Here is a 144,179-nt window from a genome sequence, read left to right as displayed (position 1 = left end):
TGAAGTTGGCAATGCAGCTCCACCAAGCTGTTCAAGGTCTGTCCTCAAGTCGCCCACCCTGGCTGTTACATGCACGTTAAGTGTGGTTTCATCTCGCACACCTGGAATTCCGTTTGGGTTTTATAGGCCTGGAAACTCGAGCTCTCTGGGGCCCTGGGCCCCTCCATGCTCTGGAGCCGCCCTCGAACCCACTGCTCACCACAGCTTGGCTCTCATTCCTTCTGAAACCGTATGGATATGGCATTTGGATTAAGTGCACATTTTCCAGCCCCCCCTCCCCAGGGCTGCTGGTCAAGAAGCCAGACACCCCAGAGAGGAGACCCTGGGGGGAGGCGGAGCCTGGAGACCCACCGCTGCACGCAAGGGTCTTAGCAACCGGCTCTCCAGGGGCTCTTTCAATCCACAACATGCTTTCACTTTTGTGGAAAGACATCACTTGCCAGCATCTATGAAGCACCTACTGGAAGCCAGCCGTGTACGAGGGGCCAAGGACACACAGCCAATGAAGGGGCCGCCTCTTCAGAACAAAGGGCACTGGTTTCCCGAGAAAACCCCGGTTACTGTTCCAGCTCATTTCCCCCCACCTTAATCCCATTTGCAAAGTCCTTTCTGCCCCTCGCTGCTGGCTCAGATGGTAAAGAATCTGCCTGCAATGTAGGAGACCTGGGTTCAATCCCTGGGTCGGAAAAATCCCCTGGAGAAGGAAATGGCAACCCACTCCAGTACTCTTGCCTGGAGAATCCCATGGACAGAGGAGCCTGGCGGGCTGCAGTCCTTGGGATGGCAAGGAGTCAGACATGACTGACACACTAACACTTTTCTGCCCCTCAAGGTATCATATTCACAGGCTCCAGGGACGAGAGCACAGACATCTGAGGAAAGCCGTTATTCTGGCCGTCACAACATAATAGAGAGAATTCTCAATGAAAACTTCAACATAAACAGTAACTGGTAAACTACAAGAACTCTGAAGCCCAGACACACTGCACCCTGTTGCCACTGGCAGCCCTGGGAGGTAACACAACCTTGTTCTGCAGGCCTGTGAAGCCTGCAGGATGTGACCACTGAGCTCCCGAGAAGGTCTCCGAGAAGCCCACCGTCTATCACTCCCTTCAGACTGTGAAACGAATGCAATCAATGCCAGCTCCCTGGACTTTTTATGAACCTCTCCGGCGTGTTTCCTGAGGCTGCCAGGAGACCCAAGGGCACATGTTGAGAAACATCGTCCTGTGGGGCAAGACCTAAGCTCATCTCCACACATGCTCTCTGGGGCTCCATCCGCTTTCACTCCAGTGCCCCTGCCCCTGGGGGGCACCCCAGCCATTCTGGATCTGCAGAATCTCCTGACGGCCACCTCCCTCCTCCTGGGACACCAGGCCCTTCCCGTTGCCCCTGAACACACGCCAGCAGGCCTCCAGGCTCTGCCCAGGCCACGCTTCATCCCATGCACGACAGACCCTCATCCTGGGGTGCCAAGGGCATTTAGGGGCCTGTGTGGGCCATCTGAAGGTGTCAGGGGGTGGTCAGCATCAGGGGACTGTGGTATGCAGAGGGGCAGGGGTGCAAACAGCATGGGGGGCAGAGCGGGGTGGCGTGCCATGCCCAGGGGAGATGGCCTTTCTCTCCTCAGCTGTGATGGGCAGGAGATGGCGCTGGGGGCCGACATGGAGGGCTTGGCAACCACCCCCCAAACCAGAGCACCCACCAGGGGCTGCAGTCAGAGCTGGAGAAACGGCTTCACGGGAAACTTACGGGGCTTTTACTTTAAAGTAATTTGCAGTGTGTACTATCGCGGTCTTCTGATCAGGCACTGGCAGAGTTGTGTGGTTTATTTTTCTTCTTCTTGATGGAATACAATGTGTGTGGTTTTAACAGCCCTACTGTGAGATAAAGCGACACACAGTAAACCGCACACACTGAAAGTGCACCAATCCGTACCCTTTGGCCTCCACGTCCCCCTGGGCTGCCCTCACCAGGTTCAAGGCAGGGAACAGGGCCATACGCCCTGGGAGTGCCTCACGCCCCCTGGTGACCCCTCTTCTGCACCGCTTCACTGCCCCACACCAGGTGACGCTGGGCAGCTTTCCGTCACTATAGTTGGCGTTGTTTAAATTCTATCAAAGTGGAATCCTGGAATATGCAGCCTTTTGTGTCTGGCTCCTCTCACCAAGCACATTTCCAGGGTTCACGTCGCTGCAGTAGCGCTAGTCTGAGCCCCTTTAATCACGGGGCCATTCTCCTTCATATTTGTGCATCATGGTTTACCTCCTCTCAATAGATACTGGGATCTTACCAATTAGAGAAAGTCGCTCAGTCGTGTCCGACTCTTTACAACCCCATGGACTATACAGTCCATGGAATTCTCCAGGCCAGAATACTGGAGTGGGTAGCTTTTCCCTTCTCCAGGGGATCTTCCCAACCCAGGGATCGAAACCAGGTCTCCCACATTGCAGATGGATTCTTTACCAGCCAAGCCACAAGGGAAGCCTTTACTAATTAGAGATTTATAAATAAATATGAATATGTGAATACAAGTCTTTGTGTGGACAAATGTTTTCATCTCTTTGGGGCAAACCCCTGGGAATGGAATCGCTGGGTGCTATGGTCAGAGGATACCATAGGTAAGTTTACCTTTTTAGAAGCTGCTGCACTGTTTTGCAAAGTGCTAGGGCTAGTACTTGGACGCAATCTCAAAAACGACAGAATGATCTCTGTTCATTTCCAAGGGTTAGAACCGTGAACTTCCAGATGTTCAAGCTGGTTTTGGAAAAGGCAGAGGAACCAGAGATCAAATTGCCAACATCCGCTAGATCATCAAAAAAGCAAGAGAGTTCCAGAAAAACATCTATTTCTGCTTTATTGACTATGCCAAAGCCTTTGAATGTTTGGATCACAAAAAACTGTGGAGAATTCTGAAAGAGATGGGAATACCAGACCACCTGACCTGCCTCTTGAGAAACCTGTATTAAGGTTAGGAAGCAACAGTTAGAACTGGACATGGAACAACAGACTGGTTCCAAATAGGAAAAGGAGTACATCAAGACTGTATACTATCACCCTGCTTATTCAACTTATATGCAGAGTACATCACGAGAAACACTGGGCTGGAGGAAGCACAAGTTGGAATCAAGATTGCCGGGAGAAATATCAATAACCTCAGATATGCAGATGACACCACCCTTATGGCAGAAAGTGAAGAAGAACTAAAGAGCCTCCTGATGAAAGTGAAAGAGGAGAGTGAAAAAGCTGGCTTAAAACTCAACATTCAGAAAACTAAGATAATGGCATCCGGTCCCATCACTTCATGGCAAATAGATGGAGAAACAGTGGAAACAGTGGCAGACTTTGTTTTTCTGGGCTCCAAAATCACTGTGGATGGTGATTGCAGCCATGAAATTAAAAGACGCTTGCTCCTTGGAAGGAAAGTTATGACCAACCTAGACAGCATATTAAAAACCAGAGACATTAATTTGCCAACAAAGGTCTGCCTAGTCAAGGCTATGGTTTTTCCAGTGGTCACGTATGGGTGTGAGAGTTGGACAGTGAAGAAAGCTGAGCACTAAAGAATTGATGCTTTTGAACTGTGATGTTGGAGGAGACTCTTGAGAGTCCCTTGGACTGCAAGGAATCCAACCAGTCCATCCTAAAGGAAAACAGTCCTGGGTGTTGATTGGAAGGACTGATGCTGAAGCTGAAACTCCAATACTTTGGCCACCTCATGCTAAGAGTTGACTCATTGGAAAAGACCCTGATGCTGGGAGGGATTGGGGGCAGGAGGAGAAGGGGATGACAGAGGATGAGATGGTTGGATGGCATCACTGACTCGATGGACATGGGTTTGGGTGGACTCAGGGAGTTGGTGATGGACAGGGAGGCCTGGCGTGCTGCGGTTCATGGGGTCACAAAGAGTCAGACACGACTGAGCAACTGAACTGACTGAGGGCCGTTTCACGTTCCCACCAACAGTGAGGGCTCTGTGCTTTCTGCCGACCGGTCAGGTGTGGGCTCCCACTGTGGTTTCCACCTGCATGTTTCCCTGATCACCACTGAAGGGGAACAGTCTTCATGTGTCCACTGGCCTTTTGCATTTCCTCTCGTATGAAGTTCCTGTTCAGATCTTTTCTATTTGGTTATCAGTCATTCCTTCTTATTGGTTTGTATAAATTATTTACTTATTCTAGATATAAGACCTTTGTCTCATCCCAAGTATATCCTCCCACTTACTGCTTTGTCTATCATTCAATTTATAGTGTCTTTTGAAGAACAGAAATTCATTTTAATGCAGATTAATTTGTCAGTCTCTTGCTCTGTGGTTTATAATTTGTGCCTTTTTTAAGACCCTGAGGTCATGAAGATTATCCTTTTTATTTGCATGTTTTAGCCTTTCTCCTATCTATCAATAATGCAACTGGAATTGACTTTTTAGTATGGTGAAACATGGAGATTCATTTGTGCATGTGTGTGTGTGAATATGGATCCCCATTGTTCCAACACTATCATTCAGTAGACCATCTCTCCCACTACTCTGCACTGTCCGTTTCACCGTAAATCAAGCACAAACATGTGTACGTTGATCCATCCCTGGGCTCTCTGATCTGGCCCAGTGGTCCTCTTGTCTCCCTGCCTACACAACTCCACTCTCTCTTCAGCTTGATGCTAAGTCTTGATATCTGGGAGAGCATGACCTCTCAGGAAGTCCTTTTCCTTCCAGAACCTGTTGACTTTTATGCTTCCTCCTTTTATGCTGCCGTGTGATTATCAGAACTGTCTTTCAAATTCAAAAAGAAACCACTAAGGATTTTCATTAGGATTGTGTAAATCTATATAGGTCAATGTGGAGAAATTTGACATACTTTATACTCTCTTTGTGTCTTCTCTGAATATTTCCCAAAGTTTTCTTACGTGTCTTGTTACACATATTCCTAGGTACTTGATTTCTATGCCATTGTAAATTGAACTTTTTAAGCCATTGTAAATTGAACTTTTTAAGTCTTAATTTCTAATTTTCTGGTTTTGGTGCACAGGATGCAATTGGCCTTCTAGTTGATTATGTATATTCAACAACCTTATAAGCTTTCTTATTAATCTAAAAATGTAACTGTAAATGTTTTTGGATTTGCTACACCTATTGTCAAATAACGAGTTCTGCTTTCACCTTTCCAATTCTATCATTTGTTTTCCTTTGTTTGACTGCTAATTGCCTCAGTGGACCCAATTCAAAAGCCCGGCTCCAGGTGCCTTCCTTCCTCTTGGTTCCCCAGGTGCTTAACAGGACCGCTGTAAACCCAGGAGCTCAACCCCGCAGTGAGCCTGAGATGGAGCTCAATGTGCCCCTGCAAGTAGCTTCTAGTGGGTTCAAGGGCACCCCCTAGAGGGTTTCTCAGCAGCTCTCCAGCAAGCCCAGTCATGCCCCAGAAGGCTCCTAAGCAAAGTGGACAGCACCTCCCTCCACCAGCTTGCCAGCTTCCAGATGAATCATGCAGGCATCCCAAGTTCGGGGAAAGGGAGTGCTGGCGATGGAAGTTCCCACCTTCTGACAGCTCAGAGCTCTGGCCTATCAGTCTTGGACCAACGAGCATGGGCCACGGCTGGTCTAGATCAACCCTGCCAACTTTTCTGCCATCTGTTGAGTTAAAACAATGCCGTCTCCAACAAAGTCTCGATCCAGCCTCAGGGAGGGCTCCCCCCCCCCCGCCCGCTTCCCTCTCTGTTCCGTCCTTGGGTGCTCTCCCGGGAGGTATCTTAGAATCTTCTTTCTTCCCCCTGGAAATAATTAATGATCCTTCCTGGCTCAAATCATTGTGTGGTTCCTGTCTGCTAGACTGGACCCTGATACAGAACTGGTGCCAGGAGTGGTGGCAGGAGATAGACTGGCAGAGACGAGACCTGCGGATTGACCTGCTGTGATTTTCAGCTCTAGCAGTGTTGAGCTCACTGTCAGTGGGAAACAGAATGCCCACAGGCACTGGCGCCAGTTAATCAAGCCGTGGTCTTGGGTTGTTCGTGAAGTACTGACAGAAGCAGGGGGCTCGGAGCCCCTGTGACAGCTGAAGCTCTCTTTTCTTCCTAAATGGTAGTAACGATGACTACAGGGGGTACAGTCTGGAACAGAGCCTCCAGGGCACAAGAGTGTACACGGAGAAAAATTAACAAGTCATGGAGACTCAACTTCCAGGACAAGCAACAGTGAGGACCAGAATACTTCAATTCTCAAAATGATCTCTTTTCTTGCAGTCACAGGGCTGATAACTCTAAAAATAATACAGAAAAGTTCATTATGTTGCTTGTGAACAACAGCTGGATTCAGTCTCACCAGTGTCTCAAGGGAAAATCAGACATTGACTGGGAAAGTGTGGGAGCATGAAGCTGGGAATGGGGACCTTTGGCTGGACCCAGGAAAACTGAACATCTTAAGCCCAACAGTTGTCCTTAGCCTCCCTCACCAGGAGAAGTCATTTGTCCATTACGTCTTAAAAGATTCTTCTTCCTTTGTTTGTAAAACCTTGCCAAGGGTAGATGCCTTGAAAGGGGCCTTGTGGGTCTCAAGACCCACAGCCACCGCTCTGTTGCCACCAGACACGTGACAGGTCAGATCACATGTTCCAGCGGGCCAGGAACACACCTGGTAACTCCAGGTAGAACAGCTTACACACCTAGAAAAGTGTTGTTGTTCAGTCACCCGGTCATGCCCGACTCTGCGACCCCATGGACTGTAGCACGCCAGGCTCCCCTGTCCTTCACCATCTCCCAGAGCTCACTCAAACTCATGTCCATTGAGTCAGTGATGCCATCTAACTGTCCCATTCTGTTGCCCCCTTCTCCTCTTGCCCTCAATCTTTCCCAGAATCAGTGTCTTTCCCAATGAGCAAGCCCTTTCTAATATACATCTTGGGAACATATATCAAAAACATGGGAAACATGTCAAGTGGACTCAGGATGTCAAACCACGGAGGGTGGAACATAACACTAGTTGAGGCCAAATTCATGGAGGATGGTGAAGTGACTAGAGTCCAGATTTAGGGCACTCGAGCAGCTGGAGGTGTTTCTAAACAACATGTCTGGTTGTCTGGCAAAGTTGCTACTCAGGAACAGTCTACATTTAGCAAGACTGAGATGCCAGAGCTGCCCTGGCACAGAAAAGGGAATCCAAACACCTAGAGACACAGGACGGTTGGACTGGATACAGCCTGTGTGACCCGCACACCCATCTCCCAGCTACAGCCTTCAGGAGATCCAGGAAGACTAAGGCGCTGAGAAACATGAGGAAGAGGAGCGCTCATATCCTTGGAAAGCTTCGCAGCTGCTCTCCTCAGCAGCAGATGGGATGGGGGGTTGCTGCACCGAGATGGGCTCCCCAATTTTAACAGAGATGATGAGATTCCAGACGAGTAGAGCCCAAATGGCAGGAATTGACCCTCAAAGGCCAGGGGCGGGGGGCGGGCGGGCATGTCTGCTAAGAAAGACAACAGATGTGCACCCATAATCAAAACAGCTTGATCCACAGGGATCTGACAGCAGTTACTTGAACATGGTACCCCAAGAATCAGCTTCCCAGATGGCTCAGCAGAGAACCCACCTGCCAAAACAAGGGACTCGGGTTTGATCCCTGGGTCGGGAAGATCCCCTGAAGGAGCCCATGGCAACCCACTCCAGTATTGTTACCTGGGAAATCCCATGAATGGAAGAGCCTGGTAGGCTATAGTCCATGGGGTCACAAAGAGTCAGATATGATTTAGTGACTAAACAATAAAAAAAAAAAACCCTCAGACTATGAGCACTGGCTAATCTATAAAACAGGAAACAGTCAAACACCCGACCTAAGTCACAACTGTAATAGAGACTACCTCTCACCCAGTGCCCGGACCTAATTCAACTCACAGGCCAGACTCCCTGACTGAAGGGGAGGCTGGGGCCCCTGGAGGAAGAAGCCTGCCACGTTGCCTCGAGAACACTACATGAATCCTCTTCCAAAGCTTCCCAAATCCAAGCTCCACTGCTCGGCTGTGAGCCTGGAGCATTGCTAACTTGCCAGCTGGAACAATGTGAAGCTTGTCAGGAGTGGCTGCTGGAGGGACGCTGGGAAGGAGGGCATTTCTCTTCGTGGTTCCACTGCACTTCACTTTCTCTGATTCCCTCGGTGCTTGGTTGCCATGAGACATCAGTGGAGTTCAACTCCCAGCAGCACCCAGCAGGCAGCTTCCTGATTGGGGTCTTTAGGAATCCTAACTGGCTTCCCACCAAGTTCAACTTCCCCACAGGCAGCTTCCCAGCTCTCCCCAGGAGTCTGGCCTGCTCCCACCAGCTTCCCAACAAGTTCAGCAGAAGCCCCTGCAAGCAGCTGCCTGGCGGATTTCTTGGGCACGCCCACAGGTGGCCTCCCGCCCACCAGCCTTGGCCCAGCGGCCCAGGACCGCCCAGTGAATCTCTCTGCCCTGAACTAGGCACTCAGCCACTGCAGAAACTTTATTTACTGACAGTGAGCTTGGTCGTAGGAGAGACATGCCATCTGGAGATCATGAGAACTGCTGTACACTCTCATTTTTCAGAGCCAAAGTTACCCAAACATTTGTGAATATCCATTTAAAAGGGGCACATGCCCTCCAACTTTGGCACTCTCCCCTACTCCCTACTATCATGCCTAGTGTTTCTGCACTAGTTATGGCTCCTACACAGCCCCGCAGGCCTTACGGCCAATGACATACACCTGTCGGTTTCTGAACTTCAGGGAACATGGCTCCTAGGCAAGCACTAGGAAAAAGCTTCCCGTCAGCAGTGCTGGGGAATGCGAGACACACCCTGCATTCAAGGGACCAAACTCAGGCAGCTTTGAGAGGCACTGGGGGTGTCATACCAACCATCCCAACTCGGGGTGACCTTTCTGTCCAAAAACAATCCTGGTTAAAGACCAAAGGACTAAGCCTCAAAGCTTCAGTCATTCCCAGGAGGTCTTGGGCAGCAATACAAACCAGGCCAAAAGCAGAGAGAGTTCTCTCATTTTCTTTCCCCTCCCTCACCTGCACCCTTAATGCTGACAGCCCCCAACTCTGTTCTAAGCTCACCCTACACAGTAAGCAGAAATTCCCAGGCTCAAGGTGGCTTAAACAACAATGCCTTTATTTCCACCCCAGCAGAATAATGGGAAGCGAGAGTTCCCAGGAAGTTTAAGTCAGAAGTTGGACAGATTTATCCAGTCACCTGAGGACAACAGTGTCCCTGAAAAAAAGGAAAACCATCCCGAGAGCCAGAGAGGCCGGCTGAGGTCCTCCTGGTCTACGCAGGTCACACCCATGCCTGAACTAGTCAGGAAGGGGATACAGCCCATCCATGTGCTCAAGCTGCTAATGGGGGCCTCCAAGGACCCGAAGGATCACAGGTAACAAGTCCCTCCCGACTAGCAGAGAGGTGGTATGGCTTCTGCCACAGACACTGACAGTGAGAGAACTCTGGCAAGAGCCCCAGCGAGGTGAGCAAGTCTGACTCTGCACCTCAAAGATCCCCATGCACACAGCACTCCTTAGGAATATCCTGTGTGGGCGTCTGACAACATGAAGCTCAACATCCAGCATCTTCACAAAGGCTTTCAAAGCTGTGGCTGACACACAGCCTCTTCCGCTGAAGGAGAAGACACGTTCCCTGCATACTTCAGGCCTTTCTCTGGCACGAACTTCCTGATGCTTCACAAGGTGAGGCCTTTTGTGGAAGGTTTTCTCACATCTGCTGCTGGTTGGCCTTAATCTACGGTGAGCCTGCCAGGGGTGAATGAGGTTGGACCTACAACTTCAAACTTCCTTCCACTGGTCATACCTACCAAGCTTTTGTGCAGCACAAGTTGGACATTTGGGCAGGAGGCTTTCCTACGTTTGCTGCACTCCTAGCGCTTTTCCAGGCTGTGAACTTTCCAGTGTAAATCGGGGCACACCTTTGGAAAAAAGCTTTCATTCCATGAACTCAAAGCGGTTTTCTCTGGTATACACTTCCTGCTGCTGAATGAGCTTAGACACGTGACTGAAGGTTCTCAGATAGTTACTGCATTCATCAGGCCTTTCTGCTGTGAAGCTTCTGATGGCAAAAAAGAACGTGTATCCTTCTCTGAACGCATCCTCCCCACAGTTTGCGCTCATAAGGCTCTTCTCCAGCCTGGCTTCTCTGGTGTCAAAAAGAGGCCGGAGCTACTGCACTCACACCTGCCTCCGGTGTGGCTGCCGTGGGCTTCCCCACACCTGCTGTTCTGTCCGGGGAGTGGGGGGTGGGGGTGGTGAACGGCCCCCCCGCCCGCGGCGATCCGGGGCCGTCCTCCCCGAGCACTAAGGGTTTCTCTGACACGTGGACCCCACAGCGCTTCGCCTCGAGGCCCTCCCCTGCCCGCGTCCGCTCAGGAGCCGGGGAGGCGGAGGCCGGACCGGAGCCTCTCCCACACGCCTCCCCGCCGTAGTTCCTGCCCACGGCGGCTTCCCGGCGCTCAGCCCAGGGGCAGCCGGTCTTTCCAGCCTGGGCCGCACTTCTCACAGGCCGGGCCTGAGCGGGCTACACGCGCGGGGCAGTCCAGACCTGAGACGCTCTTACAAAACCGCCCAGCGCGGGAGCGGCCTCCCGCTCTGCTCCACACCAACCATGCCGGGGACGCAAGAGCAAGTCCCCGCCGGCCCACCTCCCCGCAGGAGGGCCCGCAGCAGGAGAAGCACTGCCCACGTCCTCAGGGAGCACGCGCCCTACAACCAGGGAACACTTCAGAACGGCCCCACCCAACTCTCAGGAACCGGACCATGGCCGTACCAAGTGAGGGCCGCGTCACCAGAGGACGGCTCAGGAAGCCCCGCCCCTACGTAGCCGCACGCACGAAAACACGCCCCTCCTGGGTCCTTCCTGGCCCGGCCCAGTCGGAAAGTTACCGGAACAGCGCAGAGAAGTGTTTCCATATGGGGCGGGGCTTCACTTTCTCTTAAAGGAGACGCGCCGAGATTTCCGCGGTAAGGACTCCAATACCGCTTCCTTCCAGTGGTGGCCGCCCGGGTGGCTGTCCCAACATCTCCTTAAATTAGAAGAGTTCTATTTTTCTGGGAATGTGTCCGTTTCCTCTGCATTTTCACATTTACTATCATAAAGTTGTTTGTAATATATCCTGTCTTTTTACGTAATTTATAAAATTGCCCTTTAAATTGTAGCTCCGTCGGTAAAGAATCTGCCTACAGTGCAGCAGACCCAGGTTCGATCCCAGGGTCGGGAAGATCCCCTGGAGAAGGGAATGGCAACCCATGCCAGTATTCTTGCCTGAAAAATCTCATGGACACAGGAGCCTGGTGGGCTGCCAGTCCATGGGGTCGAAAGAGTCGGGCAGACTGAGCAACTGAATTGAATGCCCTTTTTGCCTTCTATGGAGGTGTATCAATTTTCTTTAGAAAGAAGCAACACTGGGCTTTGTTGCTGCCCGCCATTGGTTGTAATGAATTCTGCTCTTTTTTAGCTTTCATTCATACGCACGTCCCCACCCCTCCATCCCCACCCCCCCACCCAGAGCATTTATGGTCATAGGTGGATGTTGTATGACTACGTGAACACTAATCACAGCTGAGGTGTCTAGTATTACCATGGTAACTTTTTCTTTCTTCCCCAACCTTTTCTTTTCCTTAGAGTTATGTCCCCTGGTTTCTCAGGTATTTGTCAATAAGTCACTCCGAACTCCTATCTAAATATGTTCAGAAACGACAGGTATCCTAGTAATTAGGATGTCTTCTCTGGGGTCTCAGCCCCTTGCCTCTGGCCTAAACACACAGCTGCCATCCCCAAAGCTTTCACTATGCTCCTGGATTCACCTTCCTCTTTTGTGTTGGATCCACAGTTCCTGAATATTAGGTTTTCTCCTTTCTTCGTGTACTCTTTCGTCTAGAAGAGTACATCCTCCAAGTTTCTTAAGAAAGGGTGAGTGGAACAGACATTTTCAAAAAAACTACAAGTCTTTAGCATGACTTTTGTATGTATTTCCTTCCAAATTTTGAGGATTCTGAAGGGTCTGATTCCTGTTTTGTCCGATGTCATATTTGAGGGTTCCAAAGCTATTTGGATTCCTGATAACCTGTGTCCTGATAACCTCAGTGATCAATGCAAAGAAATAGAGAAAAACAATAGAATGGGAAAAACTAGAGATTTCTTCAAGAAAATTAAAGATACCAAGGGAATGTTTCATGCAAAGATGGGCTCAATAAAGGACAGCAATGGTATGGACCTAGCAGAAGAAATTAAGAAGAGGTGGCAAGAATACACAGAAGAACTATACCAAAAAGATCTTCACGACCCAGATAATCACAGTGGTGTGTGATCACTCACCTGGAGCCGGACAACCTGGAATGAGAAGTCAAGCGGACCTCTTAGGAAGCATCACTACCAACAAAGCTAGTGGAGGTGATGGAATTCCAGGTGAGCTATTTCAAATCCTAAAAGATGATGCTGTGTAAGTGCTGCACTCAACATGCCAGCAAATTTGGAAAACTCAGCAGTGGCCACAGGACCAGAAAAGGTCAGTTCTCATTCCAATCCCAAAGAAAGGCAATGCCAAAGAATGCTCAAACTACTGCACAATTTCACTCATCTCACATGATAGCAAAGTAATGCTCAAAATTCTCCAAGCCAGGCTTCGACCGTACGTGAACTGTGAAATTGTAGATATTCAAGCTGGATTTAGAAAAGGCAGAGGAACCAGAGATCAAATTGCCAACGTCCATCGGATCATCAAAAAGCGAGAGTTCCAAAAAAACATCTACTTCTGCTTTAGTGACTATGCCAAGGCCTTTGTGTGGATCACAACAAACTGTGGAAAATTATTTGAGAGGTGGGAATACCAGACCACATGACCTGCCTCTTGAGAAACCTGTAGGCAGGTTAGGAAGCAACAGTTAGAACTGGACATGGAACAGACTGGTTCCAAATCATGAAAGAAGTATGTCAAGGCTGTATATTGTCACCCTGCTTATTTAACTTATATGCAGAGTATATTATGAGAAGTGCTGGACTGGATGAAGCACAAGCTGGAGTCAAGATTGCAGGGAGAAATATCAATAACCTCAGATATGCAGATGATACCAAACTTATGGCAGAAAAGTGAAGAATTTTGATGAAAATAAAAGAGGAGAGTGAAAAGTTGGCTTAAAACTCAACATTCAGAAAACTAAGATCATGGCATCTGGTCCCATCACTTCATGGCAAATAGATGGGGAACAATGGAAACAGTGACAGACTTTATTTTGGGGGGCTCCAAAATCACTTCAGATGGTGACTGCAGCCATGAAATTAAAAGATGCTTGCTCCATGGAAGAAAAGCTATGACCAACCTAGACAGCATATTAAAAAGCAGAGACATTACTTTGCCAACAAAGGTCCATTTAGTCAATGCTATGGTTTTTCCAGTAGTCACGTATGGATGTGAGAGTTGGACCATAAAGAAGGCTGAACCCCAAAGAATTGATGTTTTTGAACTGTGGTGCTGGAGAAGATTCTTGAGAGTCCTTTGGACAGCAAGGAGATCCAACCAGTCCATCCTAAAGGAAATCAGTCCTGAATATTCATTGGAAGGACTGATGTTGAAGCTGAAACTCTAATACTTGGGCCCACCTGATGGAAAAAACTGACTTGTTGGAAAAGACCCTGATGCTGGGAAAGACTGAAGGCGGGAGGAGAAGGGGACAACATCGGATGAGATGGTTGGATGGCATCACCGACTCAATGGACATGAGTTTGAGTAAACTCTTGAGAGTTGGTAATGGACAGGGAGGCCTGGCGTGCTGCAGTCCATGGGGTTGCAGAGTTGGACACAACTGAGTGGCTGAACTCAACTCACTCAACCTGTGTACGTCCTGTTCTCTCCAGAAATTATAGCACCAGTCCCCAACATCTTTGGCACCAGAAACCGTTATGGAAAACAATTTTTCCACGGATGGTGGAACGCAGGATGGTGCACACAGGGGTGGTGAGCCTCCTGAGAAGTATGCAACCTAGATCCCTTGCGTGCACAGTTGACAGTAAGGTTTGAGCTCCTATGAGACTCTAATGCCTCTGCTAATCTTATAGCAGGTGGAGCTCAAGTGGAAATGCCAGTGATGGGGAGCAGCTGTAAATACAGGTGAAGCTTTGTTCGCGCACCTGCCGCTCACCTCCTGCTGTGCAGCTAGTTCCTAACAGGCCGCAGGCTAGTCCGGGAGGTTGGGGACCCCTGAGTTATAGAATCTTTTCTCCCCAGTGATTCGGAATCCCACAGTAATGTGTCAGGGCTGGTCACGTGCCATAGTTAGTACTAGCTGATCCTTGTAATCTGGAGACACAGCCTTCATTCTCAGGATTCTCTCGAATTCTTTTCCAGTATCCACTGTTTGAAGTGTATGTTTGTTTTTGGTCCCATTCAGTACTGGTATCTTTTGAGTGTTTCCTTTTAGGCTGGTAAGACTCCTTAAGAAGCCTCCTTCTCCTTTATTTCCTGCCTGGAGGACACGGCCTGTTTCCTGTGCTGAGGACTTTACGTACTGAAGGCTGATGTCTCAGCTCCCAATGGGCTAGGGCAGCAACAAGTGCCCGACTGTGTGCAGTGGAGACTTACAGCTGCTTCCAAACTGGCTTTTGGCCAGTCCTGCTGCTTTCACTCCTCACATCCACTTCTAGAGGTGCCTGGAACTGCCAACCCCATAGCTTCCCGGAGCTCTGCAGTAAAACCAGGTTCTCAACTGTTCTCGTTTCTTTCCTACGAAGTCGTTTTCTCAGGCACTTCTAAGTCACTTACCATTCATCTATTTTCTTGAGAGTTTCCAAAACTTTGTTGCCATTTATAGGCATCCTAGTGGATTGATGCTTTTTTAAAAAATTAAAATTCCCTGTAATTTTAATGGGATTTCAGGAAGGAACTATGATAAACAACCACATGTAGTTATAAGAAGTCTGGGAAGTGAAGACTTTATTCAGAGGATTCAAGTCTCCAGCTATAACTGTGCATTCTGTTATCACAGACACAGACAACAGATAGTGAAGGAGAACCAGCAATCCCTGCCACACAGGCAGCTGGTTTTTGAGACAAAGTGAGGCCATTTTTCAGTAGAGCAGGAGACGTGTACGTCTGCGGGTGGGCCTTGGGGACTGGTGTGAGGAACGAAGGAAATATCTGAAATATTAATAGCAAATACAGAGACGTGTCATGGAGAAATGAATAAATGCTTTATTTAGTTCATTCATTCCCGAAGCTTCACAACTCACCCTCCCACTGTCAAATAAGTCACATATAACACAGTCCCCACCACCTCCCCACCCAAGAGAGCACTGTAGGGACAGTGTCACCATGATGGAAAGTCATGTGTTTCAAACATTTTAGAGGCACTTTCTCTTCAGACTAAAAACCCACTAAATGAAACAGGCTCATCCCAGTTTAAACCTGTGCAACACTATGAGCGCCTCCCTGGAGCACAGGGGCCCCCAAGCAGTGGAGAGAAGCCGCTGAGACTCCCATTTACAGATGCCCCTCTCTGCAAATCATGAGCAGCTCTCCAGAGAGCCACTGCCTCTACCTGAAGTGCATATACAAAGATGTCACGTGATCAATTCTTCTCTCCAATGAGATAAACAGTACACAGAATTAAGGCATTTGGGGGGAGTCAACGGGGAGTAAAGCATTCATTACAGTTACAATAACCTACCAAAGATGTCCATCCCATTTCTGAAAGCGCCTAACCAGGCCCAAGTGCAGCAACAGCCATGGTCCCAGCTGCTGCAGATAAGTGTGGTCACTACCAAAGAGAAAGCAAAGACCCAGGGCTGATGCCAGCGCTCCCACAGCACGTGGGCATGTCACTCCGCACGTGCACAACACCAGACAGAAACCACGGGGGCTGTGCAAACAGTGCAGGGAGGAGCAGGGGTGCTGCTGGCTAAACCACAGCAGCAAACTGAGGTGATGACACACGGGAGAGCCACGCTCAGACACCACACAGACCTGGACATGTGCACACGCACACATCACATGGTAGAGGTCTGAGATCCATGCAACTTAATAAAGAAAGGATCCTCATGCCCTCCAGACACTGAGCAACTATGAGTTAAGGCAACAGAAGCCACCTCCACCCTCGCTCACTTCCCCATCCAACCGTCTCCCTACAACTTACGGCGTATATTCCACAGACCACTGCACTTTAGAACCTGCGTGTCCCTCCCGCGGAATTCTCCGAGGACAGGATCCCACTGACCACTCGTGTGCATTTCAGTCATTTTATTCCACATCAAAGGAGTCAGGTTGGAGGATGGGGAGCGTGAGAAGGGGAGTGAGGCCTAAGTGAGTGAGGGAGAGATGCCAGGCAGCCGAATCAGACACTTCCAGGAGGGAGAGCCGAGCTGGTGGGGCACCCAGACCCCTTTGGCCCGGCTGCTGAGTGCCTGGCAGGCAGCCCCAGGGGCAGGGGAATAGCCTGAGCCCTGGCACCCGAAGGCCCACCCCACCACCAGCGCCAAGCCTTGAGGTGCCTCAGGTGCCCAGGGTAAGCGGCAGCCCCACTGAGGAGCCACGCTAGCTTCCTGGGAGTGTCCTTCGGGGGTGGCCAGAGGCCCACCTCCCAGGGACAGTGCTGTCATTGGCAGACACAAGCACGTGCTCCTGACCCGCCTGGGGACTGCAGGGCCTGTGCCTGGACTACCAGGCAGTGGAGCCATGGGCTCTCCTTCAGCCACAGACAGGCCGCTAGAGACTCCAGGAGGAACTCCTCAGTCATGAACACAGGCTGTAGACAGACTGTGGGTCCCGACACTGGGTCTCAGAGCCTGACCAACTTATAAAAAAGAAGTTCTGGGATCTGAGGAAGGGCAGCCAACATTTTAATCTGCAACCAGGTGCTTATAAAAAAAAACAATGTTGCCCTTTATTATCACCTTCATTACATAAAAGGACATTTTATCACCCAAATTAGGAAGAACATAATCTCAGATTAAAAGACAACCCTCTAAATGGAGTAAACTTGACTTCCTATGTTATTTCACGCGTGTCCCTGCCCTTCTTACCAGTGCAGGAGGCCTGTGTCACGGTCACCATAACTCTCGCTGTCCCCGGGGCACAGAGCCCAGCTGACCAGCAAGGCCACAGGCCGTCAGCACCTCAAAGGCACACCCACTGAGGAGAGGGACCACGTGCACAAAGACAGCCGCTGCTACCTCACCAGGATGGCTCACGTGCCAGTGCTTTCACAGACATTCTCCCGCGTGTCCGCCTGTCCTGCCGTCAGAAGGCGGCCTCCCCAGGGCCGGGCCCGCTCAGGGCCAGGCAGCAGGCAGCTCAGCACAGAAGAGCCTTCTTCTCCAAGGCGGACTTTCCCTGGCTCGGTCCAACCTTGCCTGCAGGCTCCTCTCTTAGACTCCTGCATGACCCTTCCATTTGAAGAGTCAATTCACAGAAGAAAGGGGAAAAATGATGGCACGTAGGCCTGATAACAGAAACATATTCAACATGAGGAAGTTGTACTGAAAAAAAAAAATTGTCCTTTCTTTTTAAAACGTCCTGTTTAACAAGCGCATGTTGACTAAAACTTATCAAACGTCAAAAGAGAACATCAAAACTAAGCATGCCGACCTTGAACCCTTTCCTGGAATACGGCAGGGCATAAATAAATAAATACATAAATACCAGAAATAATATGAAAAGGCACGGATACATATGACATTGAAGGGTTTCGGAAATACATTCGGGAACTCCCACCAGGATGCCAAAGCGGAACCCTCTCCAAGGTCTCAGCGCCGCCCCACATCCCCAGCCCCACCCCCACCCATCCACTGCAGCCGAGGCCGTGAGCACAGGATTCCTTCGGCCCGATGGCCCTCAGGCGCCCCAGGGACAGTGAGGACACTTCTGAGCCAGGCTGGGGGCCCCGGCTCCTGCCCACCGGTCTGTTGTGCCCTGCCCCGTGGGCATGGTGCTCTGGGCCACAACCTCATCACCCAAGTCCACGTTTGCTGGCTACGTGGCAGTGGGCACCCCGGGGCTTGGAGCCTGGGCTTTATAAAGTGCTCTGTGGAGAGAATGACGCCTTCCTAGTCTGAACCCTACCTATCCCTGCCAACAACAGAAAAAGGGAGCTTTAGTAACATGAGGCTCAAAACAAGGAGGAATGGCCTTAAGTATCTAGCTATGCTGTTTTCAGAGTCTTGTCTGGCACGTATGGAATTTCTAACTAGAGGTTGAACCTCAGTTGCTGGGATTCTGAAAAAATTATCTAAAGGCTGGCTGAACACAGAAAGTCAACCTGCCTCTATAAAGGACGACTGGCCCTGAGCCCACCTCGCTCTGGGGTGGTGCGGGGGGGCCCCACTCCCTGGCTCAGTCCTTCCCCAGTCCCAGTCCTCCCCAGTCCCAGTCCTTCCCTGGCCAGGTCTGGGCCAGGCCCAACAATGAGGATCAACTCAGTCCAGTCCTTCTAGAGGACCCCAGAAACAAGTCCTACACTCATCACCCCGCACAGCAGCCTGACAGCCACCCCGCCAGGCCAGCAGGGGGCCCTTGCCTCCATGCAGCCCGACACTCCTGCCTGGCAGCGCCCCTGATGCTGCTTTCCAGGCCTGTGAACAGAGTCACCTCCTACCCCAGGGAGGCTCTGTCCCTAACAAACCCCTGCAGGAAATGCCCACCAGGGCACATAGGGTCCTGCGAGCCTGCAGCACGGCCCCCAGGAAGGGAATCCAGGCCAAAGGGCAGCTGCAGGAGCGTAAAGCGAGGTGAGTGACTGCTCCTGAGACTCCTCTAGCCAGACTGAGAAAGTGACATGACGTGCTGCCTTGCGCCCCAGGGACACTCCCTCCAGTGGTTCCGCCCCCTCTCTGGCGGCTCCGCCCCCTCCTGCGGCTCCAGCTATCCTACAACCCTCCTCTATACCAGGGAGAGCCCTCCCCCAACAGCTGCAATCGAAACCACTGCCCAGAGCTGGTGAGTCCCACCACGAGGGCCACGGGCACACTGTCGCTCTCCCGAACCAAATCCCCGCAGCGCTTGGATCTGGTGGCAAAGGCACCATCAGCCACCTGCTGGCGGCCCCTCCTCTCTCAGGACGCCTCTCCTGCTGCAGGTGGAACCCAGAACTCTGAACGCAACCCACCCAGCAGGTTCGAAGCCAAAAGTGGCAGCATACAGCCCGCTTTTGAGCCTCCAAGGCCGCAGCCTCAGCTTGCAATGAGCTCCAATGGCTGCATCTTCCCTTCTGAATCACTGATGACTTCTCTCCTCTCAGACCTCATTCCTGTGCACATGGGCCAGCCTGGCTTCCAACACACATCCATCCATGCCAGGAGGTGTACTCAGAATTCCTCAATCACGGAAGACCATGACCAGACACTGCCTGTCTGGTCAGTGAAGACACACAATAATGCTGATAATTAAATAAACCCATATCATTTGTTCAACTGTTACAGAAAATCTAAACACAGATGTGAAATCTGCCCATCTCTAAACACTTTCCATGGATCCACCCAATGGTCCTGAGGCCTCAACAAACAGATGTGATTTCCCTGCAAACAGCGGCACCTGGACGCTTCCAAGAGGCAGCCACCGGCCCACCTGTGCCGACATGACACACTCCCGGCCACGCAGCCCTGCCCACAGCTGAGCTGTTGGGTGATAACCCAGATCATCCCTCTCCCTTCCCCCAAACCCCGGCAGGCCACAGGAGACCTCTAACCTCACTGCTATCCCCATTTTCAGTTCTAGAAGCAATTACCAAGACATTAGGTCCAAACAAATGAAGCGCAATCAACCAAACACCAGATGTTCTGTCCACAGGACACCATAGAACTGAAAGCTCTGAACCACCCAGAAGATGAGTGAAGTTTCTATTTCGCAGTGCGTGCACAGACTTCTGTTAGAACTGGCAGTGGATGCTGTTGGACGGTCCTTGGTCCGAGTGGAGGCAGTGGGCCTCCTGAAATCAGTGGACTTCTGGAAGCTCCCCAGAGTGAAATGGCAGAGAACTCGTGAGACTGTTGGCATGATGCTAGGCACAGCTGGGTGTGGTGCTAGGTGTCGAGCTCTGAGCGTTACCTAAAGAGACTGTGAGCACTGCAGGTACTGACCTTGAGACATAAAGCCAACCCAAGTGATCAGGAAACCATCCTTGAATGAAGCCAATTGACACGATGCCCCCACCAGATGGAGAGAACACTGAGGTGGCAAGGAAAGCGTGTGTGTGTAAACATCACATGTTCAACAGAGGAGCTGGGAACACAAACTCACAAGTTCAGGAACTGCATTTCTGTACTCTACTTTTTACAAACTCCCTTTTCATCTGACTGCAGTCAAGCCACCAAGCTGAGAAGTGAACCCAGAAGCAGTCTGGAAGATGCCAGTCCTCTCCACTCAGGACATCAACAGGCCTCCAGCCTCGGCCCCAACTTGCTCACATTTCAAGGCCCACTGCACTAATTTCCAAACAGACTGAGGAAGCACAAAATCAAGTTGTGTAGGAGCCTCCTGGCTGATACTGATAATGACCCCAAGACTGTCCGATGCCCAAACACCTGAGATAGAACACAGTCCAGGGGAACAAAGCCAGTCCTGCTTCACCTGCAGCCAGGCGGGACTCGGCAGCACACGATGTGGTCACGCGGCGAGAGTCGGTGTCAACTTGCACTGCAGGTCACCGCCGCCTCTTCACTGCAATCAACGGCGCTCCAGAATTCTACTCGTAAAGCAGAAACTTTTTTATGGGGTCTGGCAGAGGCAGCGAGGGGATCAGATGGAGGCGGTATTTGCCGAGTGCTCTTCTCACAGCCACGCGGCACAGATTCAGCAGGGACCTGGGGACACCTGGAACGCGGGGGAGGAAAGGCAAAGACAGAGGAAGGGGGGGTTAATACCATTTCTCCCCTATCGCCTCAGACCAGAGGCTGGTGGGGACGGCAGGCAGGACACACCAGTGCTTGCTGCCAGCATCCCAATTTCAGAGGAGAGCTGGCTCTGGTGACAAAGGACTGTTACCTGCTCCTTCATCTGCACAAGGAGCAGAATCTTCACTATCCAAGCATCTGCTCACCTCTGCTGAGTTCCCTAGGCAGAGAAACTAGAGCTGACCACTGCGAGCCCTGACCCTTGCCCTCTGTCAGCCTCTGCTCTTGGTCCACCCCAAAGCTCCAAAGGGGTTTGAGGGGAACAGACCAAGCAACAGAGGAAGGTAGGCTGAGAATTTTACTCTGGGTGAAAAAAAGCCTCACTGTGTCCCTGCCTCGTCAAACAGGCATGAACACAGGCAGCCTAACTATCAGCATAGCTCCAACTGACCAGTAACCAACTCTCAACAGGAGCAAGTTTTAATGACTGGATTAGGGAAAGCCAGTAACAAGAACACAACACACAGAAGTTCTGAAGAGGTAAGGGACTGGGGAAAGGTGGTCAGTCAGATGCCCTCAAGACCCAGGTGGGAAAGAGGCCAGGTGTGGGCAGGTCAGAGGGAGCACCGAGGGTCAACTCCTGAGTCCCGGAGAATGATAACGAGACCAAGCCACGGATCAACCCCAAACTCCCTGTGCATCAACTTAATTCCCTGGCAAAGCCCTTCTTCATAAATAAGAAACCTCAGACTTAATTCTAGCAAAAATCAGGCTTAATTCACAATCCAGAATGATGGTATTTGAGTGGAATTGAAGAAGGGGGAGTGAGGCACCCTAGAGAAGGAAGAACTTGAAATCTATTGTAAAGCAAACACTTAAAAGCCATAAACGCATGAGTGAAAGAATTTCAGATCACAAAGTAGAGAAAAGGAGTAAAGAGAACATAATCCCAGGAACTCTGAGAACATGTATTATTACAGATTCCTTGCTATTAACCCCTGGTGTCCAGGAATTTAAAAAGAAACTAATCTGGAAGACCATTCTAAAAAATTCCTAGTCCTAGCTGAAGGTTCTGACCAAGTGCTAATTAGGAGGTTTTTTTTCACTGCTGCAACTTGGTTCATTCAACCAACTTAAAGAGACTGCCAGGCGGAGCTGAATTAAGGCCACTTACTTCTGGCTTCTTTAAAGACCTGCAGCGCCTCGGGGTCCACCTTCCTCCTGCCTCTCGACTCTGGGCCCAAGGACTCCCACTTGACCAGGTTCAGGTTGGCTCCAAACTCCACCAGCAGGCTGACGAAGGCCGCCTCACAGCCGTGACGCAGGACGGCGTCCATGACACAGCCGGGCGAGCCCCTGTAGAAACCCTGCGTGTTGACAGGGCCGTTGCAGTTGAAGTCCGGGTTCGCCCCCGCCTGCAGCAGCAGCTTGAAGCACTGCAGGTTGTGGTAGGCAGCGCTGATGTACAGCGGGCAGACCACCAAGGAGGTGAGCCGCCGTGAGAAAGGGGGCTGGGCGTCAGGAGTCAGGTGGTGGTTGACGTCGACGTCTGCCCCATACCTGCAGGAAGACACACGGACAGTCAGGCCAGCACCGTCAGCAGATCTCAGCCGCGCCTGCGGGGACAGCCCGATGCCCGAAGCACCGGAGAGTCCCCTGCTTGCAGTGGACCCGTGACTCCCAGCAGGCACCACGGCAGTTCAGAACCTTGGGATCCTCTCACACAAGAAAACTCGTAAGGGAATTCTTTCAAACCTGTGAAGACCCAACAATCCCAAGACTATTTTAACTATGTCAAGCAAAGATAAAGAAGGAAAATCCCCAAATTCATCTTATGCAATTAACAATAGAATAAACCCGAAACCAAACAAAGGTCATACCATAAAGAAAAATTACCAGTGACTTGCACTTAGGAGCATCAACTTACAACCTCCAATAAAATGTCAGCAAAGGGACTCCAAAAACATTAAGAAAGCAACACATGATGACCTCATGGGGGTTATTCCAAGGGTGGTTCGTATATTAGAAACTCTATTAACGTAATCCATCATATTCACAGAACTAAGGAAAAGTTGAGGGATGTGACTGGTGATGGAAGGAAGGTCCAGTGCTGTAAAGAGAAATATTGCATAGGAACCTGGAATGTTAGGTCCATGAATCAAGGCAAATTGGAAGTGGTCAAACAGGAGATGGCAAGAATGAACGCCAACATTTTAGGAATCAGCAAACTAAAATGAACTGGAGGGGGTGAATTTAACTCAGATGACCATTGTATCTACGGCTGTGGACAAGATTCCCTTAGAAAAAATGGAGTACCATCATAGTCAACAAAAGAGTTGGAATTTGCAGTACTTGGATGCAATCTTAAAAATGACAGAATGATCTCTGTTCGTTTCCAAGGCAAACCATGCAATATCACAGTAATCCAAGTCTATGCCCCGACCAGCAATGCTGAAGAAGCTGAAGATGAACAGTTCTATGAAGACCTACAAGACCACCTAGAACTAACACCCAAAAAAGATGTCCTTTTCATTGTAGGGGACTGGAGCAAAACCAGAAAGTCAAGAAACACCTGGAGTAACAGGGAAATTTGGTCTTGGAGTACAAAATGAAGCAGGGCAAAGGCTAATAAGAGTTTTGCCAAGAGAACACACTGGTCATAGCAAACACCCTCTTCCAACAACACAAGAAGACTCTACACATGGACATCACCAGATGGTCAATACCGAAATCAGATTGGTTATATTCTTTGCAGCCAAAGATGGAGAAGCTCTATACAGTCAGCAAAAACAAGACTGGGAACTGACTGTGGCTCAGATCAACTCCTTATTGCCAAATTCAGACTTAAATTGAAGAAAGTAGGGAAAACCACTAGACCATTCAGGTATGACTTAAATCAAATCCCTTACGATTATACAGTGGAAGTGAGAAATAGATTTAAGGGACTAGATCTGACAGAGTGCTGATGAACTATGGACGGAGGTTCATGACGTCGTACAAGAGACAGGGATCAAGACCATCCCCAAGAAAAAGAAATGCAAAAACGCAAAATGGCTGTCTGAGGAGGCTTTACAAATAGCTGTGAGAAGAAGAGAAGTAAAAAGCAAAGGAGAAAAGGAAAGATACACCCATGTGAATACATTAGTTCCAAAGAATAGCAAGGAGAAACAAGAAAGCCTTCCTTGGTGATCAGTGCAAATAGAGGAAAACAATAGAATGAGAAAGACTAGAGATCTCTTCAAGAAAATTAGAGATACCAAGGGAACATTTCATGCAAAGATGGGCTCAATAAAGGACAGAAATGGTATGGACCAAACAGAAGCAGAAGATACTAAGAGGTGGCAAGAATGCACAGAAGAACTGTACAAAATAGATCTTCACAACCCAGATAATCACGATGGTGTGATCACTCACCTAGAGCCAGACATCCTGGAATGTGAAGTCAAGTGGGCCTTAGGAAGCAGCACTATGAACAAAGCTAGTGGAGATGATGGAATTCCAGTTGAGCTATTTCACATCCTAAAAGATGATGCTGTGAAAGTGCTGCACTCAATAGGCCAGCAAATTTGGAAAACTTAGCAGTGGCCACAGGACTGAAAAAGGTCAGTTTTCATTCCACTCCCAAAGAAAGGCAATGCCAAAGAATGCTCAAACTATTGCACAACTGCACTCATCTCACACGCTAGTAAAGTAATGCTCAAAATTCTCCAAGCCAGGCTTCAACAATATGTTAACTGTGAACTTCCAGGTGTTCAAGCTGGATTTAGAAAAGGCAGAGGAACCAGAGATCAAATTGCCAACATCCGCGAGATCACTGAAAAAGCAAGAGTTCCAGAAAAATCTATTTCTGCCTTATTGACTATGCCAAAGCCTTTGACTGTGTGGATCACAACAAACTGTGGAGAATTCTCAAAGAGATGGGAATACCAGACCACCTGACCAGCCTCTTGAGAAATCTGCATGCAGGTCAGGAAGCAACAATTAGAACTTGACATGGAACAACAGACTAATTCCAAACAGGGAAAGGAGTACGTCAAGACTGTAAACTGTCACCCTGCTTATTTAACTTATATGCAGAGTACATCACAAGAAACGCCGTGCTGGAGGAAGCACAAGCTGGAATCAAGAAATCAAGATTGTCGGTAGAAATATCAATAACCTCAGATATGCAGGTGACACCACCCTTATGGCAGAAAGTGAAGAAGAACTAAAGAGCCTCCTGATGAAAGTGAAAAGAGGAGAGTGAAAAAGGTGGCTTAAAGCTCAACATTCAGAAAACTAAGATCATGGCATCCAGTCCCATCACTTCATGGCAAATAGATGGGGAAACAGTGGAAACAGTGGCAGACTTTGCTTTTCTGGGTTCCAAAAATCACTGCAGGTAGTGACTGCAGCCATGAAATTAAAAGACACTTACTCCTTGGCAGAAAGGTTATGACCAACCTAGACAGCATACTAAAAAACAAAGACATTACTTTGCCAACAAAGGTCTGTCCTGTCAAGGCTATGGTTTTTCCAGTAGTCATGTATGGATGTGAGAGTTGAACTATAAAGAAAGCTGAGCACCTATAAAAGCATCAAAATTGATCCTTTTGAACTGTGGTGTTGGAGAAGACTGTAGAGACTCCCTTGGACTGCAAGGAGATCCAACCAGTCCATCCTAAAGGAGATCAAGCCTGAATATTCATTGGAAGGACTAAGGTTGAAGCTGAAACTACAATACTTTGGCCACCTGATGTAAAAAACTGACTCACTGGAAAAGACCCTGATGCTGGGAAAGATTCAAGGTGAGAGGAGAAGGGGACGACAGAGGATAAGATTGTTGGATGGCATCACCAACTCAATGGACATGAGTTTGAGTAAACTTCGGGAGCTGGTGACGAACAGGGAGGCCTGGCGTGCTGCAGCCTATGGGGTCGCAAAGAGCCAGACACGACTGAGCGACTGAACTGAAGGGGAAAAGGCCATAATTCTCTCTCAAACTCAAAAGAGGCATATGACAAAATTCAACACTTAGACATGTTTAAAAACACTTGATAAAATAGAACATGAAGAATACTTCCTTAACATGATGAAAAATATTTCCTCATGCCAGAAGTCAGCATCTCACCTAACGGGCAAACATGAGCAGCAGCTCAGCCAGGAGCAAGACACACGGTCCCACTTTCTGGCCCACTATTTCTAAAGGCGTGTTTTTCTTTTAAAGTATTAGTGTAATTAGACAGAGAAAGCAAATAGCTGATTAAAATTGGAAAGGAAGAGGTATTTTTTCCTATTTACAGAGGACATGACTATGTCTGAAAAGCCCTAAATAATTAATGAAAATACAATTAAGAAGCAATGAAGTAGCAGGTTTTACACCAACAGTCTTTACATATTCAAACAAAAACAAGTTACAAGATAAAGTGACAAATATTTCATTTCTAACAGCAAAATAAACTTTAAAGTGAGATAGCTAAGCATAAATGTAACAGTAAATGTCCAAAGTTTGCATGAGAACTGTATTTTATAATTAGAAAAAAAACATTTTTTTTGAAAGTCACAAAAGCAGACACAAGCAAGAAAAACATACCACAATCTTGGATAACAACACCCAACCTCATTAAGAGATCAGTAAGTTTATTAATACAAATGAAAATACTCTTCCTAGACCTAAATAAGTTGATTATAAATATAAATACATAAAAATAACATCCCTGAAGCTAAATAAGTTGATTATAAAGTTCACTTGGAAGATCAAACAGGACAAGATATAAAAACAAAGTTTTTAACATGAAAATTAAAGAAAAACTTTTTCATGCCAAAAAAACAGCAATAAGTGAAAAAATTGGAGAAAAGGTAACGAACGGTTAACATCCTTACTCTATAAAGACCTTCTGAAAGGAGAAGATCAACAGTCCTACAGGTACATGAGCCAGAGACAGAGGAAAGGATGGTTAGCCTCGCTCATACAGAAACGCAAATTAAAACTACTCAGAGATATCACTTCTTACCTTTCGGACTGCAGAAAATCCAAAAGCTTACTGACCAGGCTTTAAAGAAAAAGGAAGTCCTATCCATTTCTGAGGGTCATACAAAATGGAGCAATCCCTGCAGAGAGAAATCTGTAACATCTGCAAAACTCTGAAAAGCCGTATACACAAGGCAGTTCATTAAAACAGCATCCACAGCAGCTGACAGCAGGTGACAACCCACAGGTTCATCAGGAGGGACTGAGTGATCGGTGGCCAACCCCAGGTGGACCGTCCGACAAGGGACAAGGGGTAGGGCAGGTGCTGCGCTGGGACGGTCTCCAGGTCACTGGCGAGCGAGGAACACAGGACAAGGAGCAAGCAGTGTGCTACCGCCCACCTTGGCATGAAGGCTCCACGATCAACGCGCACATGACACACACCTAGACACACAGGCAGGTCTGCTTAGTTTTCAGTGATGCAAGGATAAACCACAAAACTTCATAAGTGGCTCTGTACAGGGCAGGGATGAACCAGGTGAGGACAAAAGCTAGACTTCTTTTAATACACTTTGTTTTACAGATGTGACTTTGGAACCATGTAAATACACAATGTAAAAAACTAAACAGCAATTCCTAAAAACGGAAAGCAAAAGGAAACACCTTAACCCAACTGTGGGTCCAGCTGATGCCCGTCTGTCCTGCCCACCAAGCTGGCTCTTCTTTCAGGTCCATGGCACATTGAGAGCAGCCAGACTGTTCTGAGCACCAGATTCACCTGCAAGGCCTGCAGCTTCGAGCAGCCCCAGAGGTGGGAGCACTCTCCCCGGCCCTGAACTAACCTTTACAGCTGTCCAGGAACTCCTCTCCTGACTCTCAGAGGCAGCCTGGATGTGAGGGTGAACAGAACACAGGCAGACACAGGAGCCACCTGACCTGGAAACCTCATTATCCACCAGAGCCTTCATGATCCCCTCGAGGCACCTGCCCTTGTCACTGAGCTCAGAGACACCCGAATACATGGCTTTCTATCAGGCATGTAAAGTTCTCTCAGGCCAAGCGCAAACTACCTACTGGTCGTTTCACTCTAAGCAGAGGCCACTGACTACAGCAGGGAGGGTGGCCTGGCTCAGTGTCGGAGTCCAGGCCTAGTCAAGACGGTGCCTGCTAAGGATGCTGCCTGGTGCGGGTGGTGAGGAGCCATGTGTGGGAGGGGCAGGAGCACAGGAACTGGGTACACCGAGGAATAAGAAGCAAGCACATCAGAGGTAAGGGGAGGGCTTCCCCCACGGCCCAGTGGTTAAGACTGCTTCCACCGCAGGGGGTGCAGGTTCGATCCCTGGTTGGGGAAGTTCTACATGCCGTGATGTGTGGCCAAAGGAGGAGGAAAAAGAAAAAGTAAGGAGAACCAGGTCTCTCAATGTCAAAATCATAAATTTGGAGAGGGAGAAAAGCAGGATGACACGGAGCAGCTTCGAGCAGCCCCAGAGGTGGGAGTGCTCTCCCCAGCCCTGAACTAACCTTCATGGCTGTCCAGGTGCTGAACTGGACTAAGGCCTTGGGCTATACTCTTTAACCATTGGTGCATAATGGACACAGGAATGTAGATGGAAATGTGTCCAGTAAGAGGGCCTGCAAGCAGCAACACCGACAAGCAATAACCACTCCCAGTGTCCAGATCTTGGCTTTTCAACATCATTCTCCTTGGAGAAATGACAGAGCCCAGGGCTGAACCAGGCAAAGTACTTATGAGCCTAGGATAAGTTTAACTCCACAGGAAACCATGAGTCGAACATAAATAAATGGATTAAAAATTTGATGAGGAATAAGATACATACATGGTTGCAAAGTACCTATCCACGAAAGTATTTATTAATCACAGAGGGAAAAAGAGGAGCTTCACAACAGAGAAACCTGGCAGACACCGCCCTGGTCAAAGAACAAAAGGGAACGTCAGCAGTACTGGGACCAATGAAACCAGGCGCCACTTGATCGCATGCATGGAGAACAGAGCCTGGCTTCTGAGACCGCCGCCCTGGAGCAAACGCTGGACGGCAGCACTGCGCACGGAGCCCCACCGCCCTCCCAGCCCCAGGACGCCCCACAGATGCTGTCGGCACAGTCTGTCTCATCTGAGGGCAGGAGGGATGACGACGGGGTCCGCCGTGCGGTGCAGGGCTCCAGGGCTTGGTAAACACACAGGCCAACACTCACAGCCCAGCCGGCAAGCCTGTCTCATCATCAGTCTCTTCCCCAGAACCGACAGAGCTGAGGAAGAGCTGAGGCACGCGGACCCACGGGCTCACAGGACAGCCTGCTCCCCCACTGACGCCATGGAGCACCATCAGCCACTACAGATGCACATGTCACCCGTCCTACAAACTGTCCTAGGAGCGACTAGAGAACCATTCTGACACACAAACCAAACCAGGTAGAAACTGCTGCTTCATTTCATACAACCAATTAAGAGACCCAGATTTCAAGCACTGAAATCTTTTTCCTCCTTATTCTTAGGAAGATGTTTTCCAGAATGTTTGTCATTTTGGGCAACACGACAATCTGGTATTAGCTGAGCTGTGGGAAAGACAGCCTTCATCCGCTCATAAAAACGTACTGGCTGGGATCCAGTTAATTTTAATCCTGAGTATTTTCCAAAATTCCCGTACTGCTTTTAATATCGCTTGCCAGGAACCATGGGACAACTGCATAAATCAACATAACTTTTGCACACACAGAAATACCACTCCTTACCTTTATAAAACAAAACACCAAGGGAAATGAGAAGTAACAAAACGGAGGCTGCTTGCAAAGGGATATCAGACCACAACAGTGACAGAGAGCCCTGCCCATGAGGGACAGTGACATAGGGCAGGCAGGAGTTGCGTTTGGATTACACATAGGCTTTGTTCAGTAACTTAACTCCATTCTTCAGAAGTCAATTACCGGGTCACTTAGCACATAGGAAGCTTTACGACAGAACAGTACATGCTCTCGGCGCCTCACAGCACAAGTAACATCCCGTGCTCCGGCAGGGAACAAATGTCTGAATAACGTGTTATCAAGAAGAGCATCTGGGTATGTATCTCAGAGTCAAGCCTGAGGCTAATTCAAAGCAGCAGTGCATCATGAATTGACTCAAGTGCCCCACGGGATTTCTGGAACCAGGACGAAATTTCACGGATTGACCCTATGCCTGTGCTCAGTCGTCAGTTGTGTCTGACTCTTTGCGGATGGTATGTAGCCTGCCAGGCTCCTCTGCCCATGGGGTTTCCCAGGCAGGAATACTGGAGTGGGTTGCCATTTCCTCCTCCAGGAGATCTACCTGACCCATGGATCAAACTCACATCTACTGCACTGGCAGGCGGGTTCTTTATCACTGAAAGTGAAAGTCATTCAGTCGTGTCTGACTCTTTGCGACCCCATGGATATACAGTCCACGGAATTCTCCAGGCCAAAATACTGGAGTGGGTAGCCATTCCCGTCTCCAGGGGATTTTCCCAAATGAGGGCTCGAACCCAGGTCTCCCACAATGAAGACGGATTCTTTACCAGCTGAGCCACAAGGGAAGCCCAAGAATACTGGAGTGGGTAGCCTATCCCTTCTCCAGCGGATCTTCCTGACCCAGGAATCAAACTGGTGTCTCCTGAATTGTAAGCAGATTCTTCACCAGCTGAGCTACCAGCGAAGCCCTGGATTGACCCTACTGGATACATTTCCAAATTAATGACTTACATTCTCCAAGATGCAAAGACATGGGATTGAAGTGGCTTAGACTCTTGGGCTAGAAATCCTTAAAAAGAAAGGGGGCAAAAAGCATTGCATTCCTGTATCCCTCTAACATAACAACCATGTCACCCTCATTTATCTTTCAAAAAGCCAATTCCAGAGCCATGTGATACGTAAAACCTTCTGATATAATAAATCTATTCTCAATACCTATATTTAAAAACCATGTTTTGCACTGGGTTAGATGCCCTCAGAACCCCCCACTGTGGCCTGTAACAATGCTATAGTCCTCCTGCGCAGTCCTTCCTGACACAGACAACCGGCTATATAAACTCCACTCAGTCCAACCACAGAACAAACTGCCTCCAGAGCAAGGGAGGGGAAAGAAAGCATCCGTGGTAGAAAGAACTCACTGGAGCACAGGACTAAAGATGCAATCTCGTCCAAACTGATTAAACGACAATCATTAGTGCAATTAAAGTAAGACCATAAACCATCTAAAACAACAGAAAGGGAAAGCAAAGAAAACACATATCATGGAACACAGACATAAAATAAAGGTATAGTTAACACAGAAAGATAACAGAAACAGACCTAACATCAGCCATGGCAATAATGTTAACTGTATTAAAAAACAAAGAATCCCAGATGGTCAAATAGTAAAAGTGAGCACACAAAGAGTTACTTAAACCCACAAGATTCAAACTAAAAGTGACAGAATGCTATGTAAATGAGCCCTCAATGAAACCAGTGGTTTCCTCTTACTTTCATAAAGGGCATAATCCATAGGCAAGAATTTTTATGAGCCCAATTAGCATCAAAATACAGTAAGCAAAATTATGAGAAATACAAGAGGAAACTGACAAATCACAACAGTAATTAGATACTAACAGACTTCTCTGAATTTGGGGCAGATCCAACAGTTAAAACTGTAAAAAACAGAGACAGGGACTCTGAATAGCATTAACTGAGGCTACAATCTTGTACTATGAAACTACAACACCTGTGGTTTGTACTTTGTTACAAGGATCCACAACAAAGCAGTTTGATATTAAAAAATAATTTTTTAAAAAAAGAATCTTCAACATGAACATTCTATGGTCTGTATTATCTGGGCACAATACAATAAAGTTAAAAGTTCACAGAAGTTTTTATTAAACCAGTAAGAGCCTCAAAACCTATAAAAACAAAGAGGAAATCAACTTCAATTATACCTATTTTACAAGTTTAGCAAAAACAAAGCTCTAGGCAAAGGTAAGTTAATAACCTTAAAAGTTTACATTGTTAATCAAGAAAACAATGAATAAGCATGCAACTCAAAAAGTTAAAGAAAAAGTAAAGTAAGATCAAGGAAAACAGGGAAAAGATAGATAAAAATAGAAATTAACCAGTAAGAAAATAAGAGAACTGATAAAGCTAAGAAGCAACTTTAAAAAGACAAAACAAGATCACCAGCCCAGGATGGACACATGAGACAAGTGCTCGGGGCTGGTGCACTGGAAAGACCCAGAGGGATCGGGTGGAGAGGGAGGTGGGAGGGGGGATCAGGATGGGGAATACATGTAAATCCATAGCTGATTCATGTCAATGTATGGCAAAAACCACTACAATACTGTAAAGTAATTAGCCTCCAACTAATAAAAATAAATGGAAAAAAAATAAATAAAAAGACAAAACAGACAAATCCTGTCACAAGTCTACTTTGAGATCAGGAGAAAATAAGGAATGAGAAGGTGGCTGCAGGCACCGGCAGACAGCCTTGGCCCTGCAGTGGCCGCTATGGGCAGCGGGGCCCAGCCTCTCAGCACTGACCTGATGAGGGCCTTCAGGATGTCCGCCCGGCCCACCCGCGAGGCATGGTAGACAGGCGTGCTGCGGTGGTGTCGGCTTCCATTGGGGTCGGCGCCGGCCTCCAGGAGGATCTGGGCACTCTCCAGGTGCCCGTTCACCACAGCCACGTACAGGGCCGTCTGTCCCTTCACGTCCACCAGGTCCACCTCAGCCCCCTTGCGGATAAGGAAGTCCACGCAGTTCCCGTGGCCCGCGGTGGCGGCGATGCGCAGGGGCGTGCAGGGGAGCCAGCCGCAGCACCACACGGACTTCTCGTTGATGCGGCTGAGAGAGAGCACAGGGAACCAGGCTGGGAGGTGCGGGACAGGCCGGCCGCTCCGCCCTCTCCCGGGTGGCCTGCGAGGCTGGGAGCAGGGGGCAGCCTTCACTTTAAGAACGCCTCCAGGTGCTCCGCTGCAGAAGCCCCCATCCCACGGACAAGGAAACCTGAGGCACAGCTAGACAGCACCGGAGCTAAGAGCGCCAATTTCCGGACATGCCGTCAAAGCTCTGTGCTCTACAAAGAGAAGGGCCTGCCCAGGGAGGGGGCTGCAGGATGGAGGACAGGGCCCCAAGGCCCCTGGTCACCAGCTGCCACCTGGGACAAGGTACAGGTCGGACTGCTCCCCGGGACTCGATATCCCCCCTGGGGCTAGGTGACCACTGTGGTCCTTCCACCTAACACCGCACACATGACGGCCTGCGGGATTCACCACCCTTCCCAGCAGCAGCAGAGGGACATGGTCCAGGCTCAGCCCGCATGGGAAGTGTCACTCAGAGTGAGAGCCCCGTCAAGGAATGCCACGGCCGTGCAGTACACGGGACCCACCACATCACCAGCTGAGGCACACATCACCTCAAGCTCCCAGCTCTGAACAAAGCCCCAGGATCCAGATCACCGAAGCAGTGACCCAGAAACATGCAGCAGGTCAGGGTTCCTCCTTCAGCTGTGACTAGCTTCCACTGGCCAAGGAGGCCAAGGAATGCTCCAAGGACTCATCACCAAAGAAACACATCCCAAAAGAAAAATACCATCAAAACACCAGAGATTCACAGAACCCAATTATTAGAAGAAACAAAAACAGTCCTTGAAAAAGCAATATGAAACTACCTGGTCTAACTGCTAGCTTAACTCTCCTTTATTCTATTGTTATATCTGCAGTACCACAAAAATTTAATGTTTTCTTCGGACTTGAGTCATTGATATCAAATATTCAAGTGCAATCCATCTATTTGTTCTGTATGATGATCCTTTCTGGGTATTTGAAACTTTTTTATTTTTAATAAAATACCCGTTCTAATGAAATGATGCTAAGACATTAGGAGCAGAGGAAGAAACCTATTTCTGTGTTGTTAGAAATCCTCCTCTCAGGAATGACCCACAAAAAGGGTACAAATATCAGTATCAGTACACAAGCATTTCTCCCATCAAATCGCTGCCAGCCTAGGCCTGAAGGGGAAACAGACACACAGAAAAAGCCTGCAGTTTCCAGCTGCAGATGAGCTTCAAACCTATTTGAGACTCCAGCCTCAGACACACAGACAGCCCACAGTCTCTGTGCTCCCCCGGGTGTCTCGAGGAGGGAGATGTGATAGCAAGACTCTGATGCTATTAATCAAGGAAGGGCTTGCACTGGTCACAGGATATGGCAAGGCAACAGGCAGGGCACTATCAACCAAAGGAGCCAGAAGGTGGGCACCCAGATCTCCCTGGGCGATGAGACAGCGGGCCAGAGGCTGAGCCCTGGGCCCTGCAGGCCAATGCCTGAGGCCCTGAGAAGCCAGGGAGAGCATGTCAGGAGTGGGCCGTCAGGAAGGCTGGATACATGGTGGACCCGATGCAATACTTCAAGGAGACTTTCTGTACCCAACTTAGGATAAAAGCCAGACGAGGCTCGCAAAGGGGCAGGGCCGCTGCTGAAAAAGTAACGAGGCTGGCACCAGAGGTAACCTCAGGGAAGCGGACACCCGGACAGCACCAGACGGTCACTGACGGAGCTGGACCTGAACTGGGGTGTCCCCACCCTCCCTCTCTGACTACCGCCCCCAAGCCTGATGGTGCTTCCCTCAGTGCGCTCTGCCCCCACCCTCTGGAGCTGGAAAGCACCAGGGGCTCCGCACCTCGGCAGTGCTCACCTCCGGTAGCTCTCTTCCTGCAGCAGGCTCCGCAGGGTCTGCAGGTCCCCCACATAGGCGGCGTCGTGCAGCCTCGTGTCCTCGCAGTGCTCCAGCGGGTGGTCACAGAACTGCTCCCTCAGCCACTCCTTCAGATTAGGACCTGCACTGAAGAGAGGGGCGCCTGTCAGCTCCAGGCGGCCCTGCCCGGCCCACCAGCAGGGGGCGCCACCCACCCAGGAAAGGGTCAGCCTTCAGTGTGCCCCACTAGTGGCGACCCCACGGACTGCAGCCCGCCAGGCTCCCCTGTCCACAGAACGCTGCAGGCAAGAGTACTGGCGTGGGCTGCCACTCCCTTCTCCAGGGGATTTTCGGACCCAGGGACTGAACCCACGTCTCAGCACTGCAGGCGGTTTCTTTACTGCCTGAGCCACCAGGGGAGCTCTTCCCACCAAGAGGGTGCTCTCCAACTCTCAACAGTACATCATTCCCCTGCCTCCAGAAACTTCCAGAGCCAGAGAGAGGTAGAAAATCTCCCCGAATAAAGCTAGCATGTGCCCAACATCAAACCAGGCAAGAATATAATGTTTAAAACTTTGGCGGGGTGAGGCACCAAAAGAAAAGAGAAGATCCTAAATAATATATTAGCGAAGTGAACTTTAAAATATACATCAAAGTCACCACAGGACTTCCCTGGTGGTCCAGTGCTTAAGACTCCAAACTTCCACCGAAAGGGGCCTGGGTTCCACCTCTGGTCAGGGAACTAAGATCCCACATGCCTCAGTGTGGCCAAAAAATAAAAAATAAGTCACCATAAAATTATTTATTTATTATTCATTAATTATTTATTATTATTTATTTATTATTTATCTAATTTATTCCAAGAATGTCAGTATTGGGGGAAAAAAACATATAATCCTCTCCTACATTACAAAAAGATGCTTGAATTTAGCAAAATTCAATACCAAAAAAAGTACTGCTCCTTATAACACAAATGACTCTGCCATGCTGATCTAGGTAACAGCCTTGCCACATGGGAGTCCCCGTGAGTGACACACATTTTGGTACCTCAGATGGGTACACTTTATTGAATATAAGCTATACCTCAGTAAAAAGGAAAAAATTTTAAAATAAAACGATATAAATAGAAAGCCAGACCAATATAATGAAGACTATAAAACTGAGAAACAACAAAGGCTAGAATGAATGGTGAAAACCACACAGTGTATTTTGATGAGAGTCAATGCTAGGAAAATTTTAAGTGATACCAAATAAATTAAGGGGTTTAACAAATCTCTTTGGGGCCTTTAAACAAGATGTGACTAAAATATTCTAAAGGTTTATTTGGAAATAAAAATAAGAAACACTTTCAGCTTTTTCAGTATGTATGAGAAGACATCTACCCTACTAGACAGTAGAAATTACCTCTCATTAGAATATAAAGATAAATAAAACAATCAACTGCCCAGAAAAGAGCTTAGCATAAATAACATTATATGTAAGAAAGGGGCATCAAAGTAAGTGAGGAATGGGAAGAGTAGTTGCTATAAATGGAATGCTTGTGTCTCCCAAAATGTTCTGCCAAATAATACGCTGGAAGTCCTAACACCCAGGTGATTATTATGGGATAGGTAGGACCTTAGTGGTTAATTAGGTCATGAGGGTGGAGCTGTCATGAATGGGATTAGCACCTTTATAAAAGAGACCCTGAAGAGTTCCATGGCCCTTCTGCCACATGAGGACACAGCAATACGACGGCCATCTATGAACCAGGAAGCCCTCACCAGACACGAAATATGCCAATGCCTTGGTCCTGGACTTACTAGCCACCAGGGCTGTGAAAAATAAATTTCTGTTGTTTGTAAGCCATCCAGTCTATTCTGCTATCACATCCTGAATGGACTAGACCACAAGTACTGTTCACTCTTGAACAATGCAGGTTGGATCTGAAGGGGTCCACTTATACATGGATATTTTTAGCAGTAAATACCACAACACTGCACCGTGGTCGGTGCCTGGTGGAATCCCCAGATGTCCAGGAAACTCAGATGCAGAGGACCCCCAAGTTGTCCCAATGGTCAACTGTAGTCAACAAATTTTGTACAGTGACATACCTACAGCTAACCCTTGAATAGCATGGTCTGAACTACGTGGGTCCACCCACACACCAGTTTTTTTCACTAAAAACACACTATACGACATAATACATGGCTGGCTGAGTTCTCGGATGCAGAACCTCAAATATGGAGGGTCAGCTGTGAAGTCAGAGAAGGATTTCTGACTGTGGCAGAGCTCTGGCAACCCTCTGGGTTGTCAAAGGTCAACTGTAATTGAGCTCTTCACCTCACCGTGGAGCCCTAAATGTCTCCAGATAATTAAGAGTTCTATAAACTTAACTACGCAGACAGGAGGCCGAAGGAAAGAACATGAACTCAGACTGCTTCAACAAGTCCCCACAGTACCAGGTGGCCTAGCATGTGACCCCGCCACAGGTGGGCTCTCCAATCCTGAAGTTCCTTTTCATATCCAAATCAAATGTTTTGAGTACCTACTGTATACAAGGCTGGGCCACAGTACACTCCAGGATTTGACAGTTCATTAGCAGAGGTTAGACACAAAGGCCCCAGGTGGTTGGGCAGAGGAGGGAGGGTACCTCAAGCACCCGCCACGACCCGGCCTCAATAGATCAACAAGAAGGCATCGAGAAGCCCTTGGGCCCCCAGGCCAATCCTCCTCCAGAAGTTATTCTCCACTGAGTTATTCACCAACAGAGTGGAAAAGTTCGAAGGAGGAATAAGATTCAGAAGGTATAAGGAGACTGACACACTTTTGCTAAGTTCTCCTCCAAGCCTCCCTGCGTTGGCCTCTTCCAACCCACCACCTGCCCAGCTCCAGATCCAACATAACTTTAGGTTTGCATTTTTCTGATCAGCTTCTCCAGCGACAATACACCACTTAAGCATCAACCTTGACTCCTCTACTCCCAGGCCGGCAACACAGTAAATGCTAAAACAGCACCGCCTGGACATTAAAGAGTGCCTATGTGTAGGGCAGAGTCAGTCTGCCTTCCACCAGACCATCCTCCACACCAGGAAGCAGCAGGCAACCCTCTTCCTCCTACTTGACACCTCTCAGTCCTTCCCTCACTCTCACAGGAGATGATGTCCAGGACCCTAAGGTCTGGCTGTACCTGGGGCTACTCGATACCAACCAAAGCCTGGGATGGAAAGGGCTTTGTTTGTGTTTTTGTTCACTGGGGTATCAGGTCCTCAATGAACCGTTTATTGGATGAATGAATGGAGGGAACGATGAAAAGTTGCACCTGTCTCCAAATCAACATTATATCTTAAATTCTGGCACATTTAGGAGTAAGGGGTAAAAAAATTCTTAGTTTATTACTAACTAATGAACTCTGTGGAAGGGTGTCTCATTGAATGTGCGTGTACCGACCGCAGCACACAGAAGCGCTTGGTACCCAGAGCCAACTCAAAACAGGCAAGGAGGGGAACCGCCACCCACCCACCCCAGCCCACAGGTTAAGAGGAAGCCGCTCCCAAACGCGAGCAAATGCTCTCCCCCTGCAGATTCACACCTGCACAGCACGAAGATTTCAAGGTGGAGACCCCCAGTCCCGTGGCTATTCTGGGCAGTGGGCGTGAGCCTTTCTAGCCCTCTAAACTAAACTCTGTCGGGGCTGCCTCCCAGGAGGTGGGCAAGGGCCCCTGCAGCGGACCTGCTGTGTCACTGACAGCTCGCTGGGGGTAGCGTTATCGCGTTCCCTTGCCCGTGCTAGGGCTGGAGTCGGAGCAGCATGGAGAAAAGGTCACCCGCCCTCTCAGGGGCTGACCCCTGGGGCTTTCCACACCTCTGGGTGCGCTCAGAACTGGAGAATGACCTACGTCCTCTCTTTACGGTTGGGGGCGGGTTGGGGGTGTCCCCTCCAACCCCACAGGCCAGCGGGCAGTGACCAGGCAAGCTCCACAGGAGGGGAAGCCGAGCACCCGGGCCCCGGCGAGCCGCGCTGACCAGACCCCGGCGGCTCCGTGAGGCCCTGCCGGTCACGAGTCGACGCGGCTTGGGCGCGACGGCCTCGGCTCCCCCAACCCCGCCGCCCCCACCGCCCCCACCGCCCCCACCGCCCCCACCGCCCGGCAGCCGCGCGCGCACGTTACCTGCGGGCGCCGGCCCGGCCCGCCCGCCGCCCTCCGCCATCGGCTCCGGCCTCCGGCCCCTCCGCAGCCACCTCCCCCCTCGCGGCCCGCCTCCGAGCGCGCCCCGCCGGCCGGAACCACTTCCGGAGCCACAGCGCGCGCGACCGCTTCCGGCGCCGCCGGCAGTGGCCGTGCCGGGGACGAGCCCTCCGGCGGGCGCGCGCCTCCCTCAAAGGCTTTTGGAGCCTCCCGCTCCCGCTACGCACGCGACGTGAGGCCCAACGGGCGCCGGCGCCTGGGCGCGCGCTGCCGCGGACGAGCTCTGGGGAATGGGGGTGGGGCGGGGGGGTCGGGGCGAGCTGTCGGAGCCGCGCGCCGTCGGGCCTCGTCAGGGCTGTGTTGGTCCACAGAAGAAGCGGAGGAGTCTGGGAAAACATGCCCGCCTGGGGGCGGGGCCTAATTTGCATCTCCTGGGAACTCGGGTTAGTCGGGCCCGTCCCCGCCCCCACTGGGAGGGCGTGGCCTTCTGCACCGAGAATATGGGCGGGACCGAGGGAGGGTCTAGCTCCGGGTTCGAATCCCAGGGGAGCCAGTCTGATGGGTCAGTGTTCTGGGGTTGCTTCAGTCCTGTCCGACTCTGCGACCCCAAGGACTGTAGCCCGCCAGGCTCCTCTGTCCATGGGATTCTCCAGGCAAGAACACGAGTGGGTTGCCAGGCCCTCCTCCGGGGCATCTTCCCGACCCAGGGATCGAACCCACGTGTCTTAGGTCTCCTGCACTGGCAGGCGGGTTCTGTACCACTAGCCACCCGGGAAGCCTAATTCCTTCCTTGAAGTCAAGGATCTATCTATCAACGTATAGCCCAGTGCCTGACACAAAGTGCTTATTGAATAAATTAGTGAACAAGGTGATCATTTTCTTGCACACTCACTTATTGAAATATTGTCAGACCTGAGTTTTGGTTTGTAAGCATGGATTCCTTTGGCTCCTTCCATGCTTCCCACCCAGTGTGGAGAAGGTCTCCAGCAGAATGGGAGGGGGGAGGGGGAGGGGGGAGGGCAGATGGCTGAGGACAGGTGACACTGGAGACCCCCAGCAGTTGTGCTGTGACCCACTGGCCTGCCCTGCTTTGTGATTACTGGACCAGTTCGGTGTAAGGGGAGCCACAGCAGCGGGGCTGATGATCCCAGGGGGGTTACTCAAATGCACTAGGTGGTACCACCAGGCTGCAGGTCTGCAAGGGTGTTGGCTGGGGGGAAGGGAGCTGCCTCCAGCTCTGTTTGGACTTGATAACACCAGAGAGCACCAGTGTCAGGAGGGCTGGGCGTGGTGCCCACATGCCACGCTCCAGGGAGCCAGGGGCATGTCCAGACCCACCAGGCCTGCACCTCAGAACACCTGGGAGCTTGAAAGACAGGGAAACCTGGAAACAGTTCAAGTGTCCATCAGAGATGTTGAGTAAACAGTGTGGCCTCTCACAGGGTGGGTTATTACTAGCTTTAAAAGGGGAGGAAATCCAAACAGATAGGAGGCCATGCATGAACCTTGAGGACACGATGCTGAGTGAAAGAAGCCAGTCACCAAAGCTGAAGACTGCTGCTTGATTCCACTCACAAGAACTAGAGGAGTCAGTTCATGGAGACAGAAAGTGGATGGTGGAACCAGGGACTGGGGGAAGGGGGAGTTGTTTAATGGGCACAAGTTACAGGTTGGCAAGATGATGACGATCCAGACAGCAGTTGGCTGTACAGCAGTCTGAATGTACTCATTACAGAACTGTACGCTACAGTTAAAATGGTCAAAGGTCCGTCTATTCAAGGCTATGGTTTTCCCAGTAGTCATGTATGGATGTGAGAGCTGGACTATAAAGAAAGCTGAGCGCCGAAGAATTGGTGCTTTTGAACTGTGGTGTTGGAGAAGACTCTTGAGAGTCCCTTGGACTGCAAGGAGGTCAAACCAGTCCATCCTAAAGGATATCAGTTCTGAATATTCATTGAAAGGACTGATGTTGAAGCTGAAACTCCAGTACTTTGGCCACCTGGTGCGAAGAACTGACTCATTTGAAAAGACCCTGATGCTGGGAAAGATTCAAGGTGGGAGGAGAAGGGGACGACAGAAGATGAGATGGTTGTATGGCATCACCGACTCAATGGACATGAGTTTGAATAAACTCCAGGAGTTGGGCAGGGAGGCCTGGCATGCTGCAGTCCATGGGGTCACAAAGAGTCAGACATGACTGAGCAACTGAACTGAACTGAAAATGGTCAAGTTTTTTATGTATATCTTACCACAGTTATTTTTTTGAAAAAGCAGGCCTGGTACCACCCCACCCCAGAGATCCTGATGCAGGCAATGTCGGGTGTGGGCTGGGCATGGGGATTTTGGGGGCTTGCAGGTGATTCTCATGCAGCCAGGCTGCAACCTCTGTCCCCGTCAGCTTCAGCAACCCTGTCCCCCAGCCCCCTGTCCCCTCATGAGGGCCTGAGCTCCAAGGGGTTAAACGGCCTGAGCAGGTGTCACTTCCTCTGTGTGCCTGGCTCTGAGGCTGCCCTGGGGTTCTTGTCTGTTCTCTAGATAGACCTGAGATCCCTCTGGATCAGAGGCGTCCCACCCCTTCCCCTAACTGCCTGCTGGGCCTGGAGCTCTCGACACCAGCAGGGACTGGAGGTGGCACTGACCCTCACCCTGGTTGTCAGGGCCCTGAGGTCAGGGAGGCTCGGTGCTGTGCCCATAACACACAGCGGTCCAGCCGGGGCTCAAACCCAGGACTGTCCAGCTCTGCAGCTTCTCCTCAGGCCTCCCCTTCCCACTAGGGTCCAGAAAGCCCAAAACACCCACCAACACCAGGCTGCGGGTGGATCTACAGACAGAATCATCAGATCATGCAACCGCCCTGGGCACAGCTGTCCTGAGTGGACGCAGGGCCAGCGCTACCTCTGGCAGAGTGGGGGCTGTCCCTGCCCCGTCCAGGTCCCAGGGGCACGCTAGCTTTTTCCCACCCCCATCGCCTCCTGCTGCCATCTGGCAGCTCAGGGCTGCCCCACAGCCACCCACTCATCTGTGTCCCCAAAATAAAACACCCAGTGTCCCCAGATGACGCCTCCTTGAAGTCTGGCCCAATCTTTCTGGAAGGTAGCTTGGCATAAAATGTTCGTAATCCGTAACCAGAAATTGTCTGCGCACCCCGGGCGCCCCCTGTCTGCACCGTTGGCCGGGGGAACTGCCCACCAGCTCACCAGAGGCTCCCCCAGCCCCCACCCCACCAGCTGGGTGCCTGGGCTCCCTGCCAGCCTCCAACCGCACGTTCTGGGCCCCCATCTCTTCTCACCCTGACTTACAGCTCGGGAGGAGCCGTCTTATCTCTCCGGACAGAGACGTGGCTCCCTTGAAAGCTGTTTCTGTTCAGACAGATGTCTTAATTCCCTCACAAGAGCTCGTCAGGACTTGATATTGAACAAATTGGACTGCTAGGAGATCCAACCAGTCCATCCTAAAGGTGATCAGTCCTGGGTGTTCATTGGAAGGACTGATGCTGAAGCTGAAACTCCAATACTTTGGCCACCTGATGGGAAGAGCTGACTCATTAGAAAAGACCCTGAAGCTGGGAAAGATTGAGGGCAGGAGGAGAAGGGGACGACAGAGGATGAGATGGTTGGATGGCATCACCAACTCGATGGACATGGGTTTGGGTGGACTCTGGGAGTTGGTAATGGACAAGGAGGCCTGGCGTGCTGCGGTTCATGGGGTCTCACAGAGTCAGACATGACTGAGCGACTGAACTGAATTGAACTGAACTGAAATGGTCAGAAAGTGACAGCCACTCAGCCTGGTGCGGGTGAGCCAGAGTGGACGCTGACCACGGAGCCTGTGGTCCAGTGAGGGATTGAATAGGGTTCTCCAAAAAGATGAGGCCCCCCTCCTAACCCCTGGGACCTGTGAAAGGGACCTGATTGCAGGAAAGGGGGTTTGCAGATGTAGTTAACTTATTGATCTCAGTCATCCTGAATTTAAATCCAACAGGCCTTTGAGTCTGAAACGAAGAGGGAGATTTGAGACTCGGACATGGAGCAAGAAGGCCGTGTGAGCAGACAGAGCCTGGGGGGATGTGGGCCCAAGCTAAGGAAGCCGGGCCCACCAGGGGCTGGAAGAGACAGGAAGGGTCCTGCCCGAGAACCTCTACAGGGATCATGGCCCTGAGGACACCTTGAGTTCAGACCTCTGCCCCCAAACTGAGCAAGAACATGTTTCCGTTGGTTTCCGAGTGTGTAGTAATTGTCATGGCGGCCACAAGAAGTTCACACCCAGTCGTGGACCAGAATCACAAATCACCCTGGGAGTGAGGGCCAAGGATGGAGTGAGGCGGGGGAACAGGAGGCAAGGTGTAGGGAGTTAACCACAGAAAAAGGCCTCGAAATCAAGGGACCAGGCAGGCGGGAGAGGCCCTTCCTGAACCCAGGAGGGAGGCTCTGTGGGCCGGAGGATGCCCAGTCCTGTCCTGTGTCGCCGGGTTTTACCAAGCAGTGTTGTGATCTGACCCAGGTTTGGGCGAGCCACACTGACTGCTTGGGAAATCAAGGAAGAGCAGGGTGGGGGACTCCAGAGAGACCCAGGTGACCTTGCCAGCCACGCCACCCAAGGGAACAGAAGTTGAGGGCCTTCGTAGGGCCGCTGCCCCCACGTCCAACACTGGGTGGTTGCATGCATCCCTGTGAGCTAAGAGTTTGTCCTGCAAGAGACAGTCAGGTGACAAAACACAGAACAGACGTCCCCTAAAGCTGGTTCAAGTCCAAGGAGCCTTTGGTTTGGTCTGGGGATGCAGGGTGGCCAGGGCGTCTGGCCGAGCTGACCTCGGAAGCCTGGCTGCCTGGGACCCAGGAGCCTCTCTGATCATGTCTCTCTCCTTGACCTGCCGAGTCTGTGTCTCTCTGTGTCACCGGCTAACAAAGCCACAGCCTCAAACCACAATCAGCAGGTGTCACCACGTGTCACAGCACATGGGTCTGTGGACAGGAGTGTGGACAGGAACAGCAGGAGCGGCTTGTCTCTGCTTCATGACTGAGGCCTCGGCCGGCAGACCCCCAGGCTGGGGTGGGGTCGTCTGAAGGGACAGGGCTCACAGGCTGATGCTGGCTGTGGACTGTCCAGTCTCTTGGCTGCAAGGCCTCCTCTCTGTGGTTAACTTCGCACCTTCCCTGCCTCCCATGGAAGCCCCCTGCTCCCTGGCTCACTCCATCCTTCTCAGCCCTCCATCCCAGGGGATCAGTGATTCTGGGTGTGCGCTTCCTGTGGCCGCCATGATGATTACTACACACTCAGAAACCAACGGAAACATGTTCTTGCTCAGTTTGGGGGCAGAGGTCTGAACTCAAGGTGTCCTCAGGGCCATGATCCCTATGGAGGTTCTCGGGCAGGACCCTTCCCGTCTCTTCCAGCTCCTGGTGGTCCCGGCTTCCTTGGCTTGTGGCCACATCCCCCCAGGCTCTGTCTGCTCACACGGCCTTCTCACTCTGTCCAAGTCTCAAATCTGGGGCTGCACTAGGAACACCCACACTTGGGGCTCCTCACAGCATGGTTACTGGATCTCAATGGGAGGTCTGGGGCTGGGGAAGACAAAGAAGAGCAGGCAGGGGGAGAGAGGGAGAGAGTTGGGGGGACGCCTGTCTTATGACCCCTTGGAAGCTGCAAGCATCACTCCCGCCACATTCTGTTGGTCCAAGAAGTGACCGATGTCCACCCGAGGTCAGGGGGCCAGCACGGACCCCACCCATCTCTGTGTGCAGGAATGTCAGTGTCACTTCCAGAGCAAAGATGTGAGAGGGGATGTATTTTGCTGCAGCTGTTTGGGGTCATACAGTCTCGCCTTCTCTGTCTCTCTCTTTGTCTCTCACTGTTTCCCTGATGCTTGGGGTCTCGCTCTCTGTCTCTCCATCTCTCTATCTCTCCAGCACCCTCCCTGTCTCTCTGCTGGCTTGTGCCGGACACATGCCCACCCCCTTTCTGCAGATGGACTTCCCCAGGCTGGCCGTCTCTCAGCTTCTGCCCTGGCAGCCCTCAGTCTCACTGTGTGAGAAACTCCAGCCTGACCCTACATGGCCATCAGTTCAGGCATCCACCTCCCCTGTGTGTGGACATTCTGGGGACAGAGCCCCAGCCAGCCAGTTGGCCATGGTCAGCTTCTTGTGGCCGAGGAACCACTGCTCCAAGCCTGGACTCCAAAGGCTATGCTGCCCGGCAGAGTCTGGCCTCCTGAATAATTAAAAGCCTTTGGCATGGTCTATAGGTGAGGGTGAGGGCGTCCCTCATTCACAAAGGGAGTGTCAGAAGAGGCTCTGCTCAGACCAGTGAAGGGCAATAGACTCTGTTGGCCCGCTGTAGCCCACGGGCTCTGGAACGTCTGCAGCGGGAGAGAGAGGAGGCCCTGGGAGTGGCAGCCCTTATTAAGGCAGGGCAAACTCACTGTAGCTCACACCTCAGAGCCCCCAGGATCCAGCCAAAATCAGAATCCACCATTTCCACCCTTAATCACGTACACACAATCCTTGCCTCGGGGTCTGTCCTGGGGACAAGGAGTTTGCTGTGTGAAGGCTGGCAAGTCTGAAGTCTGGCTGGCAGGCAGAAACTCAGACAGGAGAGGGTGTTGAGTGCAGAGTCTGCAAAGGCAAACTGTTGCTGTTGCTCAGTCACTAAGTTTTGTCTGACTCTTTAGCAGGTTAGCAAGCTGGACACTCAGGGTTTCTGTGCTGCAGTCTTGGGGCAGGATTCCTTTTTCTCAAGGAAACCTGTTTTTGCTCTTAAGTCCTTTGACTGATTGCCTAAGACCCACCCAGATTATTCAGGGTGATCTTAATTTAAAGTCAAAGGGGAGGCTGACTCATGTCAATGTATGGCAAAAAACACTACAATATTGTCAAGTAATTAGCCTCCAACTAATAAAAATAAATGAAAAAAAAAAAACATAAAAACAAAATAAAATAAATTCAAAGGGGAACTTCCCTGGCCAGTCCAGTGTTTGGGAGTCTGTGCTTCCAATACAAAGGGCATGGATTTGATCCCTGGTTGGGGAGCTAAGATCCCACATGTTCATGGCACAGACAAAAGGTTTAAATAAATAAGTCAGTGGATTGTAGATGCTGATTCCATTTATAGTATACCTTCACAGAAACACCCAGGCGGGTGTTTGACCAAATAACTGGCATCATGACCTAGCCAAGACAACACACAGAACTGAATCATCACCCCTACCAAGACATCACTAGAATGGGAAGTTGAGGATGGGATGGTCTTCAGGCACAGCTGAATCCAGGAGCTCAGGGTCTGGCACTAGAGCTCATCCTTCTTCAGACTTGCTTTCCTCCATGTTTGTTCTGTTGCATCCCCACAGGCCTTCAAGCTCCTCACTCAGTGACTGCAGGAGAAACCTCTCGGCCTGCGTCACACATCCATCCCGGAGAACACTGACCGGCCTGCTGGGCCACACGCCCACCATAAGGCCTGGTGCACACCCGTGGCTGTGTCCCCCACCAGGGCACTGGGATGAAGAAGAATTCCCCAGCAAACTGGAAAAAGGAGCCCACACAGGGGCTTCTCTGGTGGTCCAGTGGTTGGGAACCTGCCTGTCAATGCAGGGGATATGGGTTTGATCCCCACAGGCCACGAAGCAACTGGGCCCCCAGAGCCACAACTTCTTAAGCCTAGAGCCTGTGCTCCATAGCCGGAGAAGCCTGCACACCGCAAATAGAGAGTAGCCCCCGCTCGCCGCAACTAGAGAAAGCCCTCACACAGCAAGGAAGACCCAGCACAACCAAAAATAAATAAATGAAAAAAATCTTTTAAACGGAGACAACACACCACGTAGCTCCCTAAGCCGCGTAGCTCAAGGCTTATGACTCTGGTCACTTCCTCCTTTAGAATTTATGATGTTTGAAGATAAGGTGAATGTATTTTATTTTGTCAAAGGTGGCAAGTCAGAAAACACAAGCCATTCAACCGTCCGTGGACCCTGAAACAGTCACCTTCATCCTAGTGACACCGCGCGGGCTGCTCTGCTTTTCCCGGCAGCAGTCGGTCACACCGGGGTCAGGACCAAAGGCACGTGCCCTGCACCAGGGTCCCGATGAAAGGCTGCTTCTGAATCCACAAAGGAACAGAAGAACGCCCTGGGTTACAGTTAATAAAGCTCATTGTTCCTAGACATGAACAAAGCCGGCCTTCATTTCTTTATTTGGTGGCCCATTTGGTGAAGCACTTAAGACGCGTCCAGGCCAACATACACATATAATGGTTTTAATTACATCCTGCGAATTTATTTTTCCAGAGAGAAATATTTCTCAGGGAAATGTCCATAAAAGCAACGTTCGCGGCAGTGTGATTCTGTGTGTTTCCTAGAGGAAGTCTGTTTAGTTTAAGTCCCACTTTGAGCACAACGTTTTACAAAGACAGGGGTCCTGAGAAGGCGGCCAGCAGCCTCAGAGATGGCGATGTCATGGGCGGGGATGCTGGGGTACGCTGGGTGAGCGGTCCACCTCCCACGGAAAGGAGGCAAAGTGAGGGAGGGCGGGGTGCTTCCCACTGGCTCGTCAAGCTTTAGTGAGATGGCAGGGCTATTTCCACCCACCTCTGCGTGCTGCATCATGGGTTCCTTACAGGAAATTTTGAAGGACCAGTTTTTAAAAAGGACACTTATAGAAAGTAGGAAATGGTTCCAGATGGAAGGTCTAAGATGCAAGAAGGAATGATGAGCAGACATTGGTAAATTCATGAATGAATGTTGACAAACCTTGGCTGCCTAAACAACAACAAAATACTTAATTTGTAAAACTACAATGAGGTGCCACCTCACACTAGTCAGAATGGCCGTCATCAAGAGTCTATAAATAATAAATGCTGGAGAGGCTGTAGAGAGAAGGGAACCCTCTTGCTCTACTGGTAGGAATGTAAACTGGTGCAGCTGGGATGGAAAACAGTATGGGAGGTTCCTTAAGAAACTAAAAATAGAGCTACCACATGACCCTGCAATCCCACTCCTGGCATAAATAAACCAGAGAAAAACATGGTCTGAAAGGATACATGCACCTGATGTTCATTGCAGCGCTGTTTACAACAGTCAGGGCATGGAGGTGACCTAAATGTCCATCAACGGAGTAATGGACAAAGAAGATGTGATACATGCATACGATGGAACAGTACTCGGCAGTAAGAAAGAACGAAATAATGCCACTTGCAACAGAGATGGACCTAGAGATTATCATACTGAGTGAACTGAGTCAGACAAAGACAAATATATGATATCACATGTGCAGAATCTAACAAACATACAAATGACCTTATTTACAAAAGAGAAACAGGCTCACAGACTTCAAAAGCAAACTTAAGGTTAACAAAGGGGATAGGGAGGGGGAGGAATAAATTAGGAGTTTGAGGTTAACCTATACACAATACCCTGTATAAAGTAGATAGTCAAAAATGACCTACCATATAGCACAGGGGGCTCTAGCCAATATTCTACAATAACCTATATAGGAAAAGAATCTGAAAAAGAATGGATGTATATATACGTATAACTGAATCACTTTGCTGTACATGTAACAAACACAACATTGTAAATCAACTCTGGTATAAAATAAAAAACAAATTCAAAAAAGGAAATCTATAAAATTTTAAAAATTAAAAAGCTTTAAAAACAATTTGTGAGCAAAAAACAACAGGTTAAAGCTAAAAATCAGATGATACAGTATTTAAATTGAGGTTGTCCTTGTATTATTGGAAAAAAGTAAAGATATTGATCAAACTTAGTGGGATTAAAGTAGATTAGATATCAAATTAAGTGCGTAACTCCCAAATTAGAGAGCTCTAGGAAAACTGAGAAGGCAATGGCACCCCACTCCAGTACTCTTGCCTGGAAAATCCCATGGATGGAGGGGCCTGGTAGGCTGCAGTCCATGTGGTCGCTAAGAGTCAGACACGACTGAGCGACTTCACTTTCACTTTTCACTTTCATGCATTGGAGAAGGAAATGGCAACCCACTCCAGTGTTCTTGCCTGGAGAATCCCACGGAGCGGGGAGCCTGGTGGGCCGACGTCTGTGGGGTCGCACAGAGTCGGACACGACTCAAGTGACTTAGCAGCAGCAGCAGCAGGAAAACTGAAAATGAAAAAGAGGCTAAACACTTTCCTGTTTCCAAAACAAGGCCAGAGAAACAAAACCAAAAGAGTGGGGAAAGTAGAGGCTTCTTAATAAGACAGAATAATAAATCCAAGTGGAGTAAATTATCCAAGTGAAAACAAAGGCTACGCAGCTTGAGGGTTTACAAGAGACACTGTTAAAATGTAAGAATTCACAAAGATTTAAAAGCAAAGGATGAAAAAATACATCAAGGAGAAATCAATCATCATAGTCAGTTGTTGTTTAGTCACTAAGATGTGTCCGACTTCTTGCAACACCATGGTTTATAGCCTGCCAGGCTCCTCTGTCCATGGGATTCTCCAGGTAAGAATACTGGAGTGAGTTGCCATTTCCTTCTCTGGGGGATCTTCCGGAACCGGAGATCAAACCCATGTCTCCTGCGTTGCAGGCAGATTCTCTACCACTGAGCCACCCAATAAACGTACAATACTCTTTTTTATAAATCCCATATAGGTCGACAGTCGAGTTGCTACCCTTTGTTGCGATGCACAGGCTTCTCACTGCAGCGGCTTGTCTTGTCAGGGAGCACAGGCTGTAGACACACGGGCTTCAGTGTTTGCCATGCGTGGGCTTATTTGCCCCACAGCATGTGGGGACTTCCTGGAGCAAGGATCGAACCTGTGTCCCCTGCATTGGCAGGCAGACGCTCTACCACTGAGCCAGCAGGGAAGTCCGTAAACAAACAGTAACCAGGCGGAAAGCTAAAACAGTGAAGGCCGTTAAGGCAAAGTGTAGCAGTGGCCGTGTGAGCAGAGCACAGAGGACCCCCAGTGCCGCCTTCTGGTCCCCGGGACCAGCACTCAAGCAGGATCAGCGGGAGGGCACTGGGTGGTCAGAGACCTGCGCCTCCACCCCCGGCCTTCCCAGGTGCGGGATGCCACAGGCGGGACCCCGGGTGGGGGCAGCCTGGACCCGCCCCTGGCGTCCATGTGGCCACAGTGCCCCCACCCCACCCCGCCCCCAAGTCCTCCGGCTCTCCTCTGATCCTGGAGACCCAGCTGATCTCGGGGAGCACCTCGGAACCCCTGTGCCCACGAAATCCAGGGGCAGGGGCCCACACCCAAAGTCCCTGAGTCTGTGTGTTTGAGAAAGCAGAGCCTGGAGGAGCCGTGAGCTCAAGAGGCTGTTTTGTCGGGAAGTGGGGCAGGTGTGGTCAGTTAGAAAGCAATCAGCACGCCTCCCCTGCATCCCCTGCAGCTCCAGCAGACCGGCCCCTTACGAGGACCCGGGGGCCCGGCAGAAATGCAGCCTGAAGACCCCGCTGCGGAAGGTCGGGTCTGGGAGGGAGGACAGACAGCCCCACCCCCGCCGTCACTGCTCCTGAGAAGGGTTTGCAGACCTGCCCAGGGGTGGGAGCCTCTGACCTTTCCTGGAGCCCAGATCCCCTGCCTTCCGCAGGGATGAGGCCCAGAACTTTGAGGAAGCCCAGGCAGAACCGGAGGCCACACGGGAGACCTCTCCTCTCCTGATTCGAGGGAGGGGAATGACAAATAGCATCAGTGAGACAATATGCAACAATATATTCTCAAAATGGTAGTGGTGTAAATATGTGTAGCACATAATTTACAAATAAGAAAATATACAATGTTGTTTAGTCACTATGTCTGACTCTTTTGTGGTGCCATGGACTGTAGCCCGCCAGGCTTCTCAGTCCCCAGGATTTCCCAGGCAAGAATACTGGAGTGGGATGCCATTTCCTTCTCCAGGGGATCTTCCCGACCCAGGGATGGAACCCAGGTCTCCTGCATAGGCAGGTGGGTTCTTTACCACTAAGCCACCTGGGAAGCCCTATGAAATACACAATACTCTTTGTTATAAATGCCATATAGGTCGATAATCAAGTCTCATAGAATGCTTTTGTGGATTTTTGCTGAACACTTGTGTTCACAGTCAACCTACGGTTGCAATTGCCAAATGTAGCTCTGGCCTGAATGCGAGTTAACAGTTTCACTTGTTTTCACGAGTAAGAGGAAAGATATTCAACCAGTTTCTGCAGAGGATCCTAGCTTGTTCGGCAATGACGTGAGTGATTACTCTGCTGAACTGAATGATCATTTTTGAATACTGGGATGAACTGCCTCAATTCCTTTTGTGCTATTCCATGTGGGATGGCTGCAGATACACACGCTTTATTAACACTCTCACTCGGTCAGATCTTCCAGTTTCCCTGATGTAAATACTTCAGCCTCAGCCCAAAGTGACAGCTGCCTTCGGATCAGGCAAAGTACAGATAGTCTATACTCTACACACCCGACAGGTGGCCCCAAAGGTGCAGACGAGAGCAGAAAGTGATCAAATAATCAAGCTAAGCGGCGATGAGTTTTCAGCATCCAGTGAGTTTCCAGCATCCACTTCCTTCATTTTTAACACAACACCTCAGAGTTCTGAAAGGTTTAGCAATCCCTCGTGCGGGCAGCTTCAGCCCACTCTGTACCCCCTGACCTGTGCTCAGGCCCTCGCAATGCCAGTGTCTGCAGTGGGGGGCTTTGGAGGTCCAGAGGGGTTTCTTGGGCAGGGCCCTGCCAGATTCCTCCTGGAGGGTCAGTGAGGGGAATGCTCACCCCGGAGACCTCGCTGCTCTTTAGAAACTGCGACCCTTTCCTTTTGTCGCTGAGGAGTCTAAGAATCTCACTTTAAAACCACAAACGGTGTTTTGGCAGGTGTCAAAATAGGGGGGACCCTGAGAGGGGCGCGCAGTTTTACAGGTGGTAGAGGAGAGTCTCCAGGGGGTGGGTGCTGGAGGCTGGTCCACAAGCCCTGTCTGGCGGGCACGCTGGCAGAGGGACACAGAAGCCACCGCTAAGGGGACAGGCTCCTTCCCTGGTACCGCGGGCTGCAGGGACCACGTTCAGGCGGGGAGGTGTGATTTTGCCCCCAGCTGAATGCACTTAATGCCTGCCTGAAAGCCATGGTTTCAGGGTTTCTATTTGCAAGTTCTATTTTTAAGTGCATCCCGGTGTTTGTGTTGAAACTGCCCCAAAGACGCTTTCCTTCAGAGCCCTAATCCCTGGAAATGGAAAACCCACCGGAAGAACGGGGCTCCGCTCTGCTCTCGGGCGCGTCCGGGTGGCATGGGGGTGAGGTCCCCTCCGCGGTGGGTCCAGCCACACGGGGGCCGGGACGGCCTGAGTCCCAGCGGCCGGGAGGCCTCAGGCTGCACGAGGGCCCACGGCAGCTGAGCCTCTGGGGGCCCTTCTTCCACCAAAAAAAAAAAAAATATTAAAAATTCTATTTTACAACCACATTGCTATAAGGGCAGATATATAACTGTTACACACTTAAACATTTACTCTGACCTGAAAGTTAATTTTTTATTATAAGAAAGCACTTCCCTGGGCCGCTAGAAGCGCCATGAGCGCTGGCGCTGTGCCTGATGGGTCGGTGGGTCCAGCCCACAGGCGCATGGGCCAGGCACTAAGGTCTGGGCTCTGGTGTCCGCTTTGAGGCCGGACAGGGGGTGACCCGCGGCCGCTGCGGCTGGTCACAGCACCCTCACCGTGCGCACAGCGGCCGGGGCTGCCCTTGCCGTGGCACCAGACAGAACACCCACCCGCCCTTTCTTAGCCATGTGCTCACCCAGATGACAGAACAAACAAGAGGAATGCACCCCGGGGACCCGCAGGCCACGTGTTCTCAGCCCAAAGGCCAGCGGTGCCCTCTGAGCTGCCTGCCTCGCTGGGCTCCGGAGCCAGCCTCATGCTCTGACACTCAGCCCAGGCCTGCTCACCCCAGAGGCCACCAGACAACATGCCTGGGACTTAGACCTGGCCAAGGCTTGTGCTCTCACGGCCTCGGTTTTCTCATCTGCAGAATGGGTCGCTAAGGCCTGACTCCCAGCCCCGGAGAGGCTCACAGGATAAAGTGTGTGTGTTGGTTGTGCCCGACTCTCTGCGACCCCATGGACTGCAGGATGTCAGGCCTCCCTGTCCATCACCAACATGACATGAATACTAGTCAGCGCTTATAGAGAGCCAATCATTGATCTCTGTACCTTATAACCAGTCACACATTTATCCTCTGACAACATCCTATGAAGCAGTAACCATGTGGATGAACCCAACCAAACACAGGCGAAAAAGTGAGGCAGAAATGTAGGCCGTTTGCCCAAAGTCACCAGCTAACAAATGAGCCCTCCCTGGACTGAGGGCTGGGGCACCCTGACCTGTCGGGGTCCCAATTCCCGGTCACTCTCTCCAGCCTGGATTCCCAAACTCTCTGCCCTGTTATTCCTGGAGAATAAGGCCAAATGTTGGTTTCCGGATTCTCCCACGAATTGACTGCTTATTTATATCTTCCTACTGTCATTCTACTGGGCTATACGTATTTTTCTTATTAAAGAATATTATGGATATTAACTCTTTGTTAGAGACATTGCAAATATTTCTCCCAGTGAGCCATTTTTTACTTTTGCTTGGTTACATAGTTTTTATTTCTTACAGAGCCAAGTATCAATATAATTTTTTTCATTTATGGCTTCTGAAAAAGGAAGTTCTTTTTCACCCTAAAATATGTTTAGCACTTCGTATGCTCTCATCTTTTTCATATGTCTATATTTATTTATTTATTTGTCTGTGCTGGGCCATAGTTGCAGCATGCGGACTCATTGCTGGGGCCTGTGGAATCTTAGTTCCCTGACCAGGGATCCAACCGGCGCCCCTCACATTGGGATCACGGAGCCTAAGCCCCTGGACCACCAGGCTCTCCTGTGCTCTCCTCCAGGGCTTTATTCCCATGTATCACACTGCCTCTCACAAACTAGATTATCACAAATAAATTTATAAATAGTATAAAGCATGTATCAATATATTATGTAAACATTTTTACACATGCTATACGTATTCTCCGATTATTTTCTTCTGGTATTCTCATATTTTTGGAACTCTTTAATTTTTTGGAATTAATTTTTGTATGTAATATTCTTTGCCATATGGAGAACCACATGTTCCAATGCCATGAATTTGGACAATGATCTGAGTTATTTCTGCTTTGAAGTACCACATTTATTAGAAGTTAAAATTCCGAGAATTTCTGTGCCTGGCTGGGGGTTCCTATGCTCTTTCATTGGCTAATCTACATTGTCCTATTCCAGCACCATTCTGCTTAATTCCTAGTGTTACAGTGCGTCACCAGCTCACACTCCTTCAGTAACGTCACGGGGGTTTTGTCTTTCCTCTCCAGTTTGGACTGGGGAGAAAGGTCGGTGTGTGTCCCCGAGGGCGGCACGCTCCGTGTACGCTGCACCCACCCAGCACGCAGGCCTGCCTGCTCTCGGGCCCTGCCCTGTGGTGTGCCCGGGCCCACCTCCGCGGCCCCCTTCTCCACCTCCCGGGCAGAGGTGCCCAAGGGTCCAGTCTGCAGCCTCCCATCCTGCGGGGGGGGCGTGGGCACCCTCCCTTGCCTGCTCCCATCCCTCCACGCTCCGTGGCTAGGACCAGGAGGACGGCTGGGCCCTGGGGAGACCCGTGCCCGCCTGGCCCCATCTGTCTGTCCACCAGGCAGGGTTGCCAGCGTCTGCTCAGGGTGCTGGCTGCTGCCTGCCCAGGCCAGAGGGCTTGATGCACTTTACGGAGAACCCTCAGCCCCACAGGGCCCCACGCTCGGCTTTGGGACCACCTCCCTCCTCGGCACCAGCAGAGAGCAGGCCCGAGGCCCCCCAGCGGCCACAGGCCGAGGCAGAGACGTGTCTGTGGCGTCCAGCCTTGTGTGTCCTCGGGCGGAGGCCTGGGCAGGACTCGCCTCGGCTCTCAGCACGGTTCCGGTCTCTCACAGGAAAACGCACGCAGCCGGCACTCCACACACGGGAGAGGGAGCAGTCCCGCTTAACGTGCATCGGGGGCACGTTCGCTCCACGGGGCAGGAAGAAGATGCGGGGCCCCCTGCCAAGCTGAGGATGGGGCCCAGCTGCCCTGCAGGATGGAGGGGTGGGCAGGAGCCCCGTGTGAGCCAGAACTCTCCAGAAGCCCTTGATGCTGAGAGGCTGGTGACCCTGTCCTGGCATCTGAGCTCAGGGGTGGGGTGGGAGGCGTCCAGGTCACACAGACCCAAAGTCCCGAGCTCTCCCCAGACCCCTGGCCTCCTTCCCACCAAGTTTCCTGCCTCGCCTGTGGGGTTCAGGGGAAAGAAGAGCCTGAGCAGAGGAGACACCTTGACGAGGGCAGAATTCACCCGGAGAGGTGGGGTCTGGCCGGGAGCGGGACCTGCACTCCCCCGCATGGTGCACCCCGGTCCTTCTCCGCCGGTCAGTGGGCTGGGGGAAAGGTCCAGGAGCCACAGGGGGAGGGGGGCACATCCCGGCCATAACCCCGGCGGCCAGTAAGATGCACCCCTGGCCGGCAGGCCACCCCCGGCTTCAACGACTGGCCCATCTGCCCCTTGCTGTCCATGATGAGCCTTGCCTGGGCTTCGAGACACTGTGGTATGACCCACAGACCCGACAGAGACCACTGATGGGAGCAAGTCAGTGTCCAGGCCCAAGCTTCGATCTTTGGGTCTGTTGGGGGCCTTTCCATCTACAGTTCAGAGCCAGACCCAGGAACCAGCCCCACCTGTGTTCAGGCCAGGGCCCAGCAAGGGAGGTCTATAGTTGCTGCCTGTTATCCAGGAATAGGGCCGGCCTTGATGAGGACTGTAAAGGGCAGAGATGTGTCTTTTTGGTTTGTTACCTCGCAGTGACAATGCTGAAAGCGTTTTCTGAGCATTGGATGGCGAATCCAAGAGTGCACCAAGGAACAAGGCGGATGCTATGAGTTAACCAACAACGTGTGGCTGAGAACCGGTGCTGCAGAGTGCTCCAAACTGCCCTGCCTCGCTGGCAGCAGTGGTCGCCGGGGAGCAGCCGTGGAACCTTGGCTGAGGGGTACACGCTGGACCACGCTGGTCCTCAAAGCCGACTCCTCCTTGCTGGCCGGCACGGCCTTCTGTGATTACAGCCTTAACTTTTTTCTGCACCCCATTTGCTCTCTTTATCTGCCTGCAGCCAGCTTGTGGGATCTTGGTTTCTCCACTCGGGATTGAACCTGAGCCCCCGGCAGTGGAACTGTGGAGTCCTAACCACTGGACCACCAGGCAAGTCTCTGAACCCCATCTTCTTACCAGAAAGACCAACTTGCTCGGTTCAAGAAGCTGATAATCAATCTGGAACTCTGTTCTAAATATGGACTTAAACACTAGTTTTTATAGCTTCAAAAGCCATTTAAATATCATTTCTGTCAATGAATTAAAAAAAACAAGGTCCTCTTCAACTTCCATCCATGGAAACACACATAACCAGAAGGGGGTTCTTTCAGGAGCTTCCTTCCACCCGCCGGTAAAGCCTGTGTTAAACTGTGCTTGCCAAGACACTTTTTAGAAAAACACGCAGCCTTTTTATTAATAAAGAGCATCATGGGACAGAGGTGAGCTCGCTCAGGGAGTGGACGCGCTGGGGGCTTCCTCCTGTCTCGGCAGCCCTGGGACTCACACACCTGCTTTTCTGGCCCGTGGGCTCCTGGCAGGGCGGAGGACGCAGGGGGCCATGAGGAATGAGGCGACCTGTCTCTGCCTCCCTGCGAGTGGGTGGAGGATCCTGGGGCTGGGAGGGGAGTCCAGTCTGTGCAGAAACCCTTCAGGGTGGGCCGCCTGAGCACAGGGTCCTACGGGCAATATCATCCTTTTTTTTTTTTTAGGAAAAAGGAGAAACTGAATATCTTTATTCCTTTTTTGATTGTTTTTATAAACTTTCAGGGAAGATACATCCAAAGGCAGTCTCATTCTGAACCTGGTTTTTGTGGGAGCTCAAGTGGGTTGGTCACCCTAAGCCTGTGCCTGGGGACACCGCGCTGTTTATTCAAAAGCTGGGAGAGGTCTAGCCACCCCTCCTCTCACTCAAGTCCCCCCACGCTGCACACGTCAGCAGAAGACACATCCCAGCCAGTTCAGGGCGGCTTGGAGAAGTAGTCCAGGAACACTTCAGGGGCACCTGTCGACAGACTGAGGACTCCAGACCCCCCAAGCCCCCAACTCCACTTACTCTGTCACTAAAGACCACCACCTCTCTTCCTAGATTCCAGTTACTAGTTTTCAAGTTGCTTATTGAGAAGAAAAATCAGTATGAATATCAAAGCAGAAAGCTTGAATTTTAGTCTCCAAGTTATTTTTTCAAAGGTTGCTGTATTTCCTTTAAACATAAATGTGTCAGTTCAATCAGCTCAATTGTTTTTAATTAAAACATCTAAAGTATGACTCCAGTGCTTCCGGAAAACTTAACACGCCAAAACAGAGGAAAACATTTAATAATCTCATTTGCATATTTTATCGAAATCATAGATAACAGGATTTATTAATCTGTGTCGAGGTACAGCCATAACCACATGCAGCAACTTCCTAGGACTTCATGAATGATCTTAAAATTCCTGAAAAGTGTTTACCTGCCTTATGTAAGACTCCAATTTATACAGAAAAGGGGTGTCATGAGTGAAAATATAAATTTCCTTGAACTGTCTTCACAGAAAAACAAACCGCACACATGCTGAAGTTTTAAAAATCCAAATGCTTTTTTCCAGGTGTGAACTGAACTGCACAACCCCATACACTGATAGGAAAAAACAGGTGATTGTTTTTAATGATTTATGTATAAAAGAAAAATAAATTTTATGATACAATTTGAGAGACTATTTCATACAAAATTTGACTCACATACAATGTGTGTGATTTTTTTGCAACACAAAAACTCTAGTCTTACATACAAATTCATAAAAGGCAGACTTCTTAACCTGACCCAAAACAGGGTCCCTCTGGGGTGGTGGCTGTCACTTGAGTCAGTGGGAGAGAGACTGTGGACAGAGGAAGACCTGGGTAACTGGTACACCTCCCCTCCTCCAATGACCTGTTAATATTTAGTGTCATCTCAGCAGACAGAATTTTATGGTTAGCTACAGAAAGGAGAAAAAGACCAATGTTTCACAATGGCACGTCTTAATAATCCAATCTTGAACTTCACTTCAAAAATCACAGAACGACCTTTGTAACAGATTTATTTTGGAAATTACACTAAGGAAAAACTTAACTGTGCTAATCTTTTAAAGAAACAAAACTTGCTGAAGAAATTCTAACATTTAAAATGACACTGCTTGGGTTACATCATAAATAACAGTATCTAGAATACAAGTGTCAGGACCCAGACTTTAAGACCCATAAGTATGTCTCCAAACAGTGAAATCCTTTATACACAAATATAAGACTTCAGTATTTACAATATTATATGTAGTGAAAAACTAAATATAAACTGTGTTTAAAAAAAAACAACTTTTGCTTTAAAAAAAATTTCTAAAAAAATGGTAACATCAAAAAATTTTGCAAATCTGTGCAACCTTTTAAGTCTTCCTTCTGGAGGCTTTTCCTAACCACCTGTCTTTGAGGCGCACAGGTGCTTACACCTGGGCAAAGGAACAGGCCTGGGCCATTGGCTTGAAGAGCAAGCTTCGCTTCTAGAGAGGATGAGGGATCCCGCAGCTGCACTGATGTGCTCGCAGGGAAGCCCAGGGGTTCGATGTTGAAGAAAGTGAGGATGTGGCCTATGACAATCTCAGGTCAGACGATGCCTGCGAAGGCCGCAGTCAAATCTCCTTTTTAAATGTATGAACTTTAAGGGTTGGAAAAATAAGCAAAACATAATAAGGAGCAAAAAGAAAATTGTGTTAAGGTACACGCAATGACAGAGAGGTTAAAAACTAGAGTTTGTGGGTACTTTATAAAGACACGGGCTGAAATGAACTCTTTGCAAGTGGGAGTGAGCTAAAAATATAAGTCTTTGCTTTTCAGGCCTCACTGCATTTATAAGGCTCCTGTCAAAATGTGCAGCCAGCCTTCACTTGGGGCTCCAGCAGTCCTGTCAGCAGGCTCGGAGTTGGCCGTCTCGGACTCCCGTGTCCCGGGCGGTCCCAGCACCGCTCGCCTGCTGGACAGACTGGCACAGAACCCAACAGCCGACAGCAGAGACCAGGCTTGCAGAGAAACGTCTCACACCGGCGGCGTCTGCAAGAGCCGCTCGCTTATAACTAGCAAGTTTCCAGTGGAGGAAGGCAGGGAAACACGGTCTCGCCTACACCAAATGTGCCTAAGGTGGTAAAGCTCTGAAAACCAGGAGGATGACATTGTGAGCTGCTCACGGCTGCCTTCAGACTGAAACCTCGCATGGGGAGCGAAGTGCCAGCCTTCTCCTTACGTGCAAGTTGAGGGACCCCCTGGAGTCTCTGCAGCTTTGAGCCCTCACCTCCTGGAACTCAGGTTGATGCTGTACACCATCTTCTGGATCTTCTCCTCGTTCTTCAGGATGTTGGCCTTCACGGCACAGATCTTGTCCTGCTGGTCCCTGACCAGCTGCTCCAGCTCCGCCAGCTCCGCCTTCAGGGGCTCCACGGCGCTGTCCGTGATGCTGCCGGGACACAAGCCGGGGCTCATGAGGACCCCTCTCCTTTCCCATCTGATGCTTTTCTTTTTGGCTGCATCATCGTCGTGCAGCATGCGGGGATCTTAGTTCCCCGACCGGGGACTGAACCCAGGGCCCCTGAGTTGGGAGTGTGGCGTCTTAACCACTGGACCACCAGGGAAGTCTCTACACTGGCTTCTTAATTAAAACAAAGGGAGGTAACAAAAGTAAATTAATCATTGTATCCAAAGGGGGAAAATAATTTCAAAAAGGATAAAAATATAAATGTACTTTTCTCAAGTAAAAAATTTAAAATACTTTCAAATTACAGTCACAAAACTTTGGGGATTTGATAAGACACATGATAAACATGGTATCCAAACTGCAAAGTTTTAAATGTCTAAATCTCGTGTTTCTGAACACCAAGAGCAGCTCTTTTCTAGCTGCTACGGAGAAATGCACATTATGCTGTGAATGAAGAAGCAATGTACTTTCCTTGGGGGAGGAGGTAAGAAAGAGGGTTGAGAGGGCTCGGTTCTCCAGAGGTCTCCCCCTGGGCTGTGTTTCCCCCTCCCTCCCCCACCCCCCCCCCGCCCCCCCCCCCACCTCTGCTCTGCTGCAGGGTCTCCGCTGGCTGCCCTGGGCTGTGTTCCCCCCTCCCCCTCCCCCCGTCCCCCTCCCCCCCACCTCTGCTCCTGCTGCAGGGTCTCTGCTGGCTGCCCTGGGCTGTGTTCCCCCCTCCCCCCGTCCCCCTCCCCCCCACCTCTGCTCCTGCTGCAGGGTCTCTGCTGGCTGCCCTGGGCTGTGTTTCCCCCCCTCCCCCCCCCCCCCCCCCCTCCCCCCACCTCTGCTCTGCTGCAGGGTCTCCGCTGGCTGCCCTGGGCTGTGTTTCCCCCCTCCCCCCCCCCCCCCTCCCCCGCCCCCCCCTCCCCCCACCTCTGCTCTGCTGCAGGGTCTCCGCTGGCTGCCCTGGGCTGTGTTTCCCCCCTCCCCCCCCCCGCCCCTCCCCCGCCCCCCCTCCCCCCACCTCTGCTCTGCTGCAGGGTCTCCGCTGGCTGCCCTGGGCTGTGTTTCCCCCCCTCCCCCCCGCCCCTCCCCCGCCCCCCTCCCCCCACCTCTGCTCCAGCTGCAGGGTCTCTGCTGGCTGCCCTGGGCTGTGTTCCCCCCTCCCCCTCCCCCCGTCCCCCTCCCCCCCACCTCTGCTCCTGCTGCAGGGTCTCTGCTGGCTGCCCTGGGCTGTGTTTCCCCCCCTCCCCCCTCCCCCCCCGCCCCTCCCCCGCCCCCCTCCCCCCACCTCTGCTCTGCTGCAGGGTCTCCGCTGGCTGCCCTGGGCTGTGTTTCCCCCCCCCCCCCCGCCCCTCCCCCGCCCCCCTCCCCCCACCTCTGCTCCAGCTGCAGGGCCTCGGCATGCTGCTGGCTCTCGCTGTGCCACAGCTGCAGCTCGTTCTGCATGGCGTCCACGTCCTCCTGGATGTAGTCCATGATCTTGCCCAGGGGGAGGGCGCTCCGGCACAGGGTCTGGATGGACACCCGGAGCTTCTCTATCTCCTTGGAGACGATGTCCTTCTCCTTCTTCCAGGCCGACTCGAAGACGAGCAGCTTCTCCTGGGAGGAGTGTGAAGGGAGAGGAGCACGCTCACTCCTGAGCACAGAGGGCATGGGTGCGGGACCCGCCGGCCTGCAGACAGGGCTTCATGCCTGTGACCCCGCGGCTCGGCCCGCAGCGCCCCGTGAGGGCTGGTACAGCAAGACCTTCACCTCCCAACTGACCAGAAACCTACAGCTGTTCTTGTTACAAGAGCTCAGACAGGGACACAGAGGGCGGTCCCCAAAGGAAAGGGGGCCCCAGGGTGCATGTCACTCCCTGAGGGCCCCACCCCCCACTTCACAGGGCTGCAGCCCCGCCTGCCCGGCCAGCAGAGGAGGGGACGGGAGGGGAGGGGAGGGGAGGGGAGGATCACCGCAGAGGGAGGAGTCAGAGTGTGCGGACGGGGGCGGGGGGGGGGGGGGTGGCCGGGCCACCACAGGGCAGCAGTGAGGCCCGGGCCCGCTGCCCTGGGCTGGCCAGCCTGGGGCCCCAGGGCAGGGTCAGTGGGAGAGCGGCTCACACGGCCACTGCTGAAGCAGGGGAGGAGGGAGGCAACCGGAGACCTTCACTCAGTTCTGGCCAGGGGTTCTTAGGCTCTTCGACACAAGCAATACATAGGATTCTCTTCGTACGAGACTTTACCACTGACATCTCTGAATCTCAAGAACCAACAGGTATTTTGGCTTGGGGACCTTTCCTGGGGAAATCAACACTCTTTAGGAACCCCCCCCCCAAATGCTCCCACTCCACACAGGCTGACTACATGCCCCTGCTTTACCCACGGACAGCATGAGTCAGATGCATTAACTTATAACTGATCAACTTCTTTTATTTCTAAACTTGTTTAACGAAGTGACACATAACTGCTCGTGTCACTTCTAATCCGGTTTCAGATCAAGACCCCAGAGGGCAGGAACCTACGTCTGGTCCATGTAAGTGCTCCTTAAATGCTTGCCAAATGAACATATGAAGTGAGTAAGAGATTTATGAGTCAAGATCTGAGCTCCACTGTGTTCTGGCCTTTAGCAAACACGTGGAAAGCCTTAACACAATGCCTGGCACACAGTAGCACTAAACAAATAGGACTACAAACAAAAGGCAAAGCCCACAGAACTAGTGAGTGAGTTCTGCAAGGTTGCGGGATACAAGATAAACATACAAAAATCAGCTGTTTCTATTTGCTGGCAATGAACACACGGCTACCAAAATTTAAAATACACTGCCATCTATAATCACTCAGAAAACAGAAGTACTATTCGTAAATCTAACAAAATACATATAGAATCTGTGTACTGAAAACTACACAACGTGGATAAAATAAATCAAAGGAGGTCTACAAAGAGAGAGCCAAACCTTGTCCATCAACTGCAAGATTAACACAGTAAAGATGTCAATTCTCCCCAAATTTATACACAGGTTTAATACAATTCCTACCACAGTGGCCAAATGGTTTGTAGATGTGGACAAGATTGTCCTAAAACTTATACAGAAAAGCACAGGATCTAGCATGGATGAAACATTTTGAAAAAGAAGAAATTAGCGGGAAGCATCAGGCTACCAGATCTCAGGACTTACCACAGAGCGCTAGCACTCGGGATGGTGTGGTCAGGGCAGGGTGGACACACAGATCCAGGGGACAGAGCAGAGAACCCAGGTCCTCCTCACAAACATACCCACCTGATTTCTGACAAAGGTGCTACAGCAAGCCAGCGGGGAGAAGCAGACTTCCAACACACAGCACTGCAGCACCTGGACACACGAGCCAACGGAGCCCTGACCCGAGTCTCATCTCACACAGAAACTGCCCTGAAACGGACCGTGGGCTCAAATGTGAAACATAAAACCAACTGGACACACGGGCCAAAGGAGCCCTGACCCGAGTCTCATCTCACACAGAAACTGCCCTGAAACGGACCGTGGGCTCAAATGTGAAACATAAAACCAACTGGACACACGGGCCAAAGGAGCCCTGACCCGAGTCTCATCTCACACAGAAACTGCCCTGAAACGGACCGTGGGCTTAAATGTGAAACATAAAACCAACTGGACACACGGGCCAAAGGAGCCCTGACCCGAGTCTCATCTCACACAGAAACTGCCCTGAAACGGACCGTGGGCTTAAATGTAAAACATAAAACCAACTGGACACACGGGCCGACGGAGCCCTGACCCGAGTCTCACGTCTTACACAGAAACTACCCTGAAACGGACCGTGGGCTTAAATGTAAAACATAAAACCATAAAACTTCTAGAGGAAAAAACCTAGAAGAGAGTCCTTGGGATTTACAGTCAGGTAAATAAACAGTTCTGATTTTACACCAAAAGCATGATCAGTTGAAGGAAAAACTGATAAATGGGCTCTGTCACCATTAAAAACTGCCCATGGGCAAAACACCCTGCTGACAGCATGCAAGACAAACTAGACAGCGAGAGGATATGCGTTCAAATCACAGACCTGGCAAAGGTTTAGGACCCAGGGTGTAAAAACTCCCAGACATCAACAGCAAAAAAGCAAACAATCAAGTTAGCAAATGGACAAAAGAACAGACATTTCACCAAAGAGGACACACAGACGGCCAAAGAGCACGTGAAAGATACTCAAAATCGTTACCCATCAAGGAAGTGCAAGTTAGAAACACAATGAGATGTGATTCCACACCTATCAGAATGGCTAAAACAAAACACACTGACCACATCAAACGCTGGGAAGAATACAGAGAAACTGGACCCCTCACTCACGGCTGGTGGGAATGAAAAACGGTTCAGCTGCTCTGCAAACAGTTTGACCAGGTCTTTAAAACTAACCGTGCAAGTGCCATGCAAGCCAGCAACTGTACTCCTGGGCACTGATCCCGGAGAAGTGAAGACATGTTGACACAAAAACCTGTGTAGGTATGTTTACGGAAGCTTCATTCCACATGGAAGCTTCACTCAGAGCAGTCAAAAACTGGACACAACCCAGATGCCCTTCAGGGAGTGAATGCATAAACTATGCTACATCCATATCACAGAATACTACTTTGCAAGAAAAAAGGAACAAACTGCTGATTCATACAACAACCTGGATGGGCCTGCTAAAGAGTTAAAGAGTTATGCTGAGTGAAAAAAAGCCAGTCTCAAAATATACATGCTGCGTGATTCCATTTCCATAAAGTCTAAAATGCTAACACTATAGAAATGGAGAACGATGAGCAGTTGCCAGGGGTTCGGGACGGGGGCGGGGGGGGGGGGGGGTGGAAGGCAGAGGGTGGGTGTGGTTATAAAAGGGCAACAAGGGGGATCCTTGGGATGCTGGAGATGTCCTGTATCCTGACGGCATCAAGGTCTGCATCCTGGGTGCAACACTGCACTCAGCTTCGTCAGATGTCATCAGCGGGGAGAACTGAGTCAGGAGTCCCCGGGGTCTCTGTTATCTCTTACAACTACATTTGAAATTAGTTATCTCAAAATAACTTCAATTAAAAACAAAAAAGGTAGTGGCTATTAAAGTGCTTTTGAATTAAAATGCTAAGTGACTAATATGAATCAATACAATGATAAATTACTTCCTGGGAAAAAATGTGCTGTCCTTATCATACTGACTACTTTATTATGAACTATACAAAAAAGATCTTCATGACCCAGATAACCACGATGGTATCATCACTCAACTAGAGCCAGACATCCTGAAGCCTGAAGTCAAGTGGGCCTTAGGAAGCATAACTATGAACAAAGCTAGTGGAGGCAATGGAATTCCAGCTGAGCTACTTCAAATCCTAAAAGATGATGCTGTGAAAGTGCTACAATCAATATGCCAGCAAATCTGGAAAACTCAGCAGTGGCCACACGACTGGAAAAGGTCAGTTTTCATTCCACTCCCAAAGAAAGGCAATGCCAAAGAATGCTCAAACTACCGCACAATTGCATTCATCTCACATGCTAGCAAAGTAATGCTCAAAATTCTCCAAGCCAGGCTTCAACAGTACATGAACTGAGAACTTCCAGATGTTCAAGCTGAATTTAGAAAAGGCAGAGGAACCAGAGATCAAACTGCCAACATCCACTGGATCATTGAAAAAGCGAGAGAGTTCCAGAAAAACATCTACTTCAGCTTTATCGACTACACTAGAGCCTTTGTCTGTGTGGATCACAACAAATTGTGGAAAATTCTTCAAGAGATGCGAATACCAGGCCACCTTACCTGCCTTCTGAGAAATCTGTATGCATGTCAAGAAGCAACAGTTAGAACTGGACATGGAACAACGGACTGGTTCCAAATTAGGAAAGGAGTACGTCAAGGCTGTATGTTGTCACTCTGCTTATTTAATTTATATGCAAAATACATCATGCAAAATGCCAGGCTAGATGAAACACAAGCTGGAATCAAGCTTGCCAGGAGAAATATTAATAACCTCAGACATGCAGATGACACCACCTTTACGGCAGAAAGCAAAAGGGAACTGAAGAGCCTCTTAATGAAAGTGAAAGCAGAGTGAAGAAGTTGGCTTAAAACTCAACATTCAAAACACCAAGATCACGGCTTCCAGTGCCATCACTTTATGGCAAATAGATGGGGAAACAATAGAAACAGTGACAGACTTTATTTTCTTGGGCTCCAAAATCACTGCAGATGGTGACTGCAGCCATGAAATTAAAAGATGTTTGCTCCTTGGAAGAAAATAGATATGACCAACTTAGACAGCATATTAAAAAGCAGAGACATTATTTTGCCAACAAAGGTCCGTCTAGTCGAGGCTATGGTTTTTCCAGTAGTCACGTATGGATGTGAGAGTCAGACTATAAAGAAAGCTGAGCACAGAAGAACTGATGCTTTTGAACTGTGGTATTGGAGAAGACTCTTGAGAGTCCCTTGGACTGCAAGGAGATCCAACCGGTCCATCCTAAAGGAATTCAGTTCTGAATATTGGAGTTGAAGCTCCAATACTTTGGCCACCTGATGCGAAGAACTGACTCATTGGAAAAGATCCTGATGCTGGGAAAGATTGAAGGCAGGAGGGGAAGGGGATGACAGAGGATGAGATGATTGAATGGCATCACCATCTCGATGGAGATGATTTTGAGTAAACTCCGGGAGTTGGTGATGGACAGGGAGGCCTGGCGCGCTGCAGTCCATGGGGTTGCAAAGAGTCGGACTGATCGACTGTACTAAACTGAACTTTATTATAGTGACCATACTGACGACTGACTTAGTTGAGACGTTTAAAATTCTAGTTAAACCCACTCATAATGATGTGAAGTAACTCCTATGTATCTGGCATCGTACTGCCTCTAACACAAAACTGTCCAGAGCAGAGAACTCAGGATGGAGACTAGCGTGCACAGCGTCTTATGAGACCGGCGAGCCCCGCCTGGGACAGGCACACTGCGGGGCTGTCCAAGCCCCTCAGGAATCTGTGCCGGCACCAAGTGGCAGAGGGCACACACACAGCCTGAAGTTCACAGTCTCACTTTTGAGAGGTTAGGGACTTTTAAAACAAGAGGCTTTGGGGCTAGGATCATGATAGCTGGGAGAGGCTTTTCCTATTGCTGCAAAATATCAAAACTCTGGCATTTTCCAAGCTTTCACCTAAAGCAGCAGGTAGAGTGGGTAAGTCAAGACTGACTCTGTGCTTTAAAAAGCACCCCCACTGACGACAGGCTCTGATTTATACACAGCTCGTTCTGCTGTATCAGCAACTTTCCAGACAAACGCAACCATTATAAACCCCAGTTTTATAGACTTTTAATATGTACAGTAAAATCTGAGAATCCACCACTGTACTCACCACACAGGAATTAGTCATATGAAATATGCTTAATTTTTGAAAATGGAAGAGAAAAAAAAATAACAGAAACTGTATCATTACCCCCAAATAGTGCCTACAACCCGCTGGGACGTGGGCGGACTCGGGGTGGACGTGGGCGGTCAGGACCCTGTGCCCCGCAGGGAACGAGCCCGCCTCCCCGCCTCCAGCTTTACAGCCTCCGGACCGCGGCCTGACCTGCCCTGCCTCGGTCTCCTCACAATAAACTGGAAATACTAACATTTACCCCGCAGGCAGGATTAGATGGGATAACATAAGGCAAGCAGCTCAGCGCCTCGCACACAGTAAATCCTGGACGAACCCCGGTCGTCATAAATGTCCCCGCCGCGAAGGGCAGGGCGCCGGGCCTCGGGAGAGGGTGCAGATGTCGCTCCTGCCGGCGACACCCGCGTGCTGTGTGGTCAGCGCCAACCCACGCGGCGTTCGCCCGGCTTCCGGCGGACGAGTTCTCCTGTAGGGGCGTCGTTTACCTTCCTCCCTGACACGTCGCTTCCTGTCGTCACTTTCTAAAACACATACAGCCCACACCATGAGATGCGCTCTTGAAGCCCTTCACGGAAAGGCTGCGGTTCTGGGCGCGGAGCTGAGCTGGGGGCCGCTGCAGGTGACGCGGGCTCCCTCCTCCCGCGGGCTGCAGACTGTTGCCTCCGCTCGTGCCGGGCAGCGGGGACCTCTGGCACAGCATTTCCTCGTTTGGCTGGGCACTTCACACGCGCGCTTCGGAAGAAGTGACTTTCCGGGATCTTTCAGGGGAACAGGTACCTCTGGGACTGAATATTAATTGCATTTACCCCACACGTACTTGTCCCCAGAAGTGTGGGCATTTAATTGTGTTTATAGTGACTTTTTAAATTTGTAATTATTTATTATTGTAAGTCATACACGTAAAAGGCATTGACCTGAGAGGTTTGTTTCTTTCCATTTCAACACTAGGCTTCAGGAGAAGAAAGTACATGTCGTTAAAATAATGCTGCAAAGCCTGACCCGCAGGTCTCGCCAGAATCTCTCAGGGGCACGAGCAGGCACAGCACTGCCCTCTGCTCGGCCACTGATCTGAGGGGTCCCAGGCCCTCCTGGGAGAACTCTGCCCCACGTTAAGGAAACCCACCTGATGAATCGAAGAAGGGGCAATAAATCAGAGCATGTGGGCATCTGCTTTCAATAGCACGCTCCCCCATGACCTCAGGAAGTGATTCATATACAGCTTGTCAAAAGTTCCTTTTCTTCCTAAACCAAGGAATGCCTGCATCCAAGCCACACGAGGAAAGCAGAGACCCCCAGGAGGACTATTCCGAGGGTCCTGTCCACCCAGAGACACTCCATCATCAGACTTCTCTGCAAAGCACACATTCATGTCCAGTGTGGGTCAAAGTGAACACTCGGGACAACGGTCTGGAACCAAACAGCTTACCCTTTAACATACAGGATAGCACCTGACAGAAGGACACGGCGCCTCCTGCAGCCACCGCCGGGGTCAGGACAGCAAACCCAAGGGGCCACTGTCGGATCAAGTCCCGGGTCTGCGTGACCAGCTGTGCTGTCCGCGTACGCGCCTGCCTGTTCCATGTACACAGGGTGGATGGAAGGACTCTCTCTCACACACACACACACACTCCTGTATCCGTGTGTGCTGGCCTCTGTCCCTCGGCACTGCTGAATGCTGACGTGGCCATGTGAATACACCGAGGTCCCCATCCACTCCAGTGCTGGTGGACACGGGGTGGTTCCACACGGCTCCGAGCCGTCTTGCGCGTTGTGTCCCAGCACACACACGCACAAGACCCTCCAGCGCATGCGGCGCGAAGCGGCGCTGCTGGGTCAGCGGGTACGTCTGTCCTCAGCCGTGTGACGTCACGGCACAGAGCTGTACGACGTGGTTGCACCAACATACATCAAGTGTTTTTCACCAGCCAGGACTGTATTTCTGTGCTCTGATGCCAGAGCTGGTACCTGTGGGCCCAGATGCCCTGTTTCTTTGGCACGGTGCCCTAGCAAGATGCTGTGACTATTCTAACTCACCCACAGGTGGCACTGAAAAGCTGAAATCTGTAACTAATCTGTCAAGGAATAAAGAGAATAACAGGAAAAACAACAGCAGCACTGACTCCAACGGCACTACCACACCCTGACCGCTGCAGGTAACGACCGCTGAGCACGGGCAGCAGACAGAAAGCCACTGCTCCAAGTCAGGGACATGCTGTTAAAAAACCCCCGATGGTTAAAAATCGCTCACGGGGACTTCCCTTGTGGCCTTTTGGCCCAGTAGTTAAGAATCTGCCTGCCAACGCAAGGGACAGGGGTTCAATCCCTGGTACGGAAGATCCCACATGCTGCAGAGCGCCTAAGCCCACTGGCCACAGAACTGCTGAGCCGGAGCGCTGCAGCCCACATGAACCTGTGGTCGGCAGCAAGAGAAGTCACAGCAGCAAGCAGCCCCCGCACCAAACATGAAGAACAGCCCCCGCTCACCACTAGAGAAAGCCCGGGTGCAGCAACAAAGACCCCGGGCAGCCAAAAAAAAAAAAAAAATCCTGCTCATTGCGACCACTACAGATAAGAAAACACAAGCAGGAAGCCTTCAGAATGCACAGGTGAGAAGCTAAATAGTAAGAGGCTAACTCCCAGACTGGATGCAGGCAGGCCTAGGGTGACCTCCTCCCTTTGAGACTGTCTATGTAACCTCAGACACAGTAACTTTGGTCCCTCAGTTGCCAAACTTAGGAAATGGGGATGACACCTATCTCATAAGTTCCCGTGAGAATTAAATGAAGCGATGGATGCAATTCCGTAGGGACAGAAATTGCTCTACTGACATCAGCTGTTGTTATAACGATTATATCATCTACAACTGAGAACAGCTAATGAGTAAACTTCTACAGGAGAAGAAATGCATATATGGAACCACCTAGCACCTGGTGCAGAGAGAAATCAAAAGATCATTAAATGTCAGCTACTTCTACAAACATTACTGTCCTTGGAAAGGAACAAGGAATGCTCTTGGAAGGCTGGGTGAGTTCACTGCAGCTGAAGCCTGAGGTTACTGCACAGAACAGAGAAGATGCAACTTCGGACTGGTCTTTCTGACTGACCCCAAGATGGAAATAATTAAAAAATCATCTTGTCACATGGAAGACTGATCAAAACGACACCAACAGAGAAGGTAACAGGGAAATGTGGAACTCAGACTCCTAGCTAAAGAGATTCCTTCTCTACTTAAAGGAATGAAAGTGAAGAATACATTGCTGGCCTAAAACTGGTCCTTTCAAGCATTTTTATGAAAGGCTATGACCGTGTATTTATTCTTTCAGACAAAAGTTTTTCTTTTGGCTGCACTGCGCAGCAAGTGGGATCTCAGTTCCCCAGTAAAGGATCAAACTTGCACCCCCTGCACTGAAGGCAGAATCTTAACCACTGGACCACAGGGAAGCTCCTCACAGAAACGAGAACATCCTTCACCAAATTCCAAAACATCCATTGAACATTTATTGGGATTGCATTACACTTACAAGTTAATTTGAGAGAAGTGACATCTCTATATTGAGTTTCCATGCAGAACACAATGTCTCTCATGACTTTTTCCAAGCCTTTTATATTTCTTGGTAGAATTCTGTGGCTTCTCAATACAGTTACTATAAATTCTTACTAAATGCACACATGCTTTGGAAATTTACATTTTTGTTTCCAGTTCTAGAGGAAGAGCTTGATACACATTGTTTCCAGCTGGTTATTGCTGACATATAGGAAAAATACTGACTTTTGTGTATTTATTTTGTCCCTGGCCACCTTACAAATTTTTTTAACATTTTTTAAACTTTAAGGGGTTGACTGACTTGATAGACCGCTGTCATCTGCAAATGATGATGACCCAGTCTCCTTTCCAGAATTCAGTCACATTTCTCTTTGCACCAGTTAGCCCTCCAGAGTATCTCACCCAGGTCTCACTTCACGTCCTTGTTCCTGAATTCCATGGAGACACCCACAGCCCCGTCCTGCTGTGTAGGATGCTGACTGCTCCAGGCAGGACCTCTCCCTCTTGCAGCCAGAAGGACCCTCCTGCCCCAGTTCACTGCAAGCTTCAAGTGCAATGTAAAAGTGGGCATGGAGTTTGCGGTGCCATTTATTCCCTTTGCGGCTGTTGTTGCACTGGGTCTCTGTTGCTGCGCGAGAGCTTTCTCTAGTTGCTCCCCGTGAGTGATCCCCACGGTGGTGACAGTGAGCTTTGATGGACGGCTGGTCAACTCCAGCAGAAAGCCACCCTGAGTCTGCAAAGCGAGAAACCACACCTTCAGCGTTAGCTCCACTCCTGGGAAGGCAGAGGGAGGCTGTGAGTACCCAGCATGGAGCTGCAGGACACAGAGAAGGCACCAAAGCTGAGGAAGTCTGCAAGGGAGGAGCAGGAAACAGGGAGTGAGTGCATCCAAAAGAGGTGACAAAGCCTCGGGATCCCTAGGCGTGCTGGTGGAGTATTTATCTCCCAAGTCGGTCAGTAAAGACTAGAGGGGATGCTGCTACTTCAAATATGAGAACAGCAACGTAAGGCACGAGGAACGTGAAAAATCAAGAAAATATAGCACCACCCATACACTTCCAGTGTGACTGACTTCAAAGACATGGAAATCTGCAATTCAGCCAATAGAGAACCCAAAATAGCTATTTTAAGGAAATTTGATGAGCTGCAAAAAAACACAGACAATTCAACAATAATACAGGGAAAATAATACAGGGGAAAATTGAGAAGTTTCACAAGGAGAAACACAGATTCTGGAGCTGAATAACATAGTGAATGAAATGAAAAATGTGACAAGAGCATCAGCAACAAAACAGTTCAAGCGGAAGAAGAATGTGAGAAGTAGCAGACAGGACCTTCAAAATTATCCAGTCCAGGGGGGAAAAGAGTGAAGAAAAGAGAGTGAAGTAAGCCTATGCAAGCAATGGAGGGAAAAAGAGGCAGAAAGCTTACTTAAAGAAATAATGGCTGAGAACTTCCAAAATCTGGAAGACATTTGGACATCCAAGTTTTGAAGCTCACAGTTCATCAAACAAACTTCACGTGAGGAGATCTTGGGCTTCCCAGGTAGCACTTGTGGTAAAGAACCTGCCTACCAATGCAGGAGACATGAGAGACGTGGGCTGGATCCCTGGGTCAGGAAGATCCCATGAAGGAAGGCATGGCCACTCACTCCAGTATTCTTGTCTGGAGAATCCCCATGGATAGAGGAGCCAGGCAGGCTACAGTTCACAGGGTCTCAAAGAGTCAGACACGACTGAAGCAACTTATCACACACGTAAGGAGATCTTCTTTAAGATGTATTATAATAAAAGTGCCAAAAATCAAAGACAAGAAGAGACTCTTAAAGCAGCTGGTAACTTCCTGCTATAAAGCAATCTGCAGATTTGCCAGGAGAAACTTTACAGGCCAGAAAAGGGTAGGGCAAGATATTCAAAGAGATGAAGGGGAAAAAAGGCCAATAAAGAATACTCTATTCAACAAAGCTATCTCTCAGAAATAAAGGAGAGGTGAGACTTTCCCGACAAACAAAAAGTTGAGGGAGTTCATCACTACCAGACCTGCCTTAGGAGAAACAATGAAAGGACCTCTTCAGGCTGCAACAAAAGGATACTAATTAGTAAGAAGAAAACATACAACATAATGGGGAAGGTAAGTATACAGTCAAATTCAAAATACTCTAATGTTATAGTATGATGGAGGTATTAAGCACTTAACTCTAGTATGAAGCTTTGAGGAAAAGTATTAAAAATAACTAAAGCCACAGTAATTTTGCTAATAAATAAATATAAAAAGAGGTAGACCATAACATCAAAAACATATGAAGGGGAAGTAAAAACATATGAAGGGGGAGTAAAAGCATAGAATTTTTGTATACAACTGATGTTAACCTGTTATCAGTGTAAAATAGACTGTTATATCTGCAAGATGTTTTATGTAAGTTTCAGAATAACCACAAAGCAAAAACCTACAATAGATACACAAAGGATAAAGAGAAGAGGACCAAGGCATACCACTAAGGAAAGACATGAATTCACAGAGGCAGGCAAAAAAGATTAAGAAAAAAGGAACACAGGAACTACAAAAAGTCAGAAAACCAACAGGGTGGCATTAGTAAGTACTTTGTTGTTGTTGTCCAGTTGCTCAGTCGTGTCCGACTCTTTTAGACCTCATGGGCTGCAGCACATCAGGCTTCCCTGTCCCTCTCCAACTCCCAGAGCTTGCTCAAACTCATGTCCATTGAATCCGTGACATCGTCCAACCATCCCATCCTCTGTCGCCCCCTTCTCCTCCTGCCTTCAATCTTTCCAAGCATCAGGGTCTTTTCAAATGAGTCAGCTCTTTGCATCAGGTGGCCAAAGTATTAGAGCTTCAGCTTCGGCATCAGTCCTTCCAGTGAACATGCAGGGCTGATTTCCTTTAGGGTAGACTGGTTTGATTTCCTTGCTGTCCAAGGGACTCTCGAGAGTCTTCTCCAACACCACAGTTTGACAGAATTATTCTTCGGTGCTCAGCTTTCTTCATGATCCAACTCTCACATCCATACATGACCACTGGAAAAACCAGAGCTTTGACTATACACATATTTGTTGGCCAAGTGATGTCTCTGCTTTTTAAAATGCTTTCTAGGTTGGTCATAGCTTTTCTTCCAAGGAGCAAGCGTCTTTTAATTTCGTGATTGCCATCTGCATCCACAGTGATTTTGGAGTCCAGAATATAAAGTCTGTCACTGTTTCCCTTGTTTCCCCTTCTATTTGCCATGAAGTGATGGGACTGGATGGCATGATCTTAGTTTTTTGAATTTTGAGTTTTAAGCCAGCTTTTTCACTCTCCTCTTACCTTCATCAAGAGATTCTTTAATTCCTCTTCACTTTCTGCCATAAGGGTGGTGTCATCTGCATATCTGAGATTATTGATATTTCTCCTGGAAATCTTGATTCCAGCTTGTACTTCATCCAGCCTGGCATTTGGCATGATGTACTCTGCATATAAGGTAAATAAGCAGGGTGACGATATACACCCTTGATGAACTCCTTTCTCAATTAGGAGCCAGTCCATTGTTCCATGTCCAGTTCTAACTATTGCTTCTTGATCTGCATATAGGTTTCTCAGGAGGCAGGTAAGGTGGGCTGGTATTCACATCTTTTGAAGAATTTTCCACAATTTGTTGTGATCCACACAGTCAAAGGCTTTGGCATAACCAATAAATTCTCTTGTTTTTTCTATGATCCAATGGATGTTGGCAATTTGACCCCGGTTCCTGTGTCTTTTCTAAACCCAGCTTGTACACCTAGAAGTTCTTGGTTCATGTACTATTGAAGCCTAGCTTGAAGGATTTTGAGCATTACTTTGCTAGTATGTGAAATGAGTACAATTGTGCGGTAGTTTGAACATTCTTTGGCATTGCCCTTCTTTGGGACTGACTTCCCCGGTGGCTCAGATGGTAAAGCATCTGCCTACAATGCAGGAGATCTGGGTTCGATCCCTGGTTCAGGAAGATACTCTGGAGAAGGAAATGGCAGCCCACTCCAGTATTCTTACCTGGAGAATCCCATGGATGGAGGAGCCTGGCGGGCTACAGTCCATGGGGTCGCAAAGAGTCAGACACAACTGAGCAATTTCACTTTCTTTCTTTTCTTTGGGATTGGAATGAAAACTAATCTTTTCCAGTCCTGTGGCCACTGCTAAGTTTTCCAAATTTGCTGGCATATTGAGAGCAGCACTTTAACAGCATCATCTTTTACGATTTGAAACAGCACAATTATTCTACATGTAAATGGATTAAATTCCCCAATCAAAAAGACAAGAGAAAGACAAGTCCTGTATGATAGGGGGTGAGGGGAGAGCGAACTGGAGGCACCAAATTCCAGTTATCAGACAAATAAATACTGGAAATATGATGTTCAGTGATGACTACAGTGAACAGTGTATATTATATATGACAGCTGTTAGGAGAGTAGACCCTAAGAGTTCTCATCAACAAGGAAAAGATTTCCTTCTTTTTTTCTATCTATATGAGATGATGGATGTTAGCTAACCTGTTCTGGCAATTATCTCACAATATATTTAAGTCAAGTCATTATGCTGTACACCTTAAAAGTACACAGTGCTATATGTCAATTACATCTCAGTAAAACTGGGGGGTGGGGAAAGGCATAGAATGGGTGGGATAGATAAAGCAAGACTCAGGTATCTGCCCCCTACAAGAGATTCACTTCACCTGTAAAGACATACAGAGGCTCAAAGTGAAGGAACAGAAAAAGATATTCCACAAAAATAGAAATCAAAAGAGAGCAGGGGTATTTGTACTTGTAGCAGGCCGAATAGACTTTAAGCAAATAACTGTAACAAGTGACAAAAATGGTCACTATATGATGATAAAGTGGTCAACTCATCAAGGGATTACAGCAATCACATACATATGTGCCCAACATTGCAGCATCTAAATAGAGTAAGAAAACGCTAATAGGAGGGGGCAAGGCAAACTCCTGGGCTCCAAGCTGCCCACCTGACCTAGAAGTTCCATGGAAACAGAATTCTGGAAAACTGCCAAGCCTCCTACTGAGTCCTGCCATCGAGGCAAGAAAACCTGTGGCCCAAAATTTTGTAAAGAGGACAGATGACTCTGGGAGTACTCTCAGAAAATCAGACCAGAGGTGCCAGGCAGAGAAAACTGGAATCGAGCACGCAGAGGAATTTAAATCTAGAGAAGACATTCCCAGGAGGGCCACGCTTTCCACCCATGGCATCTCTATGGCCGCAGTGCCCACATTTAAAGAGGCAACTGATAAATCCTCAATGACAAAGTTACTAACATCCTTTTATGCCATTTTCATTACATCTCACATTCCCTTAGCCTCTTTACAATCCTGTATTTGCTATTTAGATTTCTCGGGAGCTCAGAGATTAAAAAGGTGTGTGCAGGCATTTCTTGTGAAAAAAAAAAAAAACAACACAGTTAGGATGCTCTCACCTTGGGCGAGCGGGGAGTGCCCTGGGTAAGCGCATAGGGTGGAGGGGCCCACAGGACACAGCCCTGCCCCACCCCCGACACAGCAGGCTGGGCCGACACACTGCCTGCACAGCAGCAGGACGAAGATGCCGTTCCTGGGACACAGCGCAGGACGGGGTGCGCACTGTTGGTCAGGATGATGCTTTAGGTCTGCCTCAAGAGCAGAGCTCCCCATCCCCACCCAAATGAGCCAGGTCCAGGAGGATGGAGAGAGTGGACAGGTTCCTTCCTTCCCAAGCATGAGGGCCCTGGGCCTGCGTTTCTGGCTGTGCCTCTGAATCACCTGGGAATGTTTTAAACACATCTACCCCAGCATCCTGCCCAAAGACTGACCCATGGGTCTGGGGCAGACCCAGCACCAATATTTAACAAACTCTCTCTGGATGGGTCTCACGCACAGACTGCTCTGAGCAGATGTACCTTAAGTAAATTTCAAAGGATACAAGGTTCTAAAGTTCACTTGCTGTATGTTTTACAATTGCCTCCCATGATACAGGCAGTGGAAGCGAATGAACCTAAGTTTAAAAATACACGTTTAAAGTATTTTTCTCTCTCCACAATCATAGCTGGCAACACCCATTAGGATTATTAAATTATTTTGCTTTTCCTTTCCATCCCTCTATTAACTAGTGGAATCCACCATTTTAAATGTCTTCTAAAATATTTATCATTTTTCTATGGAGCCTATTGATCCAATCTTTTCTTACAAGTTCGGCTCTAGTTTCATTTTTATATATTTGGACTTCTAAATTCAGACCACAGCTCCAAAGATACCAGATAAAACAATCACAGCCAAATTAACCATTAATCCCAAAAGGCCGTGACTGGGCGATGGGAACCCCAGTGGATTTCCTGGTTGGCATGTGAGCTGGAGAAGAAGTAAGACCTGTAACTGGAAGCAGCCAGAATGTCAGCGATCTCAGCAGGAAACGACCCTCACAGAATTAACAGTGAACATAAGGAGTGTGCCCAAGGCCAGGAAGAGCAAGGCACATTCAGATACAGGAAGTGGGGTCCCACACACCCTTGGGGCAGGAGCACGGATGCAGACGTCTTGGTGAGACTGGGCTCAAGCTGGGACTCAATGTTAGTTGTGCCTCCAGCAACCAAAAGTCAACCCAAAGATACACCCTAGAATACGACAAATTTCACCCTACAGTTCCTGCATCCTTCATGGCGATTGACATCACAAAGAGAATAGTCGGGTCGGAGACTGGTGGGTGATGGCTGCATGGAGGACCAGTGTAGCCAGCAGACAGGCAACACCCCTGTGAAGAGGGGACATGTGGGCAGGGACCCGATTGGGGGTTTTCTGTTGACAGGTCCTGATACGGCCCACCAGGCCCGAGAGGCCGGGATCGTCTTCAGACACCCGCAGCCAAGGCCACTTGCACAAATCAGGGGAGTAGGAGGCCTTGTCGCAGGACAGTACACTCCAGACAGCCGCCCTGCCCTGCCTCCCATGGACAAAACTCGAGCAAGCACAGAGGGACAGACCTCAGCTCTGGGACACCGCTGAGACTCCTGGGGCTTCCCAGGGTGGGGTGGCGAGCTGAGCCCCGTGTGTGGGAGGAGCACAGACATTCCAGGTTAATTTCACTGGAACACAGATATAAACTTCCATTTGAAAATATCAGCAAAGTGAATATAGTTTTGCAGGGGACAAATAATTATCTATGAGCAAGCAAAGACACGATTGAACAACAAAGCCAAGATCATTTTAGGAATGTAAGAACTGCTCAACATCAGGAACTCTATTAATATGTGATCATCTCAACAGCTGCCAAAAGATATCTGATAACAGTTAGCATCTGTTTCTGATGAGACACCTAGAGCAGTGCCCAGGATACGGCAGGGGATGAATTAAGTGGCTGATGAGTGAATGAACACTGACTTTTAAAACCAGATAACTTATCATTACAAAACAAGTTAACATTAAGATTAAAAAGAGGCTAAGTAAAAACCAGTAACTGTGGGAATCAAGGTCAAGGTCAAGGAGCAACAGTTAGAACCAGACATGGAACAACAGACTGATTCCAAATTGGGAAAGGTGTACGTCAAGGCTGTATAATGTCAACCTGCTAATTTAACTTATATGCAGAGTACATCACGTGAAATGCCAGGCTGGGCAAAGCACAAGCTGGAATCAAGATAGAGGGGAAAAATATCAATAACCTCAGATATGCAAATGACACTGCTTTTATAGCAGAAAGCAAAGAGGAATTAAAGAGCCTCTTGATGAAGGTGAAAGAGGAGAGTGAAAAAGCTGGCTTAAACCTCAACATTCAAAAAACTAAAATCAAGGCATCCAGTTCCATCACTTCATGGCAAAGAGATGGGGAAACAATGGAAACAGTGACAGACTTTATTTTCTTGGGTACCAAAATCACTGTGGACAGAGACTGCAGTCATGAAATTAAAAGATGTTTGCTCCTTGGAAGAAAAGCAATCTCAAATCTAGACAGTGTATTAAAAAGCAGAGACATCACTTTGCCTACAAAGGTCTGCATAGACAAAGCTATGGTTTTCCCAGTAGTCATGTACAGATGTAAGAGCTGGACAATAAAAAAAGGCTGAGCACCAAAGAACTGATGCCTTCAAATTGTGGTGCTGGCGAAGACTCTTGAGAGTCCCTTGGACAGCAAGGAGATCAAACCAGTCAATCCTAAAAGAAATCAACCTTGAATATTCTTTGGAAGGAATATTTCGTCCACCTGATGTGAAGAGCCAACACATTGGAAAAGACCCTGATGCTGGGAAAGACTGAAGGCAGGAGGAGAAGGGGACGACAGAGAATGAGATGTTTGAATGACATCACCGACTCGATGGACATGAGTTTAGCAAACTCCAGGAGACGGTAAAGGACAGGGAAGCCTGGCGCGCTGCAGTCCATGCAGACACAAAGAGTGGGACACGACTGAGCATCTGAACAACAAAAACAAGGGTAACAAGAGTCCAACTTAATTTAAAACAACAACAACAGAATAAACCCAAAGAACAAAAGGCAGGAAATAAAGAAAACTGGAGAGTTCAATGAAAAGGAGAACAAAGAAACAAGCTGGTGGTTTTAAGAGACTGACAGACAAATTTCTGGAAAAATAGAAAAGCACAAGCAAGTGGTATTGTTAATTTAAAAAAAGAACAGAACTAAACTACAAATAAAGCAGACATTTAAACAAATTCTATCAAAAGCTTCTTTGCAATAAGCTTGATAATTTAAAAGAAATTAATAACCAGTACTGACTGTGTAGAGAAGGCACCCACGCAGGGAGACAGTCTAGTCCAGGCGTGACCGGGAGCTCATCCGCAGGGGAGCAGTCACCCTGGTGCTCCAGTGAGGGTCACTGGAGCCCAAGGTGGGTGAAGCCACATAGGCTAGGTAACAGCCGCAATGGGAGATGGGTTCCATACAAGGGGGATTCATGTAATAGGTTCATTTATGCAGGACAATGGGAGCCAGGTTTCACACTGTTGGAGAAAGGAGAATACAGAAAGGGAAGAGACTGGCGCGTGCATGTTCACGCGCGCACACACACACAAGAGGAATAAACCCTGCCATGTGTGTACACATAAACACACACACACACACACACATACACACACACACACATTTCATCTGCGGCTCTGACCCAACGAGAGGGCCTGAGAGAAGAAACACTTGAAAAGCAGTGAGCACCCCTAGGAACAGACCATGGTTTCTAAACACCATTCTCCACTGAAAGGAACCAGGAGGAATCGGCTCATGCCAGGGCTGGGACAGCACAAGAAAAGCCTGGAAAATCCTGGTGGGCCAGAGAGTAAGAAAGGGCTCCAGGAACAACACGGGCAGAATGAAAGGTCACAGGAGCCTATCTGAAGGAGCCCCACTGGGCATCAAATCAGAGGCAGTTCGAGTGTAAAATTAATGATAGAATAAAGCCAGAAACTGTGGTGAGCCTACAGTGATATAAAGAATCAAACTGAAAATTAGTGAAGAACAGGTTACCTACGGGGTTTGGAAGCACTTCCCCACTATGCAGCATTAATCACACAGAGTAACGGGACAGTGGAGAGAGACCCAAGGGCGCGCCAGCCGTAACGGGACAGATTAGAACACGTGCCGCGTGACGGGACGCGGCGAGGAGAGCAGGCCTCCCTCCTGGGCAGTCCCCACCCAGGAGGACCACGATGCTGAGGAGGTGCCCGCGCTTACTTCCTGGGCGGGGGGGCCCTGCTGCACGGATGGAGAAGGGCCCTGTTCAGGAGCGTATCTGGGGTGATGCCTGCAATCTGTTCTCAGAGCACAGAATTTCTTTGTCCCTTACATGCAACTTTTCTAAGTGAAAGAGTCCTGTGACACTCACTGCGGCCCCATACAGGCACATGTTCGGGGCCTGGAGCACCAACAGAAGACCACCAGCTCTGGGACCTGGTGATCACCGCCACCACCTCCAGGACGGGTTTCGCAGAAGGCCTTCCTTCCCTGGAACCCGAGCTGACTTCACTCTCCCGGGGGCTGGAGGTGAAGCCAAGACTCACCAGAGGAGCAGAGCGGGGTGGGGCAGGGGGGCCCGAGCGGGGGGACCACGACACACGCTCCTTTCTCACACGACACACGCTCCTTTCTCACACAACACACGCTCCTTTCTCACATGACACTCCTCTGTCGGTCGTCTCTGAAGCATCTGAAAGTTCTCAAAAGCGCCCCTCACAACCTTAAACGGTTGACCTGCTTCTAAATCTGCTTTTCTTCACAAGTAGCTTTTAAAATTGTTTAAAAGCATTTGCTTTGCTTTGCTCGGCTGTACTATTACAATATAATCATCCATCATTTTTCACTGCCAATGACCCTACTTGTAGCACAATCAAGCTTTTTAAAGCTACTGAGAAACCCAACCAGTTCCCAAACTATTAATATGTGGAAATTACTCCTGAGTACCAAAACCTAACAAATAAACCTTTTATAACACGTATGGAGTATACCTGAAAGAGTATTAAGACACAGTGTATCTTATTTGTAAATAATTTATACATAGCAATGTCTAAAATAAACACATTGCTGCTTTAACATCTTTTCTCTCTTTAAGGGATTTAAGAGTACTCTCTAAAAATGTATAGCTTACACAGAGCAAAGCCCTGACACAACACAGGCCCTCCACTAAGTGGCCGTCGGTCCTGGCCTCTGTGCCAACAGCAAGGCGGACAGGCTTTATCAGTCATCAGAGGGTTCCACCTGGTGGGGAGGGGTCTTCAGAAGCCAGAAGGAACGTTCTGGAGATTTGATCACAACACCTTGATAGTGCTGCAATATGAAAAACTGTCCATGCACTACTGCTATAAAGAAAGAAATCGAAGCATTTTAACGCCAAGCCTTTTTAGTTTTCCTCAACTCTGAAACATCCCTGTGACCTGGACCCCGGAGACAGAGACAGAGCCGCGCCCTTGGGCCATATTCTACTTCAGTCCCTCCAAGACAGCCGTTTTGCCTGGATTACATTAAAAACTCAAGAAAACCTAACTCGTGCATCCAGGCCTGGTTCCTCCAGCAACAGCGCTTCCCCGGGAGCTGCTTTGTTTTCAAGTCAGAAGGAATGATAAAGAGATGGGACCAGAAAAATAAAAGTGTTTCTCACCTAAAACAGTAAGCACAGATTGGGCATGTTTTAGGAAGGACAAAAATAACTAAGAATAAGAATAGCTGCCGGGAAATACACCTCTTTGTTTCAAGGAATGATGAGTAATTACGGGACCTCGGGATTCAAACGGCTCTAGAGGGAGCAGGCGGCTTTGCTTCATGCACACGGCACAGGCCCGGCCCCTGCAGGGCGGGCAGCTTCTGGTGAGCCCGGGACAGGTCCCCAGTCCACGCACAAGCTCTGCCGCCTCCGAACACTCCGCCCAAGGGGGCAGGGAGAGCTCGCACCCGGGCCTGGGGCGGGAGACCTCGGCCGAGGACGCAGTCACTCAGACCCCAAGTCCCTCAGCAGGGCGGACTCCCCGGGCATCTGGGGATGGGTTCAGGGCCCCCATACACACCTCAAAGTCTTCGGACGCTCAAGTATTTGCATAACCTAGCACATCCTCTCATATACTTTAAATCACCTCTAGATTATTCATAATACCTAATACAGTGTAAATGCTACATAAACAGTTGCTAGCACCGCAAATTTAAGTTTCGCCTTTTGGAACTTTCTGGAATCACTTTTCCCTCCAGATACCTTCTGTCTGAGGCTGGCTGGATCCCTGGGTTCGGAACCCACGGGCGCAGAGGGCCCAGTGTAAGCTGTCAGTGGTACTGGGCAGGGCTCCAAGGGCAGTGCTGAGACGACAGGACACGCAGGCGGGACCAGGGCTCGCGGCCTCTGTTACCCCGGGCCCGCAGAGACACGGAGACCTGCCCGTGAGGCTGCCCTGCGTGGGGCCGCAGGGACCAGCGGGCCGCCCAAGGCAGGCGGAGAGAAACTCCAGGAGGTGGTGAAGGACAGGCAAGCCTGGCGTGCTGCAGGTCGTGAGGTTGTAAAGAGTTGGACATGACTTAGCGACTGAATAACAAATCATTTTTGTGGTCTATAATATAACCAAGGCACATATCTGTAAATATTCTGAAGCGATACTGTTGATAATTGTGGTGACAATTCAATTTTATACCCAAAACCCAAAATCTCCAGCCTGCGTATTAGAAAACATAAAACTATCAGCTTATTTGTAAATAAATAAATACAAAAACCCTGTAACCCTTCACGATTAAAATTAATTTCAGTAGTTTCCCAGTTCAGCTATTAAAAGTCTCATCAGTCTAGACATATCGCAGCACATGTCCCTTTTATTTCTACCACAGAAATTTAAATGGGAACAATATTCCTAGTACAAGAACATCCAATAAGACTAGGACCATAAACTTTCAAACAAAAAATACGTTTATCAGGTGCAGGACTTCAGTTAAGTGAGGTTGTAGAATAGCTTTTTTCTAACAGGGTTATGGAATTTGTAATGAAATTGCACCATCTAGCCACCAAAATAAGAAATAACTATTTCAGATCTATTCAGATCACCAAAGTAAAAGAGAATATGACCCAAACCCCTGACTTTTATATAAGAGTTTAGGTAATTACTGTTAGCTATATTCTCTTTATTACAGTTAAAATATAACATGTTTGTGACATGGTCATTTTATCCATCAACCCTGCACAAGGATGACACGCAAATTCATGAAGTGTTCCATATTTAAAAAAAAAAAAAAAGAAACATTTCATGATACAGAGGTTCTCAAATTCCCAGATAACAGCTTCTTCGAGACAGTCACCCACAGTCTCTACTGACGTGTGGGTGTTACATGGGCCCTTAAGACTGCTTTTCTTCAGAAGAGCAGCAAAACAACATGTGGAGGTCCAGTTCAGCACACACTCAGGTTCTTGTCTGTGGAGACATGTGACTTCTAGCAGCCCCAACAACACGTGGTTCATGTGACCAAGAAGATGAAGAGAACAAACCCACCAAAACTTTAAATACATGAAGAGAAGGAAATGTACAAAGAGAAGTAGACTCTCTGAGCCTACTTCAAAATAAAGAATTTAAATGAAAAGAAAAAGCAGCTGAAGTTTACAGTCACAGAACAGATATAAAATGAAGAAAAAAAAAATATCACCCGAGAGAAGATTGTATAAAAGGAGACTGAAAAACTAGGAGTGAGAAATCTTTAAACAGTGCTTTAAAGTGAGTGAACCGTCTTTGACACCACTGTTATTACTCCAAACCGTCTTCATTTATAAAGCTTGAAAAGCAAGCATTTTTAAAGAATAAGAAACACTGTAGTAAAACTGCTTTTCTGGTTGTTTTTTCAAAAACTTCATAAATCTGAAGCAAAAAAAATGCTTGGCATGAGCCAGTATCTTCCTATTAACAAAGTTTATATTTCCTCTTGAAAAGAGAGCAAGTAAGTCCGGATGAGGAGAAAAACGCTCAAAGCAATCCGACTCACATATTTATTCCATAATGTATTCCTCAAGTCCATTAGCACAATAAGAAAGGGCTTTTCTTCCAACACAACTTCAAAGACAGGCTGGAGGGATGCCCAGATTACAAATATGTATTTCCTTAGCATTGAAAAAAAACGCTCCCTCAAAAAAGTACAAAGTGCCGAAACTCAGGGCACACTACAAGCTATGTGAGAGCAGAGAAAACACTATTTGAATTTTTGAATGAGCTAGAGAAGATAAATAATTAATATTATGATTAATACATATAAATCAAGAGTGACCACAGGTAGATATGGCCTACAAACAGATAGTCTTTCAATCACCTCCCCGTGAAATCCACTGTGTACACTGAATCCACCAACCCCAAAAAGAGAAAGAAGACATACTCTGCAGGCATGAAAGCAACATTTATAATAACTGACCACAAACTAGGCCACAAACAAAGTCTCCATTCCAAATAATCAACATCACAGAGACCACATTCTTTGAACATACAATCATACTAGATATTGGGGAGAAAAAAAAAAACTTAAAAAAAAAAAAAAACCTCTATGTTTAAAAGCTAAAAACCAAACTCCCAAATAGTTCATGTGCTAAAGAAGAAATAACAACCAACTACTTCATACTAAAATTCAAGTAGTTTTCAGTATTTAAAAATTTTAAATTTAAGGATAAAACATGCTTAAAGGGAGATGTATAGTCTTAAATTTATTTGTTGAAAATGATGAAGACTAAAAACAAATGAGTTAAGTGTCTTTTACTCAAGAGGCTAGAAAAAGTAAACCCCCGAAGAAATTAAGAGGAAGAATAGAGTAGAAATCAATGAAAGGAAAACAGAAGTCAATGTCTACAGAACCAAAAGCTGATGCTTTGCTACACAGTGTCTCTTTGAAAAGTTTTTTCAAAGTCTTATCAAAGGAAAAAAAATACAAAATTTTCGGAAAGAAGAAGAAGAAGAACTACAGACCTATTTTTTAAATTACAAAAGTTATCTTGAGGCATCTTTTTGCCATGACTTTGCAAAATGGGCATGAAATAGCAATTTCCTAGAGGAACACTGTGGAAGGGACTGCTGGCTGGCCCCCGTGCCTGCCCGCCCTTCTTTCCTCTTTTTTTGGTGAGGTTTTTGGTTTATTTGCTGTTGACTGAGGCAGAGTTGTACTGATCTCCCTTCTCAACAGCAAAGCTTCCCGCCCTGTGAGCAGCCCACACGTGGTAGACATGCCGGTTCCGAACTCTCAGCCCTTAGCCAGGCAGGCGGCCTCCGCCATTTAACCCACATGCCTTGCAAAGCTGTCGTTTTCTGCCCAGGCCAAGCAGTGAGAAAATCTGGCAAGTTTTGGACTGTATAATGGAACCTCTCATTGCTAGCTAAGCACATGGATGCCTGGAATTAAGAAGTCATTTCACAGACCCCTTAAGCGACGAAGATCTGACCAATATAATGAAAGCTGAAGTGGGGTGCATTATTCCACTAAACAGTCTAAAGGATTAGTTTGGGAGAACAGAAAAGCTAGCAACTCAGAGGCTCCGATACTAAGAAAACAGCAAGAAGAGAAGGAACTAGCAACGGAGTGGCTGAACCAACATCAGAGGGTTGCTGTGAGGACCACAGCAATGAACACAAAGTCCCCCTAGCACAAAGGAAGCAGCCAGGAATGTGAGTTTATATTAATACTAAAGAAACAAAAAGATACAATTGCACATCTCTCTGATCAGCCAAGAAAAATTGCAAAGTATGACAATTTAACAAATGATGCTGGAACATCTGGTTACCATATGCAAAAATAAATAAGCTTCAATCCATACCTTGCATTCTATACAAAAATCAACTCAAAATATAAAACCTAAACTATAAAATCTCCAGAAAATATAAGAAGAAACCTCTGTGACCAAGGGTTTGGCAAGACTTCTTGGATACAACACCAACATTTGACTGCTTTAAAACTTTAAATTTCTGTTTAAAGACACTTTTAAGGGAAAGAAAAGACAAGCCATGGACTAGAAGAAAATACTTACGCACTGTATCTGGTAAGAGTTTTATGTCCAGAATATATGAAGGATTCCCAGAACTCAACAGTAAGAATACAACCAGCCTAACTTTCAAAGGGGCAAAAAAAATGTGGACACTTTACCAAAGAAGATATAAAGAATGGAAAATAAGCAGGAAAAGATATTTAATATCGTTAAGTTCAGTTCAGTTCAGTTGCTCAGTCATGTCCGACTCTTTGCAACCCCATGAACTGCAGCATGCCAGGCCTCCCTATCCATCACCAACTCCCGGAGTCCATCCAAACCCATGTCCACTGAGTTGGTGATGCCATCCAACCATCTCATCCTCTGTCGTCCCCTTCTCCTGCCCTCAATCTTTCCCAGCATCCGGGTCTTTTCAAATGAGTCAGGTCTTCGCATGAGGTGGCCAAAGTATTGAAGAAAATGCAAATCAAAACCACAAGAAATTTTTTAAAACTGACCAAATCAAGTGTTGATGAGGACGTGGAGGAACTGGAACTCAACTGCTGGTTGGAAGTTAAGTGGTGCAACCACTCTGGAAAACACCCTGGCAGTTATTTTAAAAAGCTGAACATACATTTACCACAACCCAGCTGTCCCCTCCTAAGTGTTTACCCAGTTGGATGAAAGTACTTGTTCACACAGACTTGTTCACAGCAGCTTTATCTGGACTCACCCCAAACTAGAAGCAACCCAAATGCCCCTCAGCTGATAAAAGGGTAAACGCACCACGGTACATCCATACAGCGGTAAAAGAAGAAGTGAACTGCTGACACACGCTGCAACGTGGATACGCTGCAAAATAATTATGGCTGGTAAAAGGAACCAGACCCAACAGAGTATATGCCAGATGAGTCCATTCACATGCCATTCTAGGAACTCAAACTAAACTACAGCAACAGAAGGAAGGCGAGCGGTTGCTGCAGATGGCGGGGTGGAGGGAGGACATGGGCGGGTGGGAGGGGTGATGGAGGACACGGGCCACTTCTGAGGGCCGTGGGCATGTTCATTATCTCGGCTACGGCTGCAGAGATGTGTGAAAACAGGGACTTTCATTCCATTGAGAGAACAAGTCAGCACAGCCTCAACGGAACCTGGTGAAACTGAAGCCCTGCCCGTGTTCTGGCAGAGAGATTCCAGTTCTGGCACCGCCTCGAGAGTTGGGGGGGCAGGGGTGCCACAAACCACAGGCCGAGGCCAGGTCCTGCTGCTGTGATAAAGCTTTATCGGGATGCAGACACGCCTTCGTGTACTAGTGTCCACGCAACAGCTGCTTACGGAGGCATCAGGAGAGCTGAGAGGCTGCGGCAGACACCATGTGGCTCTGAAGCCTCAAGTATTCACTGTCTGGCCTTCTACAGAAAACATCTGCTGATCACTGCTGGAGACCGACACTGGCTCTTGTGTGCCAGGACACACGCAGAGGAGCCCACGGAAGCGCTCTGCACAACAGCGAAAGGCTGGAGAACCCTAAGTGCCCATCAGAGAAGGGACTGATTACTAACAAACACTGGAATACCATTCACCAATTAAAATGAATAAACTAGACCTACAGGCATCAAAACGGGCAGGGTCTCAGAAACTCCATACTGTCTGAAGAAAGCTGCAAGCAGACCAACAACAAGATGAGGTTACACACCCCCAGGAGGAGGCATCAACCGAATCCCCGTCAGCGGCCGCCCTATGGTGAGACCAGGACTGCGGCTAGCCCAGAAAGGACTTCAATTTTTCCTTCACATTTTCATTTATTGTTTAAAAATCTAATTAAGATATTTTAGAAGACCCACAAGTTAAATTTAAATGTGACGTCTATAACACACCAAAGAAGAAAAAGCAGAGAAACTTCCTGGGTTTTCCCATCTGACTGTAATACACATCACCCCCAACTTTAAAAATGCTAACTATACTTTTCAAAGCAGCAAGTGTTCACCGAACAAGGGAATTTTTTCCCTTTTATCTTCTGAAGGCAAGGGATCTACCCATCTCAAATTTACTTTCAGAGGAAACTGAAACACAGGCCTAGTGCGCTCTGCATAAAAACAAAGAGCTATAAAATTTAAACCAACTGACGCTTCAAAGGCCACCTACAGGACCAGCCTGAGGCGCACACACTGGAGGTTCCCGACAGGTCCGCACAGACCTGCCAGGACAGCGGAAAACTCTCCAGGCCCACGAGAGGGACGGTGACACAGTGAAACTCCACAGCGACAGACCACCAATGGCAGGAAGGGCCTGTCCCCTTTGAGCAGAGCACTCTCCTCCCGCTAGTGGTGTGAGGGGCTCCCTCTAACGGGGGCGGGTGTCAGCCCTACAGGTCTCCTCGAAGCTGCTTCGGGCCAGATCTTTGTGACAAACCAGGACACATTAAGCAGAATTATCTAAAACAAGTAACCGTTAATTCAACTAGAAGGAAAGAGAAACGGCTGCGTGAGTGTCTGCATGTAAACTTACTGGATTGTTGGCTCCTAACAAAGCTAAGAAACCCAGAAACTTAGGTTAAAAAACCAAAAAGTGAAGATTTATTCTTATACTTCTAAGGCGCTACGACGGAAAGCTCTTGGTGGCATCTGAGGCTCACTACCTGACCTGCAGATATTCGCCCCACGTCACGTGCCCCAGGGCAGGGGCTGGTGGGAGGCAGGCAGGGGTCCTAATAGAGCCAAGGCACACACCTGGACAGGAGACAGCAGGGAGACCAGACACAGATGGCACGCGCGTTTCAAAAGTCAGATCTGAAAACTTCCCAGATTTTCACTCTGTCACTAGCTGGGGTCACGTGGACGGACAGCCTGCCCACCCCCACGGCGCAGAGAGAAGAGGTGGGCCGGGCAGGAAGGGGTTGGCACGGGGTCAGCGCAGGCCAAGGATGGGACTGGGTGCAGAGGAGCAACATCAGGCCCCCAGAGCCCCGCGTCGTCTATCCTGCCAACTGGGGGGTGGGGAGTGGGGGAGGCTTGTGAACACACCCACTGACGTCACTGACAATCACAGGATGTGAAGGGTGCGCCTAGTCCTTGAAAGCAAATGTGTGAGACAGAGGCTAAACACTAGTGTTTACAGAAGTCATTTCGTTACCTTCTCTCCAGGTCTGGATGACTGCTGCAACTTCTCATAATCTTTCTTAGTCTCCAGAATTTTTTTGACAAGTCCTCCTGTTGGAAATCAGTTGGTTTCATGTTAAAGCAGTTCTCTGCCCTAAGAAGCCAGCTTACTAAGTGCGGGTGGGGTGAGGAGGAATGCTAAGGTTCTTTCTCTTTCTATACTGAAACAGTTTCAAATACCGTTTACAAGAGAAAAGAGCAAAGCAACTCTTTCGGTCTGTTATAGACTAAGTACTAATATTTCTTTATATTGGGGAAAGAGCCATCAACTCATGAGATAAATACCATATGAAAAGTCATTTGAATATACCTTGTTTGGTACGTTTCACCTCGGAACCATGTGACTATTTTACATTAATAAAACAAAATTAAATCAAAAATTTTAAAGCCTAAAGAGCGAAAGCAAAAGAAAACTACAAACGTAGCAGTGTCATATCGGCATGCATAACCTAACAGAGCAGTTATTTGACCATTTAAAAACAGAGTCACTGGCTGTGCATCCCTAAGGGGGTGGCTACTAAGAACCAGAGGCAATCAGACCCAAGAACACCCTGGCGTGTTCGCAGTGGACACACATTTGTCAACCACTGGTTCCGTGCTGGGCTTCGTCGCTCAGCTGTGTCCAACTTTTAGCGACCCCGTGGACTGTATGTAGCCCGCCAGACTCCTCTGTCCATGGGATTCTCCAAGCAAGAATACTGGAGTGGGGTGCCATTTCCTTCTCCAATTAACCACTGGTAATGCTGTTTTAAATTGCTGAGCGTGCAAAATGCAGGGTAAAGAAACATACGGCTGACGTTGTTGGGAACCATAATTGCTGGCACAAGCAGAGATGTCCACGGACAAATCAAAGAACTTGGGAAAAACCCTGCAATCATAAATCTAAAGTGAAAATACCAACATGAACTCAGGATTTAACTTTCTTAAAAAAAATTAGAAAATCCCTAGATACAATGACCAACCCAGAAGTGACATGCAACCAGGCTCCTTGGAGATATGGGGAGGGAAGGAAGTACACAAAGGAGTCTAAAACCTTTGTCCCACCAGAAACCAGGGAGCCAGAGTCTACTGGGCAAACATGGGCAGAAGGATATGGAGAAAATGCACATGGACCGAGACAAAACCACCAAGCATGTTAAAGCTGTGACTTCAGACAGACATCAAAACCATCACCAGCACCGGCACAGCCCTCATCAGTCACCCCTCAAGGTGCCAGGAGACAAGTGCCCTGTAAGGAAAACCCATCAGTAAAGGGGGAGCGCGGAGCAGCAAATGCCTGGGGAGGGAAAGCCTGCCGACGTGGAGGCACCAACCAAAATGTGCTGGGGGGGCGGGGACGAGAGGCCACTCCCCACAACCCCTGCGGAGCAACAGAGACCCACGTCCCAGCACAGAGGCAGCAGGCGTGATGAAGAGCCAACACCGCCGCCACCGCCTCATCCAAACAATCGGAACCTGACCAAGTCTCCAGAACCAATTCACAGGAACAGAAGAAAAAGGAAAAAAAAAGAAAAACCCACAACCCCAGGGGGAACAAGCCACAGCCAGCTGTGAGGACCCTGAAGGACAAGCAGCCAGCCTCTTCAACAATAAATCACAGGGGCATGAGCCGGGGGAGGGGGGGATTCTACAGAGAGAATTCAGACCTAGACCAGTCAGCTGCACACACAGGGCCCTCACCTGGATTCTGACTCAAAGGAACCAGGAAAAAACACAGAACAACTGGGGGAAAAAACAAGCACTAGATGATACAAGAAGCAGGAATGACTGCTTTTTATAGGCAATAATGGAAATATGGATATTGTTCTTTTTTTAAAAAAAAAGAACATGTTTACAACAGAAATGATGCTCTCCAAGACATGAAAAGTGTGGGGAGTGGGGGGTCACCTCAGGTGGAGACCGAGGTAAGACAAGATGACCACTGACTGCAAAAGCTGCATGACAGCCCAGGGCTCGCCAGACAACTCTCTCAGCCTTTATGAACGTTTGAACTAAAAAGAAGACACTGTGGGGACCTCCTTCGTGGTGCAGGGGTGAAGACTCTGCATTCCCAACGCAAAGAGCAGGGGCTCAATCCCCGATCGGAGGCACTAAGATCCCATATGCCTCGTGGCACAGCTAGAAAAAAAAAAAAGACACCGTGCTTGGGAAGAAAGCAGCAATAGAGAACTGTCGACCTGGAGCAGGCCTCAGGAGCCGTCCCATCCCACGGTCTAACCGTGCGGGTAAGAAGGGTCAACATCTCCACAGCTGCCCACCGCTGACCTCCGGGTCCTGCCCGCACCCCCCAGCAGCTTGCATCATCTCCAGGATGAACCACATGCCGAGGATGCGTCGGTGCCCACGGCGTCCTCTTTACTGCTACTCAGACCCCCGAGTGCAGACCAAGCTCACTTCACCAGGTCCTTCCAGAGCAGAGAGCACCCCCCGGGGCACGCACACCGGCCCACAACTCACCGTGCTTCTCGTCTTCCTCCAGTTCCACTGCCTGGGCCTGAGCGGGAGAGGAAGCAGAGAAAACGGAGGCTCAGGCTTGCTGAGATCTCAAGACCACGCCCGCGTGGGTCTCATCATGGGGACTGGGTGAAAGAGGGCGGAAAACTAACTCAAACTTCAGAGGAGAACTCCGCGCACACAGTTCTCAGAATGGGAGGTCTCGACCCGGCGTGTGATGCCCCAGTGCGCACCGCGCCTCACCCACCATTTCGAGCTCCGACATCTCGGGGAGCTGCGGGGCGGCCTCCACCACAAACTGATCGTCGTCCTCGTTGTCAGAGTTCTGCGACTCGGTGATCACGTTGGACACAGTTTTACCACTCCCCGTCCTAAACGAAGAGATACTGGGTTCCGTTAGAAACCTTCTCCCAGTCACATGCCCCCATCAACCCCAGGCACCTGGAACTGTATTCCAGTCCTCCCCAAGTCTTCCCACCGTCTTCACCCACATGCACTGGGAGGCCTCCCAGAGCCCTCAGGCAGCAGCTGACCTCCCCCTCAGGCCTCTACTCTCCAGGTGCAGGGGAGGGTCGTGGTCTTCCTTATGTTACAGTGGCTTCTAGACTACGCTCCCTAAAATCTGCCAACTATGAATTTCGTGTTGTCTGAGCTTCTCTGACAACAGATTAATGTCATCTGTCATTTGACACAGGATGAGATGGTTGGATGGTATCACCGACGTGATGGACATGAGTTTGAGTAAGCTCCGGGAGTTGGTGACGGACAGGGAAGCCTGGCGTGCTGCAATCCATGGGGTTGCAAAGAGTCGGACACGACTGAGTGACTGAACTGAACTGACTGAGCTTCTCTGAAAACCAGCACTCTCGCCCTCACCCACCAGCCCCGGGGCTCACGCTGTGCTCTGGGCTGCTGCCCTAACTCCAGGGGGTTCCCAGAGTTGGAAAGGCCCCACCCAGTCCCTGGGTTCTGGGGCCCCCAAATGCTCTGGCATCCCTCTCTCAGCCACAGGCCTACGGCGGGGCCTGGTCACCGCTGTGGACAGCAGACGCTCAGCCCCGAATCCAAGCCACTGCTCCGTGACCACCCCACCCCACCCCAGAGTCTTCCCATCTCTGGCTGGAGAATAGTCCACGCGAAGCTGACTGGATCCTTCACCTCATGTCCTGGGGGCGCCCGTGAGTACACCCTGCCTCTCCACGCTCTGCGGACCTCTGGGGTGGGCAGCCTGTTCTCGGCAGGAGGCTCAGCAGCACCCCTAGCCCCGAGCCCAGCTGGATGCCAGGAGCCTCATCTCCACGTCCTCCTCAGTCCCGATGCCACAAAACATCCCCAGGGCAGCCCTGAACAAGGACCTCGGCACCGGTCCAGTCCAGCCCCTCCTCTCTTTCCTCTGAGCCCCACATCTCCATCCCCAGACTTACCGTCAGCTCAGGAGAAAGACAAAGAGCCAGGAGCTCACCGCCCAGGATCTCACCAGCCCACCAGCCTCCTCTCCATGAGGCCAGTCCGTCCACCCACTCTCTGTTCCCACAACACCCCGCCCCCAACCCACACCACCTGTGTCTCCAGTCTCCCCTCCCGACTGGGCCATTCCCACCACCAGAGAAACGTGCTGCTGGTCCCACCTTAAAAACAGGAACTCTTAGGGATTGCATTGAATCTATAGATTGCTTTGGGTAGTATAGTCTTTTTGACAATATTGATTCTTCCAATCCATGAACACAGTATGTTTCTCCATCTGTGTCCTCTTTGATTTCTTTCATCAGTGTTTTATAGTTTTCTATGTATAGGTCTTTTGTTTCTTTAGGTAGATATACTCCTAAGTATTTTATTCTTTTTGTTGCAATGGTGAATGGTATTGTTTCCTTAATTTCTCTTTCTGTTTTCTCATTATTTGTGTATAGGAATGCAAGGGATTTCTGTGTGTTAATTTTATACCCTGCAACTTTACTATATTCATTGATTAGCTCTAGTAATTTTCTGGTAGAGTCTTTAGGGTTTCTATGTAGAGGATCATGTCATCTGCAAACAGTGAGAGTTTCACTTCTTTTCCTATCTGGATTCCTTTTCTTTCTTTTTCTGCTCTGATTGCTGTGGCCAAAACTTCCAAAACTATATTGAATAGTAGTGGTGAGAGTGGGCACCCTTGTCTTGTTCCTGATTTTAGGGTAAATGCTTTCAATTTTTCACCATTGAGGATAATGTTTGCTGTGGGTTTGTCATATATAGCTTTTATCATGTAGATTCAATGCAATCCCTATCAAGCTACCAACACTATTCTTCACAGAACTAGAACAAATAATTTCACAATTTGTATGGAAATACAAAAAAAACCTCAAACAGCCAAAGCAATCTTGAGAAAGAAGAATGGAACTGGAGGAATCAACCTGCCTGACTTCAGACTCTACTACAAAGCCACAGTCATCAAGACAGTATGGTACTGGCACAAAGACAGAAATATAGATCAATGGAACAGAAGAGAAAGCCCAGAGATAAATCCACGAACCTATGGACATCTTATCTTCGACAAAGGGGGCAAGAATATACAATGGAAAAAAGACAACCTCTTTAACAAGTGGTGTTGGGAAAACTGGTCAACCACTTGTAAAAGAATGAAACTAGAACACTTTCTAACACCATACACAAAAATAAACTCAAAATGGATTAAAGATCTAAATGTAAGACCAGAAACCATAACACTCCTAGAGGAGAACATAGGCAAAACACTCTCTGACATAAATCACAGCAGGATCCTCTATGACCCACCTCCCAGAATATTGGAAATAAAAGCAAAAATAAACAAATGGGACCTAATGAAACTTAAAAGCTTTTGCACAACAAAGGAAACTATAAGCAAGGTGAAAAGACAGCCCTCAGATTGGGAGAAAATAATAGCAAATGAAGAAACAGACAAAGGATTAATCTCAAAAATATACAAGCAACTCCTGCAGCTCAATTCCAGAAAAATAAATGACCCAAACAAAAAATGGGCCAAAGAACTAAACAGACATTTCTCGAAAGAAGACATACAGATGGCTAACAAACACATGAAAAGATGCTCAACATCACTCATTCTCAGAGAAATGCAAATCAAAACCACAATGAGGTACCATTACACGCCAGTCAGGATGGCTGCTATCCAAAAGTCTACAAGCAGTAAATGCTGGAGAGGGTGTGGAGAAAAGGGAGCCCTCTTACACTGCTGGTGGGAATGCAAACTAGTACAGCCGCTATGGAGAACAGTGTGGAGATTCCTTAAAAAACTGGAAATAGAACTGCCATATGACCCAGCAATCCCAATCTGGGCATACCCACCAAGGAAACCAGATCTGAAAGAGACACATGCACCCCAATGTTCATTGCAGCACTGTTTAATAGCCAGGACATGGAAGCAACCTAGATGCCCATCAGCAGACGAATGGATAAGGAAGCTATGGTACATATACACTATAGAATATTACTCAGTCATTAAAAAGAATTCATTTGAATCAGTTCTAATGAGATGGATGAAACTGGAGCCCATCACACAGAGTGAAGTAAGCCAGAAAGATAAAGACCAATACAGTATACTAACGCATATATATGGAATTTAAAAAGATGGTAACGATAACCCTATATGCAAAACAGAAAAAGAGACACAGATGTACAGAACAGACTTTTAGACTCTGTGGGAGAAGGCGAGAGTGGAATGTTCTGAGAGAATAGCACTGAAACAAGTATACTATCTATGGTGAAACAGACCTCCAGCCCAGGTTGGATGCATGAAACAAGTGCTCAGGCCTGGTGCACTGGGAAGACCCAGAGGGATGGGATGGAGACGGAGGTGGGAGGGGGGATGGGGATGGGGAACACATGTAAATCCATGGCTGATTCATGTCAGTGTATGGCAAAAACCACTACAATACTGTAAAGTAATTAGCCTCCAACTAATAAAAATAAATGGGGGAAAAAAAACAGGAACTCTTTAACTTCTCTGGGGCCTTCCCGCCACCACCTGCTGCCTCATTCCTTCCCTTCCCTGGGCAACAAGGCTTAAAAGACACACCCACGCTGCCTCCAGGCCCCGCCTCCCAACCCAGCTGAAGCCCACTCCGACAGGCCCGTTCTCCTTTTCCTATTCCTTCGTTTTGATGTTTTGTACTGTGTCCACACTGGATCCACAGGGAGATTCGTAAAATTTATAAAAGCCCTGCGTGTGGCTTGTCTTTATACTGCTCGTGACTTTCTATCTTTTGTTTCTAATTTTTGTGCAGTTAAGCCTTTAAATTCTTTTATCCCATTTCCCCCCTGATTGTCTTCATGCTCAGAAAATCCTCTTATCTAGAGATGGAAGGCACACACCTTCCGCATCATGGCAAAGATGTGACTGCAGAGCACGAACCCCTGTGTGGAGGTGGTCTGGCCCGTGCTTAGAGGTCAGGGCCCCCACAGGTGCTGTGCTCCCCGCCTCAGCATGTGCTCCACCCTCGCCAGCCCCACCCGCGCTAGGGAAGCCCCTCCCCGACTCCAGGTGCCGAGACACCGACGTGGCTGCCCGGGCCCCACCTGTCCGTGGTCAGCGCCTCCACACTCTCCTGCCGTCGGACCCGGGGAGGCGCGGGCCGTGCGCTCCCAGGCCGAGGTATCCGCCTAAAAAGAGACACAGAACACTTGCACATTTCCGAGTGGACAGAAGAACAGCCACGCTAATGCCAATTTCCAGGCCACCTTCAACCTGCCAGTTAAGACATGATCTGCAGAATATTAAGAATATCCCACTAACCTGACAAGTCTAAAAGCACCCACCTGTTAATCTCATGAAGGTAAAAAGAATGGTAAACATAAGTATCAGGAATCAAACCTGTGACAAAATTTAGCCATGAGTGCGAATCTCCCTTAGTCTCTGAAACGCTCTACAGGAGTCAGGTGCATCTCAGGTACAAGAAGATTAAGTGGGCTTTGCTGTCTCTGAACAAACACTTGCTCACGATTGAGCTCAAGCAGCACACGACCTGGGGCGGCAAGGAGAGGCGGGGGCGGAACCGGGGTGCACAGACCTGACCGCTGCAGGGAGCTCGCCGGGCGGGGGCTCGGGGTTCTCCGGCGCCTCGCTCTTCTCCTGGCCGGGAGCTCCAATGTCTCTTTCTGGACAGGCAGCGGGCCCAACAGCAAATTCTCGAAAGAAAAAAAAACAACAAGTAAACGTGTGAAGAGACAGCCATCAAAACAGTAACAAATATGAATGAAATTTTCCTCATCATTTTGATGAAATTAAAACAGACGCTTAGTATCTAAATTTGGGGTAGGTGTGTGGGGACAGGGGCAAACTCGAAATACAAACTGGGTCAACTTCTCAAGAAAACAGAACTCAACAGGTAGGTCTGTCAAGTAGCTGAAAGGAAAATACAGCCTAACGGCAGACGTGGACACAAATGTGCACACACGCACGTGTCAGGACGCTCAGCCGCCATCATCACCACAGGGACAGACACTAGGAAACTCAGGAAACTGCGGTCTGGTCCCGGGTCACACCCTCGTGTAAAGCAGTCATCACGTAATGCACGCGTAATCAACAGCGTGCGGCGCCCAGTCGCTCAGTCGTGTCCGCTCTCTGTGACCCCGCGGACTGTAGCCCGCCAGGCTCCTCTGTCCATGGGATGCTCCAGGCAAGAATACTGGAGTGGGTAATGTATGTTACATAGCATAGATGGGGGTCTAAAAGGACTTTCATTCAAGTTATGAGCACTGGGATTACCAATGCTTTTCATTTTCTTCATGTTTTTCTGCATTTTTAAACTTTTTTTTATTTTGGCTCTGTACCATATTATTTTTATAATCTGAATAAAGTTTTGTCCATTTTGATAAAGATTTCATCAGTAAACAATAAACCCAAACTATTAAGACAATTAAATTTACTCTACTATTTAAAGTAAAAGTGCTTTATACATTAGAAAATAGTAACACCAGAATTTGATTATTGGAAATATAATTTATACTCAAGAAAAAAATTCCTGAAATACATTCTTTTAAAACATAAAAAGTTAAATCTTAAATTGGTGGTTACCGTTCCTTAAGCTACTTTCACTAATACAATGTATAAAACATAAATCTGAGAGTACATGTTAGAATCTGTACAGATGGACACAATTTATACCAAACAGATCTATTTAAGGCCATTACTTACCTGCATCACTAGGACAGTCACCTAAAAAAAAAGTACATCAGAGAATCAATTTCTGTCAGAAAACTTCAGTATATTAAATGATCATAAAAGGATTTGAGAAAAATATATTAGTAATAACTTTGGATGTCCATTGGGGAAAAATAGTCATTTCCTCCTAGTCTTTTTTCCAGCTTCCTACTGCCGCTGTTTTATTTTTAGAGAGAGACAGACAAACAAAACCACAAATCATAATATATCATTCCTTGAAAACAGGAGATAGGAATGAGGAGAAAGTGTATCAGTCACGGAGATGAGTGACAGACACAGAGGCGGGAGGTGACAGAGCCAGCCACAGGCAAACGGGGCCCGTCTCACGTCAGTCAGTCACGAATGTCTTTCCATCGGCTCCCAGATGGGAGGGCGTCTGCCCTCAGCAGTCGTCACCCCAGACTCTTCCTTCAAGTGCCACGTTACGGGGACAAACGTGACAGCCGAGGCCACGACCAAGGAGGGAAGCGCCATGGGGTGGGTGGACCCAGGACGGTCTCTGTGCTACACTCTTAAAATGCACAAACACGTGCGTGGAAGAGCCAAAGCTCCCTGGACACAGGACAAGAACAGACTCCGCCAGGACGGCCCAGGTAACCCGGAGGACACACGCGTCAACGTGGGGAGGGCCAGACCGCAAGGGTGGCCTGCGGACACCGAGGTCAGAGCCACAGACACGCTGCCCCAAAGGGGCCAGCTCTGGGGGCGGAGGGCCCGGCCTTGGGCCTCGGACAACCTGCCTCCCAGAGGTCCGGCCCCACAGAGGGCAGCCTGGAAGATGGGGCCGCCTGGGAGGACACGCAGGGTGTTGGGGAAGGGACCGGCGCGAGAGCTGCCTTGCCCCCGAGGCCCAGACACCGCGGCCCTGGGCCCTCTTCAGAGCCGGGAGGGGCTGTGGGCCACGGGGGGCTCCGAGGGCGGCGGAGGCCCGAGCTGACCCCGGGTGCTGCACACACAGGCGGCCTGCCCCCAGCACAGTGCGGTGCCCCGCCTCGTGGACGCCCCCGGCCCTGGGCCCCGCCTGCACCACCCGGCCTCCACCCGGACACCCCTCTCCCTTCCTCCCTCGTCCCTGGCCAGCGCACCACCGCCCTGGTCAAGGCCACCAGTCCCTCCTCTGCACTCGGGCATATCCGCCCTCGGGCATCCACACGCCTCCAGGCGACCCCGCTGCTCTGTCCCACCCCATCGCCCCAGAGCCCAGGCCAGTCTGGCCTCTGGACCACGCGCTACGCTTCCCACATGAGCTGAGCATCATGAAGCCACTCACCCCTAAAAACGGCATCAGCGTCCTGTCTCTAAGCTCCCAATTCGGCCACTGGCCCCAACTACCACCCATGCTCTGCCCTGAGGCCCCGAGGCCCTCCCTGACCCTGGTGTGACGTCTCCCCGCAGACCACCCTCAGCAACTGCTGCTGAGCCTACCCTTCAGCTCACTCAGGCGCTCTCTGCCCAAGGGCCAAGCGCACCGCAGGCCTACGACAGACACTTTCTGCCGAACAGGCTGGCAAACACTGGCCCTCACCTGCCCACACCCCTGCGGCCCCGGCGCCAGGGCACGGCCTGGGGGCTGCAGGCAGGGCGCCCCTCCGCACCCGGCAGGAGCTCCAGGGCTGAAGAAGGACATGCTGGTCCAGAAAACGGGGCATGTGTGTGCATGCACAGCCGGTTCACTGTGCTGTACCACGGGACCTAACACAACACTGCAAAGCAACTGTACTCCAATAAAATCCTTTTCTTAAGAAAAGCAAATACTGAACGTATAACTTTACTACAACTTTTTTTTTTTAAATGCTGAGAAAGAAAATCATGCTTGAGAGCAGAAACCTAGAGAGGGAGGACTTGAGACAGAGAACATCACAGAAAAGTCACAGTGGAGAAAGCCTCCGAGCTGCTGGGAAGTCCTCTTCGGACGGGAAACCTGGGGCTGCAGCCTGGCCTCCGAGAGCCCCAGCAGCAACTGAGGCTTGTCCCTGGGTCACCCTGACACTTCTGGGCTCAGGGGGAACTCGGGACACAGGATGGCCTGCTGCCCTTGGGCTGGGTCTAGGACGTGCTCCTCTAGTTTATCATACAGGCAAGAGCAAGTCACCAGCCATGTTCAGTCCTGAGTGTGGACGACAAGGGGCTGGGCCTAGGAGGGTGGGGGGGTCAGAGGCCTGGGAGCCTGTGGCTGTGGCTATGACCCCAGGACACCCCGTGTGGGGGACACGCGGGTGACCAGCCTCCCTCTTACCTTTCTGCTTCACGGCTGGCTCTGACTCAGCGCTGCCTCTCCACAGACTGGCTGCATTGTCATCTGAAATACTAGCTGAGTTAGTATTAGCTTCTTTCGTTCCTGACGTCAGACAGTTAAAGCGGGTGATTAAGACGGAAGCATGCAGCGGGGTCACGGGGGGCACCTTACACGTCTGTGCCTCCCCACCGACAGCGCGCCAGGGATGACCTGGGGCAGCTTTCTAGAGGATGCACCTGGACCGCTCCCCTCAAGCCTGGCTCTGGGATCAGGAGTGGGGAAGGGGAGCCGGGAAGTGGGCAGGCCCTACCCACTCAGCCGAGGCAGAGGCTGGGCACCCCCCATTTCCAGGACAGCCTGACACCGCCAGTCCCCCCTGGTCTCCCCACGACGGCCCGGCCTGGGAATCATGACCTGAGGCTGCAGCTTCAGGACGGCAGGAGCAAGAGGAAAACGCCCCTGGCTCTGCACAGGCCTACACGTCGGACGCTCCGGCACGCCTGCCTCCTGTTTACTGACTGACGAGCAAATGTTGACCAAAATAGAAAAAAATATCAAGTACCCGAGAAATAAAATATTTCTCCTATTAAAAACAAAAGCAGGGGGGCTGAGGGGACACACTTTGGATTGTGGCAAGAACCAGGGAGAAACCTGACCCATTACTACAGCACCGACCCCCCCACATCTAAGAGGGATCCGGAGACAGATGAGTCAGCTCTTCGCATCAGGTGGCCAAAGTATTGGAGTTTCAGCTTCAGCATCAGTCCTTCCAATGAACACCCAGGACTGATCTCGCTACTCTCCCAGAAACGCCCCAGCCAGCATGTGGCCCGCAGCACATCACAAGCGCCCCGCTCTCTGCCAGGACTCTAGGCAGCGTCTAGCCACACAGAGCCACAGACCGTATCTAAGTGCAAACGCAGACACCCAGGACTTATACCGGGGGAGCAGCCTGGCACAGGGATCAGCCTCAGCCTCGCATCCTGGGGTGCAGAGATGCTGAGTGCATCCTGACAGGACATAAGGCAAAGGGCACAGTGTCACCTACGCAGGGTGAGGGCAAGCACGCTCTTCAGCCCAAGTCTGATCAGGCCTTTAGATCGAAGGGAAATATGGGAGGTGGGGGGGGGGGGTGCTCTAAGCTAAATGACGCCACGAGGAACAAGCGGACAGACACGCTGCACCCGACCAGCAACCACACCGTTCTGGAAAGTCAACGTTCCGGGACAAAAGTTGGTGGGGGGGTGGTATATTCCAGATTCAAAGAGGTTGAAGAGACAAAAAAGAGGATAAAAAGGGAGACTGCATGTGCTCGCTTCGGCAGCACATATACTAAAATTGGAACGATACAGAGAAGATTAGCATGGCCCCTGCGCAAGGATGACACGCAAATTCGTGAAGCGTTCCATAAATTTAAAAAAAAAAGAAAAAAAAAAAGGGAGACTGCAGCCTGGGTTTCAGACGCTCCAGGGGGATCAGTGTGTTAGGTGCGACAGTCACTTCATGGCTCCGTAAGTGCATGCCGAAGTGTTCAGGCGGAATACTTAAAAGTATTTAAATATCTTTTACATAGTTTGAAATCATTCATAAAACAATGTCATTATAGATGAAGCAAACATGCCAGAACCTTAGGACCACCGAGTCCAGGTGAGAGGCACACAGGTGCAAATCGTTCTATCCTACTTTCATATATTTTTCATAATGAAAACTTCTAAACAACAAAAAAACATGAAATGAGGGAACCCAGGCAAAATAAAGAGATGGATGGATAAGGCTCCAGGAGATCGCAGACTGTCAAATGGCTGCAGGAGGACTGAGTCTCCTTAGACAGCCTGCATGACAATGGGAGCCAGGAAAGACAGTGCTTGTGTTTTGAGAAATAAATGGACAAATCTTTTGATGAACTTTTCAATCTGCCTGAAAAGGCAAACAACATGGAACAACAGACTGGTTCCAAATAGGAAAAGGAGTACGTCAAGGCTGTATATTGTCACCCTGCTTATTTAACTTATATGCAGAGTACATCATGAGAAACGCTGGGCTGGAAGAAGCACAAGTCAGAATCAAGATTGCCGGGAGAAATATCAATAACCTCAGGTATGCAGATGATACCACCCTTATGGCAGAAAGTGAAGAAGAACTAAAGAGCCTCTTGATGAAAGTGAAAGAGGAGAGTGAAAAAGTTGGCTTAAAACTCAACATTCAGAAAACTAAGATCATGGCATCCGGTACCATCACTTCATGGGAAATAGAGGGGGAAACAGTGGAAACAGTGGCTGACTTTATTTTTCTGGGCTCTAAAATCACTGCAGATGGTGACTGCAGCCATGAAATTAAAAGACGCTTACTCCTTGGAAGGGAAGTTATGACCAACCTAGACAGCGTATTAAAAAGCAGAGACACTGCTTTGCCAACAAAGGTCCGTCTAGTCAACGCTATGGTTTTTCCAGTGGTCATGTATGGATATGAGAGTTGGATTATAAAGAAAGCTGAGTGCTGAAGAATTGATGCTTTTGAACTCTGGTGTTGGAGAAGACTCTTGAGAGTCCCTTGGACTGCAAGGAGATCCAACCAGATCATCCTAAAGGAGATCAGTCCTGGGTGTTCATTGGAAGGACTGATGCTGAAGCTGAAACTCCAATACTTTGGCCACCTGATGCGAACAGCTGACTCATTGGAAAAGACCCTGATGCTGTGAAAGTTTGAGGGCAGGAGGAGAAGGGGACAACAGAGGATGAGATGGTTGGATGGCATCACTGACTCAATGGACATGGGTTTGGGTGGACTCTGGGAGTTGGTGATGGACAGGGAGGCCTGGCGTGCTGCAGTTCACAGGGTCACAAAGAGTTGGACACGACTGAGCAGCTGAACTGAACAGGCAAATAAGAACCACCAAGCCCATGCACTCTCTCGGGACTCCCCACAACAACGCTGGCTGGCTGGCCCGGGAGCGGTCAGCGTGACGAGGCACAGCTTCAGTTTGAAGCACTGGCCGGGAGTGGACGGGGACTGAGAGAGACCAGCGCCACTGGACCTGGAGGCTTCAGGAACTTAACTGCCGGCTGGCAAGCCCTGGGTTCCGAGAGTCCAGGGACGGCCGGGGCAGGATGACACATGTGATGACGGGCACCCGGGGTGGGCGCAGGGACAGGCTCGAGGGCGGAAGGGCCTGTGGGCAGGGCCCCCCAAGCCCAGGTCGCCAGGACCTCACCCAGGCACAGCGAACGCATGGGACTCGGCTTGTGGCCAGCAGGTGGCACCAGGCTTCCCCTCATCTCCACAAAGCACTGGTCTGAGGCCCCCGGCCAGCGCTCTGTGCTCCTTCAACACGCAACTTCCATTATTTTCACAGCTGAAGATAAAGGTCTACAAAGATCGTACAGTGCTGAAGAGCTCTCCGACGTGACTTTAAACCCATCACACCCTCTCCGGACAGCGCTGGCTCACCCTGCCTGGGGGCTCCGCAGCTGGATAGGTGATCAGCACCGAAGCCCTTGTGCACGGCATGCCCATGACAAGGCAGCCACCGCACGGGCCCCCAGGCAGGTCCCCTCACAGCCGGCACCCACGAGGAGACGCCGGCTCAGTGAGCACACCCTGCAGCTCGCTCCAGGCCAGCGGGTACACGGGTCTGGGTCTGGAGGTGAGGTGCGTCCACGTGGGCCGCCCAGCTGCCCGCACGGGGCAACCTCTCACTCCGGCTTCACCCCCAGCCTGCTCCCCACTCCCGCGGCTCTGGGACCCCCAAGGAGCTGAGAAAAGCTCCCGCAGAAGTGAAATAAACCATCACGAGATGCAGCTGAACGGCACCACCTGTGGGGTCACTGAGAACGGGGTGTCCATCCGTAAGAAAGCGCCCTGCCCCGATGTAGGTCATTCATCCCCCACACTGCTCAAGACCCAGATACACCGCACAGCGCTGACCTACTTGGAACAGAACCACCATGGATCGTCACTGCTGAACTGACGATGGAGCAGAAGGCTTGCACACACATCTCTTAGAAAAGCAAAAAAACGAGGAAAGTAGAACGCAAGCACAGAAAGACGGGCCTGCTGTTACTCTAGTTACAATTACTGAGTTTTTACAAACCAGACAGAGCTGAGGCCATCTCAGCCCAGAAAAATGTTTACCTTTCCCTGAAGTCAAGATTTACACTATTTTCTCCCTTAAATGTCACTCAAGAATTGCCACATTTCTGAAGAATTGAGTTTATCACAGGGGACGACACTCAGTTGTCATCTCGGATGATTCCACTGAAATTCCAAATCCGCACATCTGTCCTCACCATATTAGCAGGATGAGGACGTGCGCACACGTCATGCTGCCAGCCTCAAACATAAAGGGTGCGCCACGGGGACACCGTCCCTCAAACGTAAAGGGTGCGCCACGGGGACGCCGCCCCCAGGTGCTCCGAGCAGGCATCTTTAAGTATTTACTGCAGCAAGGCCGTGTGCATGCTCAGTCGAGTCCAACTCTTTGCAACCCCCCTAGGCCCCTCTATCCAAGGGGGTTTCCATGCAAGAAGACTGGAGCGGGCTGCCATTTCCGCCTCCAGAGGGTCTTCCCAGCCCAGGGATGGAACCCACATTGCAGGCAGATTCTTTACCGCTGAGCCATGGGGGAAGCCCATTCATTGTGGAGCATTTTCTTAATAGAACACAACAGAACAGTCTGGAGAAATGAAAGATAATTCTCTATCTATCCACACCATTTCATAAAATTCCAGCAGCAAGATAAAAGAAAGCACTTTGAATTAGATTCAGAAGTGTCACACATAAAAAGGCAATGTCAATGTTAAGGTTAACCTCAGTGAAAAGGTTAATGTCAAGCTGAGTTACTCTTTCTCATCGTAAAACTTAGCAGATGAAAGCAAACAGAATATCAAGTCATTTCGGGTCTTCAATACATTGTGAAAAGAATCAAATGAACATTAAAGTGGTGGGAATAATTATAAAAAAAATGAAAACCACACTGAGATGTAAATATTTCTTATCAATGCAGTGAAGAATTTAAACTAAAGAATATGTTTTTCTCACCTATTTCTGAAGTTATAGTTTCCTGATCTGGTTCATTATTTAATCCAGACACTATGGGGTCTAAAATTTTAGCTGAAATGTTATTGTCCTTTCTTGCTGACATGAAATAGCTAACAACAGATTAAAATACTGCAAAGGCTTTTGCGTCCAGTTGCTTTGGCTTGTTGGGATTTACAGGGGTTTCTGCCAAGGTCACCAACTAGCTGTCCCGTCCACTCAATGGTCGGTTCTCTGACTCCATGGGATGCTGGGTAATACACGCCCCTTCCCTGGCTTCAGGACACCCGCTCTCCAAACTCCCCTCCACTGTGCTGGCCTGTGTCTCCTCTGCCAGAGCCGCCCCCTCCTCTCCGAGTCTCCCTGGAGGGGAGAATCCTGGGTGCCCCGCTCCCCGAGATGAGGCCCTACGTGAAGGTCCTATGCCACCCTGGGAACCCGCAGCTTCTTCACGTTAACGCCGGCTTCTCCAGGGCTCTCCCTGAACCCCAGGCCACAGCCCACCCGCAGTCCCAACACCTCTACCCGGCTGTCTCATGGGCACCTTGAACGCAAGGCCTCCAGAACAGAAATCCTGGCCCAGCCACCCCATCCGCCAACCAGCTTCTCCCAAAGCTTTCCCCGCATCCATAAGCAACACCATCTAGGGTCAGGCTCCGGAACCCAGGACTGACCCTCCCTCTGACTCCTCTCCTCGTGAACAGGGGCGGCCTGCTGCGTCAGCACGCCCATCACCCCACCCCGGTCTTCTTGGCGGGGACCCTTAAGCCCCACCATCACAGCCTGCCACCCGCACACAGCCACAGCCCGCCGGTGGCTCTCCGCCTCACTCCTGCTCCCTGCAGTTTTAATGGGGGTGCTTCTCAAGCCCGGGCCAGTCTCCGTCCTGCTGGACACCCCCAGGGGCTGCGTTCACACTTAAACAGCCCGTCCGGCAGACGCAACCCCCGAGGACATCAGCCTGCCACACAGGAGCCCGGTCTCCGGTCACTTGCCCTCTGCTCCAGCCTCTCCACCTGGCTCCCAGGCTCGCAGACAGGCAGGCCTGTCCCAGTGACGGGCCTCTGGCCAATCCTGGACACCCTCAGCTCATGTGCTCAGCAACCCGAGCCAACTCTGTGCAGACACCCCCCCCCCCCCGCCCCCCACTCCTCTAGCCTTCCTCTCCCTTCAAAAGACTCTGCTAAACTAATAGGAAGGTGTACACCTGACCTCTCCTTATTATCTAATAGAGAGTGTACACCCTGACCTCTTCTTATTATCTAATAGAGGGTGTACACCCTGACCTCTCCTCATTATCTAACAGAGAGTATATACCCTGACCTCTCCTTATTATCTAACAGAGGGTATATACTCTGACCTCTCCTTATTATCTAATAGAGGGTGTACACCTGACCTCTCCTCATTATCTGATAGAGGGTATACACCTGACCTCTCCTTATTATCTAATAGAGGGTGTACACCTGACCTCTCCTTAGTATCTAATAGAGAGTGTACACCCTGACCTCTTTGTATTATCTAATAGAAGGTGTACACCCTGACTTCTCCTTATTATCTAACAGAGGGTATACACCTGACCTCTCCTTATTATCTAACAGAAGATATACACCTGACCTCTCCTTCTTATCTGTCTTCTCCCTCTAAAGCGTACTCTCCATGAGCACAAGGACCCCACAAACATTTGCAGAACAACGGAAGGCTCCAGTGGATCACGGGCCAGGGCCTGAGCCGTGGCAGGGAACCTTCACTTGAGGGGTGTGGAGGCCCCCTGTGGCTCAGACCCCTGGGTGGGCGGCCCCTCTGCCCCGCTCCGCCCCGGCCGCCCGAGGGCAGTGCTCCAGCGCCAGGGCCCCTCCCAGAGCCAAGCAGGTGCATCTCCGCTGCAGCAGCCACAGGGCTCCGTCTGCTCCATGACCAAGCAGAGGATCCGGCAGCTAAAGGTCTCAGCTCGCCAGCGCGCACTCTCAGCCTCCCCTGGGGCTCACTCAGTCTTACCGAACTGTTTCACGGTATGCTCCTTCTTAGCTTTACTGTAGGAAGAGTTATGTTCTTTTTCAGGGGAAAGACTGTTTTCACTGGTTCTAGAGTCCCTTCTTCCTGACATGAAATTGCACAATGAAAATATGTATTAATTGGTAATGCTGCATATTATTGAACAAATGAAATTAAAATGCATTCACTAGCTGAAAGTGCTTCACTTTGCTACAATTCACCAGTTAAGAATAAGCAAAAAAACAAACTCTCATATTCTTAGGCAGAATGCTTTTTGGATCCTCTAGAGATTCTGGAATGACTTTCGGATTCTCAGTATGTCTAACAAACGTGATACTCTCCCCACCCCCACGCTTCTAGTAAACTCAAGGCTTCTCTTCTCAGCAGGAACACAGAACGCCTGTGTCTCTCACACCTCCTGGGCGCCAGATACTTGCCCGAATGCGACCCGTTACAAGAGAGGGCAGTGCCAACTATGCTGGGTGAGGACCTGGGGTTATCAGGTCCGCGCTCGGCGAGTGGGCAGGGAAGAAAAAGAGTTCACCAGTTTGTCAACAGCTCAGCAGAGCTTAATGTCATAAAGCCAGCAAATCTCTGATAACCAAATCTCTTAAAGACCAAATAAAAGGAACCTTACAGTACAAGCTTACTGATCAACTCAGATGCAAACATCCTGGGTTATTAGAAAAGAAAAGCAGATGACATGACCGTCAGCTTAGAAAATGAGAAGAACCAATGCAACAACTCTGCATCAAGATTCACTACAGGCTAGATTGAAGAGACAGCCACAAAAATCAATAAAGCTTCTATGTATATTCCAACAATGATCACCAAAAAATTAATGAGGAGAAGAAAGATACCATTTCCAGAAATCTGAAAACAAAACAACTGAGCGATCCCTGACTGGCAGACACACCCAAGCACCGCACACACGTTTCTGGAGAGGGAACCCCCATCTAACTTGAAAGCAGCAGGATCCAGGCTTCCCAAGAACAAAACCTAGGCTTCACCCAAGTGCAGGCGCCTCCTGACAAGTCTGTTTCGTGGGAGGTGGGAATCTCTGACTCATGGAACTCAAGTGACTGGAAAATGTCTCTGCAACAATAAGCAAATAAAATGGCTTTGCAATTTTTTCTTTTTTTTTTTTTGAGAAGAAAAATGACAGGGAACTGACAGTGAAACAGAAAACAGTAGAGTAAAACAAAAACAAAAACACCAGGCTCCAGACTCCAAAAGGCCTGCGGGGAGAGCACAGAGCAGGAGAGAAGGTATAATTAGTCAGGAAGTGACCCTGGAACACCTGGTGAGTGATTATGAAAAAACAAATTCAGAGCCTCGTTTTATATCATGAATTAAAGAGATAATCAAAAAGTATAAATATTAAGACACATGAGAAAACACAAATCTTCATCTCTCAAATCTCTGGACAAACCACAAAAAAAAAAAGACTGGTGGTACATAAAAATTCCAGTGCATAAAAATTAAACACCTAGGCAAGTCAGAAACCAAACATATTTAGAATTAAAAAACTGAAAAGATACAAGAAACAAATAATTATTTAAAAATTGGCAACTATACAGTGCATGGAATTCTCTAGGCCCGAATACTGAAGTGGGTAGCCTAACCTTTCTCCAGCAGATCTTCCCAACCCAGGAAATGGCGAATTCTTTACCAACTGGGCTATCAGGGAAGCCCCCCAAAATTGGCAGATGTCTGTAACATTAAGGGAGCACACAAATTAAGAACACTCAGACTCCATCTATGGAAATCAGCAAGGGCTCAAAACAAACCCTGGGAGAAGGTGTGGGGGAGAGGGCAGGGACAGTGCCCACCGCAGCTGAAGCCTCAGGATGTCCATGCTGGCCCCTGTGCCAGGACTCACACCTGGGAACCTGTCCCACAGAGATGGCCCGAAAGACAGACGAAGTTCCTGGCACAAAAACGTTCACTAACGCTTTTATCAATGTCAAAGATTGAAACGTACCATCTAAGTTTAACGTCTCAGTGAAGAATTTCAACTACTACATCGTTACTACACTTACTTTTAAGTTTTACAACTTAGGGAAAAGATGACTTTTTCAGGAACCACTACTGCTCATTCAAAGTTACTCCATGCTTCCACTCAAAGTCCCCAGCACTGCCAGCCTCCATCTGTCCCTCCCCGCCCTGGACAGACTGGCACTCTTTCCCTGGTCTGTCATAAGGCACCACCCTCGGGCAAACCCAGGCCAGGCTCGTCTGCGTCAGCTCCAGCTTTCAGCATGACCCCTAGGTACAATTTCTGCTCTTGTTTTAAACACTGTTTTAGACAGCCCATAAACACCACCTGTCTAAGGGCAGGATGCTCTCCATGTCCACCCTGTATCAGGACGAAACTAGCCTACCCATTCAGAAGAGCCAGAGAGACACAGAAGACTAACAGATACTTCTGGAAAAATAACACTGAATCATATCTTTTAGATCAGAACACAGCTCTCCAGCAAAGAGTGTCCTCTGTCCCTGGTGTCGTGAGCTCACACGTGTGCAGGTGCACACACGTGCGTGCGGGTATGAAAGCCACACATCTGCATCATTATTGCAGTCTCTGTTCATGCCTTCCAAAGGCAAAACTGCTTTCTATCCACAAAAGCTTTTCCCTAGTGGATGCTGTGGTTAAGGCCAAGAGTCTAATACTTTCAGATACATTATATGATAAACCGTGCAGTACCTTCCACTGAATTCTTGGATCGCCGCTTTGACGTCTTTGTTGTCACTGACCTGGATGCTCTAGTGGAAATTTCAGTCTTTAAAAAAAAAAAGGAAAAAAAAATTAATTGATGCCCCACACAGCAACATCATGCATCGTGAGCAGATTTATTATTCAAGCTCAAGGAAAAAGCCAATAGGAAACATGGCAACACCCAGATGCTCTGAGAGGTGAGCTGAAGGCAATCAGTGAGGCAGGACCTAAGAGTGGGGATCAGAAGGAAGCTGAAACCTCCTTCATTCTAAACGCAGAATTCCTCATTTTTTGTACAGCCCTAAAAAGGTCAGCCACCTACTGACCATCCCTTGAGAATCTCTGTCTTATCAGCTGAGTTTATGAGGACTCAACCTCTGTCGATACAAGCTTGATTATTTCAGTGTGCTTGTGAACAACTCTGAGAGTGCAAGCCTACTCAACGTTGTGTAAACAGGAGACAGCACAGGCTGCCCCGCTGGCCGCTGGTGCAGTTCCCCACCCGACCCCTCTCTCAAGCTGCCATGTGGACCTCTAACCAGCCCCGCGGCGTCCACTCCACACCTGTCCATCTTCCCTGTGGCTGCCCGGATACACTTTCTGAGATGCAGTGTGGATGATGAAGTCAGGGGGAGTCTAAACACCCCCAGGAGGCACGGCCTGGACCGTACCCCATCCACGGGGAGCCTGGTGCAGGGTCCCCCAGGGCCAGGCGCAGCAGGACAGGCCCCTCCAGCCAGCCCTCCGTCCCCGTCTGCCTGGTGACTTAATCCCCCCACACTGACCTGAAGAGCCACCCCACCTACTCCCACACCATGACCCGGTCCCTCTGCACGCCGCCCGTCACACTTGTTAAACAAAGGTACGAGGAGGCCCTGGAGCCTGCCCCAGAAACCCAGAGGATGTACACGCCCCATCTACTCCACAGGCAGGAAACCACCGACACCGTTCCTCTTACAACAGAACAAACGTGGGCCCCCGCGGTGAGGCTCCGGACTCCGGGGAGGACCACGGCACGGCATGTCCTGTTTCAGCACAGCTAGGGGTTTACATCTCTTGTAGTTACTTTTCAAATTTTACCTCTGTTTCGGCTTTGGGGTCTTTAAAAGATCCATCTGATAACTTTTTAGACATCTCTCCTGAGCTTGATGACTGTAAAAAAAAAAAATTCAAACTGTAGAATTACTCAAGTCCATAACATCTAAAAAAGCATCAAGACGCTTTCTCTAAGGCTGACGGACAGCAAGACAAAACCCTCACACGGGAGCACCAGCACCATGCCCCAGCCCCGACCCCCAGCGGTGGCGGGGCAGCCAGGAGGCCACGGGCTTCAGAGGCAGGGCCCAGGGGGCAACGGCAGGGAGCAGCATCTCCCGGACCCCAGTCACTCTGCCAGGCCAAGCTTCCCGCAAACGTTCCAGGGACACACAGGGGATCTGGTGCGGACAGGAGCTCCGACACCCAGGGCAACATCCCAGCTTCCAAGAAGAAACCACTCTCACTTCCCGATGGAGCAAAGGCTTCAGACTCTGCAACAGGAATGCACTCTCAAGACAAACATGACGTGAAAACTGTAAGAGGTTAAAGCAACACCTTAGGAAGCCTCGCGCTTAAGTCAACTCTCAGACACGTGTCAACATAAGGAGGAGGGACACAGCTGCTGAGATTTTCCTCTGTGAAAAGCGATGGGTGCCTGCTCAATATTTCAACAATTCAGTGTCCTCACGACTTCATTATGAAGCGGCAGACTGCATCCAAAGCAGTTCCTATGTGGGCCAGGCTCCGTGCCCGGGTCCCCCACCCACAGCACTCAGCTGCCCACAGACACACAAGGAGGAAGCACCCCGATGTGGCCACTCCAACCTCACACCTCCACTGTCACACAAGGACACACTTGGGGGTTCACAGGCTAAGAACATCTCACCAGCGTCTCTTCTACGTCAAGGGATCCAATCAGACCACCCAGCAGGACCTGAGTGAGAGCCATCTCCTCCTCCCAGAGCTGCCCTCACAGAAGCCTTGGAGCTCGGGCCTCTGGGGGACTCCCGGGGGAGAATGCTGCCTGCCCCCCCCAAACCCTGCTCCACAGAGGAGCCCCAGACAGACACAGAGGAGCCAGGCCAGCAGGATCACCATGACAGGTCTGTGCACACCCACTCGGGCCAAGGACGACCAGCTGGGAGCAGGATCGGTCCCATCACCCTGTCTCAGAAGCTCACTCACTGTCCAGCACGGCCCGGGAGTCCACCCCTAGCAGCAGGCACACCACCAGCAACCCCGGGGCACATCACAGGGGGGACCCCGGGTCTGAAGGCCCAGACGGCAGAGGTGGTGCCCAGCCAGGGGCTGCCTTGTACAGCAAAATGCACGAGAATGTTTGAGCGCCACAAAAAGCCAGGTCAGAGGAAAAGACTTTCCTTAGACCCCATTTAAACAGAGGCAAAAATGGGGGGGTGTCTCGCTTTTTATGACACACACAGCATGGCGGGCTACCTGACTTCTGGACATTCCTGGGAGGACCCCAAGGTTCCAGGCGGTGTGCTAACATTACCAACAGAACCACCAAAAAGACCAGCTTCCAGGCCCGGCGCTGGGCTGGTCCCAGGAGCCTGCTCACCTCCCAGAGCCACACCCTGGGGATGCCAACTCACAAAACCAGATGGCCATCGAGGCAGGACAGAGGGGCTCAGCCTGGCCCCTCGCCACCTGCCAACCCCTCCGGTGGACCTTGAACTGGTCCAGACCTCAGCTTTCTCCTTCCCAGTGGCTGGAGAATTTCCAGGGCGGTTCCAGGACACTTTACAGTTATGCAATGTCCCCCAAGAACCAGAGTCCACGATGCCAGCCCTAACAGGAGGCTTACCCTATCTACAGAGACTCCAAAATAACCTGAACACCTAGGGGGGAAAAAAAAAAACACACACTGCCTGAAACCAAACGAATTTTCTGGAAAATCCTAAATTTACCGGAGAACTTGAATTGAGCAGGAATTCAGTATGCTGGGGTCTCACTGTACTCAGCAGCTAATGCCTCTGAGACTTAGAAAGCGGCCCTCACCCTGAACGCTGGGGGCCAGGCCCACGGCCCGGGGAGAGCCCCCCACACGGAGGGCGGCCTCGGAACACCGATCACGAGGCCACGAGGTCCGCCGCTCCCCGACGGCCAGAAAACACCCCGACACGCGTGCGCACGGCAGACAGCGCCCTTGGGTTCTGGAGGGCTTCGGGCTGGCCGTGGTGGGCTGGCCGTGGTTTTAGGTTGGGCGACATAACGAATGCCGTTTCCTTGTCACACGGCAGCGAAAAGCGGTATGAGTCTTAGAGAGGAGCCCGTGCCCTCTGCAGGCGGGCAGGCGGCGGAGGGCCCCCCCCCCCCCCCCCAGGCGCGCACCTTCTTCTCGGGCCGGTTGCGCTCGCCCTCACGGCTCCGCTCGGGCTCCCCGTTGCGCAGCCGCCGCCGCTCCCGCTCCCGCTCCCGCTCCTTCTCCTTCCCGCCATCGCTCCGGCGCTCCGCGTCCTTGTCGCGCTCCCGGGGGCCGCGGTCCCGCTCCCTCTCCCTGTCCGTTCGCGCCCGGTTCTTGGCACGCTCGCGGTCCCCTTCGCGGTGCCTGTCTCGCTCCGGCTCTTTGTGCCTGTCCCGCTCGTTCTCCTTGGCCTTGTCCTTGTCCCTTTCCTTCTCCCGGGGCTTGCTTTCTTCTTTTAATTCCTCTTTCTGTTTCTGATCTCTGCTTGTACTTCTCTCGTTTATTTCAGAATTTCCTCTATCCTGGGAAAAAAGCCAAATAACAGCGTCACTTATAAATTCTCTACCTGAACCACAAAAGGCCCCGCTATTTTAGACACACGTAACCTGCATTCACCTCTTTGTCTTTCCGGACCCTGGACTCGTCTTCCCTCACGTTCTTATTATCCAGTTCCTGGGGTCTGGACGTCAGTGAGGGCCGTCCTTTCACATCCCCCTTCTCTCCGGCCAACACCCTCTTCACCGCGTCATCACTGGAGAGCTGGTCCCAACGGGAGGAGATAAAATGCAAGGTTGCAATGAAATGAGTTCGTGTAATACACTTGAGTGTCAGCAAAGACTGCTCATTAAACGGACTCTTTGTCTCCTAAAGAAAATGAATTTTATCACAGACCACGTAGGGCATCGCCTAGAACTGTCCCCTCCAGCATTTCCAATCCTTAACACCAGAGTCCACTCAAGCTAAGCGCACCCCACTTCCCTCCACCCAAGCGTGGCCATGTGTGCTGTCAAGGGCGTCGAAGCTGCCCCACACCTCTCACAGGGTCACAGAGCCCGGCCTAAGCGACCATCTCACTGGAGCCCCATCAGACGCCAAAATCCCCCAGGCAGCGCCCCTGACTGCCCCCGGAGTCCCCCTCGCCCACACACTTCCTCTCTCCGCAAGCCTGCGCTGAGTGCCGTAGCACGCTGGGCACTAGACCAAGGGCCAAGGCCACGCTGCGCACCAGCGAGACGGCCAAACACAACAGCCAAGTCGGTGCAGCGTGCCGGGGGGGCGTGCCGGGGACCCCGGGAGGAGCAGCCGACCCCACAGGCAGCGGGCAGGGCAGGAGACCTGGGGGCAGGCACGGGGCGGGGGGGGGGGGGGGGCGAGGACCGGAGGGGCGGGGCTTCGTGAGGCGCCAGGAGGATTCAGCGGGAATCACTGGTCAGATCCGCTTCTGGAAAGGGGGCGTCGAGCAGGATCTGGGGCAGCTGAGTCGCCAAGCCTTGGACCCACCGGGCGGGAGTCTCCTGCGGCCCCAGGAGCCAGTCTGACCCCACTCCCCACTCCCTGCCTGCTGTGTGGGCTGGAACCCGCCTCTCCCACCTCAGGGCGTGGAAGGCGAGCCCCCAGCCTCCAGCCCATCAAGGGCTGTATTCGCCATGCCCCTGACAAAGGTCCAGCTCTGCTCCACTGGGAGCTACTCAGATCCCAGGAAGGAGGAGGACCCGGGGCGGGGGGAAGACCTCCTCCAATGGCCCCAGAGGGACAGCAAGGCCAGAGAGGCCCAGATTCCAGCCGGTGGTGAGGACCCCAGGAAATCCAGCCCCCGCACGAGGGCTTCTGGGTTTCTCGGAAGGCAGCAGAGCTCCTCACACACCCCTCCAGGGAGAGAGAGGGGAGGACAGGAAGCGGAGCAGGGCTGTAAAGGCCAGTAGAGAACAGGAACACCCCCAGTAAACCCCACAGACGGAGGAAAGCAGCTCCTCTGGCCACCCCCGCCACCTGAGCTGGAAACACTCACGGGCCCTGAAAGGTGGCCCAAGAGGAGGAAGGCTGGACATGCAGCCTCCAGCCATGTACCCCCGGCAGGGTGCCTGGGGCACCCCAGGGCACACCGACAGTTCAGGGAACCTGCACGCAGCACTTGTTCATCTGTTCACTGCTGCTGCTGCTGCTGTCACTTCAGTCGTGTCCGACTCTGTGCGACCCCACAGACATCAGCCCACCAGGCTCCCCCATCCCTGGGATTTTCCAGGCAAGAGTACTGGAGTGGGTGCCATTGGCTTCTCCATCATCTGTTCACTACGGAGCTTTAAACCATGGCTGTAACCCCCAGGCTCCAGGAGAGGGGGGATCAGACAGCAGGGACAGGGTTAAACCCCCTCCTCCAATGCTGCGCACTGCCCGGGCTGGCCTGCCTGCCGGTGGCCTGCCTACCCCACCTGGTCGCCCTCCCTCCCAGGGGTGCACAGCTCCCAGCTCCGGGGCAGGTGGCGCTACCTTGCTGAGACAGCACTTTCCGATTCTCTGCAGCAGCTCGTTAGTCCTTTCGGGCTCGTGCCCCGCCACGATCCGAGCCGGTTTCGCTGACAGCGGCTCTCCAGAGACAATGACCACCACATCTATGGCCTTCTGCAGGAAGCTAATTTTTGCATCTTTATCCTGAAAGATTTCCATTTGAAAGACAGATATTAAAATATTTGAAAAAGAGCTTGCACTATCCTAAGGATGTTCAACAGGCCTAATTTCCTGTTTGGACAAAAAGCTATTTTTAGGTGCGTGTCCGATATAGAACTCCTGACTCTCTATAACCACCACCACCAAATAAAAGTTTAGTAAAGCTTTGTGATGGGCTGGCACCCCCCTCTGGAACACTAGCTGCATTTCTGAAGGCTGACATAACGTGCTATGCAGCTGCTGGAGGAAGCTGAGGTGAGGAGGGCACGGGGCACTCCTGGAGCCACCAGCCTTGTGCTCCAGTCCCAGGTCAGCCCAGGAGCAACAGCTTCTGAAGTCCGTGGGGAGAACGCCTCCCACCTACCTTGACGTTGTCAGACTTCATCTCGATGTCTGTGTAGAGGCCCTTCATGAAGCCCGTCATCCTGATCACCTTCAAAAGAAAAGGCAAGGCCACGGTCAGCACCCTAGGACAGCCTGGGGCTCAGCTGCACCCACCGCCCCACGCTGGCACCAGGCTCTGTTCACACCCAGACGTCATCCGTCCACTGACATGACACTTGTTCCAGCGTCTGCCACGTGCGGGGGCCTTGTCCCAGGCAGAGTCCGCCTGATCTTCACGAAGTCAATTTGGCTGCGAGGACACGTAAACACAACGGACCTGCAGGGCGCTAAGTGGGCACAGGATCTCCCCTGATGCAAGTGTAGGAGGGCCCGCAGTGTCCAGGAGCACTTCCTGGAGCAAAGCCTATTCAAGCTGAGACCAGAGCAGATATGGGGGAGCACATGCCAGGCCAGACAAACAGTCCCACAAGGTCCTCGGCCAAGCGGGTCCATTCAAGGGGCAGATGGCCTGCGACAGGATAGGCCTGAGGCCAGGGAGCCAGCAAGGGCCTGACCCAGATGGCCTTCGAAGCCATCAGGAAATACGGACTCAGCCTCAGGACCACAAGGAGGCCCCAAGAGGTCCAAAAGCAGAAACAGGCATCTTTTGAGGGTCACTCAGAGCAGTGGAGAGCAAGGATCTGGGGAAGAAAGGGGACTTGCCGGCCTGGGTTTCTCCGCACCACTGCATCAATCGCTTCCTGGGACCAGTGGGGCTGGGGGGTGGTCTGTTGCCACATCACTTTTTTTTGGTGCCTTCACCACTCCCTCTCCCCAGTCAACCTGCACCTTCCAGCTACCCCTTAGTCAGGTTTGGGGGTGGTGATGCTTTCTGCCCCTTCCCACCCCCAGACACACCAGGGCCCTGGGTCCTCTCATACCAGAGGTTCTCTTGTGGCAGGTCACTATAAAGTCAATGTAATGGGTAGCAGTAAGCCTATTTTTAAAAATAAAACAGATCGGGAAATATCAGACTACCCTTGTATGTAGTAAGGATGAGTATACCTATAAGTGTGTGTCCTGGCGTTTATAAAGACTACTTATTACTATAAGACATGCTTTTAGGAAAAAAAAAAAAGAAAAGACAGTGCCACACTAATACCAAGTTCCTTCTTTAAGACCAAGCTACAACTAGCCAGCTTATACTCCTCAAACTGCTCAACAGCTGTGCTGTTATTTTCCCTAATAAGACAGGTAGCACATAAGAGTTGTTGTTGTTCAGTCATTAAGTTGCAACCCCACGACTCTGCAACCCCACGACTGCAGCACGCCAGGCTTTCGTGTATGAAGTAGAATATTAAAAGCATCTAATATTCCTAGAACTTCTTCATCTTGCTCCTTTTGAGATTTTTCTAGTGTGCTGACAGTGTAAACTTGCGAGCAATCATTTCCAGCAACAAGAGGCATTAATTTCACAGGATCAATGCTTCAATTTATGAAGGATACAGAGTTAGCTTAGCAGTAACTAAAATTCTAAAATATGGCAATTTGAACACAATACTCAGGAGCAGTAAAGAATTTTGCTAAGAGAATCAGCATGTATTATTTGAAAACGCTTTCCATATATATGTCAACTGTTCTAACATCTTTATCAAATAAGTGACAATTAACATACTTTTCTTTACACAGGTAGAGACAATACTTTTGACCTTAGATTAGCAAAAAAGCAGACCAGTAGATCCTGATGGGGAACACGGAACTCCTTCCCCACAGTCTGGCTACCTGGCAACGGAGTCGATTGCTGCCTGAACTCTCCTCCCCCCTCCAACTTTGCAGGAGGTGGGGACAGCAGCCACCATAAGCCCACACCAGGACCCACAGAAAGAGGCAGGGCCCCCCAGCCTCTTTCCTGGCTTTCTGGTTTCAGTGAGAAAACAGGACTAACACAGAAAATCAAAGTGTCAGGCTGGGGCAGCAACTGGTGCGGTCAGCCACTCACCACCTGGCTAAGTGATTGGATCCCTCCTGGGTCAGAGGACACCACCTACCCATTTCACACGAAGATGCCACTCAAGGCCTGGCTCCCCCCAGAGGCTCCCTACAGAGCCCTGTCCCTTCCCCAGACACTGTCCAGGGCAGTCTAGGTGCTGCACTAGCTTAGGAGGAGAACAAAGAGGCCAGTCAAGATAGCCCTGGGGATGTGGGTCAGTTTTGAGAGTTTTAAGCACAGCTTATGAGCACAGAGAGGTCCGCATCATAAGCTAAGTTAAGAGAGCAAAGACAAGTAAAGCACAGTTTGTGGAAGACTAAGATGCCAAACCTGTTGGAAGGATTGAGAAGTGAAGTTTAAGGACCAACATGGGCAAGAGTAGGAGCCCAGGACACCTGCAAGTTGAACCTGATTCCTGAAGTCCGGAGAGCATGCCTGGGTTCCCAAGGGCAACACCACACTTGGGTGCACCATGGAAATGGGCGCTGACACTGGACTGACTCCACTCAGCAGTGAGTGTTTGCTGTGCACCTTCTGTGTACCGTGCCCGGGACGTGCCAACAAACAAGTCTCCATCACTCAGGAACCCACCAGCCAGCGGGCAAGAGAGTGAGACAACTAATCTCAAGGCATGCTCTGCCATCCATCAGCAAATACAGCCCTGCTCTTTTACAGTTACATCCTTCCAAGTCCCCCAACAACCACCTTCAATAAATCCACCCACAGGCATTGATTAAACATCTAATATGGGGAAGAGCTGACTCATTGGAAATGACCCTGATGCTGGGAAAGATTGAAGGCTGGAGGAGAAGGGGATGACAGAGGATGAGATGGTTGGATGGCATCACCAACTCAACGGACATGAGTTCGAGCAAGCTCAGGGAGATGGTGAACGACCGGGAAGCCTGGCGGTGCTGCATGCAGTCCATGGCATTGCGAAGAGTCGGACAGGACTTAGCGACGGAACAACAACAATGAGGTGACCACAGCAGGAGCAGGTGGAGGGAAACTTGGGTGGGGCGCTAACAAAAAAATAATGTCCTTCTTCTGGGATTTGTAAGCACTCTCCATGTGCCAGACACTGCAAGGGGGAAAAAGTCACAGAAACAGCCCTGCCAGGCTGAATGGAAGATCTGCTCTAAGAAGAGTGGGGCAGGACGGAAGACATAAGAATGCTCCCCAGGAGCCGGGACACTACCGGGAACAGTGGCCCAGCGGGTCATCCGTCCGGCTGAGGCCGGGATCCTCGGGCAAGGGCAGTGCTCGGCGACGCGAGGTCCGATCCCGACGCCAGCTTTGGTCCGAATCCCCCAGCCCCCGCTCTCCGATTCCCACCCCAACACCGACCGCCGATCCGCATCCCGGTTCCCGGCCCGCACCCCGACACTCCACATGGGCCCCGACCCCCGGACCTGCACCCTAGCCCGCACCCCAGCCCGCACCCGGTCCGCGCACGGGGACCCGGCCCACACCGCTGTTCCGATCCCGGCCCGGCGCTCACCTCCGTGATGATGTCGTGCAGGTAGCGGAACGGGGGCTTGTTCAGCAGCTTCTCCGTCAGCGGCGGCCTCCGGATCACCTTGCCCAGAGCCTCCTGCGTCCGCTTTACCACCGCCGCGTTCATGGCCGCGCCCCGTCAGCCGCAGAGCCTAAGCCCCGCTCCCCGGCCGCCGCCGGCCCCGCCGCCGCCGCCGCCGCCGCCGCCCGCTCCGGCCTCGACGCGCCGCTCGGGTTCCCATCCCACAGTGCACCGGAGTCCGCCCAGGCGCGTGCGCCGGGCCGCGGCCCTCGGTCGCCAGGGGCGGCGCGGCCTTAGCAACGGACGCGCCGCGGGGCCCCGCCCCCTGCCCGGCTGCGCGCGCACGCGGCGGCGCCGACGCGGGTGGGGCTGCGTGCCGGCGGAGTGACAGCGCTCAGGCCCCGACCCTCTCAGCCGCCGCTAGAGGAAGATGCTTCTCCCGGCGAGACTGAGGAGACGGCGGGAGGACTGGGCGCCGGCCGCAGCGCTTCCAGGATTCCCGGGACCTGTTTCTCAGGTTTAAGGTGGACTGGACTAAGTTCTCTCGAACGACGCATGCCCTTTCCTGTGTGCTACTTAATACGGCTTCCTGAGCGAATATTAATGTCTCTGCTAGCAGAGACATTACTTTGCCAACAAAAGTTCGTCGACTCGAAGCTATGGTTTTTCCAGTAGTCATGTATGGATGTGAGAGTTGGACTGTGAAGAAAACTGAGCGCGGAAGAATCGATGCTTTTGAAGTGTGGTGTTGGAGAAGACTCTTGAGAGTCCCTTGGACTGCAAGGAGATCAACCAGTCCATCCTAAAGGAGATCAGTCCTGGGTGTTCATTGGAAGGACTGAAGCTGAAACTCCAATATTTTGGCCACCTGATGCGAAGAACTGACTCATTTGAAAAGACCCTGATGCTGGGAAAGATCGAAGGTGGGAGGAGAAGGGGACGACAGAGGATGAGATGGTTAGACGGCATCACCGACTCGATGGGCATGGGTTTGAGCAAGCTCCGGGAATTGGTGATGGACAGGGAGGCCTGGCGCGCTGCAGTCCATGGGGTCGCAAAGAGTCGGACACGACTGAGCGACGGTAATGAACTGAGCGAGTAACTCCCTTTCTCTGAGCCTCTGTTTCTATAAAGCAGGGGAATCCGTGCCAGCCTACCTAGCTCCCAGGGAGGTGAGGACCAAATGATGTGCCAGGGCTGTGTAACCAGCAGGAAGCCACGCCCGTGTTCTGCCGAGTGTTTGTGGTTGTGTCCCATGTGTCTTCCACCCACCGAGCACAGGCCCGCAGTAGGTCCTTCCCACGCTTTGTGGCCTCTCTTTAGTTCTCCTCCTGGATACCTTTGGGCCTCCCTGGTGTCTCAGATGGTAAATAACGCCTGCAATGCGGGAGACCTGGGTTCAATCCCTGGGTTTGGAAGATCGCTGGAAGAGGACATGGCAACCCACTCCAGTAGTCTGGCCTGGAGCATCCACATGGACAGGGAAGCTTGGTGGGCTGCAGTCCATTGGGTCACAAAGAGTCCAACACGACTGAGCGATTAAGCATGATGGAAACCTTTATAGTTTTTATTTACATTCATTTTTGCCATTTTCGAAGTGCTCCATACTTTGTGTTCTTTGCTCATGATGTATCTAGATGTGGCGTTTTTAACTTAAAATTCATATCTGATTATTATTGACATTCAATAAAATTCACCCATTTTACATGTAGAACCTGATGCATTTTGGTAATTATATACAGTTGTTCTATCACCACCACCACCACAACCAAGATACAGAACATTTCCAGCACCCTAAAACATTTTCTCCTGCTCTTTTGCCCTTCATCTCCTCCCCCATGAACCCCAGGCAACTGCAATTGTCATTATAACCATGCCCATCAAAAGATGAATGGATAAAGATGTGGTACATAAACACAATAGAATATTACTCAGCCATAAAACAGAACACATTTGAGTCCGTTCTAATGAGGTGGATGAAACTAGAACCTATTAAACACAGTGAAGTCAGAAAGAGAAAGATAATATTATATTCTAGAGCTAATACCCAAAAAAGATGTTCTTTTCATTATAGGGGACTGGAATGCAAAGTAGGAAGTCAAGAAACACCTGGAGTAACAGGCAAATTTGACCTTGGCATATGGAATGAAGCAGGGCAAAGGCTAACAGAGTTTTGTGAAGACAATGCACTGGTCATAGCAAACACCTTCTTCCAACAACACAAGAGAAGACTCTACATGTGGACATCACCAGATGATCAATACCGAAATAAGACTGGTTATATTCTTTGCAGCCAAAGATGAAGAAACCCTATACAGTCAGCAAAAACAAGACCGGGAACTGACTGTGGCTCAGATCATGAACGCCTTATTGCCAAATTCAGACTTAAATTGAAGAAAGTAGGGAAAACCACTAGATCATTCAGGTATGACCTAAATTAAATACTTTACAATTATACAGTGGAAGTGAGAAATAGATTTAAGGGACTAGATCTAATAGAGTGCCTGATGAACTATGGCCGGAGGTTCGTGACATTGTACAGGAGACAGAGAGCAAGACCATCCCCAAGAAAAGGAAATGCAAAAAAGCAAAATGGCTGTCTGAGGAGGCCTTACAAATAGCTGTGAAAAGAAGAGACATGAAAGGCAAAGGAGAAAACGAAACATATACCCATGTGAATGCAGAGTTCCAAAGAATAGCAAGGAGAGATAAGAAAGCCTTCCTCAGTGATCAGTGCAAAGAAATAGAGGAAAACAATAGAATCGGAAAGACTAGAGATCTCTTCAAGAAAATGAGAAATACCAAGGGAATATTTCATGCAAAGATGGACTCAATAAAGGACAGAAATATTGTGGACCTAACAGAAGCAGAAGATATTAAGAAAAGGTGGCAAGACTACACAGACTACTGTACAAAAAAGATCTTCACGACCCAGATAGCTCACTTAGAGCTAGACATCCTGGAATGCAAAGTCAAGTGGGCCTTAGGAAGCACTACTACAAACAAAGCTAGTGGAGGTGATGGAATTCCAGTTGAGCTATTTCAAATCCTAGAAGGTGAGGCTGTGAAAGTGCTGCACTCAATATGTCAGCAAATTTGGAAAACTCAGCAGTGGCCGCAGGACTGGAAAAGGTCAGTTTTCATTCCAATCCCAAAGAAAGGCAATGCCAAAGAGTGCTCAAACTGCTGCACAATTGCACTCATCTCACACACTAGTAAAGTAATGCTCAAAATTCTCCAAGCCAGGCTTCAACAGTATGTGAACCATGAACTTCCAGATGTTCAAGCTGAATTTAGAAAAGGCAGAGGAACCAGAGATCAAATTGCCAACATCCACTGGATTATTGAAAAAGTAAGAGAGTTCCAGAAAAACATCTATTTCTGCTTTATTGACTATGCCAAAACCTTTGACTGTGTGGATCACAGTAAACTGGAAAATTCTGAAAGAGATGGGAATACCAGACCACCTGACCTGCCTCTTGAGAAACCTGTATGCAGGTCAAGAAGCAATAGTTAGAACTGAACATGGAAAAACAGACTGGTTCCAAATAGGGAAAGGAGTACGTCAAGACTGTATATTGTCACCCTGCTTATTTAACTTATATACAGAGTACATCATGAGAAACACGGGGCTGGATGAAGTACAAGTTGGAATCAAGCTTGCCAGGAGAAATGTCAATAACCTCAGATATGCAGGTGACACCATCCTTATGGCAGAAAGTGAAGAAAAACTAAAGAGCCTCTTGATGAAAGTGAAAGAGGAGAGTGAAAAAGTTGGTTTAAAGCTCAACATTCAGAAAACTAAGATCATGGCATCCAGTCCCATCACTTCACAGCAAACAGATGGGGAAACAGTGGCTGACTTTATTTTGGGGGGCTCCAAAATCACTGCAGATGGTGACTGCAGCCATGAAATTAAAAGACCCTTGCTCCTTGGAAGAAAAGCTATGACCAACCTAGACAGCATATTAAAAAGCAGAGACATTACTTTGCCAACAAAGGTCTGTCTAGTCAAGGCTATGGTTTTTCCAGTAGTCATGTATGGATGTGAGAGTCGGTCTATGAAGAAAGCTGAGTGCCGAAGAATTGATGCTTTTGAACTGTGTTGTTGGAGAAGACTCTTGAGGGTCCCTTGGACTGCAACCAGTCCATCCTAAAGGAAATCAGTCCTGAATATTCACTGGAAGGACTGGTGTTGAAGCTGAAACTCTAATACTTTGGCCACCTGATGAGAAGTGACTCATTTGAAAAGACCCTGATGCTGGGAAAGATTGTAGGCGGGAAGAGAAGGGAATGACAGAGGATGAGATGGTTGGATGGCATCATCAACTCAATGGACACAAGTTTGAGTAAACTTCGGAAGTTAGTGATGAACAGGGAGGCCTGGCATGTTGCAGTCCATGTGGTTGCAGAGAGTCCGACATGACTGAGCAACTGAAATCTGAATGCATATAAATGGAATCTAGAAAAGTGGTACTGAAGAATTTATTCACAGGGCAACAGTGGAAAAACAGACATAGAGAATAGACTTGTAGACATGGGGAGAGGGGAGAAGAGGGTAAGATGTATGGAAAGAGTACCATGGAAACTGACATTACCATATGTAAAATAAATAGCCAATGGGAATTTGCTGTCTGGCTCAGGAAACTCAAACAGGGGCTCTGTATCAACCTAGAGGGGTGGGATGGGGAGGGAGGTGGGAGGGAGGTTCAGAAGGGAGGGGATATATGTATACCTGTGGCTGATTCATGTTGAGGTTTGACAGAAAACAACAAAATTCTGTAAAGCAATTATCCTTCAAGAAGAAATAAATAATTTTTTTTTTAAAAAGCCCATGCCTTTTCTAGTGTGCTGAGTCATCTCTGACTCTGCGACTGCCTAGACTGTAGCCCTCCCACTGCCCTCCACCCCCCGCCTCTTCTGTCCATGGAATTTTCCAGGCAAGAATGGAGCAGGTTGCCATTTCCTGTCTAGGTGATCTTCCCTGCTTATGGATGGAACCATAGTCTCCTGCATCTCCTGCATTGGCAGGCAGATTCTTTACCACTGTGCCACCTGGGAAGCCCTGCCTTTTCTAGAGTTTCATATAAATAGAATCAGGCAGTACATAGTCTTTTGTGTTTAATTCTTTCTCTTATAATGTTTTGAGATTCATTCATATGTCATTCCTTTTGAGTAGAATTCCATAGTACAATTTAGTTATCTGTTCACCAGTTGATGGACATTTGAGTTACTTGTAGCTTTTTATTTTTGTGACTAACACTACGAAGATCATTCACATACAAGTCTTTGCATAAACATAGTTTTCGTTTCTCTTGGATAAATACCTAGGAATAGGATTGCTGGCCTATATGGTGTGTGTGTGTGTGTGTGTGTGTGTGTGTGTGTATATGTGTGTGCGCGCACGCGCACACATGTGCATGAAGAATATGCTTAACCTTTCAAAATACTACCATACTGTTTTTAAAGGAGCTGCACCAGTTTTCATTCCCATCAGCAACAGATGGGCTTCCCAGGTTGTGCCAATGGTCAAGAACCTGCCTGCCAATGCAGGAGACGCAAGAGATGTGGATTCGATCCCTGGGTCAGGAAGGTTCCCTGGAGTAGGAAATGGCAACCCACTCCAGTGTTCTTGCCCGGAAAACTCCATGGATAGAGGAGCCTGGCGGGCCACAGTCCATGGGGTCACAGAGCCCGACATGACTAAGCACACATGCACATACACACAGCAACATATGGGATTTTCAGTTGCCCCTTGTCCCTCGCAACACCTGATGTCCGTCCTTTTAATTCTAGTGATTCTAGTGTGTATGTAATGGTATCTTATTGTGATTTTATTTTGCATTTATCTAGTGATTACTGATTCTGAGCACTTTTCATGTACTTATTGGACATTGATATATATCTGGTGAAGAGAGCCCATCAAATGTCATTTAGGCATTTATTAAATAACTGCTATGTGCTGAGGGCTATCTAGATGCTGGAGATTTTTGCAAGTGGGCTGGCTGTTAGCGATTTTACTGAGAGGCTGAGAGAAGCCTAAGAGTTGACAGCCCTCCAGGGAAGGCAATCAATAACACTGCACGTGTAGAAGTACTCCATGGTCCATGGGGAAGAAAGTTCCTGGAGAACCACACTCTCAGAGAGATTTCCTCCTGGGTGGCCCTTGGTTATTAACCCTGCTTTCCAACTTCCAGGTCCCCCCTTGGCCAGGACGCTTCCATCCTCTGAAACCTGCCTTATCAAATCTCCCTGTCTCCCAGGAAACCCCACTCTCTACCCAAGGCAGCTGTTGTCTTCCCTTCCATTCCCGCTCTCCCAGCCGTACACTTCCCGGAGTCTGGGTTCTTCAATCCAAACTTTAATCCCAGAGCCTCAGCAGAGCAGTCCCTGCAGCATTCGGCACTTTGGTCCCTTGGGTGATGGTGTTCACTGTGAACTAGGCTCCGTCCAGGGCTCCCAGATTCCTGCTGTCCTTCTGATTGTCCACATCATCTTTATCACACACATACTGTGCTTCCCCAAAACAAACCTTCCTTCTTAAACAGTCCATCAAGCCCCTTGAAGAAGAATAAAATAGTTTCCCAAACCGCCTCCTCATTTCTGAGCATCCTCACCCACACTGATGCTAATAATTCACATGACAGTGAAGAACAGTATTCACCCCCTTCCTTCCCCTTCCCCACCCACCACCTGGCCCCACCTCGGGGGTCCCCCCTGAATGTCTGTTATTAAAGGGGAAGCCATTGTAAGGCTGTGCGCTTCTTCCTGGCTGGGCCCTTAGTTCACGAAGATTGGCCCCATGCTCTGAGGTGTTAGGGAGAGAGGGAAGGGGCATCCCTGGCACAGCGTGGCCCAGCCTCTCCCCTATGTGCTCCCCGTGGCCAAACTGGGAGCCCCCTCCTCTGAGCTTTGAACCCCGGCTGTGCTTGGCCTGAGTAGGAGGGGCAAAGGGGACACTCAGGGAGCCCTCTGACCCCAAGTCTCCCCAGCCTGATGCCCAGAAAGTCCACGCCGGGCGGAGCCCTCCTCTGGGCCCCGGAGCAGGCAGGGCTGCTGTGGCCCGTTACCGAGTGGTCTGAGGAGTGGGGGGCGGGCGGGGCGGTGGCGAGCCCTCTGGCCCCGCGGGTCCCCCGAGGAGCCCGGCCAGTGCCACCCGAGGCGGAGTCCTGGCTCCAGTTTCTCCCACAGCCTGGGGATAGCAAGTGGCCTTCCAGGCTGAGGAGGCCTCCTAGAGGCCTGAGGTCACAGGTCCCGCTGCTTCCTGTGGGGCCACAGGAGAGGGCGTGAGATCTGAGGAGATCTGGGACCAGAAGGCAGGCTCGCCTCACTCGACTGAGGGCCTGTCCCGGGGGAGCTGGCTGTGGAGGGTACATGAGTCCCTGTGGGTCGTGTCCTTAACGCTGTCCCTAGGCAAGTCCACACCGCCCGCCCCACCCCAAAGGCAGGCCGGCCCTGGGGAAGCAGGGCTAGCGATGCAGCTGAGGACTCCTGAACAACAACAAGAAAGACACCTGGAACCAGGGCCTCAGGAGTAGGGGAGGCAGGAGGAGGGGGTGGGAGGCCAACTGGAGCCCCCAGTTCTGGGAGCTGGCTGCAGGGGTGGGGGGCTGTCTGTAACCTGAATTCCCTCTAAGCTCCTCATAGTCATGAAAGGATTAGAGAAAAAGGGCAGGGAACATTTTTTTTAAAGTGTCACTCATAACAAAAGATAATTGATTAAATATCAATAACTCGAGAAAATAACAGCTGAGAAAGTGTTTGAAACATAAAAGCCTGGCAGGAGATGCTTCTGAAATCAGCAGTGTCTGAAAGAATGAATGAGATAGCCGTGGCCATGACTCACCCCGGGAGAGAAAGTCCACAAAGCCAGGTGGCTTCCAGCCCCACCTCCCCTTGCCTGAGAGAGGCAAACATTCCTAGAGACAAAGGCCCACAGAGGTAGAGAGGCAGACCCCTGAGCTGCACATCCGAGAAGAGCCCAGAATGTAGGTCAGCCAGAGGGGCAGGCCGGGAGGCAGGTACCAGGAGAGGAGAAGTGGCTGGAGCCTGGGGACAGCCTCCCCAGGCCTGGGGCCCCGACAGGCTCAGAAGAGCGGGCATCACTCTGTATGGCTAGCCAGGCGTCTCGCTGTGTACTCCAACATTGAGACCTCAAGGTAACTGACATCATTCTGTGAAACCCAAGGGGCCTGCCTAGAAGGCATTGTCCCCTCCTCTCCAATTGAACTTGGAAGACAAAACCTGTTATCTGTTCCTAAACTTACTAAGATCATTTCTGCCCCAGGACCTTGGTAACTTGCAGATCCTTTCTGTTGAATAACAGTGATGCCCCAGATACTCACATGGTGGCATCCTTGCCATTGTCTGGGTCTCAGAGATGGCGAAAGCAAACCACATCTGGGACTTCCCTGGCGATCCAGTGGTTGAGACTGTGCACTTCCAATGCAGGGGCACGGGTTCCATCCTTGGTTGGGGAACTCAGATCTCACAGGCCACATGGCATGGCCAAAAAAAAAAAAAAGTAAACCACATGTGAACTCTCCAGCCGCTTATCTTGATTTTCTTCAAAGTACTTACTGCTCTCTGGAAGTGACTTTTTATTCATATCTGCCTTTTTGTTTTCTGTCTTCTCTCCCACACAATCACCCCCAGAAACTCAGTTCCTTGAGACAGGTCGATTTGCCCAGCCCTGAATCCCTACACTTACTTCCACACTGTCAGACATACACAGTACTCAATACCTATTTGCCAAATGCTGAATAGATTATACTGTTAGTAAAATGGCTCTTTCCTAAGGGCTCTAAATAATATGGTTTGATTATAGCACAATTTTAAACGAAAAAGTCAAAGTAATGTGTTATGTAGACCATATGATCTTAGTAATGTTAAGTGTCTCCTGTGTGAGTGTGTGAATAAGTCCAGCAGTTTCAACGTTTCAGACGTGATCTCAGAGTTGAGGTCATGGGACATTTCCTCTGCTTCTTTGTACTTTGTTGTGATTTAGACGTATTTCTCAATAAATAATAGCTTTTCAATAAAAAACAAAAGTTAAAATTTGTTGGAGGAGGCCCCCTCTTAGGGGGAAGCACAGTATTGATGCCTTGTTGGTAAATGCCCTGGATGGCCTCTTCTACCCCGTTCACATGGAACCATGTCCATCAGGGTCACGATGAGACTGGTGTTTACTTGGTCCTGTGGTGAGTTCCCCAAATCAGCAGTGACCAGCTGCCACTTTACCTGTAACCAGCACTGTGATTTTCATCCACTCTGGCTTTTTAAATCCTTCTCTATTTCACCAGGAAAGTAAGGGATTGAAACCAAATAAGTTCAAACACAGGCTTCCCTTGTGGCTCAGCTGGTAAAGAATCCACCTGCAATGCAGGAGACCTGGGTTCCATCCCTGGGTCAGGAAGACCCCCTGGAGAAGGGAAAGGCTACCCACTCTAGTATTCTGGCCTGGAGAATTCCATGGACTATATAGTCCATGGGGGTCACAAAGAGTCGGACACGGCTGAGCAACTTTTTTCACGTTCAAGTTCAAACACCTGTTCCGATAATTATCCCTAAAGACAAACCCTTTTAGAAACGCCCCACAGGAGAGTCCAGGCAGAGCCAGGATTCCACCGATATTCCCACAAGGGAGCTGACGGAGAGACCTTGAATCCATGAAGACACACACAGAATAACGGGGGCGCCTTCCTGGAGTGGGGGTTCATGGCTGCCATCTTATCTGCCCAGGGGAGGGCTGGTTCTCAAACGAAGGGCAGGAATCAGCTGCTGCCAGAGTCCCCAGCAAGCCCTTTCCAGAAAAGTCTGGTTAACTAGTGTCCAGAGTCTGTCTCTGTATGCCCAAAAGCGCAAGGACGGCACACATGTGACTCGGGGCTTCCTGCCAGGGTAGGTGTCACAGGAGGGCAGGCGGGCAGGTGCCAAGCTGGGGGGGGGCGCCACCACCTCCTCCCCATGCCCAGCCCTCCACAGAGCTTACCAACCACACCTGACGGAGGAGTTGAAGCGCACAGCTTCTGTCTGAATTATATAAAGCCTTTTATAAAGGCTTGATATAAAGCCTTTAGAGTTTTCCCCTGGAACTATGCCAGCCTACCACTCCCGCATGACCTGTGGTCTCTCATTGGCTTGTGGGTCCCTTCTCGGGGAGCCTCCTCGGACCTGCATTCCACGGTGCCTCGCCAGGGGGCATGCAGATACCCGTCAGCTTCCTCCGGGCGGTGCTTCAGTGAGAACTGTGTAGCTTGGGTGTACAGTGTCTCCTCCACACTAGAACACAAGGCAGGAGCCGGTTCCACTGTCTCCTCGCTGTGCACGGTGAGTCTCGGCTGAACGGAGCCAAAGTCCGGAACCACGGACGTGGACGCTGTGGACGGCCACCCAAAGCCTGCTCCGCAGGACTGTTGGTCCTTATGGCTCCCGGCTGACTTCCTCTCTGGGGAGACTTAACCAAAAGGGCTTAACCTCACTCCTTGGGAGGACTCCAGGGCGTCCACGTGAGAGTTGGGGATACAGACCCACTTTCCCGGGGACCGCCGCCTAATATAGTTGCTGTCAGGTGCCTGAGGAAGTGGCTCGTAACCTGAGAGTTTGAAGCTGAGTCAAACTGGCCAGCTGAACTGAAATGGTCACAATTTTCATAAGAGGGAGAGCTGAGCATCTGGTGCAGAAGTGATGCCCTGTGAGAAATCACTGCAGCGCTGGAGGGATGGGAGTCCAGCAGGGGGCGCTATCTGCAGTACTTGAAAGGACCCCCCTATCTGTTGGTGGTTGCCAGGGGTTGCCAGGACAGTGGATAAAGACCGTGAAGCCCCGGGGCTGAGAGTCAGAGGACCTGCTTGGCAAGCTGTAGAGAAACTAAAACTCTTGTCTCTTGAAGCCAAAGGTCAGAAATAGCCGAGGCTCTGGTTCAAAAATCATTTTAAAGGCAGTGCAGCTCCAGAGAAGGTTTGTTTCTCAACTCCAGGAAGTCTGGTGTGCCAAGAGGAAGCATCCGATTTGGGAAGGAACGGGACTGAGATTTTGAAGACGAAGACATCTGGATTGATGTGCTCAAATATCTAAAATCCTGCATGCCCCCGGAATCTTCTGGTCTTCCAGAAGTGGTGCACTCGTCCCTGCCAAGGGCTAGAGTTTTCCCTTTGCTCAAAGACGACACAGAGGTCCCTTCACATCAAGCAAGACAACACACGACTTTCTCAGGGTCTTCCCCATTAGCCCCCTGCTGGCCCCAGACCACTCACTAGGGTCAAGTCACAACATCTCCCATCTGGGCCTGCTGGGCCCGCTAAGGAAGCAAGGGGCTGGACCCCACAGGAGCGGCAGGACCCAGCAGAGCCTGGAGACTGTGCATGGGACTCATCCCAGCATGCTTGGTCATCAGGGGACAGAATGAAAAGCTGGATGAGGGAGAGTTGATCAAGATGGGAAGACTTTCCCAACATAGGATTTATGACCCTGGCAAGGGCCCTGGGAGATGGAACCAACCATTTTAGCTATTCGTATGGTTCTTGAAAGCCTACCCAAAGCCGTGGCCTTCACTAAGTGAAGGAAAACCACCAACCCTGCCACAGGAGATGGTAGAGGAAAGGGTCGAAGAGCTCAGAGAAGTAGTCCTGCTAGATTCGATAAAGTAAGGCCAGCAAACCCACCAGCTGACTTGTTTCCATGGAAGGTCCTGGAGGAACACTGTTTTTTTTAATTAATTAGTTTATTTATTTTGGCTGTACCGACTCTTAGTTGAGGCATGCGAGATCTTTAGGCTGCAGTATGCAAACTCTTAGCTGTGGCATGCGGTCTCTGGTTCCCTGCTGTTGCTCAGTCGCTCGTCGTGTCTGACTCTTTGCGACCCCATGGACTGCAGCACGCCAGGCCTCCCTGTCCTTCACTATCTTCCGGAATTTGGTCAAAATCACGTCCAATGAGTCAGTGATACCATCCAACCATCTCATTCTCTGTCATCCGCGTCTTCTCCTGCCTTCAATCTTTCCCAGCATCAGGGTCTTTTCCAGTGAGTCAGCTCTTCACATCAGGTGGCCAAAGGATTGGAGCTTCAGCTTCAGCATCAGTCCTTCCAATGAATACTCAGGGTTTATTTCCTTTAGGATTGATTAGTTTGATCTCCTTGCTATCCAAGGGACTCTCAAGAGTCTTCTCTAGCACCACAGTTTGAAAGCATCAATTCTTTGGCACTCAGCCTTCTTTATGGTCCAACTCTCATATCCACACATGACTACTGGAAAAACCGTGGCTTTGACTGGACGTTTATTTGTTAGCAAAATGGTGTCTCTGCTTTTTAGTATGCTGTCTAGGTTTGCCATAGCTTTGTCTAACCAGGGATCAAACCCGGGTCTCTTGCATTGGGAGCGTGGGGTCCTAGCCACTGGACCACCGGGGTAGTCCCCTGCATCACTTCTTTTACCGCAGCAATGTCTGGTGAGGCATGCACTCAGTTGTGGCAGGAGATGCTGTTCTAAGTCTGGGCTCCCTGCTAACAAAGGGGATGATGGGTTCTCAGAACAATAGACGCCGAGTAGCAGTGCTTAAAGATCAGAAACAAGGCAGATACAATTACAGTCAAGAGCGGCAGAGTAGGGGTGGTAGCCAGGAGGAGCTGACATGCAGACAGCTATGGAAACGGCTAACAGAGCACAGCGTTCCTGGGGGCCAGATGGACGGGCAGCCAATGAGGTTTAAGCAATCAAAGAAAGACAACCCAGAGGTTTAGAGTATCTGCCCCAACGAAATGCCTCAGCCCCTTACTTTTCAAACTTGGACCCCACTGACTGATGGAAAGCCCAGATTCCTGTCACTGCCACTGCATACAGTTGCAGCCCTGAGCAGTGTTTCTCCATACTGATCTAAATTCACTCATCCAGGCAATGTTATACCGGGGGAGGATATACACAGGGCCAGGGGACCTGAAGCACCATCTTGACCCCTATTAGAATGAGGGCATTCAGGGTTGGTGATAAGCAGAGTCCAGACCAAGGTTTGCTTAGGTTAGGTTTAGGTTTGTTCAGATTTTGTGAGTTCCTCTGAATCTATTGACCCAGCTGGTCATCATTTCCCAAGCCCTTAAATGCACAGTTGAAATGGACATATTACCAGGTGGGATAACCCACATGTTGACCAGGTCTAGACTGTGGAATAAGAGCCACAGCAGTGAGGAAGGCTGCCTGGGAGCCCCGATATGGCTCCCCCCCAAACTGAGCCACAAGGGTAAGCCCAAATGACACTGTATACTGGCCCGAGTGACGGCGGTTGTATGAACGGGTTCTACCCCGCTCTTAAAATGGATCATTTTCCCATCACATATCCATTCATCAGTCTAGCTCCTATAAAATTCAGATGGATCCCGGACAATGACAGTGGACAACTGCAAACCAAGCAAGCAGCAGCCCCAGTCACGGAGTCTTTGCTAGAGCAGGTCAGCACAGTCTCAAACCCACTGTCCACGCTTTTCCATCCCTGCTGAAAAGGAGGACCAGAGGCAGTTTGCATTCGTTAGGATGGACAAGAGGACACACTGGTGATCTTGCCCCAGGGTTATGTTAACTCTTTTCCCTCCGCCTACATGGGCTGGACTGCATAGTCTGGACTGTCTGGGCACTCAGCATGACATCATATTGGTCCAGCATATTGATGAAATTATATTAATTAAGCTGGATGGACAAGAGGAAAATACATCAGAGACTGGTAAGATCTATCTGCTGCAGAGGGTGGAGGAGAAATCGTGGGATGATTCAGGATACTGAAACGCCAACATTTAAGAGTCCAGTGCTTTGGAGCATAGCAAACGTCTGCTCCAAAAGAAAGGACAAATACTACATCTCGTACTCTGCACCACTAAGAAGGATGCACAATGCCTGGTAGCCTCTTTTGATGCTGGAGGCAGCACGGGCCACACGTAGGAATAATGCCTAAATACATTTGCTGACAAAGGTCCGTTTAGTCAAAGCTACGGTTTATCCAGTAGTCATGGATGGATATGAGAGTTGGACTATAAAGAAGGCTGATAGCTGAAGAATCAATGTTTTGAATTGTGGTTCTAGAGAAGAACTCCTGAGAGTCCCTTGACAGCAAGGAGATCAAACTAATCAATTCTAAGGAAATCAACCCTGAATATTCATTGGAAGGACTGATGCCAAAGCTCCAATAATTTGGCCACCTGATGCAGAGTCGACTCATCAGGAAAGACCCTGATGCTTGGAAAGATTGAAGGCAGGAGAAGGGGGTGACAGAGGATGAGAGGTTGGATGGCATCACCAATTCAATGGACATGAACTTGGACAAACTGGGAGTTAGTGAAGGACAGGGGAGGCTGGTGTGCTGCAGTCTTTAGGGTCGCAAAGAGTTGGACATGACTAAGCAACAACATTTTACCAAGTGGCTCTGGGAAAAGTCTCGGCACACCTCTGAGTGGGTCCCAGAACTGAAAAAATTCTAGCAGACGCAGGCTGTGGTATAAACATCCCTACCACTTACTCCATACAATCTGGAAGGTTCTATGGTTATAGAGATACCTATGCTGGGAAAAGAGTCCGTGTTCCTTTAAAGCATTCAGTTCAGTTCAGTCACTCAGTCGTGTCCGACTCTTTGCGACCCCATGGACTGCAGCGCAGCAGGCCTCCCTGTCCATCACCAGCTCCCAGAGTTTACCCAAACTCATATCCATTGAGTCGGTGATGCCATCCAACCATCTCATCTTTTGTCGTCCCCTTTTCCTCCTGCCTTCAATCTTTCCCAGCATCAGGGGTTTTTCCAATGAGTCAGTTCTTTGCCTCAGGTGGCCAAAGTATTGGAGCTTCAGCTTCAGCATCAGTCCTTCCAATGAATATTCAGGACTGATTTCCTTTAGGATGGACTAAGCCTGTGGTAACATTATGACAAGCCCCTGAAGGAGGATCACAGAAGCCTAGGGTTCTGGAGCATGGCCACACACTACCTGCAGCCAAAACCAATGGCTGCCAGCATGCCTCTGTACCCCAGCAGAGATGGAGCGCCTGACCACGAAATGCCAAGTGGTCACCAGGCCACTAGAGCTGGGCTCCCCCAGACCCTCCAAGTCACACGGTCAGGCACAGCCAACAGCAACCCCCGGAAGAAGAAAGTGGTACTTCAGGAGAGGGCACAAGCAAGGCCAGCAGACAGAAGGAAACCACACAAAGGGCTTCCCTGGTCGTCCAGTCATTAAGAATCTGCCTTGCCATACAGGAGACTTGAGTTCGACCCCTGGTCAGGGAACAAAGCTGCAGGGCAAGTAAGCTTGTGTGTCGCAACTACTGAGCCCGCATTCCACAACTGAAAGTCCGTGTGCCCCAACAAAAGATCCCCCGTGATACAACTAAGACCTGATGCAGCTAAACAAACACATAAATAAATTTTTTTAATAATTTTTTTTTAAAGTAAACCACCTAAAGCCAGACCCTCACATCACCCACCGCTCTTGTCCCCATTGCCATACCTTACCTCCACTTATGACCATGTTGGGTTGGGATGGCTCCATCCACAAAGGAGGATGGGAGCTGCGTTTCCAACAGGAACGGGTTGGCAAAAGGTGCCTGAGAATAGCAGCTGCCACACTCCAGCCTCACTCAGTTGTCTCTGAAAGGCACAGGTGAAAGGAAGTCATCCCAGTCTCCCAGGCAGGAGACACTTGATGCGTTCGTTCACTGTTGCTGCTGTGATAAATTCCCACAAACTTTAAAGCAATGTAAGTTTAGCATCATACAATCCCAGAGGTTAGGAATCCAAAATGGGTCTCGCTGAACTAAAATCCAGGTGCTGTCAGGGCTGTGTTCTTTCTGGAGACTCGGGGGAATCCATTTCCTTGACTTTTCCAGCTTCTAGAAGCCACCTGGGCCTGTTGGCTAGTGACTCCTTTCCAGCCATCACATCATTTCAACCTCTGCTTCCATCGTCACACCTTCTCTGACTTTGACTCTCCTGCCTCCACTTCTAACTTTTAAGGACACCTATGACTATGCCAAAGCCTTTGACTGTGTGGATCACAATAAACTGTGGAAAATTCTGAAGGAGACGGGAATACAAGACCACCTGACCTGCCTCTTGAGAAACCTGTATGCAGCTCAGGAAGCAACAGTTAGAACTGGACATGGAACAACAGACTGGTTCCAAATAGGAAAAGGAGTACGTCAAGACTGTATATTGTCACCTTGCTTATTTAACTTATATGCAGAGTACATCATGAGAAACGTTGGGCTGGAAGAAGCACAAGCTGGAATTAAGATTGCTGAGAGAAATATCAATAACCTCAAATATGCAGATGACACCACCCCTATGGCAGAAAGTGAAGAGGAACTAAAAAGCCTCTTGATGAAAGTAAAAGAGGAGAGTGAAAAAGTTGGCTTAAAGCTCAACATTCAGAAAATTAAGATCATGGCATCTGGTCCCATCACCTCATGGGAACTAGATGGGGAGACAGTGGAAACAGTGACAGACTTTATTTTGGGGGGCTCCAAAATCACTGCAGATGGTGACTGCAGCCATGAAATTAAAAGATGCTTACTCCTTGGAAGGAAAGTTATGACCAACCTAGACAGCGTATTAAAAAGCAGAGACATTACTTTGCCAACAAAGGTCCATCTGGTCAAGGCTATGGTTCTTCCAGGGGTCATGTATGGATGTGAGAGTTGGACTGTGAAGAAAGCTGAGCACCGAAAAATTGATGCTTTTGAACTGTGGTGTTGGAGAAGACTCTTGAGAGTCCCTTGGACTGCAAGGAGATCCAACCAGTCCATCCTGAAGGAGATCAGTCCTGGGTGTTCATTGGAAGGAATGATGCTGAAGCTGAAACTCCAATACTTTGGCCACCTGATGCGAAGAGTTGACTCGTTGGAAAAGACCCTGATGCTGGGAGGGATTGGGGGCAGGAGGCGAAGGGGACGACAGAGGATGAGGTGATTGGATGGCATCACCGACTGAATGGGCATGAGTTTGAGTAAACTCTGGGAGTTGGTGATGGACAGGGAGGCCTGGTGTGCTGAGGTTCATGGGGTCGCAAAGAGTCGGAGACGACTGAGCGACTGAACTGAACTGATGATTAAGTTGGTGCTTCCCAGGTGGCTTGGTGGTAAAGAATCTGCCTGCCGGTGTAGGAGACACTACATTGATCCCTTGTTTGATCCCTGGATTGGGAAGATCCCCTGGAGGAGGGCATGGCAACCCACTCCAGTATTCTTGCATGGAGAATCCCACGGAGAGAGGAGCTTGGCGGGCTACAGACACGAGGAGCTGGACATGACTGAAGTGACTTAGCGTGCACGCACATGATTAAATTGAGCCTGCACAGATAACTCGAGATCTCCTTCTCATCTCAAAATCCTCAACTGGTGTGTGCCAGCCTGGATGAGAGGGAAGTTTGGGGGAGAATGGATACATATATACATACTGCTGAGTCCCTTCACCGTTCACCTGCAGCTATCACAACACTGTTCATCAGCTATGCTCCCATATAAAATAAAAAGGTTAAAAGAATAAATAAAATCAAATTCATGCTTGGGAAAAAATCTTTGGCTTAAGACATCTGCACAGTCCCTTTGGCCATGAACATATTCAGAGGTTCTAGGGATCAGGACATGAACGTCTTTAAAGGTCATGATCCTGCCCACCGCAGCACACTTAGTCATTCATTTTGTGTGGAGAGGGAAGTGACCTGACTGTATGCAAACCCATGGACAGTGACTAAAGTCTTGGCTGCCAGTAGTCTGGGCCTGGAAGGATTCAAAGATTGAGGGCAAGGAGTTATGTGGAAGGGCATGTGTGTCAATCGACCCTGGTGAGTGTCATGACATGATCTTTGTCTCCCACGCAGACACCCACCAGAAAACACCCAGCAGGAACAGGCAATAACCACCCAGGCAGACAAACAGTTTGACCAGTTGAAATCAACATGCCCCTGCCACTGGCCATTCAGAAGTCAGCCACAGTGGCAGGAAATAGGACGGCCTGGGCCCAGCCGCACGAGCGCCTGCCCACCGAGGCTGGACCAGTCAGCCTCTGCTGAAGCTCAGCTAACAACACCAGGAGCCAGAGCTGGCCCCCACCCTTGCACCATCCCTTGAGGAATCTCACAGGCCACTCGGTGGAGAGTTGGTCACTCCGGACTTTTCGGCCACATGCATTATGAAACCCAAGCCACCATTCTGCACAGTATACACAACACACATTTGCAGGATAAGATAAAAAATAAAAGCAAACCAAAGCTGCTCGGGTGGCATCTCCTGAGAGACCTTCAACTCCCACCTCCACTGCTCCGCACAGCCCGTTTATCCAACCCTTTTCTCGGGCCACTTTCTAGGGTTCCTTTTTTTATGGCTGAGCCCTGTGGCATGTGGGATCTTCATTCTTCAACCAGGGATCAAACCCATGCCTCCTGCATCGAAAGTGTGGAATCTTGACCACTGGACCACCAGGGAAATCCCCCTGGGGATCATTTTGATGATCAGACTTCAGAGGCCCTTAGCCCCTCCCCCATCCTGCCTGACCTCCTCCCCACCAGCCTGTCTTTCTCCTTGACTTTGTCCATCGTGCTGGTCTCTGATCCCCCCAAACAAGCCTGTTTACCACCTTCTAAACAAGGTTTGATATGCCCTTCCTTCTGATGTGCTCACCTACAAATCAAATCAACACTGTAAGGACAAAAACAGCCAGAGAAACGGGAAAATAACATTCATATTAATTCCCACAATATTCACTGCACAGCCAAGAAAAAGCTGAGACAGAGATCCAGGGGTGATGTGTTCCTTCAGAAAGGCAGGATACGGCTAATGGTTTAAACGTTAGTCTTGTCCTTCTGCTTTGTTCAATCGAAACAGATGAATCTTGTATGTGCCCAACAGCTGTTCGAGATGTGAGACAGGTAAGAGGAGTCATAATGCCAGCTGCTAGAAGAAAGCAGGGCCGCATGGTTGAACCAGGCCGTTAAGTGAGGCCAGGTCCGGCTGAGACTCCTGGCGGGCCCACGTGCATGAAGTAGTTGAAGAGTTAAAGCAACTGTTCTTACTGTAAATGCAATGAAATTTCACGAACGGACTAAAACCAATTCCACTTTCTGGGTCTTAGTAGGCTCTCAGCAAATGTTGAGTGCATTGGGCTTGTCTTTCCTTGAGGCTCTCTGCCGTGTGCAAGAGCTGAGCCTGGTGCCTGCGAAGTGTCCACCACCACCAAGAATGGGGGCGTTCACAGGCCTGAATCTCAGGTACCAGCAAGAAGTGATGTTTTCAGGGTATTTCCACTGTGCCCTGTCAACTTCATGTCTAAAGAGAGGGCTTACGTTATCACTGAGAAAGAGGAAACCAGAGTCTTATCAATTTTCCAGAAAGAAAGGAAGTGAGCTTTACAGAAGAGCCATGGCCAAGCTTCCTTCCTACCTGCTAAGCCGCCAGCACTTCTCTGAAAACCAGCTTGGCCTGCTGGAGATGGCTTTCAGGTCTCCCACACAAACCGAACAAAGGCTTCGTCAGCTGCAAGAAGGTGGTTGCGGAAAATGGGTCAGTCTTTTGATGCTGGTGAAAGATGCTAGTCCCAGGTGATAGGCATACACACTCACAAACACACACACTCACACACCTCACTAGGCCATGCAGCTAGAGGCCCAGAGCCACCGGGGATGGACATGTTTCTTCCAGGAATCACTTGGCTTAGCCTGAGAACCCTCCGAGGACCTGGAAGGACAATTCCCAGTAACAGGAGCTCCACGTACAAGCCTTCAGGGAGCTCCTTTATTGGCCAGCTAAGGGAGCATAGCGGAGAAGGCAATGGCAGCCCACCCCAGTACTCTTGCCTGGAAAATCCCATGGACGGAGGAGCCTGGTAGGCTGCAGTCCATGGGGTCGTGAAGAGTCGACCATGACTGAGCGACTTCACTTTCACTTTTCACTTTTATGCATTGGAGAAGGAAATGGCAACCCACTCCAGTGTTCTTGCCTGGAGAATCCCAGGGATGGAGTCGCACAGAGTCGGACACGACTGAAGTGACTTAGCAGTAGTAGCAAGGGTGAATAGAGGAGAGTTCATCGCTGGGCTGATGCAGATGTGGCCTGAAACCTTGGTGACCTGAATATTAAGGGGAGGAAGGGGAATACTGAGGGGAAGATTGGAGACAAAAGAGTTCAATAGAAACAAAGCAAGAAGCTTTGGTAGGACGAAGTGGAGCTCGTCCTTGGAAAAACAGGGAGCGAGCTTCAAACAGATTTGAGAACACTCTTAGACCTAGAGACTGAGCTGGCACGAACTTTGTCCCTCACATAAAAAAGCCCCCCAGCAGGAGTCTCATCAAATCTTTCCCGAATGGGACAGTTGGACATCAGTTCTGAGTGTGAGAAGAACCCTGGAGTCCTGACAGGTGAGGATGGAGAGGAGGGCAGGAGAGGAAATCAGGGACAGGTGGTGGGCATGGGCACAGTGTCCCCGAGAGAGGACAGGCAGAGGTGAGAGCTGGAGGTGGTGGAGACTTCCTGCACGAGGCGATGTCCAGGATTCAAGTCAGCGCACACCCAGCTCCGACCATGGCTTTTCTGGGCTTGATGTCCCCACCCAGAGGACACCCAGGGCCATCTTCATGGATAGAAGAACATGAGCAGGCAGCACATGTTCAAACACAGGCCTGCGGGTGTCAGAGGAGGAAGGGGCTGCAGAGTGACCCAGAGGCACGCTGAAGCCTCAGGGGTCTAGCTGTGAGCAGGTGGTACACAGGGGCAGGGGTGAGCCCCCACCCACCCCCGAGAGCTCACCACTCTACCCTGAATCTGCTCCAGGAGGAGCCTCTTGCCAGATCTCTGCCTTCGATCCCCAAAATCTCACTCATGACAGATGCATAGTCATTTTTTAATTGAAGTAGAGTTGATTTATCAACTCTATCGATAACCTCAGATATGCAGATGACATCACCCTTATGGCAGAAAGTGAAGAAGAACTAAAGAGTCTCTTGATGAAAGTGAAAGAGGAGAGTGAAAAAGTGGGCCTAAAACTCAACATTCAGAAAAGTAAGATCATGGCATCTGGTCCCATCACGTCATGGCAAAGAGATGGGGAAACAATGGAAACAGTGAGAGACTATTTTGGGGGGGCTCCAAAATCACTGCAGATGGTGACTGCAGCCATGGAATTAAAATACTCTTGCTCCCTGAAAGAAAAGCTATGACCAACCTAGACAGCATATTAAAAAGCGGAGACATTACTTTGCCAACATAGGTCCGTCTAGTCAAAGCTATGGTTTTGCTAGTAGTCATGTATGGATGTGAGAGTTGGACTATAAAGAAAGCTGAGCACCAAAGAATTGATGCTTTTGAACTGTGGAGTTGGAGAAGACTCTTGAGAGTCCCTTGGACTGCAAGGAGATCCAACCAGTCCATCCTGAAGGAGATCAGTCCTGGGTGTTCACTGGAAGGACTGATGCTGAAGCTGAAACTCAATAGTTTGGCCACCTCATGTGAAGAGCTGACTCATTGGAAAAGACCCTGATGCTAGGAAAGATTGAGGGCAGGAGGAGAAGGGGACCCAGAGGATGAGATGGTTGGATGGCATCACCGACTCAATAGACCTGAGTTTGAGTAAGCTCTGGGAGTTGATGATGGACAGGGAGGCCTGGCGTGCTGCAGTTCATGGGGTCGCTAAGAGTTGGACACGACTGAGCAACTGAACTGAACTGAACTGAGAGTTGATTTCCAGTGATGTGTTAGTTTCAGGCGTACAGTAAAGTGACATATATGTATATATGTACACATATGTGTATATATACATATAATTGCATATAATTTCTTTTTTAGATTCTTTCCCATTATAGGTTATTACAAGATATTGAGTAGAGTTCCCTGTGCTATACAATAGGTTCTTGTTATTTATCTCTTTTATATATAGTAGTGTGTGTATCTGATAATTCCAAACTCCTAATTTATCCCTCCCTATGTTTCCCTTCTGGTAACCACAAGTTTGGTTTCTATGTCTGTTTCTGTTTTGTTAATAAGTTCATTTGTATCATTTTTTTAGATTCCACATGGGAGTGATATCATATGACATTTGCCTTTCTCTGACTTACTTCATTTAGTATGATCATCTCTAGTCCCATCCATGTTGCTGCAAATGGTTTTATTTCATTCTCTTTTGTGGCTGAGTAGTATTCACAACTACTTACAACTTTACCCATTCATCTGCTGATTGACACTTAAGTTGCTTCCACATCTTGGCTATTATAAATAGTGCAAGATGATGGTCTTTAAGCAAACATGCTTCGAAGATTGGTTTTTATTTTTTAAACCCAGATGAGAAAGACAGCACAGGAATTAGCATCCCCTGTTTGTTTGTACAAGCAAAACAAAAGTTGGAAAGTCAGTGAGGAAGCCACTCTCTATCCACCAGACCGAATTATGTTCCTTCCATGCTTTCCCTCCCTGTGCTCCCCATTGACATGTATGCGTCATATGGTTACACGTATTCAATATAAGATACATGCCCCAGAAGCCCAAATCCTGCTTTGTCTCTTTGCAATGTTGCCACCTCTACTTTCTCTGGTTTCTCAGAGGCAGCCAAGGTCATCATTTCATTTTAGTCTCTTACCTCCCGTGGCATTCGTGTCTTCGCCTGACTCTTAAGAGCCCCAGATGTGAGGTGTGCTCAGTCCCGCCTGAGAGCCCACCGCTCCTATTTCTGTGGTCTGTGTGTTGTCCTCATGGCTGCACCTGATTTATGTCTGTCACATTGTTTTCTGAGGTTTGTTCATTGTTCCGTCATCTGACTCTGCCTCTGTAGACTATGTATGATTTCTGCAAAGGTTTGGACAAGGTAAATCTTTGCTCAAAATTGCATGAAGCCCATGTTTGTGTGATTATTGAAGACAAAAACTGGGGAAAGAAGTCAAATAAAAGTAGCAACTTCACAATATGAAGAATTCAGTCATCTTGACTTTTTACTGCTCTGGTCCCAATTCTCTATTGGAGTTACAAAGCAAGCCATTTTAAAGTGACACTATATGTATAAAGGTAGATTGTCTATAATTTATAATTTGTGTATACAAATATATGTAACATGCAATGAATGCTTACTTTAGTACATATGAAGGACCCTGAAAAGTATAAAAAAGAAAACTATTGCCCATATTCCACAACCCAGAGAAAAATCACTGTAAAGTTTGGATGTTCCTTTTTGGTGTTCTCCTGTGTACACACTCACACAAGCACAGTCACAGGCTACTAACTTGTGCAGCTCATCTGGAAGGTAAGTCCTTATTCTTTCAATAAAGTGCAAGTCTCAATGTCACAGGCCAATATTTGTGTGTGTGAATGTGCACATAGAAGAAAACCAAAAAGGAACATCCAGACTTTTAAGTGATTTTCCTCTGGGTTGTGGAATGGGGCAATATTAGCTTCCTTTTTTAGACTTTTCAGTGTCTTTCATATATGCTATAATAGGCATTCACTCCACTCCATGTCACATATATTTGTATACATAAAAGTTAAATTCTAGATAATCAACATTTATATATAAGAAGAATTTTTATAATGAGAAAAAAACACAGATTTAACTGAGGAAAAATATGTCAGGGACACCGAGACTTTCCGGTGACCTCCTCCTGACCTTTGACCCTGAGGGCTGGAGTCCATGGGGGCGGGAACGGTGAGTCCAGCCCAGACTTCTAGCTCTCCAGGCTCAGCTGTGAGAGGCAGGGGGCAGGGGTCACTCCCAGGGGGTGAGACGGGGCGCAGGCAGCCGTCCCTCCTTCACTGGAGGCCTAATGACACACCCCAGTCCCTGGGCCCTCACTCAGGGACACACACACGAGCGGCCTGCTCTGCTGACGGTGGGGTTCACGGCCGTGCAGAGCAGGAGCGCCATGACTGAGGCCTGGCCTGGCCCCGCCCCAAGCAGCATCTCGAGAGCCATGATGTCAAGTCCAGCATGAACGGACTCAGGACACACTCCTCTGACAAGAAGCCAGCGGCCTCGACAGCCCAGAGAAGTGTTTTCACGATGAACACTTTATTGAGATTATTGGACAGCAGTTGCCTCTCTTTCACAGTCTTTTTAATGAGCTTTCTGTTGGGTGTAGCCAATTAACAATGTTGTGGTCGTCTCAGGTGGACAGCAGAGGGACTCAGCTAACACCCATATGTTCTCCCCAGACTCCCCTCCCACCCCGGCTACCATATAACATGGAGCAGAGTCCTCTGTGCTCAAACTGTCCCTAACCATCGCCTCTCCTTTAAGTCTTCTAAATAGAGTCTGAAAAAGAGCCTTTCAGGTGTTAAGCTTTGGAAGACCCATTTCTACTGGCAACTGAGCGAATTCACTCCATTTTCTAAAACACTTCTGTGAGCTGTACCGGACTAATCCACGGTGGGCCTTTTCCCTTCGCAGGTTGGCCTGGGTAGGCCTTGCCCCTGTCATAACAGAGTTCTGTTAGCAGCTGGAAATTGGCCACAGTGGGGATATTTGCACCAGGACAAACTTTCCCCTCCAGGGACCTGGTTGTTAACCTTTTACCAGCACACCACTGGAGTCATCCCAAGAAATGATTAGAACCAGTTGCAGGTGTTCTTGCCAAAACATTAAGTTTTAAACCACGGAAGGCTGCCCCACGCCAGTGAATTCTTCTCCTGCCATGAACCTAGCCTTGTATTCCTCCCCTTGCAACACTCTGAAGACCCACCGTCACGTGACCTTCGGTCCTGTGGGTGGGTGTCAGCCAGGCCTGCTGAATTCTTTCGGCACGTGGGCTGGTTCTCAGCAGGGCAGGGCTTATCTCCCCTGTGCAGCTTCAGTGCTGACATCTGAGCCGCCCCAAAGGCCTGGAATCAAAGAGTAGGTCTTGAGGAGAACAAGCATCATTTCGCAGGGCTGCTGCTCCAGGTGAGGCATCCATCAAGGACAGTCTGTTCTCTGGAAGGGGGAAGGGATTGTTTCTGACAGTGAGGAGGCTGCTGGGGACTCGGGGCTTTGAAACTCAGCTTGAGACATCCCTGGTGGTCCGGTGGTTGAGAATCCGCCTTACAATGCAGGGGACGCACGTTCAATCCCTGGTCAGGGAACTAAGATCCCACGTACCACAGAGTAATTAAGCCTAACTATTGTAACTACTGAGCCCACACAATCTGGAGCCCACCACAGTTAGAGTCTGTG

At 49.7% G+C, this 144,179-nt stretch overlaps 2 protein-coding genes and 1 non-coding gene across 8 annotated transcripts; 1 reads left to right on the top strand and 2 right to left on the bottom strand.

Annotated features, from left to right (window-relative positions):
* Positions 1-15,167: 15,167 nt before the first annotated feature.
* Positions 15,168-38,788, bottom strand: ASB1 (ankyrin repeat and SOCS box containing 1). Its single transcript, XM_043876846.1, has 5 exons — positions 38,614-38,788; positions 34,463-34,604; positions 32,309-32,611; positions 21,995-22,380; positions 15,168-20,800 (listed from the first exon to the last, which is right to left on the bottom strand). The coding sequence occupies exons 1-5, from the start codon at positions 38,651-38,653 to the stop codon at positions 20,673-20,675; spliced, it is 999 nt and encodes a 332-aa protein (XP_043732781.1). The 5' UTR covers positions 38,654-38,788; the 3' UTR covers positions 15,168-20,672.
* Positions 38,789-57,348: 18,560 nt separating this feature from the next.
* On the bottom strand, positions 57,349-119,278 carry TRAF3IP1 (TRAF3 interacting protein 1). 6 transcript variants are annotated; one of them, XM_043877151.1, is made up of 18 exons: positions 119,013-119,278; positions 115,562-115,630; positions 115,021-115,182; positions 113,149-113,292; positions 112,680-113,054; positions 110,370-110,441; positions 109,278-109,353; positions 106,574-106,675; positions 99,545-99,607; positions 97,282-97,302; positions 96,155-96,272; positions 95,664-95,747; positions 91,363-91,486; positions 91,119-91,155; positions 88,636-88,712; positions 60,562-60,785; positions 59,025-59,186; positions 57,349-57,684 (listed from the first exon to the last, which is right to left on the bottom strand). In XM_043877151.1, exons 1-18 carry the CDS (start codon positions 119,133-119,135, stop codon positions 57,681-57,683), a joined length of 2,037 nt encoding a protein of 678 aa, XP_043733086.1. In that variant the 5' UTR covers positions 119,136-119,278; the 3' UTR covers positions 57,349-57,680. The 6 variants fall into 6 exon arrangements, with proteins under 6 accessions (XP_043733086.1, XP_043733087.1, XP_043733085.1 ...); XM_043877152.1 differs by lacking the exon at positions 88,636-88,712; XM_043877150.1 differs by having other exon boundaries at positions 57,349-59,186; positions 119,013-119,277.
* On the top strand, positions 100,853-100,959 carry LOC122678452. Its single transcript, XR_006336125.1, has one exon. It is a non-coding gene; the product is annotated as a U6 spliceosomal RNA (small nuclear RNA).
* Positions 119,279-144,179: the final 24,901 nt, after the last annotated feature.

This window comes from Cervus elaphus, chromosome 20 (assembly GCF_910594005.1).
Source record: "Cervus elaphus chromosome 20, mCerEla1.1, whole genome shotgun sequence".
Classification (NCBI taxonomy): Eukaryota; Metazoa; Chordata; class Mammalia; order Artiodactyla; family Cervidae; genus Cervus; species Cervus elaphus.
This window is presented reverse-complemented; position numbering and strand designations above follow the sequence as displayed.

Coding starts and splice junctions, on each gene's coding strand:
- ASB1 (XM_043876846.1), bottom strand. CDS start 38,653: ATGGCGGAGGGCGGCGGGCGGGCCGGGCCGGCGCCCGCAG. Junction 32,612..34,462: donor CAGGAAGAGAGCTACCGGAG/GTGAGCACTGCC, acceptor GCTCTCTCTCAG/CCGCATCAACGAGAAGTCCG. Junction 20,801..21,994: donor GGTCTTTAAAGAAGCCAGAA/GTAAGTGGCCTT, acceptor CCCGCGTTCCAG/GTGTCCCCAGGTCCCTGCTG.
- TRAF3IP1 (XM_043877149.1), bottom strand. CDS start 119,135: ATGAACGCGGCGGTGGTAAAGCGGACGCAGGAGGCTCTGGGCAAGGTG. Junction 115,631..119,012: donor TGCACGACATCATCACGGAG/GTGAGCGCCGGG, acceptor TTTCTTTTGAAG/GTGATCAGGATGACGGGCTT. Junction 95,748..96,154: donor GAGCTCCCTGCAGCGGTCAG/GTCTGTGCACCC, acceptor GTCTCTTTTTAG/GCGGATACCTCGGCCTGGGA.